At 33.7% G+C, this 102,601-nt stretch overlaps 11 protein-coding genes and 5 pseudogenes across 14 annotated transcripts; 9 read left to right on the plus strand and 7 right to left on the minus strand.

Moving 5' to 3' along the window:
• Positions 1-6,197: 6,197 nt before the first annotated feature.
• LOC120183582 (3-oxoacyl-[acyl-carrier-protein] synthase II, chloroplastic-like) lies at positions 6,198-10,748 on the plus strand. The gene is made up of 14 exons (XM_039188256.1): positions 6,198-6,860; positions 7,499-7,704; positions 7,782-7,985; positions 8,291-8,401; positions 8,476-8,571; positions 8,656-8,701; positions 8,801-8,880; positions 9,048-9,116; positions 9,256-9,340; positions 9,619-9,773; positions 9,864-9,944; positions 10,024-10,083; positions 10,179-10,343; positions 10,448-10,748. Exons 1-13 carry the CDS (start codon positions 6,449-6,451, stop codon positions 10,293-10,295), a joined length of 1,722 nt encoding a protein of 573 aa, XP_039044187.1. The 5' UTR covers positions 6,198-6,448; the 3' UTR covers positions 10,296-10,343; positions 10,448-10,748.
• Positions 10,749-16,072: 5,324 nt separating this feature from the next.
• Positions 16,073-16,730, minus strand: LOC120183565. Its single transcript, XM_039188246.1, has 2 exons — positions 16,719-16,730; positions 16,073-16,432 (listed from the first exon to the last, which is right to left on the minus strand). The coding sequence occupies exons 1-2, from the start codon at positions 16,728-16,730 to the stop codon at positions 16,073-16,075; spliced, it is 372 nt and encodes a 123-aa protein (XP_039044177.1).
• A 1,204-nt stretch (positions 16,731-17,934) lies between these two features.
• Positions 17,935-18,766, plus strand: LOC120183566. The gene is made up of 3 exons (XM_039188247.1): positions 17,935-18,378; positions 18,606-18,649; positions 18,740-18,766. The coding sequence occupies exons 1-3, from the start codon at positions 17,937-17,939 to the stop codon at positions 18,764-18,766; spliced, it is 513 nt and encodes a 170-aa protein (XP_039044178.1). The 5' UTR covers positions 17,935-17,936.
• A 2,051-nt stretch (positions 18,767-20,817) lies between these two features.
• Positions 20,818-24,153, plus strand: LOC120183607 (sucrose synthase-like). Of its 2 annotated transcripts, XM_039188284.1 has the most exons (10): positions 20,818-20,935; positions 21,016-21,133; positions 21,226-21,377; positions 21,445-21,649; positions 21,735-22,166; positions 22,264-22,554; positions 22,650-22,816; positions 22,893-23,117; positions 23,198-23,900; positions 23,993-24,153. In XM_039188284.1, exons 1-10 carry the CDS (start codon positions 20,856-20,858, stop codon positions 24,020-24,022), a joined length of 2,403 nt encoding a protein of 800 aa, XP_039044215.1. In that variant the 5' UTR covers positions 20,818-20,855; the 3' UTR covers positions 24,023-24,153. The 2 variants fall into 2 exon arrangements, with proteins under 2 accessions (XP_039044215.1, XP_039044214.1); XM_039188283.1 differs by lacking the exons at positions 20,818-20,935; positions 21,016-21,133 and having other exon boundaries at positions 21,285-21,377; positions 21,456-21,649.
• A 1,380-nt stretch (positions 24,154-25,533) lies between these two features.
• On the minus strand, positions 25,534-28,078 carry LOC120183585 (fatty-acid-binding protein 2-like). The gene is made up of 10 exons (XM_039188258.1): positions 27,555-28,078; positions 27,246-27,465; positions 26,884-26,959; positions 26,701-26,803; positions 26,470-26,538; positions 26,331-26,367; positions 26,150-26,224; positions 26,018-26,069; positions 25,870-25,914; positions 25,534-25,794 (listed from the first exon to the last, which is right to left on the minus strand). Exons 1-10 carry the CDS (start codon positions 28,061-28,063, stop codon positions 25,697-25,699), a joined length of 1,284 nt encoding a protein of 427 aa, XP_039044189.1. The 5' UTR covers positions 28,064-28,078; the 3' UTR covers positions 25,534-25,696.
• Positions 28,079-32,990: 4,912 nt separating this feature from the next.
• Positions 32,991-33,885, plus strand: LOC120183567 (annotated as a pseudogene).
• Positions 33,886-36,303: 2,418 nt separating this feature from the next.
• On the minus strand, positions 36,304-37,028 carry LOC120183605 (ethylene-responsive transcription factor ERF017-like). Its single transcript, XM_039188281.1, has one exon. The coding sequence runs from the start codon at positions 36,994-36,996 to the stop codon at positions 36,313-36,315; it is 684 nt and encodes a 227-aa protein (XP_039044212.1). The 5' UTR covers positions 36,997-37,028; the 3' UTR covers positions 36,304-36,312.
• A 6,476-nt stretch (positions 37,029-43,504) lies between these two features.
• LOC120183628 lies at positions 43,505-44,932 on the plus strand (annotated as a pseudogene).
• Positions 44,933-54,051: 9,119 nt separating this feature from the next.
• Positions 54,052-56,965, plus strand: LOC120183568 (annotated as a pseudogene).
• A 1,326-nt stretch (positions 56,966-58,291) lies between these two features.
• Positions 58,292-61,294, minus strand: LOC120183626. The gene is made up of 9 exons (XM_039188300.1): positions 60,895-61,294; positions 60,598-60,801; positions 60,466-60,523; positions 60,214-60,276; positions 59,644-59,719; positions 59,276-59,391; positions 58,901-58,990; positions 58,686-58,817; positions 58,292-58,541 (listed from the first exon to the last, which is right to left on the minus strand). Exons 1-9 carry the CDS (start codon positions 61,227-61,229, stop codon positions 58,407-58,409), a joined length of 1,209 nt encoding a protein of 402 aa, XP_039044231.1. The 5' UTR covers positions 61,230-61,294; the 3' UTR covers positions 58,292-58,406.
• Positions 61,295-63,723: 2,429 nt separating this feature from the next.
• LOC120183569 lies at positions 63,724-66,368 on the plus strand (annotated as a pseudogene).
• Positions 66,369-68,981: 2,613 nt separating this feature from the next.
• On the plus strand, positions 68,982-72,395 carry LOC120183570 (agamous-like MADS-box protein AGL65). Its single transcript, XM_039188249.1, has 6 exons — positions 68,982-69,188; positions 69,296-69,355; positions 69,672-69,690; positions 69,795-69,940; positions 72,028-72,124; positions 72,372-72,395. Exons 1-6 carry the CDS (start codon positions 69,004-69,006, stop codon positions 72,393-72,395), a joined length of 531 nt encoding a protein of 176 aa, XP_039044180.1. The 5' UTR covers positions 68,982-69,003.
• A 947-nt stretch (positions 72,396-73,342) lies between these two features.
• Positions 73,343-80,402, minus strand: LOC120183635 (annotated as a pseudogene).
• A 1,680-nt stretch (positions 80,403-82,082) lies between these two features.
• LOC120183636 (F-box/LRR-repeat protein 15-like) lies at positions 82,083-88,270 on the minus strand. Its single transcript, XM_039188308.1, has 16 exons — positions 88,093-88,270; positions 87,866-87,998; positions 87,547-87,646; positions 87,261-87,458; positions 86,906-87,176; positions 86,721-86,819; positions 86,530-86,618; positions 86,288-86,387; positions 85,542-85,712; positions 85,038-85,190; positions 84,778-84,938; positions 84,505-84,703; positions 83,707-84,170; positions 83,564-83,627; positions 82,714-82,800; positions 82,083-82,539 (listed from the first exon to the last, which is right to left on the minus strand). Exons 1-16 carry the CDS (start codon positions 88,219-88,221, stop codon positions 82,459-82,461), a joined length of 2,499 nt encoding a protein of 832 aa, XP_039044239.1. The 5' UTR covers positions 88,222-88,270; the 3' UTR covers positions 82,083-82,458.
• A 55-nt stretch (positions 88,271-88,325) lies between these two features.
• Positions 88,326-89,178, minus strand: LOC120183637. Its single transcript, XM_039188309.1, has 2 exons — positions 89,039-89,178; positions 88,326-88,916 (listed from the first exon to the last, which is right to left on the minus strand). The coding sequence occupies exon 2, from the start codon at positions 88,783-88,785 to the stop codon at positions 88,390-88,392; it is 396 nt and encodes a 131-aa protein (XP_039044240.1). The 5' UTR covers positions 88,786-88,916; positions 89,039-89,178; the 3' UTR covers positions 88,326-88,389.
• Positions 89,179-94,439: 5,261 nt separating this feature from the next.
• On the plus strand, positions 94,440-99,347 carry LOC120183553 (E3 ubiquitin ligase PARAQUAT TOLERANCE 3-like). Of its 3 annotated transcripts, none has more exons than XM_039188238.1 (15): positions 94,440-94,676; positions 95,071-95,137; positions 95,216-95,285; positions 95,629-95,756; positions 95,884-95,954; positions 96,052-96,112; positions 96,229-96,344; positions 96,557-96,727; positions 96,808-97,008; positions 97,183-97,230; positions 97,331-97,371; positions 97,739-97,829; positions 97,930-98,098; positions 98,181-98,897; positions 99,093-99,347. In XM_039188238.1, exons 1-14 carry the CDS (start codon positions 94,508-94,510, stop codon positions 98,875-98,877), a joined length of 2,100 nt encoding a protein of 699 aa, XP_039044169.1. In that variant the 5' UTR covers positions 94,440-94,507; the 3' UTR covers positions 98,878-98,897; positions 99,093-99,347. The 3 variants fall into 3 exon arrangements, with proteins under 3 accessions (XP_039044169.1, XP_039044170.1, XP_039044168.1); XM_039188239.1 differs by having other exon boundaries at positions 99,182-99,347; XM_039188237.1 differs by having other exon boundaries at positions 98,181-99,124.
• The last annotated feature ends 3,254 nt before the right edge of the window (positions 99,348-102,601 follow it).

The raw sequence follows: 102,601 nt of genomic DNA on the forward strand, positions 1-102,601 counted from the left end.
AACATATAATTTGGCTTTTAAAGTCAACAAACAGGTTATCCCCAAATGAGTATTCGGCCGTGTGGGACATAATTTGGACAATATACCCTATTTTCCCACCGGGCTTTAGTCCCAACCCCAAGATAATAAGGGTGTAAGAACACATGATATGGGTCAGTATGACCCAAATTATTGAAACCTAGTCGTGCCCTAATCCACACTAGGGGGTGTATTCAATTCATTATAATTTGGTTTTCAACTAAATATGAATAAAATCGTATTTTACAGATTTTTAAAAATTGAAATCGATATCGAATGACATAAAAATCACAATTTCTGATTTGTTTCGGTTCAGTCTTGTGATTTTTTATTGTTCACTATTTTTCAAATTCAACCTCAAAAAGAAAAAAAAAACTTAAATCAAGTACAAATATTTAAATTTAAATTCATAAAAAATATTACTAGTTTTAAGGTTTTATTTATTTTAATTTATCTTATAATAAATTCAAAATCAATTTGTTTTTGATACTTATTTTCTTTTATTTTTTTTCATTCGGTCTGATTCGGTTCAAACGATTTTCATATGAAAAAACCGAATCCAAACATAATTGTATATTTATTTTTTAAACCGAACACAAATTAAAAAAAAACCCGAATTGAATTGAACCACATGGTCCAATTCATATCCGTTTTTCGATTTTCTCAATTTCATTACTAACCCTAATCCATACATTTGTTTGTGCACAACTTCACTTGGAGTATGACTGGTAACCTACGGTCATAAAAAAAAAATCATATCAGATCAATTTGTTGGATCAAAAAATGAATTATTCGTTGATTCAGTCATATAATTAGAATTATAAAACAAGTTAATCATTTAATAAAAATTCATATCGATTATTTTCATCATTAGTATTCTTAAAATGTAATATCATCATATTCTTTATATATATATATATAATTTTTTTCTTAATCTATTAATAAAAAATCAATTTGATTCAACCGTCCAATTACATCAAAAAAAAAACCCCAACAGCCGTACCTGCAACATTCTATGTGATGTCTAAAGAATGAATATTCATTAAAAAGTGCATTAAAAACGGCATTATTATATTAAAACCCCTCGTTAATTATTTTTCTTAAGAAATAATCTCATATCAAATTAGTTAGAAAAATAACCCTCAAACTATTCATGTAAGATATCTCGCGTTCTTTAAAAAATGACATTCCCTCCCTCGTTTGGTTGGTCGGGAATGTCATTCCCGGTAATCTTACATTATCAATAGTAGATTTTTTAGGGTATATTAGCGGGAATGTCATTATTTCTATTTTCTTACGTATTGTTGGATTACTGGTGTTTGGACTAAAATGCCCTTAAATTTTTTCTTTCTTTCAAAAATATTATTTTTCTGTCATTGAATAATAAAAATTATACGAAGGTTAAATTACAAATTTATCCTTAAATTATTTTAGATTTAAAAATAATATATAATTAAAATTTTATATGAAGTTCAGGGGTAAAATAAAATTTTACACTTTCATTAAACCTTTTTATATTTTCAATTTTGTAAAAAAAATTATATAAATTTTATGAATTTAAATTTTTTAAAGAAAATATATAAATATTTTCCAACTTGTTAAAAAAATAAATATATAATAAAGATAATTTGATCAAATATATATTCCAATAATCTTTTATTCCTTTAACCAAATACGATAATCTTACATTCCTGCTAAACCAACCAAACACAAAATATAACATTCCCAGTAATCCTATTCCCTGGTAATCTTTTATTCTAGTTAGTAATCTTACATTCCGTGAAAATAACGCACCCTTAGGATGATCTTTATAGCTAATGTAATTGTTCACTGTTTTTTGGTTATTGTCATGTCACCCGTTTTATACATCAGCAAAGTTATCTTAGGTATAAAAAGTTGGTGTCTATATTAGTAGAAACTAATGGTTCCGTTAGTCGATACGGTCAAAGGTGAAAATTGATACAATTAAACAGCTTCGAGGACAAAATTGATGTGAAAATACGATATGGACGAAATTGATAAATTTAGTCTACTACAAGGACATTTGTGACCCTTAAGCCTTAAATTAAATACTTAATACACTCGTTATTTTAAATTTATATAATTAATCTCCCAATATTTTTTTACAAAGAAAATAAATCTCTCAAATCCCTTATTATGAGAAAATGAACTTTAATCCAAATATCTAATGTTGGGTGAGTTGTCGTTTTATGTTGTCCTTTTCAACGTACGAGTAGCTAGAAACAAGTAGTTGTTATACTGACTAAAAATTATAAAAAAAATAGTTAATTTAACTAGACATCCTCAAATTATGATTTAAATTTTATATTAGTCTTCAAAATGACAAATTTTTAAATAAATTATTAAAATATCAATATCGTATTAATTATGAACGGGGTCAAAAGTTAAAAAATTATATTAAAATTTGAGACAAATTATTAAATTATATATATTTTAGATGATATTTGATTTATTAAATTACATTATGAATTTTACTTGCATATGTAAAAAATATGAAAAATATACATGCATATTGTGTATAGTTGGAGAGAATCGTTTAAATTAAAAACAATCGGTACCATAATATTGTAAATTATTACATTTAAGTTTGCATAAATCTCAGACAAATATACATTTAACTCGATGATACTTGTAAATTCGACTAACTCGATTTTTTCTCATTTAATTTAAATCGACTCGGTCGAATGCTCATTCTTAATAACTATAGATACCATATTTTTCTAATATGTTAAATCCAACTTATTCAAATTAATAGGTACAAACATGTTTTGAATTTACTTCACGTTAGATGCGACTGACTTTGAACATTCAAGTGATGACTAAATTGAAGAAAACACCTTATTAATACAATATTGATAGTACAATAAATAAATTGATATAAGTGTTCAAACTATACGATTTTTTTCAAATAGGTACCTAAACTTATTTAAAAAAATTCAAAACTTTGAAAACCCTGATTTCAATCTTATACACACGCCAACCGCTGCTTTTGGCCGCCATTGTCTTCTACTGAGCCTACCCCTAAACACACATCCACCCAACAATCATTTACCCCTGAACAACCACTCAAAAACCATACCATGATGATGAAATCAACGGTAAGCCCGATGAGACAACGAACTCAATTAAGCTCCCGTAGACTCCGATTGTGGTGGTTCTTCGTCGGGAAAATGGTTGCTAGTTGAAGGCGCAATTGGGTGGAGGTTCGGTCGATGGTAACGACAGCGAGGTCAGCCGCCCAACGTGGGTATAGGGATTAGATTTAGGTTTTTTTTTCAAATGTATTTTTTTTAAGACTTTCGAAAATTTTGGGCTTTTAAATTATAATTTTATTTTTATTTTAAATAAATTTTTGAAATTATATGAACACGATACATGTCCTTTAATGTCAGAATTTAATGATCGTTAAGGCCCGAACACCTAAAATAGTAACGGTTCGAATTTTAAGCACCTGTATGAATCGGAAAAAAATAGACACCTATTTAAAAAAACCGGTATTATCTGTAAACTTATTTTCTAACTAAGCGTAAATTAAAATATTTTAAAATTAGAAATTAATATAAAAAACTGCACTATAATTTAAATTACACTCGAAGAAATTTCTAAAATTAGGTTGAGAAAATGTAATGTGGGTGACCAATTTTCTGGTTTATTGAAACATCAGCACTTCAGAGGCAAAGTAGTTCATTTTATTTAATAAAGTTTGGTTGGTTAGCAGCTCGTATAAAATGGCTGTCCCTTGTTCCCATATATAATGAGGTAAGGGGGAGATAGTAGACAACCTTCGTATGTTGCAGGCAAATCAAGCACCAAAGAAGGTACACCCCTACCCTATTTGACCAATTAAACAATAAAATAAATATTTTCTTATTTGAATTTGGTTCAGTTTTTTATTCATTTTTCACTTCTTTCTCTCTCTTTTTTTTTTACAATTTAACATGTCTATAATGTTAGTGACCAAAACATCACTTTTCAAACGTTAATGGTAAAAACAATAAAGTTACTCAAATAGAAGCGATATTCGTGTAATTTATCCTATCGTGCTGTACGAGTTCGGCAGGAATAGTATGATGGAGTAGAGAGGGCAACATGGCTAAAATTAATCAGTTCACCCAAAGAAGAATATTGGGCGGTTGGCAATAATTATCATTATAAATATAATTTTTTTAAATATTTAGTTTATCAATAAAATACTTTAGATTAAATATTTTAAATATTTATTATGTGAATAATTACCTTAATTTGATTTACTTTATTTATAATGTTAAAATTTAAATTTAGGATAAAGTATGGAAATGGTCCCTCGACTATAGGATACTATTTTATTAAGTCTATCGACTATTAAAAATTACAAAATGATCATCTGACTATAGAGTATTGCTTTGTTGAGTCTCTCGACAATTAAAAATTACAATATGATCACTTGACTATTCATTATGTTCTAAGCTCGTCCTTTTATGTTAAAAATTAACGGTATTATGAGCTGAACGTTAACATGTTAACCGTGATATGATAAAATCTAATCCCAGAATATCAAATGACTATAATATTTCATTCATCATGTTAACGTCTAACTTAGACAACTATTAATTTTTTAACAGAAAATGATGAGTTTGGAACATGATGAATAGTTGGGTGACCGTTTTATGGCTTTTAATAGCCGAGGGACTTAACAAAATAACATTATATAACTGGAGGACCATTTTGTAACTTTCAATAATCGATGAACCTAATAAAATAGTACACTATAGTCAGAGGGCCATTTGTGACAAATTTAAAATATATTTGATTTAGATTCCATTTAAATCAAATCAAATTAAATCAAACATCAAATTAAATTAATATCATGGGCGAGTTTGGTATTGTTTTCTAAAACCACTTTGAGCTAAAAAAAATCCGTTTTAACTACAAAATCAATGTCAAATGGATAAAATATGAAGAAAAAAATTGTTGTGAAAACAATGGTTTTAAACCAATTGCAAAAGCTATAGTTTATAGCCTTTTGTTTTCGATTTTGCGTTTGGAAACAAATTATAAATTGCCTTTACTAATACATGGACTCCACTCAATTACGTATTTATTTTTTTTATTTTAATAATTTAATAATAACATCCTTAAAAATAATTTATTATTTTTAATAATTTATTTTAATTATTTAAAAATAAATAAAATTCATGATTTATAAGTTAAAAATATTAATAGCAGTTAAATGAAATATATTTATATTTATAGTTTTCAAATTTTTATTATAATTTAAATTGATATAATTCATATATAATTTTGAATTTTTTTGGTACACTATAAATTTAGGTTAGGGTGGCTCCCCCAATTTAGGTCAAGTCATACCTAAGACCCAATTGGGATTTACATAGGACTTTATAGATTACCCACCAAAGAGTGAGGGTGGTGAGATTCGAACTTGACTTTATAACATCAAATTCCTGAATCTCAATTACTTGTGTTAACACTCATTGGCATATAATTTTGAATTTATTATAGCCTAAATTGATATGATTCATATATAAGTGTTATATAATTTAAATGTTATATTTTTAATTTACAACGTAATGTTTATAATCAATATTTTATCTTTTCAAATTCATATTTTAATACTAATCTCAAACAATTAAATAGTAAAATTTACTTTTATTCAACATTTTTAAAAATTCATTTCTACGTTACGGTAAATTCTAAAAATATTTTTCAATAATTACACTGACCAAAATCAATCAAATTTTAAATTAAATCAAAATAATAATAAAATATATAAAAAATATATAAAAAACTTATATAAATTATTAAAATGATAATAAAAGGCTAAAAAATATATAAAAAAATATTGGTATTGTTCTAGTTAGTGCTGACAAATAAATAAATAAATAAACTTTTTGTGGTCACAAATCTTTGTTATAAATAGTACCAAAAGTTATTGAACTATACTTTTTATTGAATAGCTATTGAAATATATTTAAATAATCATTTTATTCACTAAATTTTAAAAATTATAAAATAATTTTCATGAAAATATTATTAAATAATTATTAAATTTAACAAACTTCTACACTTACTATAACATGATAATGATCAAAACGATCATTTGAACATAGTTTAAGGACCTTTTATGAATTTTAACCATCTCTGTTTATAGCATCTCTATTTTTCGCTTCTTTTTTATTTCGTTTCTTTCGAAAGTATTTTAGCAGTTCTTTTACTATAAAACCTTCATTCCTGAGATTGCCAATGTATTTTACCATCTCTTCTTCGGTTTTCCGATTGATGGAAAGCTAGATTTTGACTAAACTCAGATAAAAAATCCAATCTTTGATAACCCCCCCCCCCCATAACCCAAATCTCCACAGTCTTTCAAATTTGCGGGGTTTCCGGTAATTTTTGGGTTAGTTTTCTGGGGATGGCATCTTCATCACTGGCGAGTCCGCTATGCATGTGGTTGGTGGCTGCTTGCATGTCTGTCACGTGCGGGAAAGACCAGTCACAGTCGTCAATGCTCCGTTCATCAGCTTCTTCTTCCAAGAGACTCGGCCATTGGGCTCGTACTAGGAGGAGAGCTCTCCTTTCTCAATGCGGCGGCGGCTCAGACAGCAACCAAAACGGGGGCTTGATTTCGTCGCTTTGTGGATTCGGCATTCAAGGCTTGATGACTTCGTGTTTAGCTTTTGAGCCCTGTGATGAGTACTATTCCTCCAAAAACAGTGGCCTTTTTGGTCAAAATGGAAGCCTTTCTTCTTTGTTTGGATCCAAAAACGTTCCCTTTAATAACAATCGCAAGCAAAGAAGACTCAATCGAGCAGCTGTCCATTCTGGTAAAAAAATTAGCAATTTTGGAATTGAAAATGAAAAAAAAAATTGAATATAGAAATCTAATAAGCTGAGATATACTGATACTCATACACCCAGGTTTTGTTTTAACTATGAAAAATTTATGATTCAATTGAAATATAATGATTAATTGAGAGTTGGAAATGCAGTTGAATTCAAGCTGCTATTAGTTCTATGGTGATGAGAGATCATTTGTTTCTATGATCATGTAATCTCAAGAAAAAAGAAATGACAAGTGTGCAATTTTTTATTCATAATCATTAAATTATGAATATCATAGATCTTGGTCTGTCTACCCCCTTGCTTTCAGTTCTTATTATCCCTGGCCAGATAGGTATGCTGATATCCGTTTTTTGGTCTCGTCGTCTTGTCTTGATGAGCATTTTGTTAGATTCGCTGCCACCTTCGATATAAAATAAGAACATATTTGTCTAAGCATACTAGATTTCTGGCTTTTTTGTATGTACATCATCTGCTAAATGGTGGTGATAGAGGAAACGTTCTTATGTATATCATCTGCTAAATGGTGGTGATAGAGGAAACGTTCTTCATGCATATGATTTCATGTAATTCACCGGTTAAGTTACGTGTGATCGACGGGTTAATTTATTTAATAATGTAGGAGAAGCCATGGCTGTAGATGTGCAACCCACAAGAGAAATCTCGACAAAGAAGAAACCTCCTACGAAAAAAAGACGAGTTGTTGTGACGGGGATGGGAGTGGTGACACCGCTCGGACATGATCTCGACGTCTTCTACAACAACTTGCTTGAGGGTGCTAGTGGTATAAGCGAAATCGAGACTTTCAACTCTGCACTGTTTCCAACCGTAAGTCGTGTTTAGTATCTCTCAGCTGCTTTCGTTTGCACTAGCGCTTGTTCTTAATGCTCCCGTTTTCTCTCCAGAGAATTGCTGGAGAGATAAAATCTGTCTCGGCTGATGGTTGGGTTGCACCGAAACTTTCCAAGAGGATGGACAAGTTCATGCTTTATATGCTTATTGCTGGAAAGAAAGCGTTGGAAGACGGTGGAGTTACTGAAGATGTAATGGATGAGTTAGATAAAGCGAAATGCGGAGTTCTGATTGGCTCAGCAATGGGTGGTATGAAGGTATATTCTGCAATTTACAGTTCACATGCCTTTATTTTATAACAACAATGGACACTTAGATATAAGAAATACTGACAGCAATTACGTGCATACTGCATACTTTAATTTGAGAGTCGTACAATTTTGTAATACTAGCTTAGCGTTTATAGTCGGCCTTGATGACGGAAAACCTCTTGAATCACAAGTGACATAGTGTCTGTACTACCCCACATGAGGGCATGCAACCTTGAGAAACAAACTGATTTTGTAGTTAGTTTTCCTTTGTAGTTCCATTGATTCATTTATGTGGTTTCGGGATTGAAAAGGTTTTCAATGATGCAATTGAAGCTCTGAGGATCTCGTACAAGAAGATGAATCCTTTTTGCGTACCATTTGCTACCACAAATATGGGCTCGGCAATGCTTGCAATGGATTTGGTGAGCTTAAATTTAGAATTCGCAATGTTAAGATAGATGTTGAACTTCGACCTTTAACCTGATGACTTCTTCAGGGATGGATGGGGCCTAACTATTCAATCTCCACTGCATGCGCGACAAGCAACTTCTGCATATTAAATGCAGCAAACCACATCACCAGAGGCGAAGCTGTAAGTTGAGGAAAGAGAAAATCCAATATATTCGTAGTTTGTTTTTATTACTCTGTATCTGAGGTATTCGAAACGAAATCGCAGGATGTGATGCTTTGTGGTGGCTCAGATGCAGCAATTATACCGATTGGTGTGTATATCTCTTTCTCCTTTTTGTAGTCGACATCATTCTCCAATCTTTCCAGTTGGTACAAGCAGGATATACTCGACTTTATGAATTTTTATTCAGGGTTGGGAGGATTTGTGGCATGCAGAGCACTTTCTCAAAGGAACAACAATCCCACCAAAGCTTCACGCCCATGGGATGCTGTAATCTTTCAATAACTCTTGAGCTTCCGGAGTTTCATTTCTCTTTTGCTGTTTGTTACTTCGTTTTACCAAGTTCTTTCTAATCCTAGGTGGTGAAATGCACATAATATTCTCGGTTTTCTTCGTGAGTGTTATTTACCTGGATAATGGTTCTAACTTTTACACAGAATCGTGATGGATTTGTCATGGGGGAAGGTGCTGGGGTTCTGCTTTTAGAAGAACTTGAGCACGCTAAGGTACGCTTTCTTCGACCCTACAAGCCTTGTTTGAGCCATAGGTTTTTCACCTAGTGGTTTATGGTGAAGTTTCGGGGAATGCACATTACTTTCCTTCTTAGAAGCGAATGTTATCGAGTTTAGGTTTCTGATTTTGCAGAGGAGAGGTGCGACCATCTATGCAGAATTTTTGGGTGGAAGCTTCACTTGTGATGCTTACCACATGACCGAGCCACACCCTGATGGTAACGAGCCTCGTCTTTACTACTGCAAATCATTCTTCTTTAACCCGAAACTTATTTCTATCCAGCGTTTCATTGCACAGCGTTTGTTCCGATGAGACTTTTAGAGCATTTTTATTTGAATAATGTTGTATGCTACTAGGCTATGGAGTTAAGAGGAACCTTAGGTCAACTTCTTGGTCTATGGTTTCGGTATTCGTTGCACGATTGGCACTCCTATTCACTATATATAGTTATGAACTATTAAACTAACATCGATCTTGTGAAATCGAAAAAATTAGGAATTGGTGCCATTCTCTGCATAGAAAAGGCCCTGGCTCAGTCCGGTGTACCGAGAGAAGATGTAAATTACATTAATGCTCATGCTACATCTACACCATCTGGAGACATTAAAGAATACCAGGCTCTCCTTCATTGCTTTGGCAAGAATCCAGAGGTAATTTTTCCGTATTATTCTCTGATACTTGCATCTACCTGCAATATGCTTTCATATTTCTGCATCGTGATGAGATCTCGTTATTTGCAGTTGAAAGTGAACTCTACGAAATCAATGATCGGTCACCTACTAGGAGCTGCCGGTGCTGTGGAAGCTGTTGCAGCAGTACAAGTGCGCCGAGCTTTGATTATGTTTTTCTTTTCTTTTTACAGAACTTGAGCATTGACAAGGTAATGCTTATTTATCGTAGGCAATAAAGACTGGTTGGGTCCATCCGAACATCAATCTAGAAACCCCAGATGAAGGAGTGGTATGTTGCCGTTGCGCCTTCCCTTATTTTTCTTCTAAAGTTATGCTTCGTGGCAGCTCGACTTCCATCTTATATCGCCGACAATCTTAATTCAGGACACGAACGTGCTCGTAGGGCCGAAGAAAGAAAGATTGAATGTAAATGCGGCATTGTCTAATTCTTTTGGGTTTGGCGGCCACAACTCCTCCATCATCTTTGCACCATACAAGTAAAAGAGTTCGATCATTGCTCTACCAGTGATTTTTCGAATCTGGCTGAAGGTATGTAAGTTCTCTTATGGACACCTCAGAATCCGCCGATATATATAACTTCTGTCGGTGATTGGGCTCGGGAACTCCGTTGACGCGGTTGGCTACCAATGCAGGGCGTGGTACCAACAAAATATATCGTCTGTAGACAAACGTCACCTGTATAAGGGTTATTATACAACGTATAGCTTGTGAAATAGTTGGAGCTTTGGAGAAGTCGGAAGGAGGAGAGAACGTTATCGGTTGTCGCCGTGGACTGTGTCGTTGTCGTCTGTGGAGATCTCCTTTTCTCTCGATATCGAGCTGCAACGGAGCTTTTAGTCGTTTTTTTTAAGTTGACATTGGCCATTAAAGTTGTGGTAGATGTTAATCTTTGTTATCATCTACGAGAAACAATGACTGCATAATGTTTGCATATAAGTGGTCCCTAAGTTGTGTTAGGTTTGTGATATGATCTCTAAACTTATAATGATTGCATATAAGTCCCCATTTGTGATGGAATGATTATGAATATCTAATTATACCATTTATTAGTTTAATACTTGTATATAATTAGCATATATATGTTGGGAACCGTTGAAAGTATTAAAATGGTTTTCAAGTTTGGTAACAACTTTGAAAAAAATGATTTTCAAAGTTTGGTAAATGTTTCTTTGAAAATGGTTTTCAAAGTTTGGTAAATGTTTCTTTGAAAAATAGTTTTTCAAAGTTTGGTAGATGTTTGTTGAAAAATGATAATGGGATAATCACAATTAATCCCTAGGTTTTAGGGTATTTACAAGATTAAGTCCTTAAGTTTCAACTATAAATACCCTAGCTCATTTAGCTTCAAAATCATCCCAAAAATCATTTCTCTCTCCAAATACTAGAGAGTTTTCTTGTGAGTAGTGAGTGTTTTGTAAACACCTGTAAATTTTCTCTCTTAGTAAAAGATCTGCAGCAGTCCGGAGACGTAAGCACAATTGGCTGAACTCCGTTATCAATTTCGGGTATTATTTTTCCGCTTTTATTTTGCATTCTCACTAATCTGGTTATAGGGAAATTATTTGTACTTGGTTTATTTCCCAACAACTGGTAATCAGAGCTTTTAGGTTGTGAATTTTGTCAATTTTTTGTGAGGTTACTATTCGGGTTACTATTCAAGTGAATAGTGAATTTCATGAATAGTGAAATTCGGCCGGCGATACGAGTTTGTCGACGGAGGTGTTCTAATACACGGCGGTTCGCAAAAATTGTCAGAAACGATCCAAACGAAGCCAGATTCGAGTGGGAGCGATGGCTGCAGACGAAGGGAAGGTGAAAATTGAAAAGTTCGATGGTGCGGACTTTGGATTTTGGAAGATGCAAATTGAAGATTTTTTATACCAGAAAAATCTATATCAACCCTTCTTAGGAAAACAACCAGAGGGCATGAAGAATGAAGACTGGGCTCTTCTCGACAGACAAGCCCTCGGAGTTATCCGACTGACGTTATCCCGCAATGTTGCTTTCAACATAGCAAAGGAAAATACAACGGCGGGTCTTATGACGGCTCTCTCCAGTATGTATGAGAAGCCATCGGCCTCAAACAAAGTTCATTTGATGAGGCGATTGTTCAATTTGCGGATGAAAGAAGGGGCATCGGTGGCACAACACATAAATGAACTCAACACAATCACAACCCAGCTGAGTTCAGTGGAAATTGAATTTGATGATGAAGTTCGAGCTTTAATTCTCTTATAATCTTTACCAGACAGTTGGAATGCTACTGTTACAGCAGTCAGCAGTTCGTCGGGAAACAACAAATTAAAATTCGACGATGTTCGGGATCTGGTACTGAGCGAAGAAATTCGACAGAGAGAATCGGGTGAAGCATCAACCTCCTCAGCCTTGCACACGGAGTCCAGAGGGAGAACTTCAGAAAGAAATTCAAATCGTGGCAGATCGAAATCCAGAAGGGGAAAATCAAGAACAGGAAATAAAGATTTTACCTGTTATAATTGCGGCAAGAATGACCACTTCAAAAGAGATTGCCGAGCACCGAAGAAAAATACCGGCGCACAGGAATCTGCCAACATGACGGAGGAGACAGGTGATGCCATGATTTTAAGCGTCAACAGTCCGATTGAATCATGGATTTTGATTCAGGGGCATCTTTCCACTCCACGCCATGCCAAGAAATCATGGAGAACTATGTCAGTGGTGATTTTGGGAAGGTTCATCTTGCTGATGATGAAACCTTGAAGATCGTCGGAAAAGGAGACATCCGACTAAAGCTGCCAAACCAGACCACCTGGAAGCTGACAGGAGTGAGACATATTCCTGGTCTCAAAAGAAATTTGATTTCTGTAGGACAGCTTGATGGAGAAGGATACAGTACAACCTTTTCAGGTTGTGAATGGAAGATTACCAAAGGAGCACTCGTCATTGCTCGTGGTAAGAAGACTGGTACTCTCTATGTAACCTCAAATTTAGAGAATATCATTGCAGTAGCAGATGCTGATGGAAAATCAAACCTATGGCACCAAAGGCTTGGCCATATGAGCGAGAAAGGGATGAAGACACTTTTGTCAAAGGGGAAGCTGTCGGATCTAAAGAATGTAGATGTCGGACTATGCGAGGATTGCATCTTTGGCAAACAAAAGAAAGTCAGCTTTGCAAAGATTGGTAAGACACCCAAGGCTGAAAAGTTAGAGTTAGTTCATACTGATGTATGGGGACCATCTCCAGTTCCATCTCTTGCAGGCTCATTATATTATGTCACCTTCATCGATGATTCTACAAGGAATGTGTGAGTTTATTTTCTGAAGAAAAAATCAGAAGTCTTTGATACATTCAGAAAATGGAAGGCCATGGTGGAAAATGAGAATGGTATGAAAGTTAAGCGGTTGAGGTCTGACAATGGAGGAGAGTACAGAAATAGGAGATTTATAGATTTTTGCGCAAACAATGGGATCAAGATGGAGACAACAGTTCCCATGACACCGCAGCAGAATGGCGTAGCAGAACGCATGAACAGAACTCTGAATGAACGTGCCAGAAGCATAAGGATACATGCCGGATTGCCCAAATTTCTATGAGATGAAGCTATTAACACTGCAGCTTACCTGATCAACCGTGGGCCCTCAGTTCCTTTGGATGACAGAATACCAGAGGAAGTTTGGAGCAAGAAAGAAATAAACCTTTCACACTTAAGAGTGTTTGGTTGTATTTTTTATGTACACATAGAATCTGCTGAAAGAAGTAAACTTGATGCTAAGTCCAACAAATGTGCCTTGTTGGTTACGGCGGTGATGAGTTCGGTTATCGATTTTGGGACTATGAAAATCGGAAGATCATTAGAAACAGAGATGTCATTTTCAATGAGAATGTGATGTACAAAGACAGGTCAACTGTAGAATCAAGCAGCTCCAATACCAAAGCTGAAACAAAGGAATTTGCTGAGTTTGAGGAGATTTCTATAAATGATGTTCAGACCAGTCCTGAAGCAGTTCAAGAAGAACCAGGCACACCGGAACTAAGACGCTCCTCCAGAATTCCTAAACCAACCCAACGGTATTCTCCTTCTTTGCACTACTTGTTGCTGACTGACAATGGTGAACCAGAGTGCTATGATGAAGCAATGCAAGTGGAGGATTCAGTCAAGTGGGAGTCTTCCATGAAAGATGAGATGAACTCGCTTTTGTCAAATCAGACGTGGGAATTAGCTGAATTACCACCAGGCAAGAAAGCGCTTCACAACAAGTGGATTTACAGGATCAAAGAAGAGCACGATGGGAGCAAACGCTACAAAGCGAGATTGGTTGTCAAAGGTTTTCAGCAAAAAGAATGTATTGACTACAATGAAATTTTCTCTCCACTCGTGAAACTGTCTACAATCAGACTGGTGTTGAAAATTGTAGTTGCAGAGAATTTACATCTTGAGCAGTTAGATGTAAAGACAGCTTTCCTTCATGGTGATTTGGAGGAAGAAATCTATATGAGGCAGCCAGAAGGCTTCATAGAGGCAGACAAGAAAAACCTGGTATGCAGGTTGAAGAATAGCTTGTATGGTTTAAAACAAGCTCCTAGACAGTGGTACAAAAAGTTCGATAGTTTCATGAGTAGCAGTGGTTTTACCAGATGCCAAGCAGATCATTGTTGCTACATCAAGAGGTTCGACAATAGCTTCATTATTTTATTGTTGTACGTTGATGACATGCTCGTTGTAGGCTCAGACATGCAAGAGATTATAAACTTGAAGCAAAAATTGTCAAAGCAGTTTGCTATGAAGGATCTGGGCGCTGCAAAGCAGATTCTTGGGATGAGGATCAAGAGAGACACAAAGTCAGGGACTTTGATATTATCACAGGCTGAGTACATCAACAAAGTACTCTCCAGGTTCAACATGCAAGATGCTAAACCAGTAAGTACACCTTTAGGTGTTCATTTCAGACTCTCCAAAGAACAGTCACCAAAGACGGAGGAAGAACGTGCACACATGGTGAAGGTGTCGTATGCCTCAGCGATTGGAAGTCTGATGTATGCCATGGTTTGTACCAGACCAGATATTGCTCAAGCAGTGGGAGCTGTTAGCAGGTAGATGAATAATCCGGGCAAGGTACACTGGGAAGCAGTCAAATGGATCCTCAGATATCTGTAGGGTACCCCAAACAAAGCACTTTGTTTCAAAGGTGGAGATACGATACTGACAGGCTATGTAGATGCTGACTTAGCCGGAAATATTGACATCAGAAGGAGCACTACAGGGTATGTCTATACTCTAGGAGGAACCGCAGTGAGTTGGGTTTCTCAACTACAGAAGATAGTTGCTCTCTCCACAACTGAAGCAGAATATGTCGCTGTTACGGAAGCTAGCAAGGAGATGGTTTGGCTCCAAAGTTTCTTGGAAGAGTTAGGCAATAAACAAGAAAACAATGTCTTGTATTGCGACAGTCAAAGTGCTATACATCTAGCAAAGAATCCATCTTTTCATTCCAGGACAAAGCATATACAATTGCGATATCATTTTATCCGGTCTCTTCTGAAAGAAGAGATTTTGAAACTTGAAAAGATCAGTGGAGCTCAAAATCCGGCAGATATGTTGACAAAGACGGTGACTACAGACAAACTGAAGTTGTGTTCAACTTCAGTTGGCATGCTAGAGTAACGAGACTAGAAAAGCTGTTGCATTGATCGAGGTGTGAAGACATATTAAAATCAGTCTTCAAGTGGGAGATTGTTGAAAGTATTAAAATGGTTTTCAAGTTTGGTAACCAACTTTGAAAAAATGGTTTTCAAAGTTTGGTAAATGTTTCTTTGAAAAATAGTTTTTCAAAGTTTGGTAGATGTTTGTTGAAAAATGATAATGGGATAATCACAATTAATCCCTAGTTTTTAGGGTATTTACAAGATTAAGTCTTTAAGTTTCAACTATAAATACCATAGCTCATTTAGCTTCAAAACCATCCCAAAAATCATTTCTCTCTCCCAATACTAGAGAGTTTTCTTGTGAGTAGTGAGTGTTTTGTAAACACCTGTAAATTTTTTCTCTTAGTAAAAGATCTGCAGCAGTTCGGAGACGTAAGCACAATTGGCTGAACTCCGTTATCAATTTCGGGTATTATTTTTCCGCTTTTATTTTGCATTCTCACTAATCTGGTTATAGGAAAATTACTTGTACTTGGTTTATTTCCCAACATGAACACTGTTGTCTTATTGTCTAATTATTAATCAAGAGCTAAGAATGACTTCAGGGCGATTTTATGCGATCTGGTGATCTGCTAAGTTATCAACAGACGAACATCAGTACTAGCACTAACACCGCCGCCCCCGTTCCTCAATTTCAACACTCCCTCCCAACTCCCCCACCACTCGTTACAGTCGGCGCCACCGCCGTTAACGTTAACGTCACTCTCTTCTCCGTCATGTTCGTAATAAACAGTCAACTTAAACTTCCCTCCGGTCACCACTCCTCTGCAAACTAACAGCGGAACGCTAGTCTTCACGACCGAAGCTGAAGGGCCCGGCTCGCTATCGGGTTTGGGAACCGGTGGAGACTCGTCTCGGGCACGATCGGAAATGGACGTCGACGGCTTTGGGTCGTTGCTTTGAACATACCCTGATGAAACGGCGGCTCCGGCCTGATCCTCCAAAAACTAAGCACAGCCGTGACAACAGCGATCCTCGTCTAGAGATTATTGACAACCGTGAAAATCCCGAAGCTTACATAGTTCAAATGCTAAAGCTTCGAGCGGAGAATCCAAAAACTGATTCATTTCGGTTCTGTAAAAGGAAAAACAATCTGTCTATTACGTATAAATGGTAAGATTCATGGGATAATCAAACGGAGAGCAAGTTGAGGGTTGAACTGTTGAAGGAGATGCCCAGAATCTTAGAGGGAAGATGCTAATTTGCTAAGAACCATACAGTTGCTTGCATGGAATTGTTCTTTTTTTTACTCTTTCTGAATTTATCGTCGTTGTTTTTTCTTCATTACAAATTGGTGACACGTGTGAGTTGTCAGTGGTTACTATTTATCGTCCCTTGCCCTTCTCGCAAAGCTGACTGACCATTGGTGTGAATTGCATTAGAATATAAGTGAATTTTGGTTTATAAAATGATTTAATTTCTCTCCAGTCCTTGTACTTTTTATTCATTTTTTATAAAGGTATAAACCATTTTTTAATATTTGATAAAATCGTCACTCTAACTCTTATTTTAAGCAATTTAGCCCTTAATATTTATTTTTGGTTAAAATGATCCATTTAAGATGAAAACTATTATTTAATGTAGGGAAGAGCATGATATTTAGACCTAAATAGTTCCAACATGACTCTATAAACTATATTATTATTATTTTTTAATTTGGGTTCAGATGGAGTTAAATGTTTTTAAAGGTGAGGTTAGGTTAGATTTAAGATTAGGATAAAAGATCTTCGACTTAATCCGAGATATTTATCTCTTATATATTTAGAGATAATTGTAATAATACATCTCTTTATATAATATATATATATATATATATATATATATATATATATATATATATATATATATATATTCAATTAGCTCAATATTTTACGAATAAAAATGAGGATTATATATGTATATCTATATATTTGTGTTAGTCAGATTGGCTATATTGGTAACTCAAACATGATAGATGGATTGCCGCATCAACAATGTGGACCGTTACGTCAGCACCGTAAATTGACACGTCAGTACTATAATGGTCAACGACGAAAAACACTGATCAAAGGATCATATTGGATTTGTTTTCTTAGTTAGAGGACCGCATTGAGAGAAAAATAATATAAATACCAAAGTTTTTTTTTTCTTCAAAAATACAAATACCTTTATGTCTTATTTTCTTTACCGGAAAAAGATAGCAGAAACCAAAAAATGAGAAGGCCAGAAAACTCCAACCTCCGACACAGTCGCTTTACCGGAAGCAAATGTTCCTCTGACAATCAATGAAACACTCCCAAATAATCAAAACCCAGACCAACAACAACTACCGACTTCCATTCCACTAACCATTATTTTGTCTTTCTGGCGTTTGTTCTTCGGTTAAAACAACGACCGACCATATTCAGGTAAGAATCTTTCCCTCTTCTTTTTTGGGTTCAAACGCCAGATTCAGCAATGGGCAACCAAGGCGGTGGCGAGTCCGGCGGAATCCGGCAGTTCATCAGGCTGAATGAAATCCTCGAAAAGTGGCACCCGGAAGAAAAGCACGGTGTTTTCTCACCGGAGATTAACGCAAGGCTAAAACACCTCACGTGTTATGATTCTGACGAGGAGAACTGCCACGGTCTCGAACCACCGCCGGATGTGCCGAAGGGGTATTTGGCAGTTTACGTGGGGATGGAGCTCCGGAGGTTTATAATCCCGACGATATACCTCAGCCATCCCATCTTCACGATTTTGCTGGAGAAGGAGGAGGAGGAATTCGGGTACGGCCACAACGGCAAACTCACTCTTCCCTGTGAAATCGAGAAGTTCAAGTATCTCCTTAAATGTATAGAGGACGATCCTAAGGATCATCACCCTCATGCCAACTCCGTTTCCCAACAGGTTCTTATCTGTTCTTTAACCTAAATAGCCATCATCGACTGCGATAGCCTCCGCTATATGGCGGGAGTGATATTCTCTGTGATCGTTATTATATGATCACGATACCTGCAATCAACGCAATAACATCTGCTATATTCGTAATGTAACAAAAAACGTGATCGCAGTCGTAATTTGAATCTCTGCATGTACCCTTCCAAAAACTTTACATTAACACAAGAGTTTCTTTTGTTTTTGCAGGTGCAGATGAATTAAAAGGTGTGGGGTTCAACGTTGTTCACCATGTAAGCAGAGTGTGGTTCGGGATGATCTGCTCCAAGCCTGGGCTCATATCATTGTTTATATGCCTTCCTGTTTTATTCTGAATTGCACAGAAATGGATTGAGGATATTTTTGGGTGATTACATTTATGTAAATTTTATTTTTTTTATATAATTTAAAAATATTCTTTTTTGCTGGTGATTGAATTTTATATATTTTATAATCGAGTGAATTACGCGTTTACTACACAGTCTATCAGTTTTAGTAGTTAAATTTTTAATACTTTCAAAACTATACTTAACGTTCAGTTTTTGTTTCATTTTATTACCTCATCGTTAGAAACTTAACCGATGGACTCATCGACAGTCGCGTCTACAATCGCCGGCCGATGAAGCCCAAACTCTTCAACTCGTATCTTTTTGACCCCCGAACGTGATAATGACATTCGTTTTATCGAAAAATGTTTTAATCTCCCTAAATCGATGATGGACTATTCGACTTATTCATCCTCAGATTTCGTCGTCAACCGTCCGATGGACCTGAAATTGGACTATGTTGGTCGACTCGTCATTCTCTCGTGGTTCACCGTTCGGATTGGTCGTCCGTGCACTGGAGCTATGCCCCGTTAGCCCGTCTGTTTAGTTTTTAACAACGGGTACTAAAATGAAACAAAAACTACATGTTAGATATAATTTAAAAAAAAGAACAAAAGTTTAAATACTAAAATGTTTTAAAAACTAAACTGATAATGATTTTAAAATATATTAAAATTAATTAAATCAAAATATAATGATCAAACACTCAATTTATACGTAATAAATAGAGTTTTGGCAAAATTTAACCATTACTTACATTTTATTTCAGGAAATAATATGGTTTCAATGTAATTATTGAATAAAAATAATATATGTATATATTTGGGTCCTACAAGATTTTTATTCAAAAATTGGATTAAATTTCGGACTGAGTAGTGCTTTATAAATTGGAATCAAATCGAATAATTGATGAAAGGATATAATACTTAGATTGAATTCGAATAGACTAAAAATTCGATAAGATTAGATCCAACCCAGCATCATATCTTAGTTGGTTGGTTAACGTGCAGATTGAAAAGCGAAGCTAACATGTCGTGCATTTCTCTCTTGTTTTACTTCGTCGTATTTTTAGAATTTTTCTTCTTCTTAATTTTACTCACTAAACTTTATATATTGATTTTTTTTTATCATTCTATCGTTAAATAATTAAAAGCTTTATGACGTGGCTGTATTTTAATCAAAATGACGTCGTTTTAGTCTAAAATTTAATTTTTTTAGGAATTCAAAACGGCGTCATTTTGATGTGAGTTGTCATGTCTTAATTTCGTTTAATTATTTAATGGCCGAATGACAAAAAAATCAATTTATAAAATTTAACGAGTAAATTAAAAGTACAGTAAATGAAATAATAGAAAAGGTAAAGTTCAATTACCAAACGTGTAATTTACCCATACAATTTTAAAAGAAAATCAACGATATTTTAGTAAGTATCGATCATACACTATGCTGTTATCACGTTCGAAAAAAAGAGAGAAAACAATGCATTAATCATACTTTTTTACATAAATATCTAACTTAATCCATATTTATGTCAATTTCTTGGGCAATACTCAAAAAACAAGAATCTTGGGCAAAAAGTTTTCCTTTTAAAAAAAAATTAAGTTGGTAATTCCATTTCTATTGGTGGAGTTAGCTCAGATCATTTAGGGTTACCAGTTTTAGTTCAGTGGTCACTCTCCTATATAATCAATGCCATTCATGCTTCCTTAGACCACACTTCTCCATTATTTTTCTTTCAATCCATTGCCTTTTTCTTCGGTAGGTCCTTCAATCTTCAACTCCACAATTTTTTTGTATTTTTTTTGGTTTTTTAGACCCTCAAAATCACCATTTACACCAAGTTTTCTGGGTTTTTTTTTTTTAAATATTGATTGCCTTCTTTTAGAAAACAAGTTGGATTTTTTTAACTTCTTTGACAGTAGGTACTGTTTGTATTGTAGTTAGATGTAGTGCTAGTAATCTCCACCCACTTTGTGTTAATTTTATCAAATTTAATGGCGTTAATTAGGTATCTCCAATGCGTCTGTCCAGCTTTTCCAGTGCTATATAACTCTGCATTTTTTCTCATTTTATCCATAGCTTGATATTTTCCATTCATCTCTTCAAGTTTTCTGTTTGAAGGAACTTGAAAACAATGGCTGCAGTTTCCATTTGTGAGCGTTTGGGTGAATCTCTAGCTACCCATCCACAGCTAGCCAAGTCTATCTTCTCGAGGTAAGCCCTGCATGCCATGATCTTTCTTAGGGTGTTTCTTGTTTGTGAATTTTGATTACATTTGTTCATGTGTGATGCAGTATTGAAAGCCTCGGAAAGGGTATTCATAAGTCCCAGAAGCTGCTCTCGGTTCTTGAAAAGGAGACCGGAAAAGAAGTGTTCGACGGGGTTGTCGTCGATGTCCTTAGGTCCACTCAGGTGACAAGGGATAACCCTTTTCTCTGTTTATGTTTTTCTTGATGATGATTTGATGAGGATATTGGATTTGATGCGTTTATGTTGTCTAATAGGAAGCTGTGGTGTCGTCTCCGTCGGTTGCGCTTGCGATTCGTTCGGCTCCTGGTGTTTGGGAGTACATTGCTGTGGATGTCCAAAAGCTTTTTGTAGAGGAATTGCCGGTTGCCGAGTACTTGAAGTTGAAGGAAGAGATTGTTGATGGAAGGTATGCAGCTTTAGGCCTCTTTATGTTTTAAGTTTTCGAGTTATATCGAACAATGCCCGATGTCGAGTTGTGTTTCAGCTCCAACGGGGGAGTTCACGTTGGAATTGGACTTTGGTGCATTCAACAACTCTGTTCCTCGTCCAACTCTTTCCAAGTCCATTGGTAATGGCATGGAATTCCTTGATCGTCACCTTTCTTCCAAGCTGTTTCAAGACAAGGAGAACTTGAACTTGTTGCTTGAATTTCTCCAAATTCATTGCCAGAAGGGAAAGGTAACCGATTAACGATTTGTCGATTGTTTTCCGTTGCAGCTTCTAATGCATCGAAACTTAAGAATAGTTCTCTGTAATGTCACAGGGTATGCTGTTGAACGAAAGAATTCGAGATGTGAACTCCCTGCAACATGCATTGAGGAAGGCTGAGGAGTATCTGAATTCCGTTCCATCCAACACTGCATACTCGGTTTTCGAGAAAAGGTTCAAGGAGATTGGTTTGGGGAAGGGATGGGGTGATAATGCCGAGCATGTTCTCGAGACGATCCATCTTCTTCTGGATCTCCTGCAAGCACCCGATCCAGTCACTCTAGAGACCTTCCTCGGAAGGATCCCATTGGTCACCAATGTTGTTATCATGACTCCTCATGGATACTTTGCTCAGGACAATGTCTTGGGGTACCCTGACACTGGTGGCCAGGTTGTTTACATCTTGGATCAAGTCCGCGCCTTGGAGGAAGAGTTGCTTCACCGGTTCAAGCTGCAAGGACTCGACATTACCCCGCGTATTCTGATCGTAAGTGTTCGAATGTCATATCGATTTCGATTCTCGTTTTATCAGAATTTGTTTAACACTATGTTTGATGCTTACTTTGGCTGTTTTTTCCCACCAGATCACTCGACTTCTCCCTGATGCCGTAGGAACAACTTGTGGTCAGCGTCTCGAGAAAGTTTATGGAACCAAATATTCCCATATTCTTCGTGTACCCTTCAGAACGGAGAAGGGAATTGTACGTCAATGGATCTCGAGATTCGAAGTCTGGCCTTACTTGGAAACTTACACCGAAGATGTTGCAGCTGAGATTACCAAAGAGCTCCAGGGCAAACCTGACCTGATTGTTGGTAACTACAGTGATGGAAACATTGTTGCCTCTTTGTTGGCACATAAGTTTGATGTTACACAGGTTTGTTGAAGTCGAATTCATCGACTTAGTTAGATTTCCGTATTTTGATCCTTTCTCATATGGTCTAAGAACTTGTTCTTCAATGTTTCCTGCAGTGCACCATTGCGCACGCTCTCGAGAAGACGAAATACCCGGATTCGGACATAAACTGGAAACAGCTCGATGATAAGTATCACTTTTCTTGCCAGTTCACTGCTGACCTCATTGCAATGAACCAAACTGATTTTATCATCACCAGCACCTTCCAAGAGATTGCTGGAAGGTAACAAATATCTCCCACTTTACTACGTCGACACCTATTCGAGACGCTAACGACTTCGACGTCCCATGATTTTCAGCAAGGACACTCTTGGCCAATATGAGAGTCACATAGCTTTCACTCTTCCGGGGCTCTACCGTGTTGTTAATGGAATCGATGTGTTCGATCCTAAATTCAATATCGTCTCTCCCGGTGCGGACATGAACATTTACTTCCCTTACACGGAAGAGAACAGGAGGTTGAAGCAGTTCCACCCGGATATCGAAGAGCTTCTTTACAGCCCTGTTGAGAATGCAGAGCACTTGTGAGTTTGAGTCCTATTTTACACCCTTTTCACTATCTTATCTGCACAATGTTAACAATGTGTTTGGTTGCTGTTAACAGATGTGTCCTGAAAGATCGGAACAAGCCGATTCTGTTCACAATGGCACGGTTGGACCGTGTTAAGAACTTAACCGGACTCGTAGAGTTCTATGCCAAGAACAGCCGGCTGAGGGAACTCGTTAACTTGGTTGTAGTAGGTGGAGATAGGAGAAAGGAATCCAAGGACACAGAAGAGAAGGCCGAAATGAAGAAGATGTACGAACTTATCGAAAAATACGAGCTGAACGGCCAATTCAGGTGGATTTCATCGCAGATGAACCGAGTGAGAAACGGTGAACTCTACCGTTACATCTGTGACACCAAAGGCGCTTTCGTTCAGCCCGCAATATACGAGGCATTCGGCTTGACCGTCGTCGAAGCAATGACCTGTGGACTACCAACATTCGCAACTTGTTACGGCGGCCCCGCGGAGATCATCGTCCACGGCAAATCGGGGTTCAACATCGATCCTTATAAAGGCGATCTGGCCGCCGAGACACTCGTTAACTTCTTCGAGAAATGCAAGGCCGACCCGTCTCATTGGAATGAGATCTCAAAGGGAGGCTTGCAACGTATACAGGAGAAGTATACATGGCAGATTTACTCTGAGAAGCTATTGACTCTCACCAGTGTCTATGGCTTCTCCAAGCATGTTTTGTACCTCGAACAACGCGGCCGCAAGCGATACATCGAGATGTTGCACGCATTGCTGTATAAGAAGCAAGTATGTTATTCGAACTCTTCCTTTTTTTCCCCTCCAAAAATTCGTATCGAAGACTGTTCTTTTAATTTGCTAATGCGTGTAATGTTTTTCAGGTCAAGACTGTTCCTCTTGCTATTGAGTAAACAACAAGGCAAGGTTGCTTGGAAAAGAAGTCTTGGAATTTCCAAGAATTATTGCTATTTCAATTTCAATTTTTATCTCTCTTTTTTCTTTCGAATTTTCCTTTTTAAATGCATAATTTCAGCTTGGAATGTTTTAATTGTCAGTTACCTAATCTGTTAACTACGGATAACCCGTGGTGACCACGTCTTAATTAAATAAAAACATGAATAATCATATATTATGTTTTTTGAAATCAGTATGAAAAAAGATTAAACATAAACATAAATGATCAATTATGTAGTTAATCCCGAAACATATTCTTTAACCTTCCTATCTTAACAGTCATTAATTAAATAAATGAAAGGAATTTGACAATACAATCATTAAGTCGCCTAAATCCTAATCACATGGATTATTATCAACATAATGTACAAAGCGGTGTACCATGAGAACGACCACAGGGGAACAGTTTTCCGATCACCAAACGTGCCAAAGACTCGGGCTGAGGATCACCATTTTCGAGCATCCAAAGCAAGTGATCGAACAGGACACCTTGCACTACACATTGATGATGTCGTCATCTTCGTCTTCTCCCGAACGTTCCGCGAGTTTGCGGAACAGAGGGTTCTCAACGATGTCGGAGCTGTTGAGATACCATCTATTGGATTCTCCCACGTAGAGCGGCTGGAGGTTGATATCCGACGACGACGACAACGAAGATTCGTCGTAGATGTCAGAAGTCAATGCCGGACGGCTTGGCTTGTGGTTGAGTGAATTTAGCTTATGTGAATATATATTAAATAAATTGTTTGTGATACTAAAATTAATAATAATTAAATTTAATTAGTGAAAATAATTACTACTAGTATTTTTTTTATAAAATTACACTTGTCGTTAAAAATTTAATACGTTTAATAACTAAACTACCAGTTTTGTACCTAAACTACCAATTTTAGTCTGTTCTAGTACCTAAGCTTTTAATTTTTTTTCAAAACTTAACGTTAAATTTTGAACGGTAATACTAAAATAAAACAAAAACTAAACTTCAGGTATGATTCTGAAAAAATTAAAAGTTTAAAAACTAAACGGATCAAAACTGATAGTTTAGGTACTAAATACGTAAATTACCCTTAAACTTTTTGTGGATGAAAGTAATTAGTTTAAAAAATATATATATTGTTAGCATGACAGCTTCACATATTCTAAATTATTGATGTATGATAATTTCACGTATTTTAAATTATTGATGTATCATATATCACGCCGCCTAAGGTAATAATATGACATTTATCACGTCACCTAAACTAATGATCTGACATGTATCACATTACCTAATATAATGACATGATATGTATAATATTATCTAAGATGATGACATGGCATGTGTTACGTTAATAATAACTAGAAATGTGATGACCTTCGTGTAATAAAAAAGGGATGAAGATGACAACATAGAGAGTAGGGGGCATCTATTTTAACTTGTGATTATACCAAATCTACGAAGAATGTGTTTTAAGACTATCCTAACAAAAGCCATTCCAATGTTTTCTTGATTCTCCCCCTCGTTTTTGTTCATCAGCCAAACCCCCTACGGTACAGAATGAACATCCACGAAATACTCGAGGTACTCGGGCCGGTAGCGCCGTTTTGTTCGTTTAAAAACTGAAAAAAATGGTTACGGAAAGCAAGCCACCTCAGCATCTCCTCATGATGTTTAAGATGTTTCGGCCAATGTCTTCTTTTGCTTCCTCAGACACCGGGAAATCTCCGATGTACATGTCGAAGAAAGCCCCTGGCATACAGGCAACATTAGAATCCCTACCCTTTAAAGTGTTGAGGAATGTCAGAGCAAAGGGCTTTAACTTACTGCATAAATCCTTGCTATGGACGGCTCCAATCTGGTTACCTCCGACTGCAAAAAGAAATGTCTCACTATATGACGGAGGAGATATGATCCGTGCAATATTTTACGAAAACAGAATACTGGTTTTCTATTGAGCAAGAACGAAACTTACTTTTGGTGATTAGTTGTCCATCAGCTGTCCTTTGGAAGTCGATTATCGTTCCCTGCGATATCCGATAGAGTTAAGTTGACTTGCTACTACATTGGATTGGTTAGAAAAAGAGAGATGATGAAGGGGATTTACCGCAGGCAATGAAATATCTCGAGTGAAGTAGGAACCGAATGCACCGAGGCAACGATAATCCGTGTTGGGATTTGTCTGGTAGAAGTCGAGAAATTTGTTAGAAGTCCAGCAGATCTAGAAAAGCAAATAAAAGGAGGAAGACGGAGAAAGAGGAAAAAAACCTCCGGACTTAATTGCTTACCTTTACTAAACGCGCACGAAGCGATTTTTCGAATGCACTGCGATATAGGCAGTTAAGAGTCATGTAAAGGGGGCATGCAATTAGACTATCAAGTTCACAAAATTTTGAAGGGTGCAAGAAATGGGGAAAAAGAACTTACTCTCTAACTGTATTGACTTTCATTCCATTGCAGTTTACCACTAGCCTAACAGTCATACCGATATCCTCCCTGAACACTCGAATAAAACAAGATTCGTAAGAAAATAGACAAAGAAAAGACGTTAAAAACACCTATGAATGTTCTGAATCCTTAAAAAACCCTTGATTGGTAATTTTTTAATAAGTAAAATTTATAATTTACTGTCCCTTCAGCATGAAAATTCTTAAATACCTAAGAAGATCCTGATAAAAATCATCGTTTTTGTTCAGTTCATCGACTGGAATAGAAGCATACTTTGCACCCAATTTCCGGCAAACGGAGTAGGGATGAATATCTATAAGGGGAACGAGTTGTTGAAGCACATCATTAATAACACAAGGGAGGAGGAATGAAGCGAAATCCACAAGTACTTACAAAAACCAAATGCATACACCTTCAGAAACTTTATTTTGATTATCTTCATCGTTCTTGATCCAGTACCAACAAGCACCTATAAGCATAGAGACACTGCTCAAGTTATTGCATAAAGAACCCAGAACTGCCAACGTGTAAAAAAAATTACCAAATAATGTTAAAAACCAATGCATGTTCCCATTGTGACATTCGAGTTGGATCAAATAACGTGTTGCAAATTGCAATACAAATATCATGGCTAACTACGAAAAGCTTTAAAATCAAATTAGTTTAAATTTTCAGTAAAGGCACCATCTATGCAATTGAGGGAAGTAAATGGCATAATGCAGATGAATGACACAGAAATGTCCCCAATATTTTACCTCAGAAGCTAAACTTGAATTATATTGTGTTTCTAATATGTTATCCAAGATTGTCGGGAACTCAATGCCGGTTTTGGATTCTACAGCATGTCGTCCCCAGTTCAAATCTAGAAAAGATAGACTGCCACATCCTTGACCAACTTCACAAGACCTTTCGTCTATGTATTCTGGCATTTGAACCTCTGTGTTATCAAGAGGAACAGCTAGTACCTTTGAAGATCTGATCACATGAAATCAGATACCTTAATCAATGAGAAATCATGTCACTAGACAAACACAACGTAATTTGTGAGATAAAAAAAACGTTACAAGTTGTCTAATGGTGGTATGAAAGCAGCAGCTAATGACAGTAAAGGCACGCATTGGAGTGCTTCGGCTTCTCCAAAGAAGTTTCTCATTGCATAACTCGAAATTTTACCAATAAAAAGCGGGGCGGCCGGTAAGCCTCTTGGATCAGAAGCGAAGCAAAATCCAGCAACATTGTTCTTACAGGAAGTAATGTGTTTAACTAGAGCTGAAGACTTGCAACTACCACGCTGGTTACCGAATGATATGTCCCTACTCAGCTTCGAAGTTGACATGGTAGAGAACCAGAACAGAACAGCCCCTGTAAGCTTCGACATGCAACTAAAAGCTTCTCGAAATGCAAGACTACTAGGCACATACAATTGTTTGGAATGGTACAAAGAGTTGTCAACGAGCGAACTAAACTGCGAAAACAAATTAACTCCGAAACCACAAGAAACAAAGGTCTCAACTGGAAAAATATGAGGAGACCCTCCATCTAAATCCATGAAAAACAACTGATTATTCAGCATACTTTCGAAGTCAGCTAATTGCCCAATTCAGAGACCTTTCACTTTTTTTATCTCTGAATTGAGCAAATTGGGTGATCAAATTTACCACCCAATTTGAAAAAAAATGCACCTGCAAAGAAAAAAAATGATGATCCAATTAGAACACAACAATACAACATGATACATTTAAGAAAACAATCAGTAACTAAAAGTACTCTTCAATTAAAAGAATCATAATAATAGTAAAAGTTTACAAAATCAAAACAGATGCAATGCTAATTCTACATTCATCATATGCAAACCAAAACAAAAAAGTGAAGCAATTCAAAATACCTTCCTTACAAGAAACCATCATTTGAATTTACTGAGACAAGAACAACGGTTCAAAAAGGGAAAAATTTAACGAGCTTAACCCAGAAACTTCGAGTTTATAGAATCCAAAATGCAAAGAAAAACGAAACGTACCCGAAACTACGAGGAAGAGAACATGCGTGTAGACATCAAGAGATTCAAGTTACCCACAAGAGAAGTTAGGGTTATTCTCAAATTTCTCCTTTGAAATTCTTTTGGGTGTGAAAAAAATGAATTTTTTATTTGATCCGAGGGAGAAAGGAATATGCCGGGGATGTTAAAGCAAAAGCAACGAAGATCACAGTGATATAAAGCAATTTGTATTTTGGAAGGGCAAAAGTGGAAAAAAATATACTTACCTATTATTTCTTTATTTTTAACTTTTTGGAGACGTTGACGGTTTCGGCCCCACGCCGTTAAACCGACGGTTCCAACTTTCGTCGTTAATTTTTAGCTTGGATCCTAATTAAAACGATACCAATAAATTCATGGGTAAAGTATAAAAATGGTCCCCCAACTATATGATATTACTTTATTAAATCTTTTAATTATTAAAAGTTATAAAATAGTTCTCTAACTATAGAGTGATGCTTTGTTTAGTCACTTGATCATTAAAAGTTATAAAATGGTCGTTGAACTATTCATTATGTTCCAAACTCATCTTTTTTCGTTAAAAAATTACCAATTGTATAAGCTGAATTTTGACATGAGGAATGGGATACGATAGTCATTTGAGATTTTGAGACTAGATTTTATCGTATCATAGTTAGCATATTAGTGTTCAGCTTAGAATATCGTCAATTTTTTAACGAAAAAGAATGATTTTGGAAAATAATGAATAGTCGGGAGACCATTTTGTAAATATTAATAATCTTAAGACTCAACAAAGTAACATTTCATAGTCGAACGACTATTTTGTAACCTTTAATAGTCGAAAGACTCGAAAAAATAACATTTTATTGTCAAATGACTATTTTATAACTTTTAATAGTTGAAATATTCAATAAAGCAGTATCTTATAGTCGAAGGACCATTTGTATACTTTACCCAAAACCAATTTTTAATTTGAGCTTCTAGGCCCGTGCTTTTAAGGAGATAATAGCCTTGTCTCCTAAAGTTAAATTAATTCAATTGAATCCCCCATCATGTTTTAATTTCTTTTAATGTCAACTTAAAATTTTGTATTTATTTAATTAAGTCCCTCGAATATATACTTTATATATATATATATATATATATATATATTAGGGTTTATATTTATAAGTATACTTATATTATATACTTCTAAGTATAATGTATAATTATAATGTATAATGTATACTTATATAAATATTATATATATAAACTTATATTATAAGTATACTTATAAATATACAAATATTATATATAAACTTATATTATAAGTATAATGTATAATTAACCTTGAGGTCGTGGGATCGAGTCCCATGGAGGGTATTTTATAATTTGGAGGTCTTCTATGGAAGTTGCTCTCAACCTAGTGTTGGGGGCAGCCTACTATTACCTCCCCTTACCCCCATTACATATGAGAACAAGGGGCAGTCATTTTATAAGTATAAACCCTAGTTTATATATATATATATATATATATTAAATTTATTTTAATTTTTTCTCTCAAATTTTTAAAATGAATGTTATTCAGTCCATTTTCATATTAATTTTAGTTTCATATTTTACAATTATTTGAATTTGGTCCCTACATGTTGTGTAATTTATTTAAATTTGTTAAATTTAGTCCTTAAAATTATATTTGTATATGAAATTGACCCATACTTATTTATATTTTTGTAATTTACTTCAATTTTGTCCTTAAAATTATATTTGTATATGAAATCTGCCCATACTTATTTATATTTCGATTTAGTACCTCATACATGAGTGTTTTTTAATTCATTTAAATTTTTTTGTTTGTAATTTCTTTTTTGTTCTATTTAGTCCTTAAAATTACATTTTCATTAAAATTTACTCACAATTATTTATATTTTTTTAATTTACTCCAAATCATATACAATTAAAAATTACAATGCATTGTTCATGAAAGACGAAAAATAATTAACCAAAAAATGACCCGACCTGAAGTTAACATGTACCCGGTAAGTTCCAACCTGAATTTTGACTGTCAATGATGTGACTCGATCTTAACAAGATTCAACCTGAAGTCCATCCGAACCTGAATTAACCTATAATTTAACTGATTCAGATCTGAACCGTTTTGACCTGAATTGACATCAATCCAAACTAAAATTAACCTGATCCAAACTCGAACTGAATATGATAGTAAAATCAACCTGAAAATGACTCGAACTGATTTGACCTAGACCGGACCTGATCCGAGTCAATCTATTAAATTGACCTAACATGACATGTATATGATTTGACTCGACCTGACAAAACCCGACTGAAACCCGCACGATAACCTAATTTTACATCCCTACCTAAACATTGAGGTGTTTTTGCCCATTGCGACATGTGTCACTGTCAACTATTATGCCCTATAAACTTTAATTATAATTTATTTATTTTAGGGAAAAATATATAAATAGTATACCTATATGTATTAATTTATTAAGTCCATCGACTATTAAAAGTTATAAAATGATAATTCGACTATAGAATATTACTTTGTTAAGTGCCACAACTATTAAAAGTTATAAAATAGACACCCGACTATTCATTATGTTCCAAATTCGTCCTTTTCTATTTAAAAATTGACGATTGTTTGAGTTGGACATTAATACAATGATTGGGATCTGATAGTCGTTTGAGATGATTGGATCGGATTTTAGCATATCATAGTCAGTAAGTTAACATTCAGCTCATAATATCGTCAATTTTTAACGGAATAAGACGAGTTTGGAACATAACGAATAGACAGTTTTATAACTTTTAACAGTCGATTGACTCAACAAAGCAACACTCTATAGTCGAGATACCATTTTGTAACTTTTAATAGTTGAGGTACTTGATAAAATAGTATTCTATAATCGGGAATCATTTGTGTACTTTACCCTTTATTTTATTAATTTGAGATCATTATAAAATAATATATATTAAAAATATCATTGATAATGTATATATATCCCGTTAGTTACTCGAATTCGAGATGTCTAAAAAAAATAACATTCTCTTTTATTATTACGATTGTTTGATATATTTATAATTTACATTTTAAATCACTATAATTAACATTATTTTATGCGAATGTGTCCATAAAAGATAACGATTTTTGGCCCATGCGGTGGTGGCCGGTAGCCGGAAAGGCCATGGACGGTTGTTTCCTTTAAACCCACGAAACCCCATGTGACAATTCCACCAAAATGGACACCAAACAGGACAGCAACTGCGTAAATTTGTTCAACTATATATTTCAAAGGACCGGCCTTTCCAAGGAATAAGTGAATGCTTTAGGTGAGTAACCCTAAAATTTTACAATTAATATATATATATATATATATATATATATATATACCTAATAAAATTCACTTAGATTGTATAAAAATTAGAATAATATTAAAATATATCATTATAATTTTAAAAAATTATATATATTCATTCAATAACTATATTTTCTTGTAAAATTAATGATTTTTAAATAAGTAAATAACACTCCTATATGCATAACAATCTTAACACATAGGAACATAGGTGATAGGCCCTTTAAAAAATTTAAATTTTTATATAAATTTAATATACTTTTTTTATTAATTATCTAATTTTGTAATTTTCAAAATTCGTAATTCCGCTCTTCTTATCGGATTTTATTGTTTAAGTTTCGTTAACGGTATAAAAGGTTGGGTTCAATACGGATTGGCCTGAAATAGAGCAAAATGGAGACTTGAAAAGAAAGGCTTTTGTATTTCTATATAGGGTAAAGTACACAAATGGTCCCTCAACTATTAAAATTTATAAAATGATCCCTCAGCTTTAGAGATTTACTTTGTTGAGTGTATCGACTATTAAAAGTTAACTCCGCTTAACTACGATGTAACTGTTGGGGGGCCATATTGTAAACGGACTAAATGTTAGGGGATTGTATTGCAAGTTTTAAAAGTTGGAGGACCTAAATGAAAGTTTTAGAAAAGTTCAGTGATCAATACTATATTTTACCCTAATAGTTAATATAATGATATAAGCGAAGCCAACGAACTTCCTCTTCCCTCTCTTGGATCCGAATATAATGATGTATTCTAAGCAAAAATAGCTCAAACCTCAAACCCTCGCACTGCCACAGAACCCCTACAGCGTGACCAAAACTTTTAGGATCTTCCACTTGATCATCAATGGAGTCCTTCACTGCCACGAACAACGACGGAGAAGAAGACATTAATTCCTCGTCTCGCTCTTTCGAAGACGATATCTCAAACAAGGGAGCCCACGGTTCCTCCTCTTTCTCTCATCCACAAGTTTTCCCTTACGATGATCTCACCGCCGATACTGCTACTTACATCGCTCACAACCACATGTAGTAGGAGTCACAGTCAAAACCTTGGGTATATTGTCACTAACAATAACAACACTGATAATAATATCGACACCGGGCGTTTATGGGTTCGGGTTTTCGGTGCCCAACGCTGAGTTCATGACCTCTTTTGGAGGGTCTGCGATAGATGGTAGTGGTCGTGGTCATGATGTAGATGATGATGGTTTTTCGCCTCTGAAGGACCAGTGTTGCCTCCGCCTGATCATATGCAAAAGGAAAACTTCACGCGACGCGAATAGCGCCAGTTTGTTTCGTTTTCCCTTCTTTTCGTAATATCTCATTTCATTAATTGTTTTTAAATTCCTTCCGATGCAGCTTAAACGCCATTCATCTTGAGGAGAAGGGGAAAAGAGAGACGGGGATGCGGGATCAGATAATCGCCGAAGTAGATGAGTACAAGCAATCGTTTTACGAGAAAAGGAATCAGAAATTGATAAGGCTAACAATAGAGAAAGAGAGAAGGTAGAAGAAACAATCATTTGTGGTTATCCGAATTATCTTCACTTGTTTACAAGGCTGAAGATCTGAACCGATCTTTCGTGTTGTTGATATGCATCTATACTTAGCTAATCAAGGCAAGTTCAGATCATTCCTCGAGAGCTGGCGAATATCGAGAATAAGAGAGGAAAGAAAGACTCCGATAAAACTCCTTCGGTGTCGGTAATTCATGGTCCAAAATCGGGGAAACCAACTGATCTTTCGAGAATGAGGTAGATTTTCGTTAAGCTTAAACAGAATCCTCCACCTCATATGATCCCTCCACCCAAAGATGGCAAATAACGGAAAGGAAAATAAAGATGAAAAGGAAAGAAAAGACGCCAAGAATGGGAAAGGTTCAAAAGCAGTAGATTCTGCTGGAGAAAATAAACCCGCTTCACTAGGGAAGGATACTGCTGCTACTGCTAATGGTGGCACTGGACAACCAAAACCGGAGACTTCAGCTTCGGCTGAGGCTGATAACAAAGTGAAACCCAATCCTGATGCTTCCAAGTGATGCCAAACCTTAATTTCCCCATTTTTTTGTTTTTATTTTTGAGTTTCGGTTAGCTATTCCCAGTGGATAATAAGAGCTAACAGAGAGACCTTGGATGGGATTTTGAGTATGCAACATCATCTGTACAAATTCTTTCTTGCCTTGATTTTGAAATTGGAGGGAAGCTTGTTGCTAGTGCATGCTTCACTTGTTATGACATTATTAACAAGCGCTTTTTCTTTGTTCAGTATTACATTCATTGAGGTAATTTTTTTGGATAATTAATTTTTGGGTAAAGTAGTAATGGTCAATGAACTTTTCTAAAGCTTTCATTTAGGTCTCTTAACTTTTAAAACTTGCAATACAGTCCCCTAACATTTAATCTGTTTGTAATATGGTCCACAACAGTTACATCGGGGACCATATTGCAAACAAACTAAATGTTGAGGGACCATATTACAAATAGACTAAATGTTGAGGGATTGTATTACAAGTTTTAAAAGTTGGGGAAGCTAAATGAAAGTTTTAGAAAAATTTAGTGACCATTATTATACTTTACCCTTTTATTTTCTTTTTACTGTTGATAATAAATATGGGTTCTGAGCACGTGTTGAAATTGGGGATGTCCAAATATCTTCCACCCTCTACGTTCAAAATTGAAATGTCCAAATATCAGAGCGGCACGGGTTCACTTTTATGATGTGTTTGGGTCACGGAATGTAAGATTATTAGTGGGAATAAAAGATTACCAGGGAATAGGATTACTGAGAATGTTGTATTTTGTGTTTGGTTGGTTTAGCAGGAATGTAAGATTTGTTTGGTTAAAGGAATAAAAGATTATTGAAATGTATATTTGACCAAATTGTCCTTATTATATATTTGTATAATATTACAAATTGTAAAATATTTTCTTAAAAAATTATATAAAAAATTAAATTCATAATATTCATATAATTTTTTTTACAAAATTAAAAATATAAAAAAGGTTGAATGAAAGGGTAAATTTTTTTTAACCCCTGTACTTCATATAAAATTTTAATTATAGATTTTTTTTGTAAATCTAAAATAATTTAAGGATAAATTTGTAATTTAACCTTCGTAGATTTTTTATTATTCAATGACAGAAGAATGATATTTTTGAAAAAAAATAAAAATTTAAGGTCATTTTAGTCCAAAACGCCGATAATGTTATAATACTTAAGGGAAGTGAGGTAATGACATTCTCGGTAATATACTAAAAAAATATACTATTGGTAATAAAACATTACCGGGAATAAGATTCCCGGCCAACCAAACATGGGAATGTGGAATTCTCATCCCATGAGAATCCCACAATCCTTGAACCAAACACCCCCTTAAGGAATGCCTTTGAATAAAACAAGGTTTTATTCTTTTGGTTATTCCAAATCCCACTGGTTTCATTTTCTAGGCCTATTATATTCGGGAAGTTCTACCGTGTGACAGTGTTAATATACAGACGTTATCGGTTTTGTTATTATTTTTTTAATATTTTCGATAAAAAATTACCTAAAACATTATTATTTCTACCTCTAACATTAATGTTTTTTTTAACATTTCCAGTAAAGTGTCCAATAATAACAAAACCTGTAAAAAAATAATGTTTTAGGTACCCTTTACCAGATATGTTAACAAAATCGGTAAATCGCCTAATAATAACAAAACCGGTAGAAATAATAATATTTTAGGTAACGTTTTACCAGAAATATTAAAAAAAAAATAACAAAACCTATAGCGCATTTCCTTAACCGTATATTAAGGGTGTCACACGTGAGTATAAATATTAACCTTTTTTTCCCATTGAAAATAGTTAGTTTTATTAAAAATAAAAAAAAAATTATAATTATAATAAAGAATTATAAGTATAATCGTAAATTAAAGTATAAAATTATTATTATTAAAAAACAAAAAAAGAAACAAAGAGAAGAGTAAAGATAAACGGCGAACAATAACTAACATCAAAATCAGTGTTACCGACGATTAAAGAAATCTAAAAAAAATTGATTTAATCTATAAAAATTAAAATAAATCGTAAATTAAAAGAAAAAAAAAGTGAAGAGGAAGAAAAAGAACGGCCCGATTGACTGTTAACTTAACTGATATTATTATAACTTTAATATATAAAAATATAAAACAACTAAAATATTTACATTTAATATGAACTTTTTTTTTTTAACCTATCAACTTGAAAACGATTGTTTTTGATAACTAACATTACAAATATTATTACATTAAGTGTTCAAGACTGGACATGAATACATCCCGAAAAGAAAAGTTTCATCATCTCACTATATATCTGGAGAAAAATCATCGACTTTAGAAGCTAAAATTCACCAAAATCATGATTACTCCAGAAAACAATGGCGAAATCAAGATCTTTCCTTTTTAAAGGAAGTCTGATTCGGAATAAATGTGCTGTAGCTTTCAGCTTTAAAAGTTCCAAAGAAACGAAGACTGTGAAAAAGCGTCGCCACCGTTTCCATCATCATTGACGCCGTCGTCGTCGTCGACAGGCGGAGGAAGAGGAAGATAGAAGTGATCACCACCGGGTTGCGAATAAAAGCCGTAATCGGACATCCCTTGATAATCGGTATTATCCAACGTGCTCAAAAACGACCAATCCATCGTTTCTTCATCATGATGATGACCGTCACTCACCCCCACTTGCGTTGTCGCGGCCCCATACGACACCGATGTTGACGACGTATACTGTTGTTCTGTCCCTACATTGTTATTATTATTGAGTTCCGTCTCTTCGGCGAACCTAGCGGCCGCCAACTGAATCTCCGGCGGGCTGAGCGACTGCCCGTTTGCGATCTCGGGCGGATTATCCGGGAAATTGAACTTAGCATCGCGGCCACGTAAACAATAAAGAGCCGCGTCGAACGCCCTCGCCGCTTTCTCCGCCGAGTCGTAAGATCCCAACCAGATACGCTCGCGGCTATTGGGAAGTCGAATCTCCGACACCCATCTCCCCCATTTTCTTTTCCGAACACCCTTATACTTCGAACTGTTACTACTACTACTACTACTCCCATTACCGCTGTTTACGTCAACAAAATCCGTCGGCGATGCTGCTGAAGATGATTGAGAGTAGCTTGTTGGCTTCACCATCAATGGAAAAGCTTGAAAACTCGTTTGCGAAATGGTTCCTCTGATTGTTTGCTGAAAAGGGTTGTTCTTGAAAGCTTTCGAGCTGATCTTTGGAGAATGTAAATGGCGGCTATTTGGGAGTGTATATATAGTTGTGGGGGAGGGTTGAAGAGTGAAGACCGAAGGACTAGTCTGTGAGTATCGTTTTGTTGAAGATCGAAGCGTGTTGAAGAGGAGTGGACGGAGCGGATTCGTGTCAGTTTCTGGAAAACGCGGTGGGGGGAAACTGGAGAAGATGACCACATGCATGAAATCTTCCCTTTTTAAGTGATCTAATTCTGCTTCCAGTCCCTTTACTCTTACGAACTTTTAAAAACTACTTTCTCAACTTTTAATCATTGGAAGTTAATTCCTTTGAATTAGGGTGTTCAAACTTTGGTTAAAACCGATTTAACCGACCGACCAAGCCGAAGTTTTTTTAGTTCATTAGTCGGTTAATTTCAAGTTCAACCGGTTAACGGTTAATAATTTTTTTTCAAACTTTGGTCATTGATTAATCCAGTTTGAAATCAGTTGGTTAATCGAATTAAACAAATTAACCAAAATTATTAAATGTTTATTATATTATATATATTATTTATATATTAATTAGCCTTGAGAGTGTTTAAATTTCAGTTTTAATCGAATTAACACAAAATATAAAATATATTAATATATAATTTATAATTTATAAATTTCGGTTAATTTGGTTAATCGAACAATTAACCAAATTTTTTCGGTTTGATTTTTCAAAGATATTTTGATTCGGTTAATAGTTAAAGAGGAAAAAAATCAGTTAATAAATTTTTGAAAGTTTAATAGGTTATCTGAACCGACCGATTGAACACCCCTACTTTGAATATTAAATACCATTCGAAATTATTAGACTTTAACTTTTCAAATCCGATAATTAGAGAGCTAAATTCTTGCAAGCAAAAATCAAAGGGACTGGATTTTAAAAGTTCACTGAGTAAAAGGATTGGAAACAAATTAAACCTTTTCTTAATTTAATGTTAATAAGCCTAATTTCAAAGTTCCAGAGAGAAAAGCAAGTAAGCAGCAGTCAAATATGACACTATTGGGAAAGTTCATGGTAATATCTGAATGTCAGACAAACCTAGAGTTCCAACATTATTAAAAATCGCATTAATTAACGAACTCGATAATAAAAGAATTATTATAATTTTTGAAAGTCTCGTATTTGAGCACTAAAATTATTAAGAGTGTGAGCACTTAATGTAAAATAATTAAGAATTATCTTTAAACATATATTATCTTATCATATATTAATATAAAAACATTATTAAAAACCAGATATGTCTTGATCTGTAATTATCATAAAATAATCTAATTTATTATTGGGAAAAAACATTCTCCAGCTTCATTGTTGATTTGATATATATACCCATTTGATTTGACCTAATGGACCCAAACTTAGGGTCATCTAGCTTTAAATAACTAGGGTGGTCTAAAAAGGTTAGCAGACAAAACATGCAATTATGTTTGAAAAGTAGAGCTTTGTTGATGGTTGGTGTTAATTACATTCATTTTTTTATTTAGACAAAGAATTATAAATTAAGACGATTATTAAATTCAGATTGGCAGTCCAATTTATGCTTAATGATTAGATGTGAGGTGAAAGAGAGGGAATAGGAGAGAAATATTAGGCGATTATACTAAAAAATCACGTTGATTAATTTTATTTACCCGTCAGACACTCTTTCATATTTATTTATTGATCAAATACCTTTTGTAGGAATGCTCGACTCATACACCACGCCTTACGCTACGTGGTAGAAGTCGCGGCCCATACACTGCACCTTGTGAAACGTATAAAAAATCGGGCGCTAGTTTTATAAATCTTTTTAAAATGGTCCCTAATACGAAGTTAATTTATATTTAAGGTTATATTTGTGTAAAAATGTCAACTTTATTTTTTTTGTGTTATTATTTTTTAATAATATTTAATAATTTTTATTGACTTTTAAAATTAATTGTTTAAAAATATAAAAATAAACTTTTAATTACAATTGAGAGATCAAATGAATTATTATTCACTTTTTTTAAAATCAATAAAGATGCAATAAAAAAGAATTAAAAGTGAATAAAATTCAATAAAAAAAGATGTAAAGCTAAAATATATCACCTCTTTATTGAGGGATCATTTTTATAATATTAATTTAAAAAAATATAAAATAAGTATTAAACTCTAATTTTATTAAAAATAAGTAAACATTATTAACTGTTATTAAAAAAATAATTAATAAATAATAATTCATTTGATCCCTCGAATGTAATTAAAAGTTTATTTTAATATTTTTATATTTTTAAACAATTAATTTTAAAAGTCAATAAAATTTTCAAAAATATATAAAATTTATAATTTTTTAAATTATAAAATATTTATTATCATCATCTTCAGCATTTTGCAAAAGAAATACTGGTTATAAAACTTTTATAAAATTATTCATATTTTAAAAAACTTATCCTCAAAGTTTTCCTATACTAGATTATATGTATTGTGTAATTTCATGCAAAAATCAAAATAATTTTATTAAAATTGAATAAACATTATTAATTGTTGTTAAAAATAATAATTAACGAATAATAATTCATTTGATCGCTCAATTTTAATTAAAATTTTATTTTAATATTTTTTATATTTAAACAATTAATTTTAAAAGTCAATAAAATTTTCAAATATATATGAAATTTATACTTTTTTAAATTATAAAATATTTATTATTATCATCATCATTTTGTAAAAGAAATATTGATTATAAAACTTTTATAAAATTACTCATATTTTAAAATACTTATCCTCAAAGTTTTTCTATACTAGATTATACGTATTGTGTAATTTTATACAAAAATCAAAATAATTTTATTAAAAAAGAATAAACATTATTAAATGTTGTTAAAAATAATAATTAATGAATAATAATTCATTTGATCCCTCAATTGTAATTAAAAGTTTATTTTAATATTTTTTATATTTTTAAACAATTAATTTTAATAGTAAATAAATTTTTCAAAAATATATGAAATTTATAATTTTTAAAATTATAAAATATTTATCATCGTCATCATCATCATTTTGTAAAATAAATATTAGTTATAAAACTTTTATAAAATTATTCATATTTTAAAATACCTACCCTCAAAGTTTTCCTATACTAGATTATATGTATTGTGTAATTTCATGCAAAAATCAAAATTTATCAAGTTATAAAATAATTTGCAAAAGAATATTTAAAGATTTTAATGTATAAATTTTTTTTTTCACACACAAAAAATAAATAAGTAAAGTTGACGTTTGTATACAAATATCACCCTAATATAAACTAATTACATATTAGGCATTATTTTAAAAATATTTACAAAATTAACCCCCAATTTTTACACATTTCTCAATGTGCGGTTCATGAGCCGCGCCCACGTGACGCCACATCAGCGTAAGGCGCGGGTCTTCCTGCAAAGGGTGTTATATCGGTGAATAAAGATGAAAAGGTGTCTGACAGGTAAATAAAGTTGGTCAGGGTGATTTTTGGGTATAATCGCCGAAATATTATATCCCAATTTCTTTCTCTTGGCTAAATTATGAAATTCATTTTTTTAACGTAAATGATCTAAAAAAGCCAATGCATTAAGTTTAGTGAAAAAATTGAAAATATTTAAAATACAATGAACGAAATATGAGAGAGAATAAAATTTAGTTGTCAAAATCTGTAATTTACCCTTTTTCCTTTGATACCCTCGAGAAAGGTGGAAATATCTTTATATATTTAACGTCATTATGAAATCTATTTTATTAATTTTCTGAGTTGAATCGAATTATATATATCGAATCAACGAGAAAATAAAGAATAATTACAGTCCCAAAGTTGAAGAGTATATTATATTTCATATGATCTTTATATTTAACAATTCTTTAGATAAACAAACTTAATTTTATAAGATAAAATATTTGTTCAAGTATGCACTAATTTAGCCGAGCCGTATAGTAGACCAATATGAAAAGGAATATATATATTCAATTTGTAGGAATGAATCTATAAGGGGACAAGATTAGAGGTGGGTATACGGGCTACCCGCCCGTTTAGTCCGTGGGTTTTGACGGTGCGGGTTTAAACGGAACGGTTTAAAAAGTCCGCATTCATAAACGGTTTTGAATTTTAAGGCCCACGGTCCGTCTATTTAACCCGCGGGCTAAACGGGCTTACCCGCGGCCCGTTTAATAAAAATAATTTTAAATACTTAAATGCAATAAAAATAATGTTTTAACGTACTACACCTTTAAAAATGATCGAGCAACTTGAAAAGGAAGGTAACACCGTCAAAATAATAAATAATATTTAAATTTTATTTTAAATAAACGAAAATGATTATAAAATAATATTTTTTTAATCATTAATATATATATATATAATGATATAATTACTTAAACTCAAATTAAAAAAAATAATATTCACTTATATCACTAAATTAAAAAACAAATAAAACAATAATCACATTATACTTTTATAAAATACGATTATTTAAGGCTATAATAAGATTAAAATATTATATAAATTTTTTTATTTTTATTTTTTAAAATGAAGAATAATTTGATACATTAATGATGTATATTTAAATGAAAAAAATATCAAACAACGGTAAAATTATGACAAACGTCCTAATAAATTTAAGAACTACAATAGTTATAAGTAACATCATATTTATAGGTAATTTATTTTCTTTTTCTATAAAATTCTTTAAGTTTATTTTCTCTAAAACTTTATAAATTTTAAATTAAGCGGGCTTTTGCGGGTTTCGCAAGTAACCCGCGATTATACCCATTAAACCCGCGGGTTTAACGGTCCGGGCTAAAAAACTTACAATTTAAACGATCTTAAATTTTTGAAGCCCGAAGCCCACACGGGTCGCGGGTTAAACGGGTAGTCCGCGGGCTTTAGCCCATATACCCAGCTCTAGACAAAGATAAAGGAATATCCAAGAGTGGTCCGTGGATGAAAGTGTGAGACAGAGATCACGGGTACGAGAATCTTGGTGGTTGTACGCGTTTGTAAAGTAAGACCGGTAATTGTTACCATCTAATATATATATCCTCGGTTAAAACATGTTGAAGAAGAAAAGTCTTGTTTATTTAAATGCTTATTGCCTTTGCTTTTAGCTTTGCTGCATGTGCGGGCCAATCCGATCTCACTTAAAATCAGCGATGGGCATGCGACCCGGATGATAATCAACTTATTTAATTAAAGACCCAAATGATATTATTTTAATTCAGATTTTTTATTATTCTAATTTTACTAATTTAAAATTGACTCGAATCCAAAATTCAAACATAAATTTTTTATTGAATTAAATAATTTAATTTTTTAAAAATAATTTTTTCGAACCGAAATTTGCTCATATTGTACTCAATAACCATCCTATGTAAGAGGTTTTTTTTTTAAAATTTTAGGTTGAATATAAGGTAGTATCTATTCAAAGTGTCTCAATCATTTGATAATGAATATTTATACTCCTGTATATGTGATGTTCATGTTCTTAATCGCTGATATTGTTTGATTTGTGTTACGAAAAAGAAATTGGTTTAGCGATAAATTTATTAGGGATATAAACTAAAGTTGATGTATTTTGGAATAAATAAATAATTTTTATAAATTATATAAATATTAAATTATTGTAAACTAAAATAAAAAAAACATTTTTCAATTTTCATAAAGGAGAAGGTTGGAGGATGAAATTTATAAAGGTAAATTATAAGTTTGGTAATTGAATTTTATTCTCTCTTTTATTTCACTTATTGTACTTTCATTTTTTTTAATTTACTCACTGAACTTTATAGATTGAATTTTTTTTGTCACTCCACCAGTAAATAATTAATGACGTTATGACATGGTCGTACTTTAATCAATGTTGTTTTAGTCTAAAATTTAATTTTTTTCATGAATTCAAAATGATGTCGTTTTGATGTAAGTTTCCATGTCATAACGTATTTAATTATTTAACGACGAAGTGATCAAAAAATTCATTCTACAAAGTTCAGTGAGTAAATTGAAAAATTGAAAGTATAGTGAGTAAAATATGAGATATGTAAAGTTCAGTTACCAAACCTGTAGTTTACTCAATTTAAAATTAGACAAAAGAGTACATGCATAAAGTATAAATAATCAAAAGATTGTTTCCGACACAAGACCCACTAAATCTTTCACGCCATTTCATCGGACGAATTAACGATAGCCGCTGTTGCCTCCGGAACATTTTGATCGCCGCCTTCCGTGATCAGTTCCGACGTTCCTATCCTCTGCCTCCGCCGCCGTGTCTCAATCCCTCAGAGCTTGACTTGGTCCTTTTCCCTTTCCGCTTTTTTCTATTTATTCACGCAGAAGACGAGAGGTGAAAAAATCCATTAATTCCTCACTGAATTCTTTTTGTAGTTCAGACCATACTCCAGGAAGCTTCAAAAAGCAATAAGGCTGAAGCAATGGTCATCCGGTTTGTTATAAACGAAGTGTTATGAAATAATCCCGTCAATGCCCAGCGGCTACATTCAATCCACCTCCAAGTGTTTGATCTTTTGTCCCTGAGAACAAGATGTTACCAACAACCCTTATTTGGGTGGCTTCAAATCAGACCAATGACTTCCAGTAGACAAGTCCAAGATCGTGGCAAGTACAAACGAATTCACCATCTCGAAATCGTAAAAGAGAAATGGAAAATATTGTCAAAGGTTTTGTTTTTGATGGAAGTTATAAAGAAAGAAACCGAGATGGTTATCCCCGTGAGGTCATTGTATCAATACAGGAAGCAAATCAATGTACTGAAACCCCATAAAATAACCGATTTCATCGAGAAAAGTCCCAAGTTGTTCGAATTATATAAGGATCAAAGGGGATATGGTGTGGAATTACTAAAGAAGCTGAGGATTTGTTGGAAGAAGAGGAAAGGCTGGTTGAGGAACAATCGATCAAAGCTGTTGAGTATGTTACTAGGATACTAATGATGTCGTTCGATAAACGGATTCGGTTAGACAAGATTGCTCATTTTAGGAGAGATTTTGGTTTGCCAATTGATTTTAGGAACAAGTGGGTGAATCGGTATCCACAACATTTTAGAGTTGTAAAATCTAACGATGGGGTTGAGTTTTTGGAGCTTGTAAATTGGAATCCTGGTTGGGCCAGAGTTGGAGAAGAAATCATTGGGTTTGAACGATGGGATTGGACGTGAACCGGGTGTGCTTTCATTGCCTTTTCTTTTGAAGTTCCCTTCTAACTACAAGGAGTATAGACATGGAGGGAAAATCAAGCATTTTCAGAAAAGGTCTTATTTGTCTCCCTATGCAGATGCTAGGAAGCTGAAAGCAGGGTCGCTGTTATGCACGAGTTACTTAGCTTTAGTGTCGAAAAGAGATTGGTGACTGACCATCTCACTCATTTCTGACCGGAACTTATGATGCCGCAGAAGTTGAAGAGGCTTCTTTTAAAGCATTTTAGCATCTTTTATGTTTCTGAAAGGGGGAAGAGATTTAGTGTTTTCTTGACTGAAGCTTATGAAGGTTCCGAGCTGATTGAGAAGTTCCTGTTGGTTATATGGAAGGATAAGGTCCTGAGCTTTGTTGGTTATAGAGGAAAGTAGAAAAAGATCCCTACTTTCATTGATCTGTCAGACATGGAGGAAAGGGATATGATTGAAGGTGAGATTGAGAATATAGCGGATTTTGAGGAAGGGAAATCATGGATGGTTTAGAGGTTGTTTCACTGACTAATGATGATGATGAGTTGGAGATTTCTCATGTTGGCAATGCATACAAAGCCACTAATGATACAACTTGAAGTCATTTTCTTTTGCACATTCAGTTTGGGTCACTTTAGTAATGTTTGATAGTCCAAAGTTGCCATTACTCTTCAAATGAGAAAGCTTAAGCAAAGCTTATTGACTTCTTGGTAACTGTTTGCAAGTGCTTATTGACTTCTTGGTAACTGTTTGTGAGTGTTTTACTCCTTGGTCTTTTATCTATTATCTTACCTGCAACCATAAATTACATTTTCTGACCTGACTTTACTCACTTAAAATAGAGGTTAAAATGGAGATATGTGGTGATGGGAGAACCCGCCAGAGATACCAGTCTCGAGCTCACGGTGTGATCCCGTGAGGGCCGTCGACCCTCTCGGTACAAAACAATTCAATTCACGTAAAAGTCTACTTTTTCTTCTGCAGATTGAGGAAGAGTAGAAAACTCAGTTAAGTAATTTCTTTCTATGCAAGTTTACTTTGTAAACAAGAAACTTATCACTACAATAGATACTATGGATTAAGTTTACTTTGTAAACAAGAAACTTATCACTATAAATAGATACTATGGATTAAGGTTCTTGTCATGAATAGCATGAGGTTTCCTTCAACCGGGGATCTGTCTTGTTTTTTACAGTGAGTAATTTATTTCTCTTTTCTATTTGCTAGTTTACATAAAAAGTTAAAATATTTCTTACAAGTCAATCATATTATTACCTTATGGAAAGCATCCGTTAAACTGCTATCTAATTTTCCTTTCAGATTGAACAAGAAAACTCGATTGGACAATGGATAATATTTACAGTGAGGTGAAAGCAGATCTCAGGCTTGAAGGTGCAACGGTAAGAAATTCAGCCAATAACTGAACCGTGTTTCATTTGCATCCATCACAAATCTCATCACACTACTGGCTTTTCAATCGGAATCAAACAAAATCCGGACAACAAACTCCAACATTATTGTTGTTATTATGAGACATCTCTGATTATCTCTCAACATTTTAATTTTTTTTTAATCAAAATACCCCTTTTTGGAAAGAAACCGTTAGTTGACTAACGGTCAACACATGTTGTTAATGTGATAATTTTGTATATACTTAATTACTGACGTGATGGGTCATGTTATCTAAAATTACGACGTTACGTGTGTCACATCATCTCTATGATGTTGATGTGATAATTTTGTATATACTTAATTACTGACGTGATGTGTCATGTCACTAAAGTTACGACGTTATATGTGTCACATCACCCATGACGATGATGTGGCATGTTCCATGTCAACCATGGTAAACTTAATTTAATATCTTATGGATTAATGATAAATTCTCCATACAGGGCTTACGTTCCCGTGCAAGCACGTCCAAGAATGCTAATAATGTCCCCAAGAGCTGTGATTCTTGGCCCTTCTAAGCACCGGCTTGTAATTTACTCGGATAATGACCACCCAGATATTCCCGTGGAAACCATCACTGAACGAACTGCTAATAACGGCCCCACGGCCATGCAAGAATGATTGTCTGCTTTGGTTCCTTCCCACTCCATTTGACTATCCATGAATATGAAAGCTTTTACGTGGAATGCTCAAATTTTTGTGGTCTTACAAAATCAGAATACTACAACGATGGATCTTTATATATATCCCCAACAGCCTCACCTGCTATTCAAACGACTCTATGAATCGTCTCAACAGCTCTACCTGCTATTCAAACGTCTCTCACACGAGATTTTCTCTGTTCGCCGCACCATAAGATCAACACCTCTATTATGTAAATGGCTTTTGCCTCCTTTATTATTAAAAAAAAAAGTGGATGTAAAAAATGTTTACAAATTTAATTGATGTATTAAGTTTTAGGGTTTCATGCACTCTTAATTTTTTATAGATTAGTGATTAAATAAATTATACAAACAATTCAAGTGACATGTGTAACGCCCCGAAACCCAGGTCAGTAGTTTGAGTTAACTCGAGATCCATTTTAGAACACAAAGGATATATTTAAAATAGTTTGGATCAACTTTATTAGGAATTGGGCTGAGTTGGGCCCAAAAGGATGATGATATTTTTATGAGCTTGAAAGTGTAGGGATTTAAAGTGTAGTTTACCCAAATTTATTTTGAAAGTTGAAAACCCCCTTGTTTATATCTGGTATGCGTGAACCACTCCCCCTATAATATCTCACCAAACCTCTTCTCCTTCCCTCCATTTTCTTCTCTTCCTCTCTCTTTCCAAAAGCAAGTTATCAAGCAATCCAAGTCTAGTTTGATTCAACTAAGGTAAGATTGTTAATCATCATCCTACTAGCTTTAATTTAAGCTCCACATTGTAAGATTTAGCTTTGGAAATCAAAAATGAATTTTTGGGAGGTTTAAGGGAAATTTTGAATTTTAAGTTGTTGTTGATAGATTCTAGTTCTAGGAGTGTTCTCATCCTTCATTCATCACTTAGTTTACTTAGAATTACTTTTTTCTTACTCTCGAGTATTTAAAGAAGTGGGTGAAACCTCAAAGGCCAAGGGGAAAAGGGAAAGCTCCCATTGAGTGAGTTTGACTTTGCATTTAGCCAAAAATTTGTGGTAATCACACTTAAAACTCCTACATACTAGTTAGTGGGTCATTAGATATAGTAAATAGCATGAAGGTTGAGAAATAAGCTTGATGAGCATGTTAATGGTAGAATTCAAGTTTTATGTTATTACATGATTTGAAGCCTTATTTATGCCCCTTTCATGATGACATAAGACTCTAAACACATTTGGAAACCTCTAGGTAGAAATGTAAGAGAGTTTGAGTGCCCAAATATGGCATTTTCGAGTGATAGTATCGGTACTTGAGGGATCAGTATCGATACTCCTTCAAGGGATATCGATACTGAGAGTTCGGTACCGAGGTCGGTGTGCTTGGTATCAAAACCCAAATTTCAGAATGTTATTTTGGTATCAGTACTCAAGGAAGTATCAATACCCAAGGTCCAAGTATCGATACTCCCCATATGAGTATCGATACTTTCACTTTTAAAAAAAGAGAGTTTTGTACTAGAGTATCGAATACCTTGGGAAGGGATTCGATACTCGACAGGCGGTAGCGATATTGTATGGCCAATATCGATGCCAAGGAGTTATTTTGGGCTATAAGTTAAGAGGAATTGTAAATGCTAGTGAGGTTCTCAATAAGCTTTATTTTCTCTCAAGTAAGACTACAAGTGGAACAATAATAATGCTTAACTCGAACGTAGAAACGAATAAAAATAGGGTGACATAAAATTAACCCTGGTTGATGCTCGGGAAAAGATTCGGACACTTGAGTTCCTTTAGTTTAGGGTGTCAAAGTATAGAATCAATCTGGGTTTCTTAGGTAGGACGCAAGGCCCTTAAAACTGACTAGCTAGGGCACAAGGTCTGACACTCGCAAGGGGTGGGCTAGTCGGGGGTGTGGTATCCGATGCAGAGATCCGGGGCCACATCCTCGGTAGACTAGAGGGTACGTGAGCTCTTAGATGCAGAAATCCCTTAGTCGTATCATGATGTCTACCATAGCGTAGAGAGTGAGTATCTCAAGGATACTCACCAATGATTGAATTGAATAGATTCATAGTACTTTTATCAGTTGTTAAAGCATGATATTAATGAACCCTTTTAGTATGTTTTAGTTATTAGTGTGACACTGGGCTAATTAGCTAAGCGTTTGAAATTTGTTTCCTTACACATATTCTTAGGTGGAGCACTTGAAGAACTTTTGTGCAGAGTAGATCCAGACTAGATTCCAGGGCAGAGTACGTCTCGAGTCCTTTAGTGGGCATATATATTCGAAATCCCTATTTTGTATACTCAAGTTATGATTTGTTTTGAATGACGGTCTGTATATTTTGTTTAATATTTATGGGAGCTCCCGAGCATAAATTGTTTTGTATAAACGATGTTAAAGTTTTAATTTTATTTTTATCATTGATTTTCTATTATGAATTGTCATTTTAAATAAACAATAATGTCAAAATTTTGATTAGCCACTTAAGTGGTTTCGTGTGGCACTCTCATCGGTCGACTGTGTGTTGTACTGGTGTAAGGTGTTACAACATGTCTTAAAATTGAAGATCATTAAATAAATGCAAATCAACAGGAGAGGTTAAAACTTTGTGCATTCATATTTTTAACTTTTTTCGAACTCATAATTTTTAATTTCAACTATTAACTTATATTTACAGATGACAATAGGGTCGTCTTGGGTTGGGTTTTTGGTCAACTCGACCTGATTTAAAAATTATATATCCTTCATTCGAATTCGATCCGACCCAAAAATTATATATCTTTCACCCGGTCCGAAAAATATATATCCTCCATCCGACTCTCAACCAACTCAAATTTTTAGAGTATAAATCCGACCCGAGCCGATATATAATAAGGACTTAATTATAAAAAATAATATTTTTTAAGAAAATTATATTATTATCTCTGAGTTGGAGCGGGTCAGAGTTTATTACCATCCACCCAAACCCAACCTAAACCCGATTTAAAAAAAATCTAATACTATCAAAAGTCATTCCAAAACTCATCAATTTTGGATTAAATTATCATCCATTCTAATGATATTACATCAATATTAAATAAAAAAATTAAATGGACCCCAAATGCACGGAAAATAAAGGTAGAAAAATGTAGACAATTAAGGACCCCAAATGCACGTCATTGTCGCAAAAAGTTGCAAAACAGGACATTTAAAATGGAACGTGCATGCAAGCAGAGACCGTAGTGGCACTAAAGATGGTAATAAATTCTGTTGACATTTTTAACCATCTTTGGATACGTGTACAGACACAACACAAATTTAATACATAAAATTCTCTTTCATGCACTTTAGTCCCCATCTTCTTTGACTATTCCCAATTACACATATCAACTAATAAGAAAGCATTTGACTTTGTGACACAAACATTTGTTCGTTTTTAAAGGAATAACATCGGTATTTGAATCGGTCAGACTATTAATTTTTTTATTCGAATCATTAGTTTTTTAGGATATATTACGTGTTTAGTACTTAAATTATCAGTTTGAATCCGTTTTAGTATTTGAACTTTCAATTTTTTTCAAAAACATACATAAAGTTTAACTTTTGTTTTATTTTAGTATCATCTCGTTAAAAATTTTAGTTTTCGTTTCATTTCAGTACCGCGTTCAAAATTTAACGTGAAATAAAAAAAACAAAAATTTAGGTACTAAAACTGATAATTTGGGTACTAAATGCGTTAAATGTTTAACGACGATTATTAAAATGAAAGAAAACTGAGTGTTAGATATGATTTTAAAAAAAAAATAAATAAATAATTAAGTATTAAAATGGATCAAAATATATATTTTAAGCACTAAATGCATAGTTTACCCTTTTTAAATCGCCGTACGATTTCGCCTATCGTTTCTATTGTTATTGATCAATTTTTAAAATAAAAGTTATAAGTGGATTTTTAATGATTTCTAGTTTCGGTTTCAATTATTATTATTTATTATATATCACCAAACAAATTATCAATTTTTTATTTGATTGATTTAATTAATTTATCAAATCACTCTTATGTAAATTTTTATAAATTAACCTTTTAATTGTAGCGAATTTTATATTAATTTATCTAATTAATTAAATAATATATTCATTTCTACATAGTTTCAGTCGTGGAAGTAAAAGCTTTACTTTTTAAAAAGGGTTCTGAGATTTGATTTGACTAAGGAAACCAATCATGCATAAATTATAGAGAGTTGAATAATATATTTTACATGTATTCTTTAAAAATAATAACAATAAGTTTTATTTTTTATAAAATAAAATCCGCTAGTTTTATTGAAAATAAAAATATCGAAATAAAGATTTACAATCACAAACGTAGATTAAACATATAATAAAAACATTTTACTTCGACCATTAACAGAAAAAATTACCCACTTAAGATCACATAATGATCATATACAAAACATATTTTTTAAAAACTAACCAACTAAACTCGAATAAAAGGGGCGATTCTGATTTGCGATTTATCGGCGTGAGAAAACAATCCACGAACGTCAAACGCGTATCCAGATACAATCCAATAGTCCACAACAAGAAATATCAACATGATATAAGTGTCATCTTAATCAGTCGTGACGATTTCAAATCCAATCTCGATAAAAAAAATAAACGTAAATAAAAGTCAAGCGACATAAAACATACCAATAGACATAGGGAAATATATCATAAAGGTAGAGAAAATCATGTCATAAAAACAGAGTTATCAAAAACTAAAAAACAAGAAAAACAACAAAGCTAAGATATAATAAAAAAAATACTGACAATTGACGACCATCACTAAGACTTATGTCCGCAAAGACCACAAATAAAAAAAAACCCATCGATAACAAAAGAAAAAAAAGAAAAAAATAAGACAACAATAATTTTATTAAACGAATAAAATAAAATATAATGAATAATTGTAATATCAAGGAAGAAAAGTATATAAAAGTTAAAGTAAATTAATTATATTGATAAGTCATTTTCGCTACAATTATAAAAGATATAAAAATTAATCGTTAAATAATAAAAAGATAATAATATAAAAATAATTAAAAAAATCATTTTGGTGAACTATATTTAATAATATTTTGATATAACAAATTAAGATTAATAGACAATGACCTTAAGATGATTAGATTAATAGAATAATCACTTTAGTTTAATCATCTTAGCTTAATCAAAAAAATATGACCATAAGACGATTAGATTAATATAATAATTAAATAACCATCAATTGAAAAAATGAAAATAAATTTAAATCTTAAAAAATATTACAAAAGCTTTTAAAAATATCCATAACTTTTGTAAAAACTATTTATTTAACCAAAAATTATAAAAAGTCGTATGAACCCATCATGAAATCTCATTGATAAAAGAAAATATTATTTTTTCTTAGAGATCTTATGTTCGAACAATTATATCTGCAGAATATATATATGTGCTATCAATAATTAATAATACAGGGTGTTTGAATTTTTGTATGTATAGACTTAATACACCTTTAATATATAATTTTATATATTATAAGTGAATAAAATTTTAAAAATAGTAATAAAAATGAAGTTATTGATGATGTGTATTAATATGATTTTACAAGTGATATATAAATTAATATATTATAAATTGAAAAAAATAACATTTAAGATTTGAAGGGGAAAAAAGTCAAGCTACACCACAATGTGACGTGATGCAGCTGGAGAAGGAAGCTGTGCTGTTGCTAGGAAACTGCTGTTTTGACAAATAAAAGGACCAACTTATGTCGAGTTAAGAAAAATAGGGACTAAATCTCTAAATTAAACATTATATGAGGACGGAATCATAATCGACCTAAAAGTAGAGAAGAAGAAGGAGGAGGAGGAGGAGGGGAGGAAGCAATGAACGTCATTTTCTTTGATGAATATATGTGCATGCATGCAAAGTGTTGGCTTTTGATGAATAAATCAAAGAGGCATGAGCATTATTCCACAAAATCAAAGGAAACAAAGTTGTTGTTGGAACGGAAGTGTGACTTGTGATCGGGAACGGACGCATAATTTTATTTTAGAGGAAAAATTGAACTTATAAAATTTTAAGGGAGACGAACTTAAACTCATAAAATTCTAAAGGACGTAAAAATATTTTCATTAAAAAATACATAAAAAATTTAAAATATATAGTAATTTTAAATTTTAAAGGATGACTCCCCGCACCCGTCCCGTCTAAATCCATTCTTACTTATAACTACAAAATTATGTCACCAAAGAAAAAGTGAGTGGACTCGGGAAAATTTCCACAATGAGAGATGAGGTTCCATCTTCACTTTTCCCTCCTGCTAGAAGCATGATTTTGTTAGAAAATAATATATTGTTGACTCAAACATGACTCGAAACTTAACCTACATTTTGGATAACCTACTTTTTCGAATAAAAATATATAGATTCGACCCGACACAAATATATATATATATAATATTTATTTTTATTTAATAAAATAGCGATTTGATTGAAAAAAATATAAATAAAGGGGTGTTATTGTAATTATCTCTAAGTATATAAAATATAAGTATACTATTGTGTCGATGATTTTCACCCTAAACTCAAAGTCAATCCAATCTTATCCTTAAAACTTTGACCCATCTAAACACGAATTTTAAAAAATAACTTTATAAAATCAAATTAAAACCCATCATGTCCGGATCTCATGCATAACCCTAATTAATAATTAATATAATTTACCAACAACCAATTGGTCTAGTGGATGAGGCACTAGGTCTCATAAGCAAGGTCAGAGGTTTGAATTCTGACGTTTATGAATGGAACAAACTGGGTTGGGAGGGTCGGTCAATAGATCGAATATAAGTGATTAATTCAAAAAAAATTAATATAATTTATATATATGAGGTCAAATAATATATGATATATCATTTCAAAATTGAAAATCACTTACATTATTATTTATTATAATTATATAATTAAATCTGTCATTTGATAAATTATAAATTTACTAATTGAGACCTATAATTTTATCAAACGTGTACCTCCTCCACAAAGTCAATTCTATGTGAGAAAGAACAATGTTGTTGCATAGTTATTTAATGTCAACCGGCTAATTAATGAAGCATATTTATGGTCAGTACCAGGGAAAGCGCTTGACTTTACACATTAATTAATCAAGTTAGACCATTGTCTCTCTATGATCAAAATTAATAATTTTTTATGCATCAACTAGTGTGGGGTCCGGGACTAGATATTTGGTCAGAACTCGACGAATTTCGAACCGATCCACCTTGATCGAATAAAGTTTAGGTAAAAATTAGTACTTGATTCAATAAGTGTGTGTCAGATCGAGTAATAGTTTTTTATTTAATTTCAATCAGATTTTGGATCAGATTAAATTATCTTAAATTCTGATCGAATCTAATGTAAGTGAATGGTTTAATTTTCAGATCGAATTCAAATGAATAAAAAATCTGACATAATCCACGACAATCCATTGTGAAAACACGATAATTCAAACCCTAACTAATCTATTAAAATTAATGCCTAAGTTTCATTATTCAAGACTCACAATTAGAAGAATAAACTATATAGTTAATAAAATTATTAGACGTACCAAATCTCATAAACTATATCATTTCCCCCCTATAAATAGTTAGCTAGCCTCTCAGTTTGGGCACACCAACACCATCCCGCTTACTCATTCATAGCTATACCTATACGCCTATACAAATATGGCTTGTGAGCGAACTGGGTACCGTAAACCGTCGAGAGTTGGGATCATCGGTGCTGGTATCAGCGGCATAGCCGCCGCTAAACAGCTCTCCGATCACAATCCCGTCGTTCTGGAGGCCACCGATTCGATAGGTGGCGTTTGGAAACATTGTTCGTTCGCTTCCACCAAGCTCCAAACGCCCCGATGCGATTTCGAGTTCTCGGATTATCCGTGGCCCGAGAGGGACAATTCCAGTTTCCCTACTCACCTCGAGATCCTAGACTACTTGCACGGTTATGCTACGCAATTCGACGTGTTGAAGCACGTGAGGTTCAATTCGAGGGTCGTCGAGATTCGTTACGTTAGCGCCGAACGAACGATGAATATCGACACGATGACGGCCGGTACCGGAGTATTCAAACCTCTTCTGAGCGGTCGTCCTGTGTGGGAAGTCGCCGTGGAAGCGCATCCATCGAAGACCGTTGAGGTTGTTCCTTTAAAACTTATCATATAACTTATTTAGAAATCGTTGATTACTTGTGAGATTGAATGAATAATATCATGGTGCATGCAGTGGTACGAGTTTGAATTACTGGTGGTATGCATCGGAAAATACGGCGACGTGCCGCGAATGCCGGTTTTCCCTCCGAGCAAAGGCCGAGAAATTTACGGCGGCAAAGTGATGCACACCATGGAGTATTCTAAGCTCAATAAAGAAGCCGCCCGGCAGTTGTTGAAAGGCAAGAGAGTCGCTGTTGTTGGCTACAAGAAATCCGCCATTGATTTGGCTACTGAATGTGCCGAGGCAAACCAAGGTATTCATATACATGCACATGTATGTTTAATAATTTAAGTAAAGATTAGGTTAAATTAAGCATTTAATACCTAAATTATTAGTTTTGATCCATTTTAGTATCTAGACTTTTATTCTTTTTAAATCACATCTAACATTTAGTTTTATTTCATTTTAGTACTTTGCCGTTAAAAATTTAATAGCGCTGCATTTTTTTACGGTTAAATCACATCATTCATCGCTCAACTAGCTTTTCACTCCTATTTTGGTATTATAGTTTAAAAATTTAAATTTAACTACTCAACTTTCAAATTGCTCCTATTTTAATCACTCTAATTTATTTTATTAATAATTTTGTGACATGATATTTTTATTATTTTATTAATATACAATTAAAAATAAAAAAAAATTAAAGTTGGAGTGATTAAATTAGGAGTACTTTGAACGTTAAGTAATTAAATTAAAAAATTAACTTTAATGACCAAAATAGGAGTGATAAGATAGTTGACTAATGAATTATGTAATTTGCCCATAAAAAAAGTGCCTTGTAAATCATCCGTTAAGTTTTTTATTTGTAAGGTACTAGAACGAAATAAAAAATAAATGTTAGGTATGATTTTGAAAAAATTGAAAGGTTAGATACTAAAATGAATCAAAATTGATCATTCAAGTACTAAATTATTGATTTACTCTAAAGATTAATCTCGTCAAGTTGAAAAAAAAAACTATAAATTATCATGTATGATTGATTCAGAAATAGTCGTAAAATAGACATTGATGATTGGTTTTTATAATACTACTAATTTAGTACCTAAACTATTAATTTTAGTATGTTTTAGTAGTTAAAAGTTTATTTTATTTCAAAATCATACATAATATTAGTTTTTGTTTTATTTTAGTACACATTGTTAAAAATATACTGCGTTTAATACTTAAACTATCAATTTTGGTCGGTTTTTGTACCTAAACTTTCAATATATTTCAAAACTTAACGTCAATCTTTGAACAAAGGAACTAAAGCGAAACAAAAACTAAACTTTAGATATGATTTTTAAAAAATGAAAGTTTAGGTATTAAAACGGACCAAAACTAATCATTTAGCTATTAAACACGTAATTTACCCTTTTCTTTTCGTACAATCACTTTTATTAAAAAAAAAACAGGGGCAGATGGTCAACCTTGTACAATGGTGATAAGGACATTACATTGGACGGTCCCGGCTTACTGGATTTGGGGTTTGCCATTTTCCCTGTTTTATTCAACAAGATCCTCTCAGTTTCTCCATCAAAGGCCGAACCAAGGGCTGATCAGGAATTTGCTCTGCCCTCTTTTGTCTCCCCTGGTAACACTTTTTAGTACATTTTTTCTAGAGTTAATTGCACAATACGTCCTCGAACTTTAATCTGGATCATAATTACTTCCTTTTCTTTTACCGAAGAGGAAAGCAGTTTCCATGTTCATAGAGTCGTATTTAGTATGGAAGCTTCCATTGGATAAATATGGACTAAAACCAGAACATCCATTTGAAGAAGATTATGCATCTTGCCAAATGGCCATCCTGCCCGAGAATTTCTTCTCGGAGGCAGACAAGGGGAAGATCATGTTCAAAAGAACGCCCGAGTGGTGGTTTTGGAACGAAGGACTCGAGTTCGAAGACGGCACCAAGCTCGAAGCCAACGTCGTGCTACTCGCCACCGGTTTCGACGGCAAGAAGAAGATCCGGGATTTACTGCCGCATCCTTTCTCGAGCCTCGTAACAGACTCATCGGGGATCATGCCGTTGTATAGGGGAACCATCCATCCCCTGATCCCGAACATGGCGTTCGTGGGGTACGTCGAGAGCGTGGCGAACCTGCACACGGCCGAGCTGAGGTGCACGTGGCTCGCGAGGCTCGTCGACGGGATGTTCGAGCTCCCGAGCATCGGGAGAATGCTCGAACAAACGGGGGAAGAAGCGGAGATCATGATGAAAACGACTCGGTTCTACAAGAGGCATTGCATTTCGACGTTTAGTATTAATCACAGTGATGAAATCTGTGAAGAGATGGGGTGGAAGTCTTGGAGGAAGAACAACTGGGTGTCGGAAGCTTTTGCTCCTTAAAACAGTCAAGATTATGGAGGAGATAAACAAAAGATTTAACAAAAATTAGGCTAAATCTATAAATAATAAAGCAAGTATTGTACCCTTTGTTGCAGTGATCATATGACAAACTTTTCATCTATCTTAATGATATGCTGAGAATTAATGAGAAAAAAAAATACGAAATACATTAATTTTTAGGTTACGAAATTAAATATTAGACAATTATTTTGAGTAAAAAATATTTAAATACCTAAATGAAAAAAATGAAGGGTAAAGTATATAAATGGTCCCCGACTATAAGACGTTACTTTTTAAGTCTCATGACTATTAAAAGTTATAGAATGGCCGCTCGAGTATTCATCGTGTTCCAAACTCGTCATATTCCGTTAAAAAATTGATGACAGTTTGAGCTGGACGTTAACCTGCTGACTAAGATATGATATAATATGATCTCAGAATCTTAAACGACTATCATATCCCCAACTAGCAGGTTAACGTCTAGCTCAAACTACAATAATTTTTTTAGCAAAAAGAACCAGTTTGGAACACAAAGAGTAGTCGAGTGACCATTTTGTAACTTTTAATAGTCAGAGGGCTTAAAAAAGTAACATCATATAGTTAGGGGATCATTTTATAGCTTTTAATAGTCGGATCACTCAATAAATATCAAAATATATGCAAATATATAAAGAAAATTGTTGATATTGGGAAGAAAAAAAATCATTAGTTGATAGGGACATTTATGTTAGCTTCCACAAGTATGGGAGAAGGAGGATTAATCAAAATAAAAGGTTTAATTATGTTCAGGTCCTCAAAATTCTTCAAGCTTTTAGACGTATATCATAAATATACACACACTGGTCAAAGCGAGCACAAAAAGCACGCCTAGGTTTATTTGATAAGAGAGCATCAGTCATTTAACACGATGTATAGATCGAAGTACACCGGAATAAAGTATGCAGAAGTACCAATCAACAAGAAATATTCAAACTTAAATGTATTCTCCAACTAGCGAATAAACCGAGTTAATTTAAAGGATCATAGCCTTTTTGGAACACATCCTCTCCGAGAGTTCAGAAAAATAGCTGTTAAGAGGGCGATAATCAAAGCTAAAAGGAAAGTAGTTTTCATAAACCAGTATATATGCATTTAGAAATAATATTCACAGGCTAGAGAAGTTTTTTCCATTGATTTCATAGATTAGGAATCGAACTAGAAGCGATTTGGCTAACGGAATTCATACTATGTATATTCAAGCAAGAAAAGTATATCCGATGAAAGGTTCTGTTGGGGGGGTGCATTTATATTCTTATTTGATCCGTTTGTAGTCTAAAGTTCAATTCCTATTTTTCCTTTGTTGGTACATATGAAAGTTCATTGAGCTTGACTATACACATGGAGCTATCTAATTTTCAACTCCTTGTTCCTCAATACTCTCATTATAATTTCAATAAACTGTGTGCCTGCACAGAATCAACTTACGATCGAATTTCAGCAGTTACTCCTCAAAACGCCTGAACCAATCAGAAATTGTTCTAGAGAGCGCTTTGGTTTCACTCAGTGAAAGGGTCTTAAGTCCCTGAGCAATAGCATCTGCCGGAGTGTATACATAACCCGCTTGCCATTTCGGTTCCTGATCAAGCAAAATAAATTGAACATATAAGTTCAAGACACCTCTCGTTGTGAACATGGAAACTCAGTATTACCAATGCTCTCCACACAGACAAATGCATATAGAAAGTGAAAGACAGAAAGAGATGAGCTTTGCATGTCATACCGGCACACATGGTGTTATATGGTTGCCACTTAATTGCACCTTTTCGAGTGTCCCACCAATAGAGTCCACACGAGGCTTCAATGCCTCTTCGAGGAGATCAGTTTCATCAATCGTGTCCGAGTTGAACTTCACCTACAAAAAGGAGATCCAAAAGAATAAACACAAAAGCAACTTACATTATCTAATTAACAAAATAGAGAGGACAAAATATATACCAATAGTGTGTGTTGGACGTTGTATTTGTTCTTGCAACATTCACGGTTCTCAGAAGGTGTTGGCCTGAACTCTGATACCCCTTCCGTGACCTATAAAAGAAACAAGATTACAATGCCAAAGTGAAAAACTAGAGTACACCAGTTCAGGGGAGTCTATTCAGACTAGCAAATCGGCATTATCCTCATTTTTTTACATGCATTTGTATTTGCTCAAGTAAGATTATAATCACAAACTCCAACTTGGAGTCTCATCCACTAGAATAGGCAAAACACAATAAGTTGATATTCTGCATGGCACAGAGAAGAGGGAACCAAATACAATGTGAGCCACTTCATGTATTAACTCATACAACTTTTTAATCGACTGGTACATACCTGACCAAAAACGGAAGGCAATTGATCCACAAATTTGGTGAACGAGACTGGGGCTTCTTGGTCTCTTTCAGGTATCATTGATCCAGCCATGCCAATAAAAATCTTCCATGCATCATCTGCAGTGTTTGCAATGGAAAAAGTACATCCAAAACCAAAATGGTCATATTATTTTGGCATACAAAAGGATAAGGTGTAGACTAAGAAGGACACACATCATAAAATCAGGTTACAGTTTGAATTTGTCCCGGTTTACTACAGTAGAAGACATAATTCCATGATTCCAAAAGAAAAAGACTAAGTTGCAGAATAGCACCAAATTAATAATATACGAGCAAAAGTCAGTGAGCACGAAAGAGGATTTAATTTACCTGAAGCACTCCTAGCCATTGCATAAACAGGAGATGCTTCTACGATTGGCATCATCTGCCTCACTAGAGGACCCAACTGCAAAGTACGATCATCACATTTACCGTCAAATGGTTCATTAGACTAACATGTCATGGCAATGACTAATGAGATTCATACAGTCACTGTGCGTGCAAACTTATGAACAACATCATACATCTCAGGATGATCCCAAGAAAACGAGCCTTGTTAACAACATGAGACACTTAATGGAACATCACAAATAAATTTAGTTGATCCCAAGAAAACCAGCCTCATTAATGAATACATTATAGCTAATACTTTCCCAAAAAAAAAAAAAAGCTCTGTTTCTAACAAACCTGATAATATTCAATAACTTCCATCATCTTTTACGCCCGCAATATATTAAAGAAGTCAACTAGATTCATATAGTTAATAAAGGAAAAAACCACTGAAGATAAAAAACTAATAAATTTGAGCAAGTCTAAGGCAAGAAGATTAAACATATACCCTTAGGTAAGTGTAAATTTATAATCAATATGCAGGGCTTTTCATAAAATAAAGATTATTACCTGCTCAAAATATGGCACCGCCTCTGTCGCTGACATGTTGCTGTATGAGATTATGGCATTAGCCTTCCACAAGAGATAACATTCTTTGTCACACTCCAGGAACTACTGAACCTAATAATAATTTACACTATCTAAAACTTCATAAATCTACATTTTGCCTACAAAAACTAAATGTAAAATCAACTACTTCAAAACTGCAACCAACAAAGAAAGCTTCAAAGGTTGAAAAAAGATGAAGAAAAAGAAACAAACCTTCGGTATATTCTCAGAGAAATAACTTCCTATGAGTACTTGAAGAAGAGCACCATTGCTGCATTTATCATATGAATAAAAAATTTAAGCGTTATTAAACAAACATTAAAAAAACCACCAAGAAATACTTACCTGTGACCAACCGAGAAAATTGGAAGGCCAGCAAGATCAGCAGGAGTTAGATTAGCATCTGGGTATCCAAAAGCAAGAATATTGTCCAAGCAAGCATTGAACCTCTCGTACACTTGATTAGCAGCTTGTTCATGATCAAATGTGACATTGTACGGCACAGATATAATAAAAAATCCTTTCTTGGCCAAAAGCTCAATCAAGTAACTAAACAAACAAAACCCAAACCCAAAATCAGCAAAGGGACCTATATTTTTCACTCCACAATGAAGGGGGAAAAACAAAAACCAAAATGGGTACCTGTAAGTAACTTCGGGGACAGCTCCAATGAAAGCACCGCCCAAGAACTTGATGATTGCACGTGGCTTCTTGTTCCCTGATGGGGGTATGATCAAACAAGAATCCAACCTTTTGTAAATCCTATCAGGGGTGATGTTATTGAAATTTGACATGGAGGGAGCACTGTTAATGAACCCAAAGCTGCTTCTTTGGCAAATAAAGTCATTGGAAAACGGGCGGGGAACAAACAGAGTTCTTTTAGGATACTTGTAAGAGGGAAGAGTCGAGGGTGTGAAATTCTTCGGGCAAAGCAAGCTTAGTTGTGCGCCAGTGATTGACGAGGTAGCTAACTCCATGTGTGCTTTGTAAAATTTTTGCAGGGAAACTGGACGCAAAGCCACAAAATTTCGGTATTTTGATTAGCGGGCGAAGAAAATGAGCCAATTGGGAAAATTTATGCTGATCGTTGAGCCACACGATTCAGCATTAAATTTATAGATTTATGCTGGAAATGGCCTATTGGGGCGAGCATTGGCTTTGCCTAAGCTTGGGTTTGTGAAATTCGGTACCTTTGGGCATCCAAAGATTGGGTTGTGAAGTTTTGGCCCACTTTTGACACCAACTTTCAGTATTGGATAAGAGTATTATACAATGTATTATAGTCTTGAATTTTTAAAAGGGAAAATTACGCGTTTAGTATTTAAATTATTAATTTTGGTCTCTTTAGGTATTCAAACTTCTAATTGTTTTTTCAAAATTATGCCTAAAGTTTAGTTTTTGTTTCATTTTAGTATCCCGCCGTTAAAAACATTAATTTTCGAAAAGATTGAAAGTTTAGGTAATATGGGCCGAAACTAATAGTTTAGGTACTAAACGTGTTAAGTTTTAAACGAGATACTAAAATGAAATGAAAACTAAACATCAGATATGATTTTGAAAACAAATGAAAGTTTAGGTATTAAACTAGACCAAAACTAATATTTTAGGTACTGAATGCATAGTTTACCCTTTTTAAAATGGATAAGAAAGTTTATTATAATATAAAAGAGTTAATTGTACTACATATCCATAAAATATGATCCTCGTTCTAAATTAATCTCTTAAACTTTTGAATATTCTAATTCCATCTCCAAACTAGGATTCTCATTCTAAATTGATCCTTAAACTTGTAAACATTTTAAATTCATCATCAAACTACAACCTTCATTCAAATCAACCCCTAAACTTTTGAATGTTCCAAATATATCCCTAAACTTTTGAATGATTCGGGGGTTGCTACTGGAATGTTAAAAAACATAGGGACTAATTCAGAATGAAGATTATAGTTTGAAGATGAATTTAGAATGTTCAAAAGTTTGAGAATCAATTTAAAATAAGAGTCATATTTTGGTGATGAAATTGAAATATTCAAAAATTTAAAGACCAATTTAGAATGAAGATAACAGTTTAATGACATATAATGCAATAAACCAAAGTCTAACTTATATTAGACTTAGGAAGCACTTGTTAAAAGTGGTAAGCATGTTGATATCACTTAAGCAATATTTCGGGTTCGAGTTAATCAAGATGAAGTCCTAGAACCGGAAGGGCCACGAAGCCATGGATTTAACAAAGTGAAGCATCCGAAAAGAGACTTTCCATGAAAGATGAAACCTTTATAGACCAAACACATACCCTAGTTTGAAAGTACGCTCAACATTCCTTTTGGGCTGGAATCTCTCTCTACACGTAATCATCTCCACCAGTCTCACTCTATACCTTTCTTGGTTTACAAAGCCTCTTCCCGTAGGTCTTTGGTTTTTTAAGTAATATACCTAACTTTCATTATATGCTAAACTAGGGTTAATTGTACCAAGTGACTTCCGTTTACATCATTTCATCAATCTAACCATCGATTTAAACATTACATGGTAGTTTAAATCTGATATGCATAAATTAATAAATATTCTTAAATATGTGTGATTCAAGTTAGCATTCAATGTTAAAACACAGCTAGATCTATAGGATGATTTTATTGGAGCAATACTTTGGCTCAAGGATTCGATTCAAACTTTTTAAAGATTAGTGACTAAGGTAGAATCCAGTCTATAATCAAGGGATATCTGACGCAATTAACCCCTTCAAACAATGTTAATTAACCAGTGATGGACTGGGGGTGGTAGAGGGCAACCGAGACTGAAAATTTCAAATTATCGTATATTCTAGATGTTTATTCGTTTTTTCTGTTGATAATATGTTTTTGTCCTTTAAAATGTTATAAGTTCGCATCGTATAAAATATTATAAAGGGCAAATTATGTATTTAGTACCTAAACTTTTATTTTTTTCAAAATCATACATAACGTTTAGTTTTTGTTTTATTTTAATATATGTCGTTAAAAACTTAAAGCTTTTAGTACCTAAACTACTAGTTTTGGTACGTTTTAGTACCTAAACTTTCATTTTTTTTCTTCAAAACTTAACGTTAAATTTTGAACACGGATACTAAAATGAAACAAAAACTAAACATTAGGTATGATTTCAAAAAAATTGAAAGTTTAGTTACTAAAACGAACTAAAACTGATAGTTTAGGCACTATATACAAAATTTACCCTATTATAAATTTGTTCCTTGACATAAAATAATACGTTACTCCATGTCATGTGAAGATTTCAAATGTGAGTTTTCCCTTGGAATCCAGTTCCTTGTTGAGCCTTTCATGCAAATCCCTTGCCTTTCTTTCCCCATCGCTAAAAGCACATTTTTCTCCACCTCATAGAGCCTTTAAACCCCAAACTGCTGCATATATAAGCACATGCAAGCAACCCTAAAGAAGAACACCTCCCCGGATTTCGATCATCATTTCCAAAAATGGGTCACATCGATTCGTTTTTGTTCGTTTTTCTTTGCCTTTTGGGGTACGTGGAGTTGGCCAAGGGTGGCTCGGGGCTGGCAAGCAACTGGGGGCTGCAATCGACGCACCCTTTGCCACCGGACATAGTGGTGAGGCTGTTGAAGGACAATGGGTTCAACAAGGTGAAGCTGTTCGAAGCTGATCCTGGTGCACTCAAAGCTCTCGGCAGATCAGGCATCCAGGTCATGGTTGGCATACCGAATTACATGTTGGCTTCGCTTGCGAGTGGTGTGGGAAATGCTGAGGCATGGGTCCAACAAAATGTTTCCAACTACATCTCCAACCACGGAACTGATATAAGGTACATGAAACAAGTAGTTTTTACGTTAGTTTTTCTTAGGGTAAATTATGTATTTAGTACCTAACTATCTTTTTTGGTCCGTTTTAATACCTAAACTTTCAATTTTTTCAAAACCATACCTAACGTTTAGTTTTCATTTCCATTTAGTACATGCGTTAAAAACTTAACGCGTTTAGTACCTAAACTATCAGTTTTGGTCCGTTTTAGTACATAAATTTTCAATCTATTCAAAACTTAATGTTAAATTTTGAACGGGGTACTAAAATGAAACTAAAGCTTTTAACGACGGTGTACTAAAATGAAACAAAAACTAAATGTTGGGTATGATTTTAAAAAAAATTAAAAGCTTAGATACTAAAACGGACCAAAATTGTTAAATTAGGTACTAGACGCATACTTTACCTTTTTTATTAATCTATGTACTATATGCAGGGACGTAGTCAGATGCAACTTCAAAGATAAATATAAATAAGAATAAAATGGTAATTAGAGTCTGATTGTTAAACCATAGATTTAAAATTATATATGGAGGGGTTTTAATATGGTTTGTTTAATTTTGAAATTTAAAGGAACCTAAAAGTATTTAAACCCAAAAAAAAATAGGTCAAGGCTTAAATTATCTAGTTTTAAAACTAAGAGGGACTTTAAAAGCAATTGTACCAAAAATTGGGGGCTAAGATCTATTTCAACTAATTTCAAAGCTAAGAAGACCTAAAAAAACAATTGAATCCAAAGAACTAAGAAGGACCTAAAAGCCAATTAAACCTAATTTGTTAGGGGGCATGACTCTTCCCACATTATACATAGATCTATGTCTAACTTGTAGATTTAATCTTTATAATTTGAACATTTTTAGTCTTCATAATTTTTAAATCTTTCAATATTGACGTGAAAAAATATATGTTAAATTTGTTTAAAATTAAATTCTACTATTAATCATTGCATTATGTATAAGTTGTAGATTTAATTTTTGTTCTTCAACTAAACTTTAAATATGGTTTTGAAACAATTGAAAGTTTATGTACTAAAACGGATCTAAACTAATAGTTTAGATACTAAATGTGTATTTTACCCTTTAAAATTTGATGATTGGATCACTAATATACGTATATGCTGACAACGACGAAGGTCGGTAGCCATAGGCAATGAACCATTCCTACGTGACTACAAAGATCAGTTCGTGAATACAATATTCCCAGCCCTTGAAAACATTCAAGCAGCTCTTATCAAAGCCGGGCTAGGCAAGCAAGTGAAGGCAACCATCCCGATAAACGCCGATGTCTACCAGACTGACTCCGGCCTACCCTCCGGCGGCTATTTCCGACCGGAACTCCAAAATCTAATGATGAACATCATCAAGTTCCTTCAAGACAATGGTGGCTTCCTCACCATCAACATCTACCCTTTTCTTAGCATGAAAGCAGACCCCAGTTTCCCCAAAGAATATGCTTTCTTCAACAACACGGCTAAGCCAGTGGTCGATGGTTCCATCGTTTACACCAACGTGTACGATGCTAATTTCGATACCCTCATTGCGGCTCTCGAGAAAAATGGCTTCGGACACATGCCGGTGGTCATCGGTGAAGTTGGCTGGCCGACGGATGGTGATCCGAGCGCGAATGTCGATAACGCCAAGAGGTTTAACCAAGCGCTTTTGGACCGTATAGTACAAGGCCAAGGCAGTCCGAGGAGACGAACGCCGCCGGATGTTTATATCTTTTCGCTCATCGACGAGGACCATAAGAGCACACTGCCGGGAAATTTCGAGAGGCACTGGGGTATCCTCAAATACGACGGTGGAATCAAGTATCCTTTGGATATGGGAAACGGACGAGCCGTCGTGCCGGCCAAAGGCGTCAAGTATTTGGCCAAGCAATGGTGCGTGATGTCGCCTTCTGCCGGCGGCGTCTCGGACCCCAACACACGTTGACTCAGAGCATCACTTACGCCTGCGAGAACGGCGATTGCACCAGCCTCGGCTCTGGCTCTTCGTGCGGTAATTTGGACGCCCAGGGCAATGCTTCTTATGCATTCAACACGTACTTTCAGACCATGAATCAGAGCAAGGGTGCGTGTAATTTTAACAACTTGGCTGTCATTACAACCGTTGATCCGTCGAAGCCGCCTTGTCGGTTCGAGATCATGATCGACACCAGAAAACAAAAGAATGCGGCATCTCCTCCGACCGTCTACAGATCTTCGGCTGCGAAAATCCAAGGCATATTAGCGGCCTGGATTCTGGGTTTAGTTATTTGTGGTGTTCATTGATTTAAGTTCTTTGCTGGCAATCGCCACTTTCATTTGAGGTTATTTTTCTTCTTAGAATCCAGATTTTAAACTTGTTTTCATATTGTAAATTAACCATTTATTATTATAATAAAATTCATTATCAAATTTGTGTCGATATATTTATCATGTCGAAGTGACAAGTTCTAATAAAAAGATATATTTTATTAGAACTCGTTATGTCCACGTGACGAGTTCTAAGTCATTGTAACAAATATCGTAGATCCCAAATTAATTTTGGAGATGGCCTAATGACTCAATTTTTTTACCCGCTTATAGGGGTAAGTGTTTGATCGAGTCGAATCGAGTCAAGTCAAGAAATTTTGAGTTATTCGAGTTGATGAGTCATATTTTATAACTCGGAGTTGAGTCAAATTTTTGAATTTCTATTTAAATTTAATTATAAATATTTACAATATTATGACATTATTTGATTCTCATTTAAATGGTATTTTATAATCATATATATATATATATATAACAGGATTATAATATGAAAACATGGAAGGTATTCACAATCTTATTTGATTCCCATTTAAATAATCATGTCTTTAGAATTAGCTGATTCGGGAACATTTAGGATTCTAATATAACATGTAGGTATTCAGGATCTTTTATATCAGATTTTACTAAGGTTCGAATATAACTAGAGTGATTCTATTCTTTTAGGCCATTAGAGACATTTTAGTCATTTTAGCTACCGATGAAATTCTTAATAAAATTAACCCAATAAGGGTAAAATAGAAATTCTCAGTATCTCAAATTCTCCCGATTTCGAGTCAAATCGAGCTGACATATCTCAATATTTCGATACTTGCCAATCGTTCGGACCAATATATTTTCAAGAATATTCACTAGATAATACTGCTTGTACTAGTTGGACTGACTACCACTAAAATCTTCATTGAAAATATCTTGAAGGGACGAACATATATTTCGATAATATTATTTAATTTTGTAATGTAGACATATCTAGAATGACTGACGTGCTTGATTCTTGCTTCATAACTTTTAGGGCGGTACATCACTTAGGCTTATCTGGGTTCCAGAGTTTATTCAGTGACATTCACTTGTTACTCTTCAATAAGGGTGTTTAGGTCATTTCAGTTATTGAGGTTACTTTAATCATTTAGAGGCTCAAGGGTATTTTGGATAATGCGAGGTCCAAAGGCATATTGGTCATTTTAGAACTGAAGGTTTATTTTTTCAAATAGTTCATATACATGCGGTACTTCCAATAAATTGGTTTTTTGATAAATCTTCTGAAATCATAATATCCCAGTAAGTTACAATCTCGAAGGCTAGAAATCGATTACTCGAATTTTCCAATCAGGTCATGAATTTAACTGACATTTTCGTATTTCTATCCAGCCAAAAATGAATTTTGAGGTCATTTCCAATATCAAGGGAGATTCGATTTTTTTCATACCAAGGGTATCAGTCCTTTCATCCAATTTTTTTCATATGCATTACTTCTCGTAAATTTGTCTTTCTGTATTTACTCAAGATTCAGGATTCTACGTTCTTTTCCATCTTAGGAGTCATAATCAATTATCTGAATGTTTCTAAATCAAACAAGCACTTAATAGGTGAATTCAATGGTTTAATCGGGTCAATTATACCTTTCCAAGGTTATTTTACACTTTTGGGCACAATTCTCGTCTTTTTACATCATAAGGGTATTTTACCTAGCAAGAGTATTTTCATAATTTCTTTTTCGAGTATTTTCATAATTTCATTTTCAAGTATTTCCGACATTTAACCTTTTTACAGAAGTAATCAGAATTTACGGATTCTTAAGTTACTTGAATTACCAATTAACCACTGAATTTGAAATTATTTCTTGTTAATATTCTAGTTCCTTACATGAATCAATCGAATCTTATTCAATTTACCGTCTGTCTTTATACTGTATTCAATATTACTTTTAAAAATCCTCAATAAGCACGAGACTGATCATTTTCATTCATGTAATTATCAATTATCAACGAGTACGATAAAACATTCAAAAGGTTAAACGACCTAAAATGTGCAAAAAGACAAATAAAAAACATAAAAATAGATGAAAACGTGCTATAAAAGCAGACTTATTGAAAATTGAAAGCAATAAAAATAAACCGGACCCGACCAGACCCGACTTCGGAGACAAGTAAAGAGAACTTAAAATTTTCAGCTATTGTCATGCAACTCTACCGGGATTGCTCTTGTGTTCCTCTGCATTTTAATTGCAGCAATAGATGAAACACTTGCAAAACTAATTCGATTCGATTTCTCGAAACAGGATCGAAGAATTCGGACCCGACTCGAGACCAAAAAGAAACCATTGACACCCTATTACGTTATCTTCACCTATCTCCTCCCTATATGGAAATACAAAAATACAGCAAACAGAAACAGACAAAGAAACCGATGAATTCCGCCTGTGTGTATTCAAATTTGGCAAAACCTGGGTTCCTTAAATGAAACATAAAGCACCCATTAATAAATGTGAAAATCATGTGACATTTAAGTGCCTAAAATCAGCTTTAGATTCTTCTAATTATTGTACCATAAATGGTTCCAACTCTCATTTACATATATCAACCACAGTTTCTCCACCAGAAAAACCATTAAAAAAAAACCCAGAAAAACAGAGATTAGTGGGGGAGAAATGGGAAGAAGAAAGCTGAAAATCCAGAGACTGGAGAGCATCAAAGCAAGGCAAGCGACGTATTCAAAGCGTAAAACTGGGATTCTTAAGAAAGCCAAAGAGATTTCGATCTTGTGCGATGTCGATGTTGCTCTGCTGCTGTTTTCACCTACCGATAAACCAACCCTGTTTGTTGGCCAAGAAAAGTAAAAAGAAAATTTCATTCTTTTTTTCGATTAAAATACCAGATTTGTCTTCCTTGTTAAAGCTCCATTTTCATTTTCTTTTTTACTTTTTAAATAACCAAAAACAGGAGATTGAGTGATGTTCTTGAGAGACTGTCGAAATCGCCATACGAGGAGATCGAAGAAAGGTATATAATATTTGTTAAAACAGTGGGTTAATTGTAGGTTTGATCCCTGAATTATACATTTTGTTCTCATTTTGATACCTAAACCTTTTTTCTTGTGCTCTCTTTGATGTTTAAATTATCATCCCGTCTCAATCTACTCAAAATGTTAACATTATTAAAAATATGATAATCTAAGTATCAAAATAATAAAAAAATTTGGTACGAAAGTGTGGAAATAGGTATGAGTCAGGGATTAAACTGTGAATAAAACCATATTCAATTAGCTTTTGCCGAGGGACTGACGGATTTTGATGGTGTATTTGTTTACTATCACCAGAAGGGCGTATACAATGCAGGTAGGTCGATATTCCCAATCCTCATTTGTTTTTTTTTATTTTAATTTTTTAGTTCTTAGTAATTCCAAATTAAAATTAATTTGTTTATTTTATTTTTAATGAAGATATTGAAGAAAATTTATGCAAATTCTGAGTCGGAATTTGTACAAAATAGCTCCTCACAAAATGCAAGTGATAATGCCCAGAAGGCACATGAAGAGCAACTGAGGGAGCTGAAGGAAAAATTGGCTGAGAAGAGCAAGATTCTAAGGTATGGAACTAATACTGGAAGGAGTAAATTATTAAAGTTCAAAATAATAGGGACTAATAAGATATTTAATCTAAAAATAGGACCAAAAATTAGACAGACAAAAGCCCTTCCTACTATCACATGGATTTTAATCGTGTAGGTAAACATCACATGTCAATATTTATGATTAAATCAACGTTTAAGATTTGAAAAATTCTCATAATGAACATTTTAATCATAGATGTAAGTGTCACGTATCAGGATTTATATACAGATTAATGTATAAGTTTTAGAAAAGTCTAATATTAAGATTTTACTTTGTTAAGAGAATATCACGTGTTAAAATTTATAAATAAGACAACACATAAGATTTAAGAAATACTAATAATCAATATTTTGATCGACTATGCAAATATCACGTGTCAGGATTTATACATGAATCGGTGCATAAGATTTGGAAAATCTAATCTTAAAACCTTACTTTATTAAGAGAATGTCACGTGTCAGGATTTATATACATATTAATGCTTATGATTTGAGAAATATAATATTAAGACTTTATTTTGTTAAGAGAATGTCACGTGTCCGGACTTATCCATAAATCGATGCATAAGATTTAGACAATCAAATCTTAAGATTTTACCTTATTAAGAGAATGTTACGTGTCGAGATTTATATACAGGTCAATGCATAAGATTTAGAAAATCTAGTATTAAGATTTTACTTTGTTAAGAGAATGTCACGTGTCAAAATTTATAAATAAGACACCACATAAACTTTAAGAAATACTAATAATTAACATTTTGATCATGTAAACAAATGCCACGTTTTGGGATTTATATATGAATCGATGCATAAGATAAATAAAATTTAGTCTTAGGACTAGGGCTGTAAATAAGACGAGACAGATCACGAGTTATTTGAGATCGACTCGATCAAGGCTCGATAAATACTCGGATCGAATGGACTCGACTCGAACTCGAGCTCGACTCGAGTTCTTAACGAGCTGAAACGAGCTACTCGATATTCGACTTGAAAAGCTCGTGAGCAACTCGAAAATATAATATATTAAGATTTTATTTTTAAAAAATAAATTAATAATAATATTAATATTTATGTATTGATTTTTTTTAAAAAAATACAGTAAGATTTCATGTATTTAAGTTTTATGTTCGAGTTTGAGTTTGAGGCTATAATCGAGTTAAGTTTAAGATTTTTTTTTTCATTTCGAGCCTTTTCGAGCTGCTCACGAGCTTTAGTTCAGGATTTTGAGTTCGAGTCGAGCTTGAAAATTTTAAGCTCGCGAGTTTTCGAGTCGAGTTGAGCTCCATTTCAGAGTTTTCGAGTCGAGTCGAGCTCAGCAATACTCGAGCTCGACTCGACTCGTTTACACCCCTACTTAGGACCTTACTCTATTAAGAGAATATTATGTGTCAAGATTAATTAATAAATCAATGCTTACGATTTAGAAAATATAGTATTAAGACTTTATGTTGTTAAAAGAATATTATGTGCCATGATTTATACATTAATCGATACATATGATTTAGAAAATCTAGTCTTAAGATTTTACTTTGTTAAGAGAATGCCACGTGTCAGAATTTACAAACAAGATAACAAATAAGCTTTAAGAAATACTAATAATTAACATTCTGATCATGTATACAAATGTCATGTTTTGAGATTTATACATGAATCGACGCATAAGATTTAGACAATTTAGTCTTAGGACCTTACTTTATTAAGAGAATATCGTGTGTCAAGATTTATATACAAATCAATGCTTATGATTCGGAAAATATAGTATTAAGACTTTATGTTGTTAAGAAAATGTTACGTGTCAGGATTTATACATGAATCGATGCATAAGATTTAGGAAATCTAATATTAAATTTTAATTTATTAAGAGAATGTCACATGTAGAGATTTATATACAAATAAGGTTTATGTACAAATCAACACATAAATCAATTTTAATTGTGTATTCAAATGCCACAATACTAATAATTAAAATTTTGTTTTTGCTATGAGAGTCTCACATGTTGAGATTTATGCACATAACACAGGAAGTATTTTAGTGATAAGATTTGGTGATGTTGAATTGATAGGGACTGGAAAGACCCAAGTAATGTTGAGGACCTGGCACAAATAAAGCTCATGGAAGAACACCTCATTTCATCCCTCAATGGAATCAGAAACAAGAAGGTTTGAACAAGCTTCCCTAAGTCTTCCAGTTTATTGACAGAGTCAATTAGCAATGGAGCAGCGAGCCAGAGAAGGAGGTTTAGAGGTGGGTTTCCAATGAACATATTTTTTTTACTGCCTTTTCAATTCTACGTAGAAACATACCAATCAAAGTTCAGTTTTAAATATAATTTTTTTTTTAAATCCGAACATAAGTCTAATTATTTATACAGATAACATATGTTTTTTTTATAAAAAAACTGTGCAGGGGAACGAGGGTACTGAAACTTAAGGATGATGGCATACCGAAGATATGTAGCAGCAATGAATGATACATGAAATGAAAGGATTATGATTTTCTTCAATTTAATAAGGTCTCTTTGCTTAGCTACAAAGCTGAGACAAGAATGAAAAAAACTTGGTCATTTGGCTTGTTTCATTTTGGATTTTGTTGAATTTTGGAATCGAAAACTGTCACAATTGAAGTCATAAAGACTGTTACAGTTTGTATTTGGTGTTAGTAATGCAAATATTAAGGTTTTTTTTAGGGTGTTGGTTATCCTTTATTAAGGCATTGGTTGGAGTGGGTAAATACATATTGATAATTGTATCCCTCTACCACTCCTATAAAAGAGAGAGTCCCTCTCTTTTATTATATATACAATCGATGATTTTTCGTAATTTCTTGGAAAATTTCTGGTCGAAGAGAGTAACACAATGGGTTCCACTCCCTTACTTCGGGTGTACGAGATTTGGAAGGTTGTGTTAACCTTGGGGGCAATGTCCATTTCGGGATTACACCAATCCAGGCGAAATTGCTTTTAAGGCAGTGACTTACATACCAAGACACAATAATCGTTTTGTTTGTCATTTTATTTCATTATTATTTGTTAGTCAATGCTAACGGGTTTTTCTTGCAGCAGTATTATTTTCTAACATTAGGAACATGGTTCAAGATTTTTTTTTAAATTCAGGTTATGATCAGGTCGGGTTATTTATTTATTATTTTTTGAAAGATAAAGTGAGGTATAGAGTGAACAATCCCTAACAATACCCCAATTGGATCAAGTGGAACCTCCTTATATCTGAGTAAAGTCAGGAGACAAGTGAAGGGACAGAATATATTCAGGTCAGATTCGGATAGACAAAAAATCTAACCCAGAAGATGAAAAGGATTATGATTATAATACATATGATTCTAATTCAATTAATGAAGAATTCGGTCAATGATCGAGATGGTCAATAGATAATAAGATTACCTTAATTTTCTACTAAATAAACTACTTACAAGTTGATCGGTCAAAAAGCACTGCCAGAAGCAATGCACCAGAGAGCTTCAGTGAGCTGCACAGCTTATCTGCATTCACAAAAGTACGAAAAAAGAAATAGTAATTGTTTCATTTGATCATTGTGGGTGGAAGATATACCAGCTCAGGATATTCATTCATCGGAGTGAAGCACTTTGTTAACTTGGACCAGCAGGCATTTGCGAAATTTTCGCCGGATTACTCTTCCGGCTCTTCTCCGACCCGTGGAGCCGTAACAGCAACGAATTGGTTACAACAAATATAGAGCTCAGGGCCATTAAACCACCTATTCGAACAGATATGTAAGATTGAAGCAGATCAGTTATAGTCGATGGAAACGGCATATAAAAGTAAAATTTTCCTTCACTTTTTCAGTTTACATACCGGAAAACGAGGGTGTCATGGCAATATCGTATTGGGGGAGTAAAACACCGGCCGCAATGGGGATGGAGACGATATTATATGCTATGGCCCATGATAAATTTTGGTACACTTTCGACATTGTTGCTTGTGCCAGATCCAGCGCATCTACTACCTGGGTAAAGCAAGGCTTAAGTTAGATGCTAGGGCCTAGGAATCAGACTGGTGTTTCTTCTGAGTGCACAAAATATAACTCTTCTATAAAAGTGTCATGCAAAAGCACAATTGACTTGGCTAAAAAGCTTATGGCATCAACAAGTTCGTCTACCGTGTCGCATGTAAACTAGAATTACGATATTAAGGAGAGCATACCTGGGAGAGTCTGTTTCCGAGAAGTATAATAGACGCTGCATCAGAGGCTGCAGTTTCTTGTGCTTCAGTCTGTAGAGCAATCCCCACATCCGCAAGGGCCAATGATGGAGCATCGTTAATGCCATCTCCTACCTTTTCGAGGAAAAAATATAAGCTGAATATATTTTCTAATCAAGCCACAATTTGTTAATCGAGTTGTTAAAGGATCCTAAACCTTTCTTCCAAGATACTTGGAGGTGTTACCTTTTGCTAGGGTCATCCACCATAATTTGTTAATCGAATAGAAGGAGAAAAAGGAAATTAATATGGTTATTTAGTTGCATCCACCATAATTAGGTGCGGTAACTCCATTTCTTGATCTCAGTCTGGAGACCAGGTGAATTTTAAGTATGCTTTATATTGTTAACGAATTCTAGAGGACGGGATGTTCTGGGAGAGAGATTTACCATTGCAATGTGATGTCCTGCAGTCTGAAGAGTAGATACAACTCTTGATTTCTGCTGAGGTGTCACAGATGCATTAACAAATTCACGTTCTATTCCAACTGTCTTCGCAATAGTTGCAACCGCCTCTTCCCTGTCTCCCGAAATAAGGATTGTTTTGATACCCTTCTGCTGAAGCCTGTAAATATACAATGCAACAAAATAACCACAAATAATAAATTTTAGGTTAAAAAGTAAGAATAGCACAAGGAAATGAAACATTTAAGTTGCTATTCTAGATGGAAACTTAAAGAATAAAGCTTCTATCCAATCATCAATGGAGAATATCAGTTGGGAATTGGCTACTAATCAAGACTTGAAATGCATGCCAAGCCAGACAAATGGAAGAACTCGTCCACGATTAAGAAAATGAAAAATTACCTACTCACAGTAGACTGAGCATCAGACCGCAAACAATCAGATATTCCTATAGCACCAATAACCCCTTCTCCTTCGCGTCCAACATAGACAACTGTTTTTGAATAGTTTGATGGTGAAGATGACCGATGCATTAAAGCATGTTGTAAATTCATCAAAGCAGATGGACTTGCTTTTATCTGGAAACGTTCGCTAACCCATTCTAATTTGCCAACTGCAACCAAACGTCCATTTACTTCAGCTAAGGTTCCAAAACCTGGTTCAAATAGTTGTCCTCTTGTTTCTGGGAGTGTCAAATTCAACAATTCTGCCTTATTTACAATAGCCTTAGCAATTGGATGTGTTACTGTTCTCTCTACTGCTGCAGCAGCTTGAAGAATTTCTGATTCATCATAAGTAAAGGAAGCCACTGAGGAGACAGTGGGTTTTCCTTCAGTGAGAGTCCCTGTCTGCACATTGAAAAGGAGAGTAATTTTAGAGTGCACTTCAACGTAGCACATTATATATATATATATATATATATATATTAGGGAGGGACGGACGCAAGATTTTATCTTAGAGGACGAAATTTTTAAATAGAAAATATCTAAAATATATATGAAATTGAAAATTTTAAGGGGTGACCACCTTCGGTCCATCCCTATATATATATATATATATATATATATATATATATAGAGAGAGAGAGAGAGAGAGAGAGAGGGAGAGGGAGGGAGCAATTATTTTCGATGGTAAAAGTACTTTGTCAAAAGCTACATGGTCTATATTGGCCAAGCGCTCCAGAACATCTGCACCTCTTATAAGCAGTCCTTGTCTTGCTCCTGACGTATTTCATTGCAGCAACATATAACAAAGTTAGTTGTTGCTTGTAAAATGCGGAGAAGGAATAGATTTATATAACCGGTATGTTATTCTTCAAATTTAACAGAAAATACATCAAAATCAAGATTTATTTACATGCTAGATAATTACCAAGAGAGGTGCCAACTAGGATTGCTGTTGGTGTGGCGAGACCCAAAGCACAAGGGCAGGAAACAACCTGGAAAGGTAAAATCGGCATTACAAACTGTTAGCGCAAATAAATTTTTTTTGCTCAAATCACTTTCTGTGACAATTCTCTGATAAAATTTTTACATTTTTCAAGCAACCATCTTGAAATGATACCAAGTAATTCTCACTATATTGAGATTACTGTCATAACAAATTAACTTTCTGGCAATCAAATGGATAAAAAATGCAAACATTCAGGCAACTAATATTTAGGCAATAAGCCGGTGAAGAAACAAAGGTAAACATAAGAAAACTCACTAAGACGTCCACCGCAAGTTTCAAACTCAAAAGTAAGGGATCTCCATCAGGGCCAGCAATATCATTGAGCAAAACATCTGGAAATATGTGCGACCCAACATAATACCTAGACACAAAAAGCAACATGGAGAGAGAGAGACAAGATTAGCTGGTAGGTACACAATAAGCGGGATGCTAAGAGAAAATAACACATCTATAAGCAACCAAAACAAAAGCCCACAGGACCAGCATTATCTGGTTTGAGTTAAAAAAAAGCATGGATAAAGGGTAACTCAAGAAATCAGAAAGTTAATGCAGAAAAATATACTTCTAGAATAAAACAAGGTTTTGGGAAAAACGCATACTTTTACAGTGTTTCCTTAAATTAATGACTCAGTTGTCACAAGTGTATGCCAAATGCTGGATCTTGGGGGGAATGATCAGGAGTGAGCAACAAGAAATGGAGTGAAGATAAAACTGATACACTTTGTCCATAGATAGGATTTCAACTATTTGAATTGCAGATTGAATGCCAATTACCCATTTTAGTTTTTTGGAAGTATCTACGAGATACAGAAATATATTGTAATAATAAATATATTAGAATCCCGTCTTGTCCATCTATTTTAAGAATCTAATTATTATCACTCTTTCTGAAGTTACATTAGAAGAAAAGACCCCATACCAAAAAGCAAAGGTTTCTGCGGACAGAGTCATTATGCTGTATACAAATGGCCCAGCTATAGCATCCGCGAGCCTTTGTACAGGTGCTTCTTGTCCTTGAGCATCCTCAACCTAAAAAATTGTTGCACATTTTTTAGTCGTTATAAAAGGAAGCAACATTTTGCTATTTGATATTAGAAATGAAACAAGAATGGAGCAATTATATCCTGTGCAGCAGACACATAGTGACTCATATCAAGCATCAGATGTGAGGGCATGACTGTATGACTATTAACTAGTCACTAATCCGATAAAAAAGGTTCATTAGGGCACTAACCATGCGTACGATCTTAGAAATAGTTGAGTTGGAGCCTGTGGAAGTTGCTTCTATTCTTAAAGGACCATCCTGAAGTAGAACATTCATAAACATAAATTATCGCATGGGTAATGGGATCAATCTAATATTCTTAAGATATAATTTATAAAATATCCGACTAATACCAACATTTAATCTTTCTGGAAAAAAAACTCATTCAGGTCTAGTCATTCCAAGAAATCCAGCTAACATGCATTTACTACAAAAGTTTATTCCTATATATCTGAAATAAGAAATGGTCAAGTATTTCTTACCCTTAAGTAAATGCTAGTGCCTAGCGGCATAATTCATAGCATTGCTAAATGTATTCCTCAAAATATCTTACCCAATTTATTGTTCCAGCTGAAACCATAAGATCTTTTTCCTTGAATACTGGAAGTGATTCTCCAGTCAGCATGGATTCATCAACCACACTTCTTCCTGCAAGAACTTTTCCCTGTGTAGGGAATTCTAATTTGAGCATAAGTACACAAATGCATGTGGTAAATTTAATTATACAGAGATTACAGAAGGTTCATCTTAGTCTCATATCATTATCAATATGTTGTTCGCTTTAACTGAAAATACAAAGGGAACGTCTGTGTATGGACCAAGTTATGAGTTAGACTATAGATGTACTAAATTTTAATTTAACATATTAACTTACATCTACAGGAATTGTTTCTCCAGGCAAAACTAACACAGAGTCTCCAACTCGAATATCATCTGAGGGGATCTCAATGCAAATAGCATCAGAGCAAAGTACAGAATCAGCAGAGGAACCAGTGTCTGATGAAGTAATCACGAGTCTTGATTGAGTCGATATCAATGACTGCAAAAACAATGATCTAATGTGAAATCAATCAAATGAAATTAAGAAGAGTGATATTGTAAAAGCATGTTATATAACTAAATCTTAGTTTTAAGGATCCATAGTCTGTAAGCCAGGAGGCATTGATCACCAAGCATGACAATAAGTATAATAACACCACAAGAAAGTAATTTAAGACTCACTAAAAGTTCATTCATGTCGCAGGATGCACTAATCCTTGCTCTTTCTTCCAAAGAACGTCCCAGGAGCACAAAACCAAGAAGCATGACCTGCATGCCAAGATACAGGAATGCTTCATGAGAAGCTATAATCAACCAAACCAAAATTAACAGACTTCCCATCTAAATGGCTTCAGCATTAAAGAAATAATGAAGAAAAAGAAAACTTATTGTTGTGGGCAAAAATATAGTAATGGAAATATTGTAAATAATGATCTAGGCAACCTATATTATGACACTTTGGAATAGTTACAGAGGCAAGGAAAAAATATTGAAAATTTCTAAATCTTTTTCTATCGTCTTCTTTGTCTCACTCATCTTCTTGTCCTTGTTCTTCTATTCTCTATTACTTATTATCTCAGGTTCTTAGCTAATTTTGACTTGGCCTGTATCACTTATTATGATATTTGGTAGCTATAGGAGAACCATGATTTAAAAGATAATTCCTGGAAAGGAGTAAAAGTAGGGGAAATCACCGGTTCATCAAAGAATGAAGCATCCCATTCAAGTCCAGGGTCAAGAAGTGAGACCTACAAGAAAAAGGCAAATATATGCACCAACGGAACTTAGCATATCATGTACATGATTCCATTCTGAGAAAACCAAAGAAAAGAGAAGAAGAAAGAAAAATCTCACTGCACTAATGATAAATGCAGCAAATGATCCAAACCCCACAAGAGAATTCATATTGGGTGATCCTTTCTTGAACTACATTAATCCATCAACTAGCAAGTCTGCAAAACATTTTTGACAACTTAAGTCAACCTTCACTCACTGGTCACTAGTGACAACAGCGTTAAGACACTTTGGAAAGAGTTTTGCTATTAACTGCCTTAAGACCAACAAACATATTCCTTAAATATCGGTTGTATTTGGAAACTTCAATTTCAAAATTAGTTTAGAATTATATGATAAAACATATATTGATGTAATTTTAAGAATTGTTTTTGAAATTCATGAAATTGTGCATGCCCACTTAGTAGCTCTCAAACCAAGGACGAAAAAACAACACTCCCTTCTATCATTAAGGCTACTCAATGGTCAATCGGTTCATTCTCGCAATTTCTATAGCAAAAAAATACAAACCCAAGGTTTCAAATCCATATTTCCAAACAAAGAAATTTCTTAAATACCAGCTAAATACATGTTAATGCATGTGAAAACAATAAGGGATAAAAACAGCAAACCTCTTCCAGGCCCCAACAAAGCCGTCAAAGCCAATCCACCTTTAATATAAGAATTATGGAGGACCTCCAAAAACGATCCTGAATACATAATTAAATCAAGGGCATCAATATCACATTTCAAATTTAAATAAGAAATTGAATGTATTGAATTAGATTAAATTGAATTACCATGGCCGATATGAATCCCTAGCGAATGCAAAAAATGTGAAGCATGAGCCCCACAACATAGCGCCACCAATGTCCAAGCAAAAGCCACTCGATTCCTACTCTTCACCAACAATTCATCTTTCTTCTTCGAAATTTCCTTCCATTTCCTTACATTCTCCCCGATTCCGAGCCCCGAAACCCTCCTCTTAGCCGTGAACCCGCACTCGCTCACGCGCTGAGCTATACTCTCCGCAACACTCTCCACGGTGTCGCTCTCCATCACCTCCTTCCTCAACTTTATCGCCGCTGTCTCGGTCAACAAATTCACAACTACCGATTCCACTCGCTCGTCGGATGAGATAACTGATTTGACTCGGGACACGCATCCTCCGCACATCATACCGTTGACATCAAGGAGAACCGACGAATCTTTAAGCTTAGACGATTCCTCCGGCTTTAATCTAGTCTCCAATGAATTGTACAAGACTAATCCAGGAATTGACTGAGGCCGAAAATGGAAACGTAGGTGACATCGTCGTTTCTGCAAGTCAAAGCTGTCTACTTTGAGTTTCGAGCCATTACCGAAACAGAGCTTTGGCTGAGTTGATAGAGAGAGCCTTAACAGATTCTCCGCCATAGACATTGTTTGTTCGCATAAGAAGACAACAACAACAAAGAACGCACTGAAATTTGAGGAAGACGATCCTTGATGAAACGAACGACGAGCACCACAGCTCGATAATTTAAAACGATTATCCAATTACATTACGCCACGTAATTAGAAATATATCCGCATGCTTTTTTCGTTGCAAATATTACATCAAAAACTCCACCTAACCTTTGTGGTCTATATTCTACGCGCCAGCCACGTCAGCCTGAAATCCGGATTCAATTATAATTTTGATAAATTATGCGTTTAGTGATTAAACTATCAATTTTAATCTGTTTTAATACCTAAACTTTTAATTTCTCCAAAATAATACCTAAAATTTAGTTTTTGTTTCATTTTAGTACTCCATTCAAAATTTAACGTCTAATTTTGAAAAAAATGAAAGTTTTGTACTAAAACGGACTAAGACTAATAGTTTAGGTACTAAACGAGTTAAATTTTTAATAGTGGGATACCCTATAATTTTTTAGGATAAAATATTTTTGTCCCTGAACTTGGTAACATTTATCAATTAGGTCCTTCAATTTGTTTATCCGCATTAACCTCTAAAATTGAGAATTTTTTCTCATTTAGTCCTTTTGACGTGTCACACCGGTTTCAATGCTCTTGGCTTCTTCTTCTTCTTCTTCTTCTTTTTAAAACAATGGCAACTGAATTTCATTAATAAAAATAAAGGAATCAAAATTACAACGCATCCAAAGTGAATTGAAAACAATAGTCATCAAAACCTCTTACATAAAATAAAAACATTAAACTCAAAGATACGAAGAGATTGAAACCTTCCTAACATAAAAACAATCTAATAACCTTCTTAAAACTCTTTGTCGATGTGATAAAGGAGTTGTGAGCGAACCAAACAATTTGGCTGACTGCTTCACTATACAATTCTGATTATATCGAAAAACGACCATTTACAAAAGAGGGGATCTAACAATACGTGACCATCGACAAGCCAATCAGAAAACAAATGTTGTGAGGATCTTTGTGGAAGCACCAACACGACCGCAGAAGTATGCGAAAAACTTACCGAGAACGTGTCACAAGAGCAGAGAAAAGCGTTTCAAAAAGACATATATTCTTATTTAAAAGAATTAAGAAAAAAACAAAAGCATAATATGAGAAAAGAAAAGAAAAATAATAATCACTGGTGGTCGGCAATTAATATTAAGATTAATATCGTCACTGGTTAAAAAAAACAAAGGAAGAGAATAAGACGACAGAAGAATATTGAGAGAGAAAAATTCTCTTGGCTTCTTCTTTTGTTTGCTTTTCTTTATTTAATAATCTTTGGGATGACATTATCTTTCTTTATTTAGTCATCTCTGAGATATATATAAATAATTCTGTAATTCTGTATTATTTTGGTCGGTTCAGTACTTTATAGAATGGCAAATGAAGAACGTGTATAGATTCGAGAACAACGTAAGCGTGAATTTTGTCTAAATCTATTTTGTTCAAACATATTATAATTACCAAACGTTTATGTTCTAAAACGAACCAAAACCGATAGTTAATAACCCGTTCAAAATTTAACATTAAATTTTAATTTTTTTTAAAGTTTAAGTTCTAAAACGAACTAAAACCAATAGTTAATGTACTAAACGCATATTAAGTTTTTAATGACGAAATACTAAAATAAAACAAAAATTAAACATTAAATATGATTTTTTAAAAAAATTAAAAATTCAGATACTAGAACAAACCAAAATTAATAGTATAGATACTAAATGCGTAGTTCACCCAAGAAGAAAAAAGAATTACATAAATGTATGACAGCCTACAAATTTGAGTTTAAATTAACACAATCAAATATAGAGGCATAGAGACCACTGTTACAGTATACTACCCTAATGTAATTTTAGGGTTTAAATGGGGGCGGCTCCCACCTCCCCCGTTGCAGTTCCTTCTGTCAATAGGAAAAAAATCAATAAGTCCATACACGTACATGCACACGTAAATATATCCGAAAAGGAGACATGGAGCAATGGTGAATGATTATTTATTTACACACAGAGGCAATCATCAGAAAATATCAAGCTGTTGCTGCTGTGATATCCGCTTCCAAAGTGAAATCGAAATTCTCGGACCGCATTCACATCATGCAGGTGACAAACTATTATAAATACGCCTCAAGCTGGGGCAAACAGCACGAAATGTTCCCGTACTCGTCGAGTAAATCTATCACTCACAGCGTTAGAAACATTAACGAACTATATAAGGGACGATATACCGAGCTTTAAGCGTTTGAATGAAATTGCAAAGGAAACTTAGAGCAGCCAGTGAACCGATAGAAGGTAAGGACTTTCAGTGATGCGAGCAAAGAAGTAAGGAAAGCAAGAAAAATGCCCTCACCTTCGGACAAAAACGAACATCCAAAGTCTCCAGCATGCCACACCGTGATATAGCAACTTCAACAGCTTCTTCCTCAATGTTGCAAGACTTAAAATGGCCATTATGCAAAAGGAAATAAATGAATATAAAAGCATTGCACATATGATTGTGTGTTACAACTGACAAATGAATCAAAATGGCTTGGCATGAAGGAAACAGGAATCTGAAAAGAGGATTTAGAGCCAGGAAGCGTACTCCATGGAAAAGGCAACACATTCGGAGTCGGCAAAATTGATAACTTTTACATCAAATTAAAAAGGCAACTTTCACACCATATTACATCAGGCAAAACCAAAAGAACTACTTATGCCTAGTAAAAACCAAGCATCTTTAAGAATATACTCCTCAAATGAAAATCACCAGAACATAGGAGTAAAAAGCTGCTCTAAAACCTTTCTGGTGCAGACAGGTTCTTCCAAAAAGCAATGCGCTGGTTGGCGGTGGAGGAAAGTATTAAAGTTGTGGGACGAAGGCACGAAGCTGCAGTTATGTTTCAAAAGTTGGATCAAGACAGAAAGTTACTGCTGCTAATATATGGGAGGGAATGGAACTAAGAGTGCAAAAGTTGTTTGGCAAAGAGTTATTTGGTTCCCTTTTCATATTCCCAAACATGCTTTTATTTGTTGGATGATCATACTAGACAGGCTGCCAACGAGAGAGGCTCATTCGGATGGGATTGCATATTGAAGGGCACTGCTTGATGTGCCAAGGTCATTTGGAAGATAAGAACCATTTGTTTGCCAGTAGTAATTTTGCAATAAAAAACACTTGAAACATGTGGTTTCGAATACTGAGAAATGAGGTTGCTTACCTGAAGAAAGAGACTAGTCAGTCTAGGACAACTGAGCTTCAAAACTTCCAAAGAACAACAATTGCTGCATTCGGATATGGGCAGAAAATCTTAGGACTAAATAAACAAATAGAAACCATAATTAAAGAGGAGAATTTACATACCTTAGATTAAGAAAAGTCAAACTGAAACAAACAAGATCAGCTTCCTTTAAATTGGCTGACAAAGAAAGATTTAGGGATGACATATGGAAACAACGAGCTGCTGGCGGGATGAGCACTTTCCTAATATTGGGACAGCCTACACAGTTCAGGTTCTGCAGTAAGCGGTTCCCTTGCTTGACTTGTTCATCGATGTTCTCAAAAGAGAACATGCTAGATCCATCACGTACACCACGGAACTCAAATCGGCTAGCAGTAGAACCCCAATTCAGGTCATGCATATGTGTACATCCATTCAAGCTCAAATGGGTAAGGTATGTGCAAGAAGCAAGAAGCTCCTCTACGGCAGTTTGGCACAGGGTACCATATGACAAATCCAAATCCTGAAGTTCTCGTAGAGCACCTTCCTTGTAAAGAGGCTCCAATGATGAGTCAGATAGATATTTGCAAGCTTGTAATTTTAGCACCTAAAAGAAAGAAAAGGAAAAGTAAGCAAAAGAATATGGAATGAAATATGGAAAACACGGAGCATCCAAAATAATTAAAGAATTTTCTTAGAATTGCTTTAATGATATGAGAGAAACAACGAAATGGATGTCATGAGTGAAAATTATCCACAAAAGTGACTAAAATGGTATTAGCATTTTAGTTGAAAACCCAGAATCATTAAGAGCACAAACTGACGCAACATTCATGCATTCATCAGGTACTGGTAGTACAATCAACTGAACAAGAAACAACTCAATTACGCCATGTATGGCCCATCAATTCATACTTATATATCAAGGATTTACAAGTTACCTTGAGCTGCAAACAAGACTCAAAAACAGGCTGCAAATTTGTCAAAAAGGTATATGACAAATCAAGTATCGTTAAATTCGGAAGCCAGCGCAAAGAGTAAAGACCCTCAAAACCAATGGATGGGCATGACATCAATATTAAAGACTCGATCAGAGGGCAGGAAGCAGCGGTTGCAGATAAGCAATCATCCTTAAGTTGGCTGCATGCAAAATCAAATACAAACATCAGCCATGGAACAGAGTAAAGATTACAAAAAAAGGTAACAAAACAAACCTGCAAAAAGAAGCATCAAGAGATGTCAATAGAGGACAGTTTATGGATGCTTCAGATAAGACGCCACATCCTTTCAGCTCAAGTGACACCATATAAGGAGCATCTATTCCGAGGGTGTTCAGTTTGGGACATATTCCAAGATTAAGTGACAGAAGAGCCACCTAAAAACAGGGAAATTCTCAGGCATTATATTTTATATATGGTAAGAGATTGCATGCAAGTTGATAACACAAAAGTAATTTCAGATAAAGTAAACTTACAGGACAAAATGAAGCTCTTTCCAGTCGGTCACAGCCATCTAAACATATTTTCTCAAGACATGGACATACAAGATCCAGAGTAGTAATTGCACGACAACCAACCAGTGATAGACTGACTAAAGATGTACTGGAGAACTGCAATGCTGTCAAGATCTGGTAAAGATTAAAAACAAACAAAGATCTTTGTCAGAAGCCAAAATAATGACTCGTAACGATCCAGACAAGAAACGATTAAAGAATATTGGTAAACGATGTTAGATACAGACCGGACCTCAGATAAATCTATAGCACCATTGAAAGTGACCAAAGAGCTGAGATAAAACCAATCTTATAGATCTATATCATCTCAAGCCTATTATCACTCTGTCTTTGAAACGTGTATCTATTATCTTAAGTCTCATTTATCACCCAATCTTTCCAAGTTCCCCTAGTAAGGCCCTTATCCATAGACATACATGAGATAAGAGAAAATACCAACTATACAGGAAGAACCTATTCGCAAACCTCACAATTATCCAGAACCAATGATTTTAGCATAGGGCATCCACCACCATCACTAAAGACGTTGCAAATAGAATTTGTCAAAGATGCACAATCTGTGAGATCTACTTCTTGCAAATCCCGACACTGCAATGCCAACATTGTCAAATTTTCCTGCTTCTGCAATGCTAATTTCTGCATTTTCATGAAACCATCTCAATAAGTCAAACTCTTATCAACAACTAGATCTGTAAAAGAGACGAGACAGATCGCAAGCTACTTGAGTTTGACTCGGTCAAAGCTCAGTCAATACTAGAGCTCAAACTTGACTTGAGTTCTTAATGAGCCAAAATGAGCTACTTGATACCCGATTCGAAAAGCACACAAACAACTCGAAAAAATAATATATTAAAATTTTAAATTAAATTATTAATAATATTAACATTTATATTTTTTTATAAAAAAAAATATAGTGTAAGGTTTTCATATACTTAAGGTTCAAGTTCGAGCTCAAGTTTGAGCTTCAATCGAGCTAAGCTTGAGAATGCTTCAAGTTTTTTCGAGCTCAATTCGAGCTTCAATTTTTTATTATGAATTCAAATCGAGTTTGATAATTTTAAGCTCGTGAGTTTTCGAGTCGAGTAGAGCTCAACTTTGAACTTTTTGAGTTGAGTCAAGCTCAGCAATACTCGAGCTTGACTCAGCTCGTTTACAGCCCTATCAACAACCAGGACAACAATTACGATTAAATGGTGCATTAAAATAAATACCTGAAGTGCATTTGAACTGATGTTAATGCGATGGAGTGCGACACATTTGGACACCGTTATTGATGATAGCATGGAACATTGTACATTCAGGTCAGAAAATCTGCGTGGTAGAAATTATCAATTATTATAAAATAAAGACAGGGGGAATGAAAAAGAAAAACAAAAGTCCAGCCAAAAACAATGGGGCAATCTTTTGGATATTGGTAATAAAATGAAAGGGGAATTGATGTAAAAAAATATACTTTCGACAATGAACAAGTCGAATTTTCTGCAAACGAGGAAGATCCAGTGACACTGATGTCAACGTGTGGCAATTATCAAGTTCCAATTCCTGCAACAGATAAAAGAATCAGTACAGACAACTAGAAAAATTTAATAGGGATAGAAAAAGCATCTAGGTAGCAGCAATATATAAGAGAAAAATGATTCAAACCTCCAACATATAACTGTATGCTATTGCACCCATTGAAGCCGAAGTGATACCCTCACAGTTGTCAAGCTTAAGAACCGTTAACATTGGTAGTCTTACAGACTTCACAGAAAGAAAATGCATCAAAATATGGCTTAACCAGAAAGCGGCACTAATTAGAACTAAATTAACCATTTGCAAAATCTGACCTCAAGAGATATGTTAGGACAATATGACGAATTCAGAACATGGAGAACAGAACAAGAGCGAGCTATTTCTTGCAATGTTTCATCACTAACACACGAACAATTTGACATGTCTAAAGACTCTAATTGAGGGCAAGAAGTCACTGCGGAACGAATTGCTGCATCTGTAAGTTTGTGGCATGCGCTTATATCAAGCAGCTGTAAAAGGGGGCAATTAAGGGCTGCCTGTGCCATATTACTACGTTTCAAGGACAAACTCTTTAATAGTGGGCACCTGCAAAAGATCAGATGTTAGCATAGCGGAAGAACAGATTGACATCAAAATATAGTTTACAATCAAATCTAGATTTTGCTTCACCTGATGGATATACGCATCACACGGCATTTAGTTACTTTCAGATCACATAACCTATCATGGTTAATAGGTATCTCTTGACCACCATCACCGAGAATAGCATCATTCACATCCAAACTCCTTAACATACTACACTCAGTCAATGCATGGAAAAAGGCATCCCCTAGTAGCCCTTTTCCCAATGTTAAAGCCTCAAGATTTCTACCAATCAGAAATTTTTATACATATTAATAAGAGGCTGTGCAAAATTCATTTTATTAGAATATAAAATATTTCAACAAAATATTACCGTAATGAATTGACAGCTTTCATAACAAGAAGGTGCATGCTAGGAGTGCCACTCAGGTTCACTTCAGTGGCATTTGGATATCTCTGACAAATGTCATCAACTGCAAGATCAAAATGCAACGTTATTGCATTCTGGCATCCAATTTCATTACATCAATGTACCATTTTCTCATGCAAAATAATATTATAATCGAATACCCATATAGTTTTCTTATCTAAAAAGTAGTGTCAATTCCAAGCAATTTCTAAACTTTGTTTGGAGCACACTGTTTAAACTAAATGAGAACTAAGTAAAGATATTGAGCAAATCTGAGACTCACATTGTTCAAGAGATATATTCCGGTTTTCAAAGTTCAAACATCTCCAAAAATTCTCATGAGCACTAGCTGATCGCCACTGCCTACAAATCATGGCAGCATTACAAAGATTACGATGATCCAAGAAGGAGAACACCTAAAAAAAAGGAAAACAAACAAAAGGCTCAATAATATAAAACAATACAAAAAATAATAAAAACTGAAATAGTGTAATTAATCAATCTGCCTACCATATGCAATAAATCATCAGTTAGATCCATTCGAATCTCAAAATCTTCAGCTTTCAAACCACCTTCATTTTCCTCCTCATTCCCACCTTTTCCATCAAAAGGATGGCCATCACTCTCATTATTCGACATGAAATTGTGATAAAATAACCCATTATTAGACGAAATTGATAAGCATTGTTTGATACTATAATCTCTCTCTGCTGATAAGTAAGAGGTGCTGCAATATAAACTTCTCAGAATAAGTATGAAAACAGAATAAATTTCTTCAAAAAAGTTGTCTAGAGTAATCTAGTTAACTCACTGATATAAGGTGTGGACTTTAGCTCGCTTGTGGTGCGAATCGTGGTGTTCACAATCATTTACGGCAGCTGAAGAGGAGGCGCAAGTCTCACCGATGAAAGAACGCGAGAAGCCAACTGAATGGCGCAACATAGAATCGACCCAGTTCCCACCGTATCTCGTGGCGGTGGAATTTTCTTGAAACGACAGCACCGTCTCGTCTCCCTGTCGTTGACTGTTAAGGGTTCTGTTTAGGGAAACAGATAGACCGGCGGAGGCTTCTTCGTCGCTGTCATTTGCAATATTACCCTCAATGTCGTCGACATTTGCCAAAAAACCCTCCTTCATGGTTCCTCCCCGTTGATTATTGTGCCCTTCGTCGTCGATAAACCAAATGCAGCACCAAATCTTCATACACCCGGAGGTCAAAACCCCAACCCCTCCACTAAACAAAGAAAAACCCTAACTCACAATCCTCGACATTTCATTCCCTGAAAAAAATGATATATTTATTTCTTTTTCAGTGCTCAGCTCTCTTGGGATCCCTATCAATTTTTCACAAAGAAAGCGATTTCGATGCTTCAATCTTTCAGAAAATCCAAAAAAGAAACGATTGATACATACAAACAAAGAGACGGAGCTGTGAACTTTAGAGAGGGGAACTAACACGGCCGGATCTGATCGGATCTTTAAGAGCTGGTAGTTAAAAAGATCACTTCATTGCTCTTTAAGCAAGCAATAAAGATTAATAGAAGAAGGGACCGAAGCTTACGGGTGAAACAATCCGAGAATTTGTGCTATTATTCAAATTTAGGGTGTGTTGTTTGCCGTAGTTTGAATTACGGAATTGGTTTTCTCTAAGTTATAATATTTATTTCACGTAATTCGTTTTTTGAAAAATATTTTTTCGTGTTTGTTTTATATAATTGATTTTTCAGAATATAATTTATTTTCCTAGTAATAGAATTTCTTTTATATTTTTTGTAAAATGACTTACGGATTCATTTTTCGTAAGTCATTTTTTAAACTTTTCATTTTAAAGAATAAATATTCAAAATAATTTTATTTTATAAATTTAATATTAATAAAATATTTTAATATTATTTATTTATTCATATTTATAATATAATATTATATTTTTAATATTACATAAAATAATCAATTATATTATAATAATATAAGATATTTTATTTTTATTTTAATAATATATAATAAAAATTTATATATTTAATAATGAATAATATTATTTATATATTTAAATAATATTTTAATAAATATATTTAAAATAAACTTAATTAATATTTTTAAAATATAATATAACACTATTACTTTAATAAATAATTTATAATATTTATAATATTTTATTTCACTAGAATATACAAAAATTATTATTTTTAATAATAAAAAAGTTTTATGATAAATAATATTATTTATTGTATTTAATATTTGTAATAAATAATTTTTAAAAAACTCTTCAACTAGTAGAAAAAAGGTTTAAATAACATATTCCAAACATCATAAAACGTTTTTCAGATGTTTTTCAGAAAAATGTAATTCATTTTACGGAAAACATTTTTCATAAATGTAATTCATTTTCCAGAATTTAAATTCCAGTAATTCAAATTCCAATAATTTAAATTCCAGTAATTTATTTTCCGAAAAACCAATTACAGCCAAACAAACAGATTAAATGGAATAACTGTACTTTTTTCTTTCTTTTTCCCCTATTTTCTGATTTTATTCAAGACAACGGGCAATGGAAATTTTTCTTGTGTTTTTATGAGAGAGAGAACGACACCGTTTAGGATTGGATGGTATGGATAGTCTCTATTTGATTTTGTTGTGTTCAAAACAAATATTTATATTATTATTTTAAATAAATACAAATCAATATCTATTCAAAAATAAATTGTCAATTGACATTGAACGTTCACAATCTTAACATTTTCAATGCTTAAACTCGAGACCTCAAGGAATAAAAACAATTCATTTACCATTAAAGTCTAAGATAATTATAAACTTTAGAATATATATTTTCAACATATTAAATTTAAACTAGAGTATACTAATTATAATATATATATATATATAGTCTAAAGTAATATATATTAAAAAATTAAATTTATTAACGGAGTATACACACTATATAGATGTAACTATTTAAACTCATAATTTCTATAAAATAAATTCTCTTTTATCACTAACACTACATATAATAAATATATCTCACATTGAATTTAGAGAATCATTTGGTGTTGAATTGATGTCTAAATCGCTACTTATATTAATTTAGAATTTGATATGTAATTTGAGGATTTTGTATAAATTTAATTAGAGATATATAATTCAAATTTGATGAATTTTGGTTTGATATGATTCTATAAGGTTATTTTTATTTTACTAGAAAAATTAAATAAAGTCGATCGAATTTGAATTTAAAGTTAATTTTTTTTATCTAACATGAAATATGAATAATACGATAATTGTCATTTATATATTTAAGAACACTTGCTATAATATCTCGTTATATATATTTCATTAATTAGGTCCTATTTTATTTAATAAAAATGAGAATTTATATATGTGTAACTGTGTAAGTATGTGTCGGAGTGTAAAATCTTACTTTAAAAGTTTAGTTTTTTTAGATTATTGAGAAAATATTATTATTATAATTATATCTAAATATATAAGAAATAATTATATTATAGATCGAGCCATGTCGAAGGTCTTTTTATCTTAAATATGATGTAACTTTATCCTAAAAAATATATAACTCGACCCAAACTTTTTTTTTTTTAAATAAACTTTATAAGATTATATCATATCAAAATCCATCAAGTTCGTATCTCATTCTCGTACCCATCCCTACTTTAAATATATATCAAATAAAATGATTACAATTAGAATAATTTAACATGCATAAATATTATGATATTTATAATTAATACACAAATACATTTATTAATACAAAAATATTTTTTTATATCTATTAATACACAAATAAATCTATTATAATTAGTTTCATGATATTTCCAAAATCTCATATATGAAAAATATTATGGGTTTAAACATTGTCGAAACAATAATTTATTTTTTTATAATTTTCGGCAATAATTTTTAAATTATCACAAATATAAATCTCGAATTAGAATTTACTTCATATATTATTGATTTTTTTTTATTGATTTTAACTATTTCCCATGCCAACTTTCTCATTATTTATTTATGACATAAAAATATAAAAAAATAATATACTATTTTCCTATTTGTTACTTTTTAAATTTAATATGATTATAGTAAATGTCAAATGGTTTTCTGATTAGGAAACACGTGGGTCCCCGATAATTCCAGATCAACGATAAAGAAGAGATATGGAAAGAGATCCGACGGTTGACAACGGTTAACTCTTTGGTTCTTTCTAAATGGCCGTCCACCCCCGTTCCAAATACGTGTGAAAACGGGTATCGTTACTTGTTACCCAAGTATTCTTTAAAAATGTTACACTAGGTTGGCATTATGTTTTAATAAAAAAAAACAATTATTGATTAATTAGTCTCGGTAGTTAAGATGAGTGTTATCCCTAAAAATTTTGAATTTGAACAGTTATTTTTGTAGAGTACGTGTGATGTAGTAGTTAAGAAAGATTTTAAATGGATAATACTTTATAATCACATCGGACTAAGAAAAAAGTTATACCGTTTAAGAAATGGGGTTGAATTAGGGATAAATATGGATCCAGTCAGGTTTTTAACCTACTCGAATCTAGTGTGCATATCATAATATTTACCAATCACCTTATTCGATCCAAAAATCAACTGAATTTTTGAAGTAAAATTCACACTCGTATTTGCTCTGATCGGTCTATATCAAGGGTATTCAAAATCGTATACTCACATTTTTTAGGTCCCCGAAGTATCGGGTACGCGGTTCTCCGGGTAGTATATTTGTCGACCCGTGACATATCCCAAGTCCTGGTAGCCGTAAAATTCGGGTATTTATATTTTTGGGTCACGAGTATCCCATTTATCTTTTTTTTTTAAAATTTAAAATTTATTTTTTTAAATCATATAAAAAATAAAAAAGAAATTTAAAAGTTCATCATACAAAATTCATACATAAAAATTAGTGATTTAAAGTTAGTTTTAAAGATATATATAAAAGTTTATTTCCAAAAATAACAAATTAAAATTATTAATATCGATCATGATTTTTTTAATCTCATATTGACAAATTAATAAAAAGTTTTTGTAAATTGTAAAATTTAAAAGTACATAATACAAATCTAATAAAAAAATTAAGGATTTAAATTTAATTTTAAGGTAAAAATATTAAGGAACATGAAATAAAAATATAATTTAAACTAGAAATATATATGTATATTAATATTATCGGGTAGGGTCAAGTATATGGTTATAAAAAATTCAGTCTAGACTCGGCCCAACTACTTGGAAAAATCACGGTTCGGGTAATTTTTTAGAGAATTATCCGATATTTTTAGGTTCGGATCGATGGACCATATCAACGAGGTCGAGTCTTTTTTAACACCTCTAGTCTATATATATAAGAGATAATTATATTTTTATCTCGGATTAAAAAAAATTCACCATGGATCTAATTAAAACCTAATTTTTAAAAAAAAGTTATAATTTAAATCAAGTCAAAACTCATCAAATTCGAATCTTATATCTATCCCTATTATTTGAGGACAACTGCGAATGGACTTTCATTCGGTAAACCATTTTTACTTTCTACAAGGCCAATAGCCAGTTAATGTTGGCCTTTATCAACGGGCTTAAACCATTTTTAATGGATAACTAGCTAGGGGACAGCTACTCATGGACTATATTTAAATATTACCTAAAAATGGTTTAGAACCAATGGGATCACATAATGTCTCTAGTCTGTATACCTACTGTTGCCTTCACAGAGTGCTTTGCACCTTTCTTCCTAGGCAGAAGCATGAAGCATGAAGCATGAAGCATGAAGCATGAAGCATGAAGCATGAAGCATGAAGCATGAAGCATGAAGCATGAAGCATGAAGCATGAAGCATGAAGCATGAAGCATCCAAGGACAAAAGCTCAAGGGACTACTCAAAGTTTTCCCGGCACGAACCAAGTAACTTCGATGATAAAAGAATATTATTATTTCTTGAGGTTTTGGGTTCGAGTACCAAGAATATAAGGAGTGTTTGAGTTATCTTTAAATATATACTACCTTGTACTTACTTCAGATTAATAAAAAAATAATTTATTTTCCTAATCAATTCAATAATGACACTACCATTTTCGTCTAATGACAGGTGTAATTAACAAATTTTAACCACTAGTGATTAAAATGAAATGAAACTTAAATTTGATTCATACATGTTTTGTTATTGGTACGGTTGTAAACGACATGAGTTGAGCTTGAGACTCGAAAATTATAAAATGGAGTTCAACTTGAAAACTCGTAAGTCGAAAATTATCAAACTTGACTTGAACTCGAAAGCATGATCTGAAGCTTGAAATGGAAAAAAAACTTGAACTTAATTCGATTGAAACCTCAACTTCAAACTCGAACCTGAACCGTACATACATGCAAAATCTTATACTGTATTTAAAAAAATTAACACATAAATGTTAATATTATTAATGATTAATTTTTTAAAAAACCAAATCTTAATATATTACATTTTCGAACTGTTCGCGAACTTTTATAGTTGAGTATCAAGTAACTCGTTTCGGCTCGTTAAGAATCTGAGTTGAGCTCGAGTTAAGTTCATTCAAGTTAAGTATTTATCGAGCTTTGACCGGATTGATATCGAGTAGATCACGATCTGTCTCATTTCATGTATAACCCTAGCTTTTTGCACCCAAAATTAAAATTGTTGATAGTTGGAGGACTAATTATGTGGTTCATCTAAAAATGTTTTTTTTAAAGAGAGATTGAGGCCAACAGGTGTATAAAAACTTGCTTGCCGATGTCACGCACATCGCACGTGGCAACCTTTCCGTACCCGCTGCGCTATAAAATCCGCGCTTCGTTTTCGGACTTCAATAAACGAACAGAATCCCCGAATTCTATAACGGGAGCAAATATCGACCCAAAAACTGAGTTCATAAATCATAGTTGAACTCTCCGATTCCAACTCAGCCATGTCCGTCCACTTCAAATTCAGAAGCTCGCGCAATTACGATTCGGTCGACATTGGAGGGCGGCCTTCGATTTCAGTTCGTGATCTGAAATCCAGTATCGTCCAGGACAAGAAACTCAATCTTTGCCAAGATTTCGATCTCGTCTTCTCTGATCCTATCTCCGGCCAAGGTTACCTCCCTCTGCTTTAATTTGATTCTCTGCTTGGTTGCTTTGAGGAATCCAACTTCTAAATTAAGTTGTATGGAATTAGAATTTTGAATGAGGATTGAATAACTTCCGTAGCCATTATTACTAAGAACACAAACAGCTCTAGGTCCTAGAAGCTTTATATTCCATGAGTCGCATAAACAGACGCAATACCGTTTTCATGATTTTACGATTTAAGGATTTTATGAAGAATAAGAGTATGATATTGTCTTTTTTTTTTAAACTCTAAAAACATGCAGTTGATGGGAAAAGGTTAAAGAAATCAAAAGATTCAATCATATTGGTTTCAGCATAGCTTAGTTGCGTAGACTGATGTTTTGACACCTACTTTGTTTGTTTGATGGATTTCATACAGAGTACCTGAATGAGGATTTTCAAATACCTTCTGGTTCGAGTGTCATCATAAAGAGAGTTCCTGCAGGGTTAGTGCTCATTCGGTTTACTTGAATTTATTATGTGGCATACTATCTTGGTTACTAACCTATGACGACTCCTTGCAGAGCACAATTTGGCTCATGCAAAGTTTTTGGAACCTCAGATGCCAATAAGAGCAAAATCTGTCATTTACAGGTGAGTTTTATTTCTGCGTTTGATTGCAATTGTTTATCTTAGGATATAGTGATGTTTGCATATTGGATATATTAATTGCATAATTTTATATTGATATGTATAAATAGATTTAGAATTGATTTTGTAGTTTTCTCTTTATTCACGAGTAATGCAATGAAAGAAAAAATTGTTTTATGCTGTTTTCTTTTCAATCTAATTTTGCCTGAAGTTTTACACTATTTCATTGCTGCTTTTTAATATGGTTATTCTACTACAATTTTGGTAAGTTAATGAAATTCAAGATGGATGAAGAACTACAAACTTTTTTTTTTCTCTAAATGATGCGATAACATTTATTTTTCAGAATGCCGAGACTGTCGACTTCGATGACTTTGGGGCAGACATATGCCCTGTACCTGAGGGGAACTTATCTTGCAATATTGATAACAGATTCTGTATTGGTGACGAGGAGAACCATTTCGAATTAAAAAGGTTTCTATCCTTCATTTCTAGTTTCTTTAATGCATTATTTAGTTGCATCAGAAGCTTTGTCTATTTTCAGCCAATTGCTATTATTCCCTCTTGTAATTTTTTTCTTTCTTTCTTTTTATGCATTCAGTTGCTCCAAACAACCTGTCGAAGACTGTCATAAATTTGAAGGGAGTGACATAATCGAGGCCATTCCACAAGGTGTGAAATGTTTCATTTTCCGTTGGCTACTTCTCCATGTGGATGGACCTTTTTCCCCCCACTTAAATGACTTACCATGATGCATTTTTTATATCAGGCCAGATTTTGCCAGGAACAAAATCAAAACCAGACATTGAGCTGAATACTAAATTGTCTGCGTAAGAGCTTTGTCACTTAACCCTCAGTTTTTTTTCTCGTCATTAGTTTGTCTCCGTATTTATCTTTCTTTTACTTTTAAAAGTTCTCTGGTTGTTGAAATTGTGGTAATTGCCAGTTTTCCGGAAATGCAATCTGTTGATTTTCCGTCGGAGCTTAAGTGCTCTCTTTGTGACACATTCTTTAAGGAGGCTGTATTGATTCCCTGCTGCCAGAACAGTTTCTGCGAGAAATGTAAGTATTTTTGTAGTAGTTATGGCATCTTTTCATATTCCTTTTTCTATGTATTGCCAGTGGGTAGCCCTTTATTCTTATTAGTAGTGGAAGAAAATTTGCGAACAAAACGCCTTCGAGTGATTGTTTCTTGTATGCAATTTCAGTGCAACAAGGTTTCTTCTTGTTTCCACCTGTCAGTTCTCCTAATGACGGTGTTTGGTTCGTTGCAGGTATTCTTCATGTGCTGTTTGAGAAGTTAAGGTGTCCCAAATGCTTTTCTACCAAATGCAAAGCGGAGGATTTGTTACCAAATTTGTCACTGAGGCAAGCCACTGAGCAATTCCTAAAGTCTCATATTGTTATTAATGATCCAGCAAAAGCTTTGGAGAGATATGCTCCAGGTATAAAAATAATATCTTTTCTCCTTTCTTCTTACATTATTCTTGGACGGTGAATAAATGCTTAATTATCCAAAAACCAGATGAAGAATCTGGAATTCAAGTTCATGCAGAGAGGGGGTTCAATTGGCTTCATGCAGAACTGAAAGATGGCACTGCTTCTCGTGTCAATAGTAATCATTTGCTCAAAGATAAAATCTCTAAATTACCTGGTCACAAACTAACTGAGGGTATGGAAGATTTTGAAGATTTCCAGGGGGAAAACCAGCCTATTGATGAGGAAGGTATAATCATGTAGAAGTACTAAAGCTATTTACCTTATGATTCTATGTCTAGTCCTTTAGCATTTAGCAGCTGAAGATACAAACTTTATGTTAGATATGTTGTTATTAATTTCATTTTTATTATCTAAAATCTCTATTATTGGAATTCTAACCATTTTCCTTATCTAACTACAGCTGAATCCAATGTCAAGAAGAAGCGGGCATTGTGGGTTAACACTGCAGGTAGACTATTTAAACTAATTTTCACACTGTTCCAAGTCTAATGTAGCTTGTAGACATTGTATCTCGTCTTTTCTTCTGACTAACTTGGTGTTACTTGCAGATGTTGAGAAGAATTATGTGGAGATGGCAAGACAGAAAAAGGTGATATGCTTGTTTATCATATGTTTAAACTGAATGAATCATTACTTGACTTCTTAAGCGTGCAGCATGTAATATATATGCATAAATTTCATTATATGATATATATATCTTCAATAACAGTTGTTTCACATCTGTTGCCCTCTGCCGCATGTCTTACTTTTGGGCTATATTCTTCTGGGTCCAAGTGCCCATCCATACAGTATCAACGGTGTTCCATTTATTCCCAGTTTTTAAGTTTTTGCAAACATGATCCATAACTCTTTTAAATTTTCTAATCAACTTTCGAACCAGTTATTTGCTTGTTAAATAACTGCGATAATTGAAATGATAGTAATATGGAATTCTCATTTGCATGACTAAATTTTAGGGGGACCGTGCTTGCTACATGTGTGGTTCACCTGGTCATTTGAGGAGAAATTGCCCGGCTGTTTCCAGTTCACATCCTATGCTTCAAAGTGGTAAGACCAGATATTTTTTATTTATTTTGTTTTGTTGTTATTTACTGTGCAAAGCTTATTCTAGCTATTCTTATTTTATTAATGTTTGTTGGGATTGTAGGTAATGCCGTGTTTCCGGGAGCAATGCCTGCTTATGTGTCACCATACTGGAACAGGCCATACTTCCCACCTATAAGGGCATTTGCAAACCCATATGACCCATCACCGATTATGCCCCTCAATTCAACAATGTTTCCTGCATATATGCCATCTATGTATGGTGGCTTTGGGTAAGTCTATTTAAATTTTTATAAAACACTTATTTCATTTAGCACAATTATGTATCTGGCTTTGATACTGGTGCATTTTTAGGGGATTTTCAAGGATGGGAGGCACAGCAGCTGCATTGAAAAATAATATAGATCATCAACTATATCCTTCAGAGTTGGATGGTCAAGATTATGTTAAAAGGCGTCGATATGATGAGGCAGAAAAAGCATATGACAGAAAATTTTATCCTGATAGGGAAAGGAGTGGAAGCTTCTCTGAAGACAGCTTTAACAAAAATTCGCTTATGGAAAATTGGCATTCACGGACCGTTGACAAAGTTGTTTATTCAAATGATGAAAGGCTAGATAGAAGTTCTCGAGTTGCTGGTGAAAATCCAAAGCCCTATCATCACTTGGGGAGATCAAGATCAGAAGTTGATGATTTGCCCAGTATATCCAGCAGGCACTCTCGGGAGAGGCATGAGCATGGTCATAGGAGCTCCAAAAAGCACGACAGAAGAGAGCACTGTGAAAGTGATTCTAGTAACAAAAGGAGATATTCAGAAAGAAAAATTGTTAAGCATGTTTCTGAGAAGAAACACCACATTCATTCTGAATCCAGTCCGGAACCGGATCATTCTACCAACCTGAGAAAGACGCGAAGGGAGAAACATTCTGGGCATAAAGCTAAACCGGCACACGATGAAATGATTCATTATAGGTGGCAGATGGCCAGCAGCAGGTCGGACGAAGACAATCAAGGGAAGTATCGATATCATAAAAGGAAAAAGGAATACTAGAACAAGCCTGATGGTTCGAGGTAAATGTGTTTGTAAGTTGCATATCAGAAAATAGTTGGTAAATATGGTATTAGTTTCGATTTCCTTTCCAGTGAGGTAAATGACAGTATATTTCTTTTTCATCTGGTTAGAGTACGGGTTAAGCATGTTGCACCAATCGAACACGGGGATGTTCTGTATCTAATTTTGGTTCTCTGTTGTTTTTGTTGACACAGATATAGTTGACTGGTCGGCTTTTGGACAGTAACTTCATGGAATTAGTTCTTTAAAAGTATATTTCTACTAACCATGTTTCAATTTGTAGCTTTTGCGGGGGAAGCAAGAAATAGGAAAGTTTTGATCAGAGGAGCCATTGCGTAAGTTAAATTTTAGGTTCATTTGCTTTTCAGAAAGTATGAAGATGGTAAAGGTATGCCCCTTATCCAAGAAAGGGTATAAAAGGTGAGTATTTAGGGGATGGTAAAAAGATCCCTATCTGGTTTCGATCCGATTCAATATGGTTGGTTTTTTAAATCAAATTTGGGTTTTAGATCGGACCTGGTCAGGGTTTTTTTCTTAAATATGATCGGATTAAATTTTGGTCTAGGAGAATCTCCAGGTCTGATATGAGGTAATTATAAAATATATTTTTAATTATTTATATATTATTAATTAGAATTTGTGATATTTTATAACTATTTATATATTATTAATTAAGATTTCATAAACATATATGTGAAAAATTAGTATATAAAGAATGTAAAACTTGAAATTAAATTAAAATGTACTTTAATTTGTTATTATTAAATTAAAAATTAAAAATTATTATTTTATTTTATTATTTTACTTTTGATAAATAATATGGAAAACTAAAAATTATACTAAATTAGATCGGATTCTGTCGTAGTCAGGTTTTTTTAGAGTGTTGGGTTGGATTAGATGAAGGTAAACGATTTAAATTTGAGTCGGGTTTTTTAATTAAAATTTTGGGTTGGACTAGAGGACGATAAAAGATATAAATTTGAGTTGGGTTGGGGTCTGGTTTTATTATTATAATGTTAGGTTTTGAATTGATTGAAAATTTATCTATCTGATTTATTGACATCCTTCATAATCAATTACAGTTTTATATTTGTCAAAATCATCCCACCCAAAGTACGAACTTCAAAATTTATTTGCAGTTATTCATATTAGTCCTTTAGTCAGATTGTCATCCCTCATAATCAAGTTACTGTTTCCTAAAAGAAAGCTTAAAACGTTAAATTTTCCTTTAGTCCTTGGAAATTATATATATACGGGATAGGATAATGTTATATAATGTAATTTTTTTAGTTTTACATAGATTTAAGATTGTTGGATGAATAAAAATAGATAATTAGATGAACAATAAAAAATAAGAAGATATTTATTGGAAAAAAATAAAGAGTAATATCAATCATCAATTTTTATTTATCTAACGATTTTAAATATGTAAAATTAAAAAGTTTTACATTAAGTAAGTGGATCGTAATATATTTATATAGAGAAGTTTTAGGGTGATTACAAAATAGTATCTTATTAGAATTTTTCAACTATTGATAATGTACATATTTTTGCAAATATAATTGTCTGAGCCTAGATTTTAGATAGAATAATATTCCTTTTAACAGTTGATGTCTTGAAATTATATATTTTATCATTAGCAATTTTATTATTCATATTATAGTATTATATGATTTAAATTGCATATTATATAAAAAGTTAATATATTGAATAATTAAAAAACGGTTCAAGATGAGATGGAGTCAAGAATCGGCAAAACGGATTAATAAGTAAAATGTGCACTATAAAATAAATTTGGCGAATTAATTAAACTATTACAGTATTCGTTTACTATTTTTATGAAACTTTGAAGTAAAAACTCTTTCCTAAAGGAAAAATAAATGATTAAAATTAGATCATTGTTTTTTTATTTGGTGAATATTTTTTTTTATTTTCTATTGTTAATTTAGTTGTTTATTTTTATTTATCTGAAATTTTTAATCTGTATAGAATTAAAAAAATAACATTGCGTATATCATATAAATATATATATATATATATATATATATATATATATATATATATATATATATTGTTTGTTGCATATTTTTAGCATAACTTTCTTTTTGTGGGGCCATTCGTAACACGATGAACCGGTGCTTAGTGATGGTTACTAAGATAATGTCCTTTGACATGTTATCATTCTAGTATATGGGTTTTTTTTAATGGGTTATTGAGATTACATTATGTGATTGGCTCCAAGTAGTGGGATGTTGAGATTCCATTATAATATTTTTTTCCGACTTCCCAAGATATTTTAACACTGTTGGAAGCCCATTATAGTGTGATCTGCGTTTGTATTGTTGCACTCTAAACAAAAATCTAATCTAAGTTGTAGTTTTTAACATCCCCAACTGAAAAGGTAATTGGAGAAGGATATTAGATAATATTATGGCTTTGTTTGACTGGGTGGAAGAATGGAAGGATGAAAAGAGGTAATAAGAAAATGAAACAAATTTTTTTATTGTATTTGGTAGTAAAAAAAAATTGGGGAAATAAAATAAGAGGAATTTTTCATCATCGTGTATACAAATAAATTATCTTAGATCAAGAGAATTTGAGAAAGATGTAATTTAGTTTAAGATATATGTTTTCAAAAGCTATACTTTATTTTATCAAACACCGAAAAATATTGTATTTTTCTTTCTCCTGACTATCAAGTATATCAATTCTTGTCACTTCTGTTTTTTACCCATTTAATTTTTCTCATCTAATTTTTTTTTTTCAATCTATGAAAAAAAAACTATTTTTTGTCAGAATCCAAATTGAATTGGAAGTGTAGAAGTGGTGGTGCTAAATGCTGATGATTACGGTCTACGGATGCTGAGGAGGACTCGTTCATCATTGAGAGCAAAGACGAGGGAAGCATCCAAGAAGGTCGTTTCTTAGCTTCAACAATGGGTTTTTCCTAATTTTGCTTCTTTCTGCTCTAGTAACCCTTTTTTTAAAATTAATCTAGTATGCTTAGAAGTAGTAGTATATGTTCTAAAGACTCTCAATCATTTTAAAAATAATAATCATATCTTTAATCATTGAGATAATTTGGTTCGTATTGTTGGTCTTAATAACTTGATTTGGGAGTAGGTAATGATCTTATATGAATAATTTTAATTTATATCTGTAGAGTTTATAATCATATTAATGCTCAACGGGTGTATGGTGGTGAGTATTTCCCGACTGTCAGGTGATCAACCCGGGTTCAATCCCCATTCTTTCATGTCCATGACCAGTTTTCAGTACGGCAGTGCCCTCGCCTGCGGCTTGTGTTATTTGGGTTTGGTGGGTCACAAGTCTCAAGGGTTTATGTCAAGGTACGATACTAATTTAATCATTGAAATATCGATTTTGATGATAGATTTCAACAAAAATATATTTGCAATTTTTTTCAACATTTAGCCTCTTCTTTATGGAAGACATACCTTATCACCATACTACTGCTTTTGTATAATCCAGTTAATGCTTGATGTCTGTGCCCATAGTGTTTTATGGGTTAAAATTCACTTACAGAATGTAAAACTCTTTAGTTTTACGTAAATTTATGACCATTAGATGAGTAAAATAAATGATTGAGATTGACTCATCGTTTTTTTTTCTAGTAGATATCTTCACATCTCCTACTTTTAATCTCAGTCATCTATTTTCACCATCCAACGATCTTAAATCT

This window comes from Hibiscus syriacus, unplaced genomic scaffold (genome assembly GCF_006381635.1).
Source record: "Hibiscus syriacus cultivar Baekdansim isolate YM2019G1 unplaced genomic scaffold, ASM638163v2 tig00112800_pilon, whole genome shotgun sequence".
NCBI classification, from domain to species: domain Eukaryota; kingdom Viridiplantae; phylum Streptophyta; class Magnoliopsida; order Malvales; family Malvaceae; genus Hibiscus; species Hibiscus syriacus.

What these genes read in the sequence shown, in the direction of transcription:
- LOC120183582 (XM_039188256.1), top strand. Translation starts at nt 6,449, where the DNA reads ATGGCATCTTCATCACTGGCGAGTCCGCTATGCATGTGGTTGGTGGCT. An exon ending in AAGAACTTGAGCACGCTAAG is followed by an intron (nt 9,117 to 9,255) that starts GTACGCTTTCTT and finishes CTGATTTTGCAG; the next exon opens with AGGAGAGGTGCGACCATCTA. An exon ending in AAGCTGTTGCAGCAGTACAA is followed by an intron (nt 9,945 to 10,023) that starts GTGCGCCGAGCT and finishes TATTTATCGTAG; the next exon opens with GCAATAAAGACTGGTTGGGT.
- LOC120183566 (XM_039188247.1), top strand. Translation starts at nt 17,937, where the DNA reads ATGGGCAACCAAGGCGGTGGCGAGTCCGGCGGAATCCGGCAGTTCATC. An exon ending in TTCCCAACAGGTTCTTATCT is followed by an intron (nt 18,379 to 18,605) that starts GTTCTTTAACCT and finishes TTGTTTTTGCAG; the next exon opens with GTGCAGATGAATTAAAAGGT. An exon ending in GGTTCAACGTTGTTCACCAT is followed by an intron (nt 18,650 to 18,739) that starts GTAAGCAGAGTG and finishes TGAATTGCACAG; the next exon opens with AAATGGATTGAGGATATTTT.
- LOC120183607 (XM_039188284.1), top strand. Translation starts at nt 20,856, where the DNA reads ATGGCTGCAGTTTCCATTTGTGAGCGTTTGGGTGAATCTCTAGCTACC. An exon ending in GCCAAGTCTATCTTCTCGAG is followed by an intron (nt 20,936 to 21,015) that starts GTAAGCCCTGCA and finishes TGTGTGATGCAG; the next exon opens with TATTGAAAGCCTCGGAAAGG. An exon ending in CATTGCTGTATAAGAAGCAA is followed by an intron (nt 23,901 to 23,992) that starts GTATGTTATTCG and finishes AATGTTTTTCAG; the next exon opens with GTCAAGACTGTTCCTCTTGC.
- LOC120183585 (XM_039188258.1), bottom strand. Translation starts at nt 28,063, where the DNA reads ATGCTGAATAATCAGTTGTTTTTCATGGATTTAGATGGAGGGTCTCCT. An exon ending in ATTCAAGTTTAGCTTCTGAG is followed by an intron (nt 26,960 to 27,245) that starts GTAAAATATTGG and finishes CTATGCTTATAG; the next exon opens with GTGCTTGTTGGTACTGGATC. An exon ending in AAAGTCAATACAGTTAGAGA is followed by an intron (nt 26,368 to 26,469) that starts GTAAGTTCTTTT and finishes CCTATATCGCAG; the next exon opens with TGCATTCGAAAAATCGCTTC.
- LOC120183605 (XM_039188281.1), bottom strand. Translation starts at nt 36,996, where the DNA reads ATGGTGAAGCCAACAAGCTACTCTCAATCATCTTCAGCAGCATCGCCG.
- LOC120183626 (XM_039188300.1), bottom strand. Translation starts at nt 61,229, where the DNA reads ATGGAGTTAGCTACCTCGTCAATCACTGGCGCACAACTAAGCTTGCTT. An exon ending in TCTCTGAGAATATACCGAAG is followed by an intron (nt 60,277 to 60,465) that starts GTTTGTTTCTTT and finishes CTCTTGTGGAAG; the next exon opens with GCTAATGCCATAATCTCATA. An exon ending in ATATAACACCATGTGTGCCG is followed by an intron (nt 58,542 to 58,685) that starts GTATGACATGCA and finishes TTGCTTGATCAG; the next exon opens with GAACCGAAATGGCAAGCGGG.
- LOC120183570 (XM_039188249.1), top strand. Translation starts at nt 69,004, where the DNA reads ATGGGAAGAAGAAAGCTGAAAATCCAGAGACTGGAGAGCATCAAAGCA. An exon ending in CTGTTTGTTGGCCAAGAAAA is followed by an intron (nt 69,189 to 69,295) that starts GTAAAAAGAAAA and finishes AACCAAAAACAG; the next exon opens with GAGATTGAGTGATGTTCTTG. An exon ending in ATGGAATCAGAAACAAGAAG is followed by an intron (nt 72,125 to 72,371) that starts GTTTGAACAAGC and finishes AAAACTGTGCAG; the next exon opens with GGGAACGAGGGTACTGAAAC.
- LOC120183636 (XM_039188308.1), bottom strand. Translation starts at nt 88,221, where the DNA reads ATGTCGAATAATGAGAGTGATGGCCATCCTTTTGATGGAAAAGGTGGG. An exon ending in AAAGCTGTCAATTCATTACG is followed by an intron (nt 87,459 to 87,546) that starts GTAATATTTTGT and finishes TCTGATTGGTAG; the next exon opens with AAATCTTGAGGCTTTAACAT. An exon ending in CTTGATGCTTCTTTTTGCAG is followed by an intron (nt 84,704 to 84,777) that starts GTTTGTTTTGTT and finishes TTTTGCATGCAG; the next exon opens with CCAACTTAAGGATGATTGCT.
- LOC120183637 (XM_039188309.1), bottom strand. Translation starts at nt 88,785, where the DNA reads ATGAAGATTTGGTGCTGCATTTGGTTTATCGACGACGAAGGGCACAAT.
- LOC120183553 (XM_039188238.1), top strand. Translation starts at nt 94,508, where the DNA reads ATGTCCGTCCACTTCAAATTCAGAAGCTCGCGCAATTACGATTCGGTC. An exon ending in ATAAAGAGAGTTCCTGCAGG is followed by an intron (nt 95,138 to 95,215) that starts GTTAGTGCTCAT and finishes GACTCCTTGCAG; the next exon opens with AGCACAATTTGGCTCATGCA. An exon ending in CTGAATACTAAATTGTCTGC is followed by an intron (nt 96,113 to 96,228) that starts GTAAGAGCTTTG and finishes GGTAATTGCCAG; the next exon opens with TTTTCCGGAAATGCAATCTG.